At 42.1% G+C, this 144179-nt stretch overlaps 3 protein-coding genes across 3 annotated transcripts; all 3 read left to right on the top strand.

The window, feature by feature from the left end:
- Positions 1-20829: 20829 nt before the first annotated feature.
- Positions 20830-41296, top strand: LOC145402084 (uncharacterized). The gene is made up of 2 exons (XM_080274192.1): positions 20830-21078; positions 38822-41296. The coding sequence occupies exon 2, from the start codon at positions 38909-38911 to the stop codon at positions 40691-40693; it is 1785 nt and encodes a 594-aa protein (XP_080130318.1). The 5' UTR covers positions 20830-21078; positions 38822-38908; the 3' UTR covers positions 40694-41296.
- A 26307-nt stretch (positions 41297-67603) lies between these two features.
- Positions 67604-111160, top strand: LOC145402085 (uncharacterized). Its single transcript, XM_080274193.1, has 2 exons — positions 67604-67688; positions 108451-111160. The coding sequence occupies exon 2, from the start codon at positions 108613-108615 to the stop codon at positions 110704-110706; it is 2094 nt and encodes a 697-aa protein (XP_080130319.1). The 5' UTR covers positions 67604-67688; positions 108451-108612; the 3' UTR covers positions 110707-111160.
- A 14125-nt stretch (positions 111161-125285) lies between these two features.
- LOC145402272 (uncharacterized) lies at positions 125286-127803 on the top strand. The gene has a single exon (XM_080274400.1). It carries the CDS (start codon positions 125289-125291, stop codon positions 127758-127760), a length of 2472 nt encoding a protein of 823 aa, XP_080130526.1. The 5' UTR covers positions 125286-125288; the 3' UTR covers positions 127761-127803.
- The last annotated feature ends 16376 nt before the right edge of the window (positions 127804-144179 follow it).

Here is a 144179-nt window from a genome sequence, read left to right as displayed (position 1 = left end):
AAACAGTCGCTGGTAACTTCCTTCAGGACGATGATATGAATTTTTCTCCTTCAGAGCAATTGCACTACAAAGATCATCTTTGGTTTCACCTGGTTTATTTTCTTAAGCGGTGGACGACGTGTTATGGTATACTGTGCATTATACTGTATTCCAGCAGCCATGTGTTATTCCCTGATGCAGCAGTTTCCTCCCTTTTGGTTATCGTGTAGGCATACTTCTTTACACCAACCCTGTGCATTTGTGTGTCTCCAGCTCCATGACTCCTGCAGAGTGAAACACCGAGTCAAAACTGTAACCCCTTTATTATTATTATTATTATTATTATTATTATTATTATTATCATTATTATTATTACTATTATATTTAAGAAAGCGTTTCTAACAAGTTTTAAACATGTTAGGCACCTAAATTGGCGTAGACAAAAAAAAAGCCGGTATTTAATATGATTTAAATAATGAACATTCCGGAATATAATGCTAAACGAGCCCGGTGTCGTGCACCTATTTTTAAATATCACTTCTATTAGGCAGGCAAATGGATTGAAAAGTTTTCTGGAGTTTAGTGTGGAACTACCATCACAGCAGGTGACCATGGCCAGATAGTAGTATTCGGCTCACAAAAGCTGCCCATTAATAATAATGGCCCACGAGAGCCGTCCATCAATAATAAATTATGTGGTCCACGAGTGTTACGTCACGCTCATTACGTATGACTGAGAACAGGACATAGACATTCTACCATTACACCTCGTCTTCCCAGAATCAGCACTTTTTGTCATTACTACAGGCTCCGTTCATTCATTAATTTTCCATGTCTTCTCTACAAAAAAGTAGAGAGAAAACAAAATCATTATATATATATATATATATATATATATATATATATATATATATATATATATATATATATATATATATATATATATATATATATATAACTGAATATGAGTGTGCGTATCCAAGCCGGAGTTGTGTGTGCCCCTTGTATTCCCTCATATACTGCCACGAGTAAAATTTCGTCGACACTCCTATTGTGTATGGCGATGGAAGATGTGATATGAAATATTGTATGTAATAACACTATGAAGCACACAGGAAAAGAGTGTGAGAAGTAAGGATAATCTCTGACGTTTGGGAAGGAATGAGAAATATGGACAGCAGAACACAGTGCTATAGTTCTTAAACTTCTTTCACTTCAAACTGGCCCAGATTTTCGTCTTTGTAGCTCGTTCGGTGGCAGAAGACAATACTATGGCTCTACTTCCTTTCCATAGCATTGTTTCGTGACTAGCTTCGTATTCTCGTGTTACGGTAATCTTTAGCCACAACTCGGAATTCAAAATGGGGAGGCGGCGATTTTAGGCCAAGTTAGAGTTAAAAAAAAAAAAAAATGAAGAAGGAAAGAAAAAGTATAGTACTGTCGGTGAACTTCTCTTCGTGATAATATTCCGAGATTGGAAACCACTCCTGGGGGTACAGGGGGTTTTCAAGAATACTCCCCCAGTATCCCTGCTTGTCGTAAAAGGCGACTAAAAGGGTTGGCGGAGGGTTAGTGCCCCTCCCCAGAAAACAACTAACTAAAAAAACAAACAAGAAGCCTCGGATAAGGACTGACCAAACGATGACGACCCAGGACCGGACAAAGGACTTGGTAATGGGTACATGGAATGTAAGAGGAGCGAATGATGAGGTGAAAGAGAGAGAGATTGTCCAGGTGCTTGAGGGTGCGAAAGTGGATGTATGTGGAATAACTGAAACAAAATGGAGAGGAGAAAGTGTGAGAGAATGGGAGTATGGATGGTGTATATGTGCAGGAGTAGGTGAGAATGAGAGGGCAAAGGAAGGAGTATGTATAGTTGTGAGTAAAAGATGGAAGAAGAGCATAAGACAGTATGGATCAGTTGGGTAAAGGATTGTGTGGGTAAAGTTGAAAGTTGGAATACAAGTGTGGGCGATTGTGTGTGTGTATGCGCCAACGCAAGATCGTGCTAGAAGAGTAAGAGAAGAGTTCTGGACAAATGTAGAAGTGTGCATGGAAAAGTTTGGAAGGAATGAGAGAGTGTTTTTGATCGGTGATATGAATGGTAAAGTTGGGAAAATGAAGGTGGATGGAATAGTTGGTGAGTGGGGTGTGCCTGCTGAGATAGATGAGAATGGCAGTGCGTTAGTGGACATTTGTGCTGGGAGGGGGTTGGTGATAGCCAATACCCTCTTCAGGCATAAAATGATCCACAGGTATACAGGGCGAGTGATGAGAAGGGTGGGTGGTGAACTGAATGAAAGGAAGGCAATGATTGATTATGTGTGTGTGGATGAAAGGATACGAAGATGTGTAATGGATGCAAGAGCTTATAGAGGTTGGGGAAGTGAACTTTCTGACCACTACTTGGTGGTGGCCAGAATTAGGATTCAAGTAAGATGGAGGAATAGAAGAAGGGAAAGACGAGAGGAAGGAGTAGTTGCAAGGAGAGTGGAATGGTTACAAGAGGATGAGAAAAAAGCAGAGTATAAGAGAGAAGTGGAGGAACGATTGGGCAATTATGAATTGGAGCAGATGGGAGACGTGGAAGGTGTGTGTAGGATATTTACAGAAGAAATATGTGCAGCATGTGATGTGGTGTGTGGAAGGAAGAGAAGACGGAGGGGGGTGCAAGGAACAGCGTGGTGGACTGAAGAGGTGAGACAGGCTGTGGCACAAAAGAAGAAAGCATACAATGAATGGATGAGAAATAGGGGCGTGGAAGAAGTTGAGAGGCGGAAGAGAGAGTTATATGTAGAAAGAAAGAAAGGGGTGAAAAGATTAGTAAGAGAGAGTAAGAAGAGAGTGGATGAGGAATTTGGAAGGAATTTGAGTGTAAAATGGAGGGACTGTAAGAAAATGTTCTGGAAAGAGGTAAAGACAGTCAGACAGGGTGGCAGTGAAGTTAGTGCGGGAGTGAGAGATAAAAATGGTAGATTACTGGTGGAGAAGGGAGAAAAAGTGAGCAGATGGAGAGAATACTTTAATGAATTGTTGAACATAGAGGATGGAAGTAATGCGAGGATAAGTGGCTGGGGAATGGCTAGGAGAAGGAGGGAGGTGAGAAGACAGGAAGAAATCAGTAGGATAGAAGTTATGGAAGCAATGAAGAAAGTTAAATCGGGGAAAGCCCCAGGAATTGATGGAGTGTGTGGTGAAATGCTGAAGCATGGGGGAGAGATAGTAGTAGAATGGATGTGGAAGATGTGCAGATTGGCCTGGGAGGAAGGTAGAGTCCCGGAGGATTGGAAGTCAGGTATAATTATTCCCTTGTACAAAGGAAAAGGGGAAAAAGAAGTGTGTGGTGATCATAGGGGCATTTGTCTTCTTAGTATAATAGGAAAAGTGTATGGTAGGATACTTATTGACAGAGTTAGAGAAAGAACAGAGAAATTAGTTGGAGAAGAACAGGGAGGCTTTAGGAAGGGAAGAGGTTGTGTAGATCAGAGATTCATTCTTAGATCTTTAGTGGAAAAGTTTCTAGAGAAGGGAAAGAAGTTGTATGCGGCTTTCATGGATTTGGAGAAAGCATATGACAGGGTGGATAGACAAGGATTGTGGAAAGTGTTAAGAATATATGGAGTAGATGGGAAGTTATTGAATTCTGTGAAGAGTATGTACGATGGTGCGAAGGCTGCAGTGCATGTGGATGGTGAACTAAGTGAATTTTTCTCTTTGAAAGTTGGGTTGAAACAGGGATGTGTCATGTATCCATGGTTGTTCAATCTGTACATGGATGGGGTAATAAAAGAGGTACAAGGTACAGTAGGGTAGTGGATGTTGGAGTGGCCCTGGTGAGAGAGGACAGTGTTTGGAAACTCCCTGTACTGTTGTTTGCAGATGATACTGTGTTGTTGAGTGAAGACGAAGGGGAGCTGCAAGGCTTGGTGGATGAGTTTGGGAGAGTGTGTAAGAAACGGAATCTAAAGGTGAATGTAGGGAAGAGTAAAGTGATGGCCTTTGAGAGAGGTGAAGTCAGTGAATGAAGAGCGAGGTTGGATGGTGAGGAATTGGAAAATGTGAGTACGTTTAAGTACTTGGGTAGTGTGATGAGTAAGGATGGAGGTTTGGAGGGTGAAGTGCTTGAAAGGGTACAGCAGGGAAGAAAGGTTGCTGGTTCTTTGAATGCAGTGATAAGAAACAGGAAAGTGAGCATGGAAATGAAAAAGTTACTACATGACAGTATTGTGATACCAACTCTAACGTATGGAAGTGAAGCTTGGATGTTGTTGGAAGGACACAAGTCAAGAGTGAGAGCAGTGGAAATGAATTATTTAAGGGGAGCCTGTGAAGTCACATGGAGAGACAGGCTGACGAATGAGGATATAAAAGAGCGTTGTGGTGTGGATGTGGATGTGATAGGAAGCGTTATGAGGAACACACTGAGGTGGTTTGGCCATGTGGAGAGGATGGAGGGTGAAAGACTGACGAAGAGAGTGCATGTGAGTGAGGTGGAGGGGGGAGGAGAGAGGGGGAGGCCGAGGATGAGATGGAGGGACGGGGTGGAGAGGTATATGAGAGAGGGGGGTGTGAGTTGGGAGCAGGGGAGTGAAATGGCGGGGGACAGGGCGACTTGGAGGCGATTTGTTTGTGGCTACCCCAAACGGGATTGAGGCGTCTGGCAATAGATAGATAGATAGATAGAAACCACTGCTCTGTTGTACTCTGTAAAAAAGAAAAAATAACTATTTGATGGATTATTTCCTCAGAAATACTAGACATTCCAACGCATATGGGGAAAAAAGGTCGTTCAGGTCTTCCGTCATCCAACCAATTTTTTTTTTTTTTTTTTTTTTTTACTGAGGATACATATTTGAAAACATGAGCGCGTAACAAGATAGCGTGCGTGGCAAGTGCTGGACCGTCGTGTGTGTGTGTGTGTGTGTGTGTGTGTGTGCGAGGGAAGGAAGTGACCGAGTAATGAAGGAAGTAACTGTGTACAGTAACCAATCGTTGTGCATGTGTACAATGCTGGGTGTATAAGTGTGTGTGTGTGTGTGTGTGTGTGTGTGTGTGTGTGTGTGTGTGTGTGTCCTCGGCATATTTAGGGGTGAAAGAGGAGTCGGCCTAATTTCCCGCCATCTTTACCTAGCAATGAGACACCCAACACTCCACAAACACTCCATTTTTTTAAATTTTTTAAAAAGTTTAGTATCACAGTGTCTCTTTATAGTAATAATAATAATAATAATAATAATAATAATTATTATTATTATTATTATTATTATTATTTAGCCTACCGTCAGATGATTTCATTCATTTTAAGAGATCTAGTTTATTAAGGTGACAGTAAAGCAATCGTTCATGTAAAAAAAAAAAAAAAATGGCACTGAAGATGGAGGCCTTTATACGTGGCACCTAATTATAGACTCGGGTGGCTCCGCTGTCCTGTCATACAAATATTCTCCAGTTCCCCTATCCCCTGAAAACAAAATGGTGGACTGCAGGAGTAGGGCAGCTTCAGCAGGTAGTCCACTGTTTTCACGTCTTGATGAGCCTGAGGCCACAACAAGAACACCACCAATGACAATGAAAACCTACAGAAATCGTCGCTGTTAATTTATTAGACGTCCTGATCCATGAAGTCTACGGCCTCTTTCCTTAGCTACATAGTATGGTCTGGTGGTAGCGAGAATGAAACTATTGCGCGTTAACTTTCAATGTGATAAACCTTTACCCATTTTTTTCACTTTATTTTCGCTAGTTGTTGCCGATTTCTGTCCCGAGTAAAATCGTCTGGAGGTACAAAAATACATAAATGAAGGCTGTATCAAACCCCTTAGCTCGAAAAAACCCTCCTAACCTGAATAAAATCGTCTAGAGATGAAGATATAATGAAAAAATACGTCACCAGATCAAATGGGTTAAGAGATACCAGTGTAGCGAATATAACGTCAGTATCGGCCCCTCTCTCTCTCTCTCTCTCTCTCTCTCTCTCTCTCCAATCAGCTATATTAAATTCAGCCTGTCTGTGAACCGGCCTGACTTTAAGCTCGTTATCATCTCTGTCAAGATTAATTAATAAGAAAAACAGATTATGAGAGTTGCGTATTAGCTTTCACACTTTTTTCCCGCAATTAGATATTTTTATTAACCTTTATCTTTTTACCTTTAGATACCTTTATTAAACCTATCTTCAATTATCTTTATTAGCCCTATCTTTTACACTTTTACATTTAGTTACTGTTATTAACCCTATTTCTTTTTTACACTTTTACATATAGAAAATTTTTAACCCCATCTTTCACACTTTTATTTTTAATTTAAAGACAATTGTTAACCTTTTTACACTGTTTTACATTTAAATATCTTTACTAACTCTCTTACCCTTTTTTACATTTAATTCCCTTCATTAACTCTGTTTTTCACGCTTTTATTTTGATGCCTATATTAACCCTTCCTCTCCCCCGACGTGTTTTCTTTAACATTCCTGCTACCCTTGGATTCGTTCGTGCGTTCGTTTTTGAAGGCTCCAACATGCTTGTATGCTCGGCCTTGGTCACCTAATAGCGGCTCTCCATGCTGCTCGATCTTTAGCAGCCTCTCTTCAGTCTCTTATCCCTGAGGTCACGCTCAACGACCTCATCTCAGGTCTTTTTCGGTCTGCCTCTCGCAACCCTACACCGAACGTTAACACTTCTCACTTTCTGCACCCAGTTATCATCCCCCATCCTCTCCACATGCGATAGTAATAATGAAATCTAAATGAGGTCATCGTGGTAGAAAGACAAAAAAAAGAAAAATTGTTATAAAAATTCTTCGTACTGAAGGAGTCACTAGAGACTGACTTGGCTTGCTTTCCTTAAACATATTTCTTGTTACCCGATCATATGCACCGGTACTGAATTAGTTTCTCTCTCTCTTTCTCTCTCTCTCTCTCTCTCTCTCTCTCTCTCTCTCTCTTCCTATTCATTCAGAGAAAACATGGAAACTGCACACCCAATCCTTTGACACGTATACCAGTTTCGTTAAAATCCACGTGCTCGCTGTTCCCTATTTCTGATCGTTTTTATTTCTGGGAGGGGAGCTGATCCCCTTCAAAAATCGCTGGGGGGTCACGCTCGCCAAATATCGCATTGTGAAAGCGTCAGTTGTACGCCGTGTAATAAGTAATCCAAACTATATTGCCCTGCTTTCACTATTTCTGAGAATTTTTTATATGGTGAGGGGGCTGACCCCCCTAAAATCATGACTGGAGAATTGTTTATAATGGAAGCCCTTCGGTGTAACCAGACGAACTCACCTGGGAAGTTTCATTAAAATCTTTCGCCTATTTCTAATCGTTTTTGTGAGGAACTGACCCCCCAAGACTCATTGGTGTGTCACGCTCCCCAGTTGTCGCATTTCGAAGTGGAGTCCATTGTTCAAAACCATATCTGCCCTCCTTTCACTACGGTACTTCTGAGAATTTTTATTTGGTGAGAGAGCTGAACCCCCCCTGAGATCATGGTTGGAAAATTTTATATAGTATAAGACTCCCTATAACCAGATGAACTCACCGGGGAAGGTTCTTTAAAATCCATTAAACAGCCTAGGAGTAAAGAACACACACACACACACACACACACACACACACACACACACACACACACACACACACACACAAGCTGAATCTCGAGAAATGGTATTGGGCGAAGTATCGAAATGATAGCATCCTGCATCGCAGGATTGTTAAAGATGGCGCAAGCGTGAGCGTATTTTAGCGTCGTGGCGTAGGGCAAAATATTGGCTGGACTGTTTCCCGCCAAATCCTTAAAAGGAAGTTGAAAACAAGCAGAGGTGTTTGTGTTGTTGAGGGGCGTAAGAGATACCATCCCTAAACCCTGGCCAGTCCCTCACCACCATTATTATCACCATCATCAACTTCGTTCTCAATATCATCAGTAGCATGCAACGGCAGCAGCTGTCACAGGCTCCTATTACTCACTCAGCTGAATTCCGTACTAGAGTTCTTTCGACCAAGAAAGGGTTCATCATGGCACCAGCATTTTCAGCCATAGTTAAGTGAAATCGCCACATTAAATGGAATTAAATACGCGCGAAAACCCAACCCAAACATCCATTAGCCAGTTTCCCGCCAAATCCTTGAGGGGCGGATGAAAACAGCGGTGTTTGTGTTGCCTGGGTGCCAAGAGGATACTGGCCTAAACTCTTCTGTCCCATGACGTATGTTTTTTTTCTTATCATGCTACCTTCAGGCGGTTATTTTCAGCTTAGGATAAACTTTTTGTGGTTGAGGGATAAGCGACTAGCTTTCGTTATCCACTTCACAGCGTGAGGTGACCTTATGCTGAATAAAACTGGTTTGAAGCAGGAAAAGAGAGAGAGAGAGAGAGAGAGAGAGAGAGAGAGAGAGAGAGAGTCACTGGACTGAAGTGGTAGAAAAGGGTAACTCTGTAGACCCCTCAATCCAATCACGTATGTGTGTGTGTGTGTGTGTGTGTGTGTGTGTGTGTGTGTGTAATTTTGCTGCGACCAGTTTTACTCAGCCTGTGAGAGCCCCTAGTATACTGAAAGGTAGATAAGCGTTTGACAGAAAAAAAAAAAAAAAGTATTAACTTTTTATTTTTTTCCTGTTCTCGCACCTACCTGACGGTTTTGTGTAGCTTTGAGGAAACTTCACAGTGAAAGCATTTAATGGATATCGTTTCATCGTTTCTATCCCCTTGACTATGTGAGAAGTTTCAGCAGAGTTAATATTAAAGTTCTTAATACTGTATATCTGAACACAATTACTTTTGAATACAAATAACTTTAACTGATTTTTTTCTCCATCAAAAGTGGTTAACTGTATTGCTCTTCTGTGTCGAATGAATAGCATCGCTGGCGTTAGTTGGAATAGATTGCAGTACTACGGTTGTTCCGACCACAAGAAGAGTAAAGATAGGAGTATTAGCACTCCCAGGCTCACACGGCTGACTCCCAGCTCAATGAAATAGTCTGTCACTGGATGGAATAGAGTTCTAAAGTTGTCCCGGCCATGAGAGAGTTGAGAGTTCCCAGCTGAATGTACTGTAGCCTACTGTCTTGGCAGCTCGCTTAGACGGACACAACGGGGTTCAGCGAAATAACCTAATTAGACTATATTAGCGAATCTTCTGCCAGGGTGGGACAGAGCTGGGTGAAATTCATGAAAATATTGACGATCAATTTCCTGTCATAACTCGGATTTTTTTTTTTTTTTTTTTTTTTAATGGACGAACAAAGGACATGAGGAGATTATCCACTTTTCCTTGTTCTTACTGCAAAAGAAAAATAGCTTACGATTGCTTTTCTCACGTAACTAAGATCTATTTCTGAAGTTACGACAGGGAAAAGGTCGTGAATATGTAAAAAAAAAAAAAAAAAAAAAAAAAAACAGGTTAATGGAAAAGGTGCAGTTCAAATAATAAAGGATATTTTTTTTTGGCTGGAAAGGATTGTGTGCAGACCTTGTTTCTCTGGCTGTGGGTATGGGGTGCTTGTTGTTGTTGTTTAAATATTCCCTGCACCTATAGTGCAGGCCGGGCCATACATTAGCCCGGTCAGTGGGGTATGGGCTGGTTAAAAAACAGCAAGGGGGGAGAACAGGACCTGGGGATTATCCAGCACACACGTCCTGTCTCCTGGCTGGCTTTGTGGTGTGTATGTATGGGGTGCAGATAACAGTTATGGGGTGCAGATAACAGTACATAGGCTTATTAACCCTCTCGCGGTTGCGTCAGTCCTCCTAGTATTTTACTTAGGATGCGAGATGATTTTACCAAGTTATTCAGTTAAGTGAGTCCAGGAGCTTGAGGGTGTTAGGGGATCTGCACTGTAACAAGCAAGTAACACTTGTCGTCATATTCTTTGGTAAATTGTTGTGTCTGAACCGCGGATTATCAGCCAACTCAAGTATTTGTTAAGCGGCTGTAGAAATTAATGACTGGATTAGTCTATCTATCTATATACCTAGGCTGCTTCCCCCAAGGAAAGGGAGGTAGCCGAGACAGGATGACACACTCCCCATTTAGTAAATGAACAAATAAATAAACAGCACTCAAATGGTGTAACACCTGCAACCACCAGGTGGTCTTAGGCCAGAGTATTTGACTCTGCCCTGTAGCCATAATCTTAACAGGTAAAACCATGAAATCAAATTATTTAAGTATTGCCTAATCCTTAACACTTCAACCAACTTAGATCTTTTTTACTTTGTCCAGTGACCTTGACTTTTGGCCTTTCCCCGTGACCTTGATCTTCAACTGATTGTTATCAAAACTGAATCTCTCGCCATGTTTTAACCTGAACCTTTCTACAAAATTTAGTATACATCGGATAAAAGCTGTTCCGGCTAACCCTGTAATGTTACCGTGCCCTTTGATCTGTTGTTCTCAAATACAGTGGGTCAATATTTTGAGTACTCTTTAAATCATAAACCAAGCTGGATCCAGAGCACACCAAAACTGTTTTCGTTATTTTCTTCCCACACAGATAAATGGGGCGAACTTTGACCCTCCCCTTGTGACCTTGACCTTTGACTAACTGTTCTCAACTTTGAAGCACGTCGTTCTTGCTCGAATCTTAACCTTTCCGCCAATTTTGCAACCTTGGTCTTTAACTTTTTCCTGTGATCTTTACCTTTGATTGACTTCTAAGAAAATCGAATCTTCTTAGTCTTGACTTATCATCAATATTTTCACACAGTTTGGTCTAAATCGAATAAAAATTACTTAAGCTGACCTTGCCTTGTCACCCACACCTTTGACCTAATGTCCTCGAAAACAATAAGTATAGGCTACTCCTTGTCTGACCCTCGAACCTGAAGTTTGGCTAAAATCGGACCAAAACTGAGTTTTTTTTATTATTTTATATAACATTCACACACATGAGAATTTTAAACTTGCCCTGTGCCCTTGTCCTGTGGCTGATTGTTCTCAAAACTGAATCACCTCATTCTTGCCTCGCCGTCAACCGTTTCCCTAAGTTTGGTCTACATTAGATAAAAATTGTTTTAGTTTATTTTCTTAGTTAACGTTTGACTTACTCCTGTTACCTTGACATTTTATCCAGTGTTCTAAAAAGAACAAGAGGTTAAATCGTGGACTATCTCTTAACCCTTCCACAAAATTGGTCAAAATCTGTTTTGAGTTATTTTGTTTTCACACACACACACACACACACACACACACACACACACACACACACACACACACACACACACACACACACACACACACACACACACACACAGGCTAGACGGAACAATTATGTGGCTGTAGGGTACAAGATGGATGGTTTGAGGACACAAGGAGGGTAATGAAAGCACCAACGACCCTTTGTGTCCACCCAGTGTTACGTGTGTTGTGTTGTAGGTGATTAAACACACACACACACACACACACACTAGTTTTATCTACGGTAATTTCTCTGCATTGCTAATAATCTGTTCTGTTTGCGTGTAGCCTGACACCTCATCGTTTAAAAGTTGGCCTCGACAAAGGGACATGCAGACATTTTTACCCCTGCTTCAACGATCATTTTCCTTCCTATAGCGGTTACATGGGAATAACAGACACGGTTTTGACGAGAAGGCATCCACAGAGCGCATACCTCCGCCACCACCAATAAAATTGATAATTTACTGCTGTAATTAGCTTTTCCTACCAGACGAATAAGTTTCAGTTTTTCCATGTGGCCCTCTAGAAATATGTCATGGCTCGCTGGGGAGAAGGGGGATATATGGCCCACGTTGAGAACAACTCTCAAGGATATCATTCACAACGTTGGGTGGTTACCACATAACCAACATGCCTGGTGATTTAGAACAATGATGCTCCAACCTGAGGTGCCCCCATCATGGTTCATGTCTTCCTTGTTATCCATTGCTCACAATGCCGCTCAAGGTTACCCCTGCACTGATCATCGGGCTAAGTGAACTAGCCCCGAGCCCCTACGCTCCTGATGACGCAATACTGGATTGGACGACTGATGAATGTATGAGGATCAGCAAAATATGTTTAAAGACATCAACCATTGAAGATCACCTCCCTCGAGTCTACTTAAGATTTTTCACACCGTTAGCCTCTAAATGAATGGTATGTGGGCATACTTGCTTATTATTATGCATATGCAACACGTGTGCAACGAAAGAACATCATTGACACCAGAGAAATAATGGCCGTAAATGAAAATACCGAAGCCTTCAAAATGATTTTGAAAGATGGAGATCACAGAGGAACCATATGTACCCACTCTTGGCGGAAATGTATGTGTTATGCTAGGTGTTTTTAGGTCGACTTCTCGTCCTAAGAACACTAACTACTGAGCGGGGTCCACTTTCGAGACCGGAACCAGAACACACAACAAAAGGAACAGGGCATAAAAACTCAGCAGACCACCCTTACACATATATTCCCTTAATCTGATTTCCTTACAATATACAACAAATATATCCAATACAGGTTATATGGACAATGTCAGGCTTTGGTACACAATACTTACTGCACACAATACAGCCTATACAGATGTAATCACCATCAGTCAACAATAGTCACTAACAGTACACAGGGGTTATAGGCACAGTCTATATAATCTTTCTCGTACAGTCCTAGTGTACCACTCGTTAGTTCCAGACTTAGGTAATTCTCACTGTACATTAGAGGTGCTACTATGTTGAGTATGGACTCTGTCAGTCTTCACTATACCACAGATATGAATAAGACATATAACACAGACACTGTCGGTCCCTGTTCTATTTGGTGACACTGGTATTGCACTATTGGGCTTATTGGGCTGCTGAAACCCGGGCTAATCATAAGTGGCGCCCGGTCATAGGAGGCTGGTTATCGGGCGTGCCCTCTCGTAGGGGACACGGGACTTCTGCAGGCGGTGAGGTAGTGCGGGTGTGGCTGTGGTCTGGTGTACAGGGGGGCCCATCCTTAGTGGGGCCTCGTCCTGGGAGGTGGCCCTCGGGACTGGGGCTGAACAAGGCCAACCGACGCGCCTGTCGTCATTTGTTCCTGGCAGAGGGTCGTCGGCGGGACAAGCTCGGGAGGCCACGCCCCAGGGTTCTGGGGATGTCCCTGGGTGGCCATGGGCTGTGGTCACCACTGGGCCAGAATGCCGTCAGGAGCTGCCTGCGGCATCCCTTCCGGATGGCGTCCATCAGTACCGGGCTATGTCCAGGGGCGACCCATAGGTCGTGGATCCTCTCTCCTGGGATAGGACTCTGCAACCACTCCTCGAACGGTAGCTCCTTCAGGGGACTATACCTGTGAGGAGAGTGAGAGGGGCATCCTGCTTAGTCTCCGGATGACAGGTGAGCTGAGCCAGAGACTTCCTCCGAAGGGGTAGCCCCAAAAGCCGAGAGAGTACGTCCGACCTCTTCCACCCGACGTTACAGGCACAAGACCTTCTCACACGGAAGGAGGGCACGCTCCGTCGGAGCTGTGGCGAAAGCCGAGAGTGTACATCAGACCTCTTCCTCTAAACGTCTTCAGGGCAGGAGACCCTAGCCCTATGACAAGAGTGCCCCCGCACCCCTGATCCACGTAGGAGCACAAGCAGTGCCCGATGGGGCTGCCTGACAAAAGGAGTCAGCTCTGGCTCGCCCCACCACCCTGGTGCTAGAGCAAGGTGCCACTCTTTCCAGCTCTTTCCTTGGAAGGCTGGAGTCTCTCCCCCTACAGGCTTCCCACCTGAGTCCGGACCAGACGAGGTGCCCCCGAGGCCTGGAATCCAGTCCCTGCAGCCTGGGCCACCCCAGACACTGACAGGCTCCACCAGGACCAGAGGATGCAGCCCTACTTTGTCGGCCTCACCCTGCAGCAGAGGCTGCAGTCCCCAGAGCCAGCGGGCCTCCCAAGATGCTCGTCGAGGCTGAAGGACCTCCCCTGATGCAAGCCGCTGCACTTCTCCCCCGACGACTGCCCCGGACCAGGGTACAAGCTGCCCTACCTTGGTGGCACCCTCCTTCCGGCCAACTCTAGGGCCGGGCCTCCACCAGGCCCTCCCCTGGACCCCAAAGATGACCAAGGGCCAACAGCGTACAGCCCGACTTCTGGCCCTCTTCGGGCCCAGTCCTGAGAGCCCTGCCTCCTGGAGGACCGACGTGGCGAGAAAGACGCCCCAGACGCCGCCCTATTACTCCCGGATTAGTGGCAACTCCATGGGCCCCACTGTTCTGCACAGCTCCCCAGACGGCCCGCCTCCCACGCCTGGCCACCACCTGGAGCTCCCTGCATAGGTCCTCTCCCTCCTCGGCCGTGGTCTCCTTTCCGTCAGAACTGTGGGTGACAGGTCTCGAATTATATACCTCCCCAGTGTTGTGAACCCCCCCCCTCATTTTTCAGTGAACTACCAGTGAACCGTTCTCTTGTGTTCCTCTCCCCTATCCCCATATGCGGCACCCTCCCCTGTCAGTGTCCCCCCCCCCCGGCTGACGAATCGAGCCCCTGTGAATCACATGCGGAGTGTATAAGCCAGCTTCGGGTTGAGACCCCCCCACTTCGGACAGGACAGACGAGCCCGTATCACTCACGTAACACAGCAATATCTCAGTATTGGATCCTCCCCATCCTCTCCTCCCTGCCGTCGGCCCGGCCCCACAGAGAGAAACCCTCCCTATCCTCAGTAAGCCCCTCGCCCCCCCCCCACTTCCCCCTAGTGTGACTTACGGTATATTCTTGACATATGTGACGTGTATATAGAGGCTAAGTTAGCTAGGGACTGCTGTACATGTCCCGCGGCGATGATGCATTAGCTAGGACCCCTCTAAGTCACGCGAGCACCCAGGCTTAAGAGCTGTCCCAGTGGGTATACTGGGTTGTGGTGTATGTAAACCTCTCTGTGTTGATGTATTATCTATATTGGCGAAATATTGCCTGTGGTACTGTAAGGAAATAACCCAGATGTGAAACAAAGATGCTGAACTAGGTGGACAGTGATTCAGACCATTATCAGCGTAAGGCATTGTGTAATTTCGACTCTGGTCATAGAATATTGTGTCCCGAGGAGTCGGGACACAGAACATGCTGCAGCACAACTGGGCAAATTTTTTTGCATAGATATATGTTTTTAAGTATTATCTTCATGGAAATCTATCTTGTATCTTCTGTTTAAAGTACTGTATGTTGCTTTTCATGTATTTCCTTCTGCATCCGGTACACTGAGCTTAATAGTATGGAGAGGCTATCTCCGCCGCGGGCGTGTGATTTGGCCGCCACATTGAAACACCAGCACTCAAATTCAAATTCAAATACTTTATTTCCACAAAGCAATGGTTATTAATATAGATAAACTCGTCGCTTATGGTACAAAAACATGTTACGCGACGTATTCAAAGTTCAACAACTTGTTCTCTGATCACGTGCAACTAAAGTGGGGTACTTTTCTAGACCGGGTGTAGTACACACAACTAGACGAACAGGGCACAAAAACTCTGGTCAACCAACCTTACACGTACAGTATATTACACAGTATATTACCTTAAATTCATACAACACTGAGTACTGTACAATGTGAATATAATATTGACACAATACACTTTACAGGTTTCAGTCACTATCAGGACAGGACTCTGACGGGGGCTACTGAAGTCTCGGGCTGCCTACAGGTGTTGGCCAGGTGTGGGAGGAGTCCCGTCAGGCATGCCTTCCCTCAGGGGGCACGGGACTACTGCCAGGGGCCAAGTTGTCCGGGGTGAGCCGTTGGGTGGCGTGGAGAAGGGCCCATCCCTGGTAGGGCCTCGATGGAGAGTTCGGTCCTCTGAACTGTAGCCAAATACGGAGAGTAGGCATGCTTGCCTGTGCCCTCTCTGAGGAGTAGGTCGCCGTCCGATGAGGCTGAGGAGGTCACGCCCCTGGGTCCTGGGGGAGCCCCTGGGAGTCCAAGGGCTGCAGTCTCTCTCCGGTCGTGCTGCCATCAGGGGCTGCCTGCGGCGTCCCTTCCTCCGGGAATCCGACAGTGAGTGGTCTCGTCTTGGCACTGGCTGCACCGCACAGATCCCCAGGCTCATGATGGGGCCTCGCCAGACCTCTTCCAGATGTAACTCCTCCTGGGGGCCGCCTCTGTGGGGGTAGAGGGAAGGGTGTCCCACTCGGCCTCCGGAATGGTGGGCCAAGCAAGGGACGCCCTCCATGGGGGGAGTCACAGGGGTAGGGGGCGAGGTATGGGCGGTGACCATACCCTCCCCAGCGTGGCTGGTGGCCATCTCCTTCTTTCTGGTGCGGCTAGTGGCCATCACCGAGGCCTGGTTAGGTGAGGTGAGGCTAGTGGCCGTCACTTGCCTGTTGGTGCAGCTAGTGGCCGTCACCGAGGTCCTGTCCCCCGTGGACTGCGAGCAAGGTGTGGCTAGTGGCCGTTACCTGCCTGCTGGTGTGGGTAGTGGCCGTCACCGAGGTCCTATCCCCTAAGACGACTGCAGGTGAGGTACAGCTAGTGGCTGTCGCTTGCCTGCCAGTGCAGCTAGTGGCCATCACCAAAGTCCTGCCCCCAGGAGTGACTGTAGGTGAAGAGCCGGCAGCGACTGCCTCTTCTCCAATGCGCCTAGTGGCCGTCACTTGGGTCTGCAGAGGGGGGTGATGAAGCTGTAGAGAGGTCAGTGGCCGTCTCTTGCCTAGTGCGGCTAGTGGCCATCACTTGGGTGTTGTCTGGGGCTGTAGTGTAAGCCCCACCCCACACCTGTTACACGCTGGTCAGGCTGGAGAGTAACCTGCCGGGGCTGTGGGGTTGGAGTTGGCTTGTTTGAGCGTAAGATGGGCGCAAGGTAGTGGGGGACGTAGGCCCGTCTGGTTCTGGTCTTGTATGCACCTCCCAGTAGTCTCCCTCTGGGGTGGGTGTCGCATCCCCGTTGCTCCTCTGTGGGGTGGGTGTTGTGCCACCCCTCTCGTGGTGTTACGTCAGGGTGGGCATTTCAAAACATATATGGATTATGATTTTTTTTTTCTGCCTAGTGCAACGAATTATATCAGGTACATTTAGCCAATGAGTATAAAACAACGCCATAGGTTGCTGCAGTGCAGAAGTTACCCTTTATGGCACTAAGGCAGAGAAAGGTAGTGGCAGAAAAGGAAAAGATAGTGTGGTATTAACGTTGAAATGATAGTGATGTTGAATCTGTTTGACGTCGAAGTAACGGTGCTGAAATGATGTGGGAAGTCCTTAGACTATCCACGTCATGAAACCAAATGTCCAGATTGTAATGCTAGGTGAAAAAGGCCCGACTCGGTCCTGGAACACCTAACGTGTAGCAGGGTCCTCTTTCGAGACCGGGGCATAGTGCAAATAAGAGAGAGGTAGGACACAAAAACTCCAGGCAATAACCTTTACACGTGTATTCCTTCAGTCAGACACAAGACAGAACAGCAGATAGTACAACACAGTATTTGGTGAATGATAAAACCTTAACTAGACAATCAGTTTCTCGCAGGATACTAGTTTAACAGGCACTGATGCTAACACTCTAGGTTTAGTGTACAGGTTTACTCAGAACACAGGGTCGCGGTGCACGTGGGGGAGTCGGGGGGGAGTCTCACACGGGGGGGGAGGGGTGACGCACTGAGGGTCTGATTATAGTTATGATAGTATCGAGTGGGAGTTGATGTTAAGGCGTTTGACTTGTTATTTTCTGGTAGCAAGGGGGTTTTGGTAATTTATTATAACACGAGTCCAGGTTTTCACATACGCGTCGAATGCCGAGAGGAGATTTACTAAGGAAGGGTGTAAGGCACTGAGAGTCTCGTTATGTTTAGAGTAATATGAGGGGAAGGGTATTACTTACACTTTCTCTTGACTATTTCTGGTAGCAAGGGACATTTGGATAACTTACTAATGCGAATCCCTCAGGTTGAGCGTCATACTGATTTCATACAAGGGCGTCATTCCGTGAGTCTGATTCACCTGCACTGCACTTGTTATTATTATTCCTCCCCGTGGTATTATTCATTCCCCCTCTATCTTCTCGTGAGCACTTGACCTGTTATTCGGGGTGCACTAGGTCACTATATTTCTGTTACACTAACTTGGGGCAATATCACACTTAACAAGAGTCACTTATACAGTAGGGGCGGCGGGGAGACACGCCGGTGACGACTCTGCCGGGACTGGGGCACTGCCAGGGGAGGGAGTGCCGAGAGGGCATAGGACGACTCGCAGGGGCGTCTTCTCTCGTCCGGGGGCTGCAGGTGGCGAAGGGGCCCATATTCTCTGGGCTGGGTACAGGGGTGAGACCCTCAGGACTGGGGCCAAACAGGTCCAGAAATCTCTGGCTCAGGTCTCGGCCGGAGGTGGAGGTCTTCCATCATCGAGGCGTAGGGAGGTCTCGCCCGGGCATCCTGGGGAGGACCTGGAGTACCCTAGGGCTGTGGTCCCCAGAGCCAAGAGGCACCGTCAGGGAGGGACTGTGGCACCGACCTGAATCAGGGCCCGTCAGGTGGGTCTTCTCCTGGGCCAGGCGTAGGGAGCAGAGGCCAGGGGAGGTGATAGGGCCTCTCTGGAAGTCTCCTGCGTCGGGAGTACGGGCCCTCGTCTCATGCTGGGGCGGCGGGACTGCTCTCGCCTGTCTCCGGCCGTGGGGCCTGGCTACTGGCCATGGCTTCCCAAGGGCACGGCTATGAGGCACCAAGGCCCGGCTACTGGACGTGGGCTGAGTGGGGGAATCAGCGCACCTCTGGACACCTTCGGAGCAGTTACCGGCCGTCTGATGAAGGTGGGAGAGGCTACAGGCCGACTCCTGCAGGAGGGAGGGGGAGTGACTGTAGGCCGACTTGGGGGCAGCACTTTTGGAGTGGCTACCGGCCGTCTGACGAAGGCGGGAACGACTACAGGCCGTCTCCTTCTGCCGGAGGGAGGAGGGGCTACAGGCTGACTCGGGGGCAACACCTTTGGAGCGGCTACCGGCCGTCTGACGAAGGTGGGAGCGACTACAGGCTGTTTACTTCTGTCGGGGGGAAGAGTGACTGCAGGCCGACTCGGGGGCAGCACCTTCGGAGCGGCTACCGGCCGTCTGACGAAGGCGGGAGCGACTACAGGCCGACTCCTGCAGGAGGGGGCATAGGGCAGCTGCAGGCCGTCCCTGGAAGGACACCTTCTGACGAAGGCGGGAGCGGCTACTGGCCGTCTCCTGACTACCCTCAGGTCGGTTGTTCATCGATTCCCTTATGAGGGGCGGGCGGCTGACGGCCGTCCCAAAGAGGAAGACACCGGAGAGGATACAGGTACACTCCTGTTGAAGGCGGGAGTGGCTACTGGCCAACTCCTGAAGGACACTGTTTAGAGCTGGATAGACAGCTCCACCCCGATCTGATCCGGGGGTACCTCTTCCCGAAAGTAGTGTCCTATGTCTGCTAGGGCGACGGTGAGGCGGCTGCGTGTCATAGGGGCGCACTGCCCGGGATGATTTGTGCCGTTGTCGCACTGCGTCTCGTGGTTCGGCTGCGACTCCTCCGTGGGGTCCTGGTGGGGGTGTCGGGGAGTTTCCATGGGCACTATGCTGCAGCTCACGCATTTTACAGATCAATAAAGGCCGGAAGAAATATAGAAATATCTACAAGAGAGTGTGAACATAACGGAAGAGGACATGGAGAGAAAGACTGAAGATAAATGGGCCCTTTTTAGTGGCCTCATTCATGCAGGGATACTGGGGAAGTCTTCCCGCCCCTCCCCGGGGGGCAGTAATGTTATAGAATTCGCAAAAAGATATATTTCTAAATTGTGAAATGTAACGCCATCTCTTCGATGAATTCCTGTGCCCATTTTTGTACCCGTAAGCTGCACAGTGGACCATGGCACTGTATTTTCCGGAATCATCAGCTGCTTTCAAATACCCACAGATCAGCTCAGTACAAAAACGCAGGTATCAGGTGTGGTGTAACATGGCTGCCGCTACATCAGCGCTACCCTGGCGGCGGCTACATAAATACCAATGAGACTGTGATCCAGTATCATGCAAAAGGTATACGAGGTAGCACTTTCGTTTTCTTAATTATTATGCTGTAAAATATTTAAGGGTGCGTTGCTCAAAAGTATGGAACAAAGTATACAGATTCTTTTTCTAAAGGAAAAAAAAAAAAGATGATTCTGTTTACTAGAAAAAACTAATTTGTCTGAATTCTGCACAAGCAGGCTTTTTCCTTAATTTGCAGAACAACTGTTATGCCTGTTTTGTTTAGTCATTATCGACATTAGTGCAATTCTTCATGTCGCAATTTTGTTCTATGCCACTTTTCGTCACCTTTAACGTACCGTATAAGTTATGAACACATGTCTATAAGAGTGACGTAAGGCGAATCAGCATTACAGTTATAATCCGTCAACAGGAATCGTGAAAATACTGCAGTTGTATCAGCTTAAATGAAATATCCCATTTAGGCTACTTCATGTGAAACCAGTTATTCATCTGATGGGATATGGGTAGATCTCACCGTTATACTGCAAGGGTTATAATTTTCTGACCATATCGAATATCAGTACATTTTAAATATCATATGTTTAGAGTTACATATAAAAAATCATTAAAACTTCTTGCTATGCATAGGCTTAGGTTGTATTTTACTTTGGTCATTCTTGAAATAGAATTATTTACTTTAACGTTTTCTTCGCTTTTCTATTTAACCATTTTCTTTCAAGGAAATATTCCAAAATAGTCTGAAAAACAATTTAATATATTGAAAGAGAGTGTGCTGGTGATATTCTTGACATGTCTATTACTGCTGACATTATGATGCATTAATTAGAGGATTTCGGACGTACGTTTAGGCTTTAACGTACGATATTAAGCACGATATCAGGGTCAAATATTGGCTGGCAGTTGCTTAGTTGGTGAATATCAGCCAGGATTTCGTTCGTAACTCGAATCGAAATTATGAGCGTGTATTTTAACCCAAAGGCACTCTTAACCTTTCGAAATTAACACACACCTCCACTGGGGTCTTGGCAGGATGGAATGAATGGGGAAAATAGACCCAAATGCGGTTAAAAAAGGAAAATATATTGTGGTCGCAGGAAACGCCTTTCTACCCCAACAAAAAGACGCCATAACGCCTAACAGAGGAATGGCTGCCTTTCTCTGCAATTTTTCACATTTAACTCCATTTTAAGGTTAGTGCGTTTGAACTGTGATATTTACGAACGGAATGCATGGTTTTTAGGTCCCTGGGATGATGGGGAAGGGGGAGTAATGGGAAAAATGGAACACTGCCATGAAATTCGATAAATGGTGGCCGTCACGAAGGTAGAAGAAAATTGCCTCTCCCTCCTCGACTCCCATTATTTCACCATTTTCCTGCCATGGTGGGTGCCCGGTGACCTCTGGACCCCATGTCAGGCCACTGCGAATTAAGCGAGAAGTGAAACTTAAAGGAATTGGTCAGTGTTTATGTATGACTGGATTGTCGTACCGATAATTTCAAGTGCTGCTTCCTAGCTCCTTATTTTATATCGTTCTTCTATTATTATTTTTATTTTTGGTCTTATACTCGTATCCTTTGAAGTGTGTAATGGCCAGAGTTAATTATGTGTAGCGAGAGAAGAGCAAGCTAAAGTGGGAAAAATTAATTGTTAGATGGTGCTTCCTCGTCACTATGAAATGTTTATTAAAATGTTCAGAAATTCTAAAACTTTTTGACTATTTTAAGGAGCAGAGAAGACCTGGGTGAATTGTTATTAGTTGATGGAAATGAGTGCTGTGTGTTCACTAATTTAAATGCCATGAAAGTTTTATTAATGTGAAATTCAGAGTATGATAGCTTTATCTTAAGTTTTGATAAATAATTGGGAGATCCATGTTTGATGTATTGAAGATTTAATACAGGTCTTCCTGTATGGGATGTGTTCCAAATTATCAGCTTTTTCCATTAATCTGGTGCCATAAGTTGGGGGAACTAGCAAATAGGTTAGGCCTATAGGTAGAAGTGGAACTGTAACTTTAGTGGGAATATTTGGGTGCTATATAGAAGCCATAACTTGAATCCAAGTATTTTGTAGTGTTTTCTGTTTATATTTCATTTGCTAACCCTTTTTTTTTTTCACTGACAGCATTGTCAGTGACCCCAGGGGTTACTAATGATCCCTCAGGGGAGATGAATGACTACCAAGGAGGGGGAAGAGTTAATTTGTAACAATTGTTATAGTAGAAAAGTGTCAGAAAATTAGGTGATATAAACAGAAACACTTTAAAATGCTTGAATTCCAGTTGAGGCTTTGCTAAATTTTTATCCAATATTTTCCATATTTTTAAGAAAGTAATAGGAAAAAAAGGACATTATTTTAAGAAAGTTCATTACAATGAGAACTGGATGTACAGTATTTGTTCTCCAGTTCTAGGCTGTAACCATTAAAAGTAATGAGTGATAACTGTGATGAATGGGATTTCCTTGTTTGTGAGAAGAATGGTGTCATTCAGGTAAATGTACAGCAGTTTGAACAATAATTGTCATCATTTAACCCATGGATTGCAAGCCAAAGCTCAGGCTGGGTAGTGTCGCATTGTGATCCACAGCTCAGGCTGTGCTAACCTTCCAGTGGCTGTGCATCACCGCTAACCACTCCACCCCTACGCAAACTTACGCATGGCGCTACACAAAGACGGAGAGAGAGAGATTTTTTCTTTTTCACCAGATATTGCCCTGGTTTTTATATCTTCAAGTGTAAAATAAACAAAAACTTTTTTTTTTTTTTTCACTACACCCCTACACAAACTTGTGCATGGCGCTGTGCAAAGACGAAGAGATTTTTTTTTTCACCAGATGATGCCCCGGATGTTTATCTTCAAGTTTATAATAAACAAAAACTTAAAAATAAAATTTAATTTTTTGTGCATTGCACGGGGGGGGGGGATAAAAAAAAGGTATATAATGTACAGACCATGGGTTAAAGCTTACACTTTAACTGTTCTGAGTGAGTATTAGTGGTAGTGACAAGGAGAGACTTAATTCAACCCCTTCTGTGTGGAAATTTTAAAAATTTTATAAGCACCATAGAGAAGGTGACCAGGTTTATTGGATCCAAAAGCAGGACATTGTCACATGAATAAATATTAACTATGCTGTTATGCAAGTGACAATGACTGCTGCTGCGCTACACCTCACCCTGAGGCTGCTAATCAAACACTAACGTCTCAAATGAACTCCGAACATACCATATGGAATGGTGAATGGTCTAACCAAAGTTACCAGGTTCTCAGGCCCCATGAGAGCCTGGTAACAGCAACACAACATACACTCCTTGAGTGCTGTGTGGGAAAGCCCGATCTCTCCTATGGCCTTCCTTAGGGACCTGGGACTTTTTGGCCAGACTGCCTGGGGAACTACTACTACTACTACTACTAGGCTACTACTACTACTACTACTACTACTACTAGGCTACTACTACTACTACTACTACTACTAGGCTACTACTACTACTACTACTACTAGGCTACTACTACTACTACTACTAGGCTACTACTACTACTACTACTAATAATAATAATAATACCACCACCAAAGCTAAGTCAGTGAGTATTACAGATTTTATATTAATAGTTTGGTACTGGTATTTCATTTGGTTTAGATTATGCATAATTTTACTAATTCAACATCATTTCATAAAAGGTCATCTATCTATTGCCAGACGCCTCAGTCCCGTTTGGGGTGGCCACAAACAAATCGCCTCCAAGTCGCCCTGTGCCCCGCCATTTCACTGCCCTGCTCCCAGCTCACACCCCCCTCTCTCATATACTTCTCCACCCCATCCCTCCATCTCATCCTCGGCCTCCCCCTCCCTCTTCCCCCCTCCACCTCACTCACATACACTCTCTTCATCAGTCTTTCACTCTCCATCCTCTCCACATGGCCAAACCACCTCAGTGTGTTCCTCATAACACTTCCTATCACATCCACATCAACTCCACAACGCTTCTTTATATCCTCATTCGTCAGCCTGTCTCTCCATGTGACTCCACAGACTCCTCTTAAATAACTCATTTCCACTGCTCTCTCTTGACTTGTGTCCTTCCAACAACGTCCAAGCTTCACTTCCATATGTTAGAGTTGGTATCACAATACTGTCATGTAGTGCCTTTTTCACTTCCATGCTCACTTCCCTGTTTCTTATCACTGCTTTCAAAGAACCAGCAACCTTTCTTCCCTGCTGTACCCTTTCAAGCACTTCACCCTCCAAACCTCCATCCTTACTCATCACACTACCCAAGTACTTAAACGTACTCACATTTTCCAATTCCTCACCATCCAACCTCGCTGTACATTCACTGACTTCACCTCTCTCAAAGACCATCACTTTACTCTTCCCTACATTCACCTTTAGATTCTGTTTCTTACACACACTCCCAAACTCATCCACCAAGCCTTGCAGCTCCCCTTCATCTTCACTCAACAACACAGTATCATCTGCAAACAACAGTACAGGGAGTTTTCAAACACTATCCTCTCTCACCAGGGCCACTCCAACATCCACTACCCTACCTTGTACCTCTTTTATTACCCCATCCATGTACAGATTGAACAACCATGGAGACATGACACATCCCTGTTTCAAACCAACTTTCAAAGAGAAAAATTCACTTAGTTCACCATCCACACGCACTGCAGCCTTCGCACCATCGTACATACTCTTCACAGCATTCAGCAACTTCCCATCTACTCCATATATTCTTAACACTTTCCACAGTCCTTGTCTATCCACCCTGTCATATGCTTTCTCCAAATCCATGAAAGCCGCATACAACTTCTTTCCCCTCTCTAGAAACTTTTCCACTAAAGATCTATCTATCTATAGCCTGACGCCCTAATCCCGCAAAGGGTGGCCGCAGACAAAACGCCTCCAAGTCACTCTATCACCCACCATTTGACTCCCCTCCCCCCAACTCAGCCCCCCCTCCCTCATATACCTCTCAACTCCATCCCTCCACCTCATCCTCGGTCTACCCCTCCCTCTCCCTCCCTCCACCTCACCTACATACACTCTCTTAGTCAGTCTTTCATTCTCCATTCTCTCCACATGTCCAAACCACCTCAGTGTATTTCTCCTAATCTTTTCAACCACATCCACATCTACCCCACAACGTTCCTTCACTTCTTCATTCGTCAACCTGTCCCTCCACGTCACTCCACATGCTCCTCTCAAGTAACTCATTTCCACTGCTCTCACTCTTGACTTGTTCCCCTCTTGCAAGGTCCACGCCTCGCTTCCATACGTCAGGGTAGGGATCACAACACCATCACGCAGCGACTTCTCAACTTCCATACCCACCTCCCTATTTCACATCACTGCTCTCAGTGTACCAACAACCCCTCCTCCCTGCTGTACCCTCCCATGCACTTCACCCCCCAAAGTTCCATCCTTACTCATCACACTACCCAAGTACTTGAATGCACTCACATTCTCCATATCCTCACCATCCAACCTCACTGCACACTCTGTGACTTCATTCCTCTCAAACACCATAACTTTACTTTTGTTTACATTAACTTTCAGCTTCCTCCTCCTACACACTGTCCCAAATTCATTCACCAAACCTTGCAACTCCCATTCATCTTCACTCAACAATACTGTATCATCAGCAAACAGCAACACCGGAAGCTTCCAAATCTCACCCTCATTCATTAGGGCCACCCCCACATCCACTGCCCTACCTTGCACCTACTTTACAACCCCATCCATATATATATTAAACAGCCATGGAGACATCACACACCCCTGTTTCAGTCCCACATTGAGATCAAAGAACTCACTCAGCTCACCATCCACTAAAGATCTAAGAATGAATATCTGATCTACACAACCTCTTCACTTCCTAAAGCCTCCCTGTTCTTCTCCAACTAATTTCTCTGTTCTTTCTCTAACACTGTCAATAAGTATCCTACCATACACTTTTCCTATTATACTAAGAAGACAAATGCCCCTATGATTACCACACACTTCTTTTTCCCCTTTTCCTTTGTACAAGGGAATAATTATACCTGACTTCCAATCCTCCGGGACTCTACCTTCCTCCCAGGCCAACCTGCACATCTTCCACATCCATTCTCCTACTATCTAATGTTACGGTAATTTTTTAAAAGCAGGACATTTAAGACAATTGGCTCAAAAAGTGAGACATTTTAGTCACAATTTAAAAAGCAGGACAGACAAGTTAAAAAATGCAGGACTGTCCCACCTAAAAGCAAGACACTGGGCACCATAACTATGGAGGACTTGTAATTATGTTACCATTGCACGTTTGTGCTAGCAAATGAAATTATACAGTCCCTGAACAGCAGCACTGGACCATCCTAGTATGTTCAGTATTTTATTCTGATCAGTTATTATTTCATATGCATGCCATACAACTGTTTTGCTGCTGGCTGTACAAACAGGCAAGGGAAGAATAATATCTTATTCTGTCAAGTTCCTGTTGATTACAAAAAGTGAGACAGGTGGGATAGCAGCCATAAAGAGAGGTGGCTGGACACCGACCCTGTACTCCTGATTGTAGTTCTCACTTTATCAGGGGTGAATCAGGTTCTACTTACAAGATTCTGTTGCCCATCATCATGTATGGATGAATAGCTTAATCATAAATGAGTTCAAATATAACAGGCACAGACCATGAAATTTAGGCTTAAGGATTTTGTTCTGTTGACTATATAGTTACTTTGTGTGAAAGCATGTTCCTTTGGTTCCAGGACTGTTCCCCATCACGTCAGTTCTGTCACAACAGATCAGGACTTCTGTACTCTGTCAGTACAGTTTGCTGCCCAGACCTCCTGTCATTTATTTATACTGGGTATATCAGTTTATTTAGCAGATATGATAGTGCTTGAATTGTGTGGACTTGGAATAGGATGCTGGTTGATTTCTATTGTGTGGCATCAAATGAATAGTATTAGCGGAAAATACTGTCAGACATTGTACGATAAATTTTTCCATAATACAGTACTCAGTTCTGTTCTCATATGATATTAGAAGAATGATGGTTCTTACAAAATATCCAGATGATGCCAGGTCTCTTGACAGGAATTGAACCGAATTGAATAGTGGATTCCGAGCACCAGGTATCAAGGACCATTTAGCACTAGCCTACTGTAATTCAAAGCTAAGACTAGCAGTGCAACAGAAACAGGGAAGGAGATGTAGACGTTGATTTGGTGTAGGAGTGTTCTTGGTATTGAAGTGGTCTTGGAGTTGAAGAGGTAGTGCTGTAACCAATACCATTCTCCAGGATGTTGTGGGGGTGAGGTTTGGGGAGCAAAAGGTGATACTGTATCTGGGAATGATGGGAGGAAGAGGGCTTAGTGTGGGATATGGGTGTGTTGATGGATATCCAAGGGATAGTTGGGGTTTATAGCTCACCTAATGCCATTCGTGGATGAGTGAGGCTGGTCACTTTCATCTTAAATGTAAGGACCAGTTTGCATAGCCCCAGGCTCCTACATCCCTCATGGGGCAACACAGGATTAGATGATTGGATGATTTGATTACATTATTTCCACAATGCATTAACTCTAGGCTAGTTTTGCTTGAGGTGGCTAATGATCAAAATGTTACTTATAAGTACAAGTGTTGTTTCATTTTATGACTAATGACCAACTGGCCAAGATTTTATGTATCGGTATGGTACATTCTAGTATAAATGCCGTATTTTATATTTTGAGCAGTGACCAGAAGCTTACATACGTTATGCGTTTCATACATCACTAATTACCAAGATTTCGTTTAGATTCAGAAGCTACTGTACAGTGTTATGTGTTTACTCTTCGACTAATGTTTGAGTGGTGTGTATTTTTAGGAAAGCTCAAAAGTTACGGTATGTGCTTTATGTTTACAGTTATTTGCCGAGTGAGAGAGACGTTACTGTACTATATTTGCATATTAGTATGGCTTAACATTTTAGAATATAAAAGTATGCCATAGAACAGTTTTCATTTTTTACTTCTTTAAAATAAAAGTCAAAATAAAAAAACTAAACGAACAATTGCGATATTTTGATGTACTGTAATATATTCTGCTATCTATTGCCAGACGCCTTAATCCCGTAAGGGGTGGTCACAAACAAATCGCCTCCACGTCACCCGGTCCCCTACCATTTCACTGACCTGCTCGCAGCTCACACACCCCTCTCTCTTATACCTCTCCACGCCATTCCTCCTTCTCATCCTTGACCTCCCCCTCCCTCTCCCTCCTGTGCCTCACTCATATACAGTACACTCTTACCTTGTTAGTCTCACTCACTCCATCCTCCTCATGACCAAACCACCTCCATGTATTACTCATAATGCTTTCTGTCACATCCACAACCACACCACAATGCTCATTAACCTCTTCATTTGTCAGTGTCTCTCTCCAGGTAACTCTACATGCTCTGCTCGAATAACCCATTTCCACTGCTCTCACTCTTTTGGCCTTCCAACAAGGTCCAGGCTTCACTTCCATATGTTAGAGTTGGTATCGCTATACAGGTATACTTCGATACTTGATACCCCTAAACTGTTTTTTGACTTATATTAATGTGTTTTAGTCACAGGTGGGGTGAACATTGTTTTTTGGGGTACAGTTTACTAAGTTTGATTTTTTCTATCTATCTGTCTATATATCTATTGTCAGATGCCTTAATCCCATATGCAGGGTGGCCACAAACAAGTTGCCTCCACGTCACCCTGTCCCCTGCCATTTCACTGCCCTGCTCCCAGTTCACACCCCCTTCTCTCATATACCTCTCCACTCTATCCCTCCATCTCATCCTTGGCCTTCCCCTCCCTCTCTCCCCCTCCACCTCACTCACATACCCTCTCCTCATCAGTCTCTCACTCTCCATCCTCTCCACATGGCCAAACCACCTCAGTGTGTTTCTCCTGACGCCTCCTGTCACATCCACATACACACCTCAACGCTCCTTCACATCCTCATTTGTAAGTCTGTCTCTCCATGTGACTCCACAGGCTCCTCTCAAATAACTTATTTCCACTGCTGTCACTTTTGACTTGTGTCCCTCCAACAACGTCCAAGCTTCACTTCCATACATTATAGTTGGTATCACAGTACTGTCATGTAATAACTTTTCACTTCCATGCTCACTTCCCTGCTTCTTATCACTGCCTTCAAGGAACCAGCAACCTTTCTTCCTTGTTGTACCCTTTCAAGCACTTCACCCTCCAAACTTCCATCCTTACTCATCACACTACCCTAGTACTTAAACGTACCGGTACTCACATTTTCCATTTCATCATCATCCATCCTCACTGTACATTCACTGACTTCACCTCTCTTGAAGACCATAACTTTACACTTCCCTACATTCACCTTTAGATTCTGTTTCTTACACACTCTCCCAAACTCATCCACCAAGCCTTGCAGCTCCCCTTCGTCTTCACTTAACACAGTGTCATCTGCAAACAACAGTACAAGGAGTTTCCAAACACTGCCCTCTCTCACCAGGGCCACTCCAGCATCCACTGCCCTATCTTGTTTCTCTTTTATAACCCCTTCCATTTACAGATTGAACAACCATGGAGACATGACACATCCCTGTTTCAATCCAACCTTCAAATAGATAAACTCGCTCAGTTCACTGTTCACACGCACTGCGGCCTTAGCACATTCATACGTATTCTTCACAGCATTCAACAACTTCCCGTCTACTCCACATATTCTTAATATTTTCCACAATCCTTGTCTATCCACCCTGTCATATGCTTTCTCCAAATCCATGAAGGCCGCATACAACTTCTTTCCCTGCTCTAGAGACTTTTCCACTAAAGATCTAAAAATGAATATCTGATCTACACAACCTCTTCCCTTTCTAAAGCCTCCGTGTTCTTCTCCAACTAATTCCCCTGTTGTTTCCCCAACTCTGTCAATAAGTATCCTACCGTATACTTTTCGTATTACACAAAGAAGACAAATTCCCCTATGATTACCACACACTTCTTTTTCCCCTTTCCCTTTCTACAAGGGAATAATTATACCTGACTTCCAATCCTCTGGGACTCTCCCTTCCTCCCAGGCCAATCTGCACATCTTCCACATCCATGCTAGTACTATCTCTACCCCATGCATCAGCATTTCACCACACACTCCATCAATTCCTGGGGCTTTCCCCCTTCTGACTTTCGTCATTGCCTCCACAACTTGCATCCTACTGATTTCTTCCTGTCTTCTCACCTCCCTCCTTCTCCCAGCCATTCCCCAGCCACTTATACTCGCATTACTTTCATTCTCTTTGTTCAACAGTTCATTAAAGTGTTCTCTCCATCTGCTCACTTTTTCTCCCTTCTCCACTAGTACCGGTAATCTACCATTTTTATCTCTCACTCCCGCACTAACTTCATTGCCACCCTGTCTGACTCTCTTTACCTCTTTCCAGAACATTTTTTTACATTCCCTCCACTTGACACTCAAATTCCTTCCAAATTTCTCATCCCCTCTCTTCTTTTCACCTCTTTCTTCCTTTCTTCATGTAACTCTCTCTTCCGTCTCTCGACTTCTTCCACGCCCCTATTTCTCATCCATTCACTATATGCCTTTTTCTTTTGTGCCACAGTCTGTCTCACCTCTTCATTTCACCATGCTGTTCCTTGCACCCCCATTCGTCTTCTCTTCACCCCACACACCACCTCACATGCTGCACACATTTCTTCTTTGAATATCTTGCACACACCTTCCACGTCTCCCGTCTGCTCCAATTCATATTTACCTAATCGTTCCTCTACTTCTCTCTTATATTCTGGCTTTTTCTCATCCTCTTGTAACCTTTCTACTCTCCTTGCTTATACTCCTTCCTCACGTCCTTCCCTTCTATTTCTCCATTTTAGAAAGTCCACTCCCCCAACCATTATATGGTCTTGCATCCATTACACATCTTTGCATCCTTTTATCCACACACACATAATCAATCATTGCCTTCCTTTCATTCAGTTCATTTTTTCCAGACGTATATTTGATGATTTTTAGATTTTATTTGTTGGTTTTGGTGAGTAATTAATGGGTTCCAGGCTCAGGTTAGCTTCTTTTAAAGCTGTTAGGCCATTTAGATTGGCTATAAACTTGTTTTTGGACTCATTTGGATGGGTATAGGACTTGCTTGGGGGGGATACCCAGGGCTCCAAAACACATGCCTATACTTTACATGCTAAATCTACCCCGATGTATGATACCATGCCTAGTGATGGGATTTTACTTAACCAATTGCATTGTTAAACTGTGGTATACCTGTACTGTCATGTAGTGACCTTTTTACTTCCATGCTTATTTCCCTGTTTCTTATCACTGCTTTCAAAGAACCAGCAACCTTTCTTTTTTGTTGTACCCTTTTAAGCACTTCACCTTCCGAACTTCCATCATTGCTCAGCACACCACCTAAGTACTTAAATGCACTAACATTTTCCTTTTCCTCATCATCCAACCTTACTGTGCATCCAGTGACTTCAGTTCTCTCAAAGACCGTAACTTTATTCTTCTTCCCAACATTTACCTTTAGATTCCATTTCTTACACACACTCCCAGACTCATTCACCAAGCCCTGCAGTTGCCTTTTGTCTTCATTTGACAGTACAGTATCATCTGCAAATAGTAGTACAGGGAGTTTCCAAACATTAACCATTCTCATTAAAGCTGCTCCAACATCCACTGCCCTACCTTGTATCTCTTTTATAACCCCATCTATATTGAACAACCATGGAGACATGACACATCCCTGTTTCTGTCCAACATTGAAGATTTAAAAATTCACTTAGTTCACTATCCATATGTAGTGCAGGCTTAGTGCCCTCATACATACTCTTCATGGCATTCAGCAACTTCCTGTTTACTCCATATAGTCTTAATATTTTCCATATTCCTTGTCTGTCTACCCTGTCATATGCATTCTCCAAATCCATGAGGCCGTATACGCCGCATACAACTTCTTCCCTTTGTCTAGAAACTTTTCCACTGAAGACCTAAGAATGAATATCAGATCTATGCTACCTCTTCCCTTCCTAATACCTCCTTGTTCTTCGCCTACTTATTCCTCTGTTACTTCCTAACTCTGTCAGTAAGTATCCTACCGTACACTTTTCCTGTTACACTAAGACAAATGCCCGTATGATTACCACACATTTCTTTTTGCCCTTTTCGTTAATGTATTTGAAATATTTCATTAACATTATTAAATATATTCAGTATATTTTATTAATATGTTTCATTTAATATTCTGTCTATCTAAGATCTGTTGCCAGACGCCTTAATCCCGTACGGGGTGGCCACAAACAAATCACCTCCGTGTTGCTCTCTCCCCCGCCATTTCACTGCCCTACTCCCAGCTCACACACCCCTCTCTCATATACCTCTCCACTCCATCTCTGTCTCATCCTTGGCCTCCCTCTCCCTCTCCCCACCTCCACCTCACTCACATACACTCTCCTCGTCAGTCCGTCACTCTCCATCCTCTCCACATGGCCAAACCACCTCAGTGTGTTTCTCCTAATGCTTCCTATCACATCCACACCACAACACTCCCTCACTTCCTCATTTGTCAGTCTGTCTCTCCATGTGACTCAGCAGGCTCCTTTCAAATAACTCACTTCCACTGCTCTCACTCTTGACTTGTGTCCCTCCAACAACGTCCAAGCTTCACTTCCATAATATTATATTAGAGTTGGTATCACAATACTGTCATGTAGTAGCTTTTTCACTTGCATTCTCACTTCCCTGTTTCTTATCACTGCTTTCAAGGAACCAGCAACCTTTCTTCCCTGCTGCACCCTTTCACGTACTTCATTTAATATATGTATTAATATATATTTTATCAAGTACTGTATCAGCATTTTTTCTTGTTAGCTAAACAAAATTAGATTTGCAAGTCTATCTGTCTATCTATCTATTGCCAGACCCCTCAATCCCGTTTGGGGTGGCCGCAAACAAATCGCCTCCACGTCATCCTGTCCCCCGCCATTTCACTACCCTGCTCCCAACTCACACCCCCCTCTCTCATATACCTGTCCACCCCATCCCTCCATCTCATCCTTGGCCTCCCCCTCCCTCTTCTCCCCTCCACCTCACTCATATACACTCCAAATTTAGGAATGAATTTCTGAAGAGCAGCATTAATTAAATTTTGTATGTGATTTAATTATATACATTTTGCTAAAGATTAATTTGTGGTAGCTGGGGGTGCTCACCATGCACTTGCTGGATGTAGTGTTGCTTTGGGTGTCTGCCCTTACCTGTCTTCCTTCTTCCCTCTTCTGTCCTTTTTTCCTTCATCTTTTCCGCTTCCTTCTGCCTATGGATGACTTTACACTCGCTCTTCTGTTTTTCTTTCCTTCACTCTGTCCCCTTCCTTCTGCCTGTGGGTGACTCTGCGTTGAGTGACAAGCCAAATGGTTTCCTGTACACTCAACCCTCGGCTATCACTCCCAATTGGTCCTGCTATGGCTGCGCTATAGCCGAAACTGTGATAGCCGAACTGAAGAACTTATGGTAATAATTTTAATTGGTGCCATGACCTCAATATTTACCCCTAAGATACCTTTTTTGTACCACATATTAATATATAATAGTCTAAAAATGAGCATGTTTTATTATGTGATCACGTTTCTTATAAATACCCCTCACAGTTGATTCATTAATGTTATGTTTCTTCCCCACACTTTGCTTGGTCTCACCATTCTCTGTAAATTTCACATTTCCAGTTTATCTGCTTAACTTAGGTTCTTCCTCTTTTTTGTTTCCCTGCCAGGTGCCGCAGCATTATGTTGGGTGATGGTAGGGGGACGGGGAGGGGGTTCGTTGGCCATGGTCATATCATAAAAAAGGTTATTGTTCTTGCTATCACTGTTCATGGTCTGAGGGCGCGCACTTGAATGGTTTGGTGGGCAGGAGACTCGGTCAGGCGGCCAATCAGCGCTCGGCTGGCGCTGACATCACACGACCAATCACAGAGTGAAGCTTTTGTTGGCTGGGCGGAGCACTGGAGCCTGGCCTTTTTGAAATTTTCGAACATTTGCAGTGTGCGATAACAGGCATTTAGTGCATGATAAAGGTATTTGGGGAGTTTTTTATATAGGCATGATAGCGAGATATGCTACGTGGAACCCATGATAGCCGAGGGTTGAGTGTACATCATTTACCACGCTGGATGGTAACCACATAACCAGATTATGGCGCCTGGTGGTTTAGTGGGTAATTAAGGCACTCCAATCGGATTGAGCTGCTGTAGGTTTATGTCCAAGGGATGGTTGGGGTTTTATTGTTCACATAATGCCACTCAGTGATGAGTGAGGCTGGTCATTCTCATCTTAAATGTCAGGACCAACTTGCCTAGCCCCCGACTCCTACGCTCCTTATGGGGCAGCATAGAATTAACCTAGATGATGTTCTAAATATTGTGTATGATTTAGTTCAAGCATTTTACAATTTACAACATTCAGTAGAATGTGGGATATGACTGTATCTTTGAAAAATAATTACAGTCTTAGTTCACACCTACATCTATCTATCTATCTATTGCCAGATGCCTCAATCCCGTTCGGGGTGGTCACAAACAAACTGCCTCCACGTCACCCTGTCCCCCGCCATTTCACTGCCCTGCTCCCAACTCACATCCCCCTCTCTCATATACCTCTCCACCCCATCCCTCCATCTCATCCTCGGCCTCCCCCTCCCTCTTCCACCCTCCACCTCACTCACATACACACTCTTCGTCAGTCTTTCACCCTCCATCCTCTCCACATGGCCGAACCACCTCAGTGTATTCCTCCTAATGCTTCCTATCACATCCACATCCACACCACAATGCTCCACCTAAAGTGGTGGAGAAATAAGTAGTAGCCTCTAGGGTCATTGGGTAAAACAAACATCTACCGGTATATATTTTTCATCATTATACAACCTGTTTTGATACGATTCGGATTATCGCATAATTCCCCCCCCCCCCATACCGATACCGATATTAATCGGCTTTTGCTTGTTGATTTACAGACTTTGAAGAGGTCTTCATGCTGCACTGAAGTGGCTTTGCAAAGAAGTGGCATAATAGGTCAGTTGGTTGAATGGCTTGACCTAGGAAGAGAGAAAGGGTAGACATTAATGGGAGGTCCTTATAGTTTAGGTTGATTTACAAACTGTTTTTAGACTTAGATTAATGTGTTTTAGTCATAGGTGGGGTGAACACTATTATTTTAGGGTATATACAGTTTGCAAAGTTTGATTTTTTCCATTTTCAGAGATTATTTTTGGGTTTAGGTGAGTTATAAACTGCTTTTAGGCTTAGTTTGCCTTGTTTTAAAGCTATTGGTGGGTTTAGGTGAGCTAGAAAATTGTTTTTGGATTCATTTGGGTGGGTTTTGGACTTGGTTGGAGGGGGGGGGGATCCCAAGGCTCCCAAATGCATCCCTATACTCTCAGTGTTTTAACGTCCCTGGTAACCGATACTCCAGCTCAGCGATGGGTTTTTCCAAACGCATCTCATTGTTATAACGGGGACGTCCTGTATTCTTGCCATCAAACTAAATGTGTAATCTGGTAAGGGTAGAGGGAAAATAAAGGCAAGTAAAAGCATAGAAATATCAAGGAGAGGTAGTAGAGGAAAAAAAAAAAAAATGAAGAAGACATTAAGAAGGGAAAGATTGGAGACAAAATGGCCCCTTTTAGTTGCTTCATATGACAAGCAGAGATACAAAGGAAATGTTCTTTTCCCCCCCTTGCCCAGGGGAGTTGACAGGGATTTGTCCATGTCTTGATGAAGAATTGTCTGAAGGGGAATCATTGTGATAGGGAATTGTCCCAGAACCATGAACATAACCTGCAGCAAAATATTTGTAAGCCTCAAGGTTCTTGTATGCCTTGAGTCTTGAATTTTGTTTGGTAAAAGAATGGACACACTGGAAACACCAACCAGCGTGGCATCCTTACACACACACACATGTGCACTCCACCACATTCCATAGAACACCACATCAGTCTCTGGGTGACCAGCATCGTGAGAGGAGCCATAAATAAAGCATTTATTGACAAAAAGAGTCATTTAGACATTTAGGCCTAGCTGTATGTTATTGTGTATGACTGTACAGCTGAACAACACTCTACATTTATCAATCCTTGTTTGGTAAAAGCCATGATGCCTGGGAAATTATTGAACAGCATGGTTTTTGGCTTAAACAAACTACTAGCTTTAATTTTCAGGTTTGGTACAAGTTAGTTTGTTATACAGTATCAAGGGTGTACTGTATAGTGAAATCTTCTCTGAAAATGCTATATGAGGAAGACCATGACCCACTCGTAGCTGAAAGTGTATTTGAATTCCCACCACTGATGCTGAGGGACTTGTTACTGCCTTTTTATGGGTCATAATCACTATCATGGACATCAGTTGACACATATATATAGCAGATTCAACCTCTGATCAGTCTGTCTCCATTTATAGGTCATGAATTCCTCATCACCATCAGAGGATAGAAGTGTAGGAGGCCGTATCACAGTCTCGCACAACCACCCCCAACACGCTGAAAAGCTAGACTGAAGCAGCCTCTCCCTGTGTGTTTAAAAACCAAACTGAATCCATCCAGGGATTGTAAGGGATATGAGTAACATCATAGGAAAAAAAAAAAAAAAAAAAGATACAGCATGTGATTCGTCCCTGGGATATTACATTACTGAGGTGGAGCGAGCCACTGGCCAAGACCTATGATGTACTTAAGACCCTTAGGACCACAGGAGCACAAGCACCCCCCTCCACCCTCTGGCTCATTATTATTATTATTGTTATTTATTTTGTTTTTTTCCCCTCACTTTGACAATCATTCCTCTGTGTGGAGAGACACTCTTTGTCCCAAGGGGGAAGTAAACATAAGGCTGGAAGTTGCAGTAACTAAGATGGGTGGTGCATCCAAACTTGCACCAAGCACCTGCAGGATGTTCATTTCAGGACCACACCACGACAACTCACACTGGCGACAAATCACATTGGTGTTTGCAGAGCTAGAAGTCGAAATCTGGGCCAATGGGAGTGCGTCTGGTAAAACTAGGGTTCAGGAGTAGCATTTTAGTGCATTAGAAGTGAGGTGAGGAGTATAGGGGGGTAGGAGGAAAGGAGGGGGGAGGGATAGTGAGGAGGAGGAAAGGTACCAGGCGGTGGGGGATGCATACCGTCCCCTACACCATCAGTCACAGTGTTTTCTCCACTGAATGTCAGCCAATGAGAAAGCCTTATTGTGGCAGGAAAGAGAGAGGGAGCGAGCAACAGAGGAAGGCTGTAGGGGGGTGGGGGGGGGTTGTGCTGGACTTGTGCTATTGTGTCTCTGGTTGCGGTATTGCGAGCCTGCAAGGAGTTGTACATGCTTGGCGGCCAGTGGATTTACCATTCTCTCGTTCTATTATGGCGTTATCTTGGCATTTCAGTATGATTATTATTTTGTTTTCATTACTGTCAGAGTGACCATTAGGGGGTAGAAATTCCTGAGTGGCAGATGAGAGTGTGGGCCTTTGCCATGAGCAGTATGAGTGCAGCTGTAGTCTACCTGTCCTTTCAACTGTAGGTGTTTGTTTATTCTGTTATGTTAATATTAAATCAGATATATGTATGTTCCTTACATTTTTGTTTACTCTTTGTGATTATTAGTCTTCTTGTATGGCTGGAAGAGCATTTATTTCCCCTGCTTTCAAACATTTGGTTTGGCGTTGTGTTTGTTGTTTGGTATAAACAATATTTTTATTTTTCCCCCATTTGCATAATTGTTACTACTAAAATCCTTATTAGGCAAGCTACATCCTGCCACTTGAATTACTTCAAAATATCAGTTAGTTATGATGTTACGGTTCTTTGAATGTACATCAACTTTAACCTTTAATAATGCAAAACATTGATTTTGGCACTTGTGCTCCTGTGGTCCAGAGGGCCTCATTTATTATATTTCATCATGTAATTGCAATGAATCATGATGCCACACAGCTCATTCCCGTGATAAAAGCTTATATACCACATCTAAACATGCCAAAGTAGCCAAACCTAGCATTCTGTAATCTCAGTCACTCTCATTACATAACCTCATTAGGCTATGCATATACAACTTCAGCATGCATGTACAGACGTCATGAATTTGGTGTTCGTGCACCCCCCTGCCCCCATGCGGATGCACGGTCTGGCAATATTTCTTCTTTAATAAATTGTAAAATAGACACAACTCAGGCAGCATGACAGCCATATTCAATACTTACTGTATATTGACAAAGCTCAGAACATTGGATAAGCTGTTGCTTGACTCAATCATGGAGCATTTCTCAAAACACTTCAGTACTGATACCATAGTGCATAGATTGTTTGGTAGTCTGGGAAGAATGGTTGTAGATGGTGTGGTGAAAATGATATGTCACATATGCTGGAGGTGAGTTTGAAGGTGAAAGAACTTGTGATAATGGCAGAAAGAATGTAAATACTGTGTTATGGTAAATGAGTGTGTGAGAAAGCTTGAGATAGTTGTCATTTGAATCAAATGGTGACTGAGAAAGTGACAGTAGAGTAGAATGGTTGGAAGAAGCTGACTGATAGCAGTACGGGGAGACAAAGTAGAAGAGTATACGAAACAGCGATGTGGTGTGGAATGATGGATCATCAGTGAACAAAAGGCCTGAAAATTCTTATGTAGAAAGCATCAAAGACTCCAGCAGTATTCAGTACATGGAGAAAGGCCAAAAACAGGATCCTGTGACTACCCTGCTTCTTTCCTTTCTCCATGTACTCAAGATACTTGTTGTAGCCCTATCTGACATGTCATGCCATGCTGTAAATAGATATTGTTTCATGCAGAGTAACTTGTTTATGTAGCCTCAATTTAGACCTTTTTGAAATAGAGTTATTGGATATTGTATTCTGTACCATTTTGTTTTACAGGAGTTGTGTGGAGCAGCTGGTCTTCAAAAAATAAAGTAGAGGAGGGGCTGTGATTTATAAGACCTCTTGGCATTGTAAGGAGCCACCATGATGGAAGCAGTGCCACCTCAGTACCCTATGCGGGCCAATGCGGCCAGCCAAACCATGCCGGAGCCACAGCAGCCAACACAGCAACAGAACAACATGTCCACACAGGTAGGCATATGGCTGCAGGGCTCAGAGAAGCCATATGAGTGTGAAGAATGCAGCAAGCGCTTTGCGCAGGAAAGCCACCTCAACAACCACATTGTCTGGCATCGGAAGATTAAGCGCTTTGAATGTGAACTCTGCCAAAAGCGATTCACCATGGAGAGCCATCTTGACAGCCACATGATCATTCACAGTGCTGAGAAGAACTTCAAGTGTGAGCTGTGTGACAAACGCTTTACCATGGCTGCCCACTTGAATGGCCACATGCTGGTGCATCAACAGGACAAGAAATACGAGTGTGAACTTTGCAACAAGAGGTTTAGCATTGAGTCTCATCTACGCAGCCACATGCTGGTCCATGTCAAAGACAAACGCTTTGAATGTGGTCAGTGTGGCAAACGTTTCGTTGCACGCAGTCATCTTAATTCTCACATGAACTCCCACACAGCTGAGAAGAACTTAGAGTGCGGGATCTGTGGCAAGAAGTTTGCACTGGAAACTCACCTCAACACCCACAGCCTCATACACACCATGGACCGCAACTTTGAGTGCCCAGTCTGCAATAAACGCTTTGCCATGAGGATACACCTTAATGCCCACATGCTGATGCACAATGTAGACAAGAAGTACGAGTGCCTGATCTGTGGGAAGCGGTTCTCTATGGAGTCACACTTGAACAGTCACATGATTGTGCACAGTGAGAAGCGGTATGAATGTGAGGTGTGTGGGAAGCGATACACTCGCAAGAGTCATCTAAACAGCCACAGCTATGTACACAGTGAAGAGAAGCGCTTTGAGTGCCAAGTTTGCAGGAAAAAATTTGCTCAGAAGAGCCACTTGACCAGCCACAGTGTTGTACACAGTGATGACAAGCGCTTTGAGTGTGAGGAGTGTGGGAAGAGGTTCATCCAGGAGAGTCATCTGAATGCCCACATGTATGTGCACACTGGGGAGAAGAAGTACCGACGGCCAGATTGGGGAGAACAGGCTGCAGCAGCAGTGGCCACAGCAGCAGCAGCGGCAGTGGTGGCAGCACCAACGGCCCAGGTAACCCAGACCACCAGCACTGCAGCCGCTGCTGTCCAGGCTGCACCGCAAGAGAACCACATCAATGGGCATAAGTTCATCCACAACAACCACACTAATGATATGAAGAGGTTTGAGTGTGAGGATTGTGGAAAGAGATTCTCCCAAGAAAACCATCTCAATAGTCATCGCTTCGTACACACTCAAGAGAAGACCTACGAATGTGATGAATGTGGCAAGCGCTTCCGGCAGGAGAGCCATTTGGCCAGCCACAAGTTTGTGCATGCCGAGAAGAAGCGTTATGAGTGTCCGGAGTGTGGGAAGCAGTTTACCCAGGAGAGTCATCTCAACAGCCATCGCTTTGTGCACAGCGAGCGAAAGGGAGTGGACTACACTACTACAACTGCCACTGTAGCAGCAGTAGCAACAGCTGCAGCTACTGCCCCTCCTGCCACCACGGACTACACCAAACAGTTGGCTGCCACCATGCCCCAGAAGGCCTACCATAATGGCCCCAGCACGCATGCTGTTGTACCTCCTCCAGAGAAGAAGCCCATTGACTACCAGGACAATGCTAAGCTCTTTGCACAGCAGCCGTACCAACCCACTCACGCCTATGCCCAGTGGGAGCAGGTGCGCACCCTCTGGTCCTTGTAGCCACAAGTGCTCGACAAGCATCAAATGGATCTCTCTGCTCCACACTAGAGACTTGGAGAATGGTGTTTACTTTGACATTCTTGTGATCAGAGAAGTAAAGAGTGTGGTGGCAGATTTGTTTATTCTTTTTGTAAGCAATGAAGGGCGTAAGTGGAGATTTTTTTCCGTTACATTATAAGCACTGGAAACTGTTGGTGGATTTAATTGTACATTGTGAATGATGCAAGGTGCAGAGGGTGATATTTCGGTTTGTTGTAGGGTGAAGAGTTTTTTGTTTTTATGTTTCTTGTCAGCCATGGAAAGTTTTGAAGGTGACTTTATTTTTTGCGAGCAGTGGAAGGCAGTGACGTTGTATTTTAGTTTTCCAGCATGTAAATTTGACAGTGGAGCTCTCAGGTGTAACTTTGGCAGATGCAGCCTCCCTCAGTGCCGTGGCCTTACACACACTCTCCCAGGACAAAGGGGCAGCTCCAGAACACCCGTACTTGACCAGCAACCCATAGAGAGTTTATGTACAGCAAGTCCTCATTATAAGATGCCTGTTTGAACATCTTTTTTGCTGGGAAAACCTCAGCAGCGTAGTAAAAGAAACATTGCCTCATCAGGTTTCGTTATTACAGTACCGTACCATTGAACTGGATTTGCCAGTTTCTTCAGTGTACAGTTGCAGTTATGTGCATAAAATGTTGGCCTTTTGGAACACATCACTAAAATATAATGAGAGCTTACTGTTGTTGCCTCTGTGTCTTATTATTTATACATACTGTTGATGTTCTTAACATTTTCAACCTATGTAAATGTTGATCAGAAAGTTGACTTGCAGCTTAAGTGACTGCATTTAGTTTGTTATGTTTGTATGGTATTTCAAGATACTGTATGTTTTGTCTTGTTGGTCAAATTTGAATTCCCTGATATGCTTTACCAGTATATTAATAATAATTTATGTAAAGGGAGATGTCCCTGTAAAATATAAACAATGGATTAGCCCCTCTTAACAGATATATAATGTGATTTGTGATAGGTTGTGTTGTACTGGTGTTTTGTAGTATGTCCCTCACACCTCCTCAGTACTCCTTTACTATTGCAAAACATGAGACCAAAGACTGTATAGAAAACTAGACTCAGTTCATGTAAGGTGGTACAAATTTGAGTTGAACTGAATAGATGTTGTTCCTCTTCAGCATTTTTTTTTTTTTCTTGAATGTGTGTATGCAGAGGCATTGGTTTTCAGCCTCAGTAGAAATGGATTATCCAAAATGATCATCAGGTGCCGTTTATTAATATTATTGAGTATGTATGGAAGCTTAGCAGTTTTGTAAATTTTTCAAGTTGATACTGGTGTTTCTTGCTCATTTTGTAATATTTATTCAGTGTCAACAGTTGCCTTGTGAGCCATCCCGGTGTATTTTGGGTGGCAAAAACAAAAATGCCTCCAAGCTTCTCAGTTGTCACTCATCACTTGTACTTCCTACAACTACAAGCCCTCCACTCATCTTAATCATCCCCTCCCTCTCCCCATCTATTACTAATTAAAATGCAGTGACGTAAAAGACCTCTGGTATCATTCTGTGGGACAATCAAAGTTCATTTGAAATTCTGTGTTGTGTGTACCTGTCAGTTGTCTTGTGCTTCAGCTGAGGATAGTCGACTCAGACTCAGATCATTGAAGAGCAGGACTGAATCAAGTTTTCCTAACAGCCTGAAGTCAAGATGTTTTGTCACACATTACTCAGGTGGATTAACGGTTCACTTCAGTTTATCCCAGGAGTTCCTAAACCATTTACAGTATGTTAAAATTGTGACACCCCAGTGACCTATAGCAAATTTCAGGCAGGACAGGAAACCTCACACTTCCTCAGTACCTTTTAATTACCCAGTTGCTGGTAGAGAGCAGAGTTAGCTGTCAAAACGCTGGATGTGAAAGCTGTAAGGTTGGCAGGGTAACAGAGTGTAATGGGATGAACCTTGAACCTCTCCTTGTGTGTATCCCAGGCACATCGCACATCATTCCCAATCCCATGGTTTCTGAACTGTACATAATGTAAAGCATGGACAGCACAAAGCCTTTGTAATCCCCTGGCCTCATTTTGCTTATTAAAATCAGCTAACATGACAGGAAGCCTTCACAGGTCTGTCCAAGTTGCATGGTTATCTGTAAATAAACCTTCTGTGTTTGTCAACAAAGGTCGCCTAATTAGTACAGTTATTGAACAGGGTTACACATACCTCTAGCTTTGTTGTAATGTCACTAAATTACAATAATCTAAAGGATAAGTTACTGTACAGATTAATAGTGTACAGTACTGTATACAGTATTGTATATCTCCCAGGATTCTACAAGGTCTTTGGGTGTTCATGATTGTGTGGATATGGTTGTGGTTAGAAGATATGGAATTGTAATGTGCACAAGACCACTGCCAAAGAGAATAAGGGGACAGGAAGCCTTGTGGCCTAATGCAGGATTACTTATGCATTTTTAAGCAAATACTGTGTTGGTTTTGACATAAAATGTAATGCCAAAAGAGTAAGAAGAATGCAAAAAGCTAATACTTGATGCAATTTGTTTTGTGTGTAAGCACAGTATATGTACATATTTGTATGTATATATGTGTATACTTAAGTATATGTTTATATATGATGTTTATGTATTTATACTAATAATTTTTAATTACATCCCATGACCAAAAATTGAAAATGGATCAATGTTTATATGACGATTTGATGCCAAAACTTTTAACTTGCAGTACCTTACCGTATTATGTTCAAAGACAATGTGAATAACAAGATAACTTTGTACCTAACTGATTTTATCTATGCATTGGAAGATGTGGTTGCACTGACGCTTGGGAGGTGCCAAGGTCTCTGATGCCAAGAAATGCATGTGTTGGTGTTGGGTGCAGATGCGTGTTATGGGAAAAGTGTTGGATCCGGGGCGTTCACAGTGTAGCATGAATTGTGGTTTAGGGGATTGATCATTAGTGAATTTGACCTTAAAGAGACATCCTGTGCTCTGGGATTTGTTGAACTCTGCATTACTGTATGTCAGTGTGCAGTATTTGTGGAATTTGTGAATTGGAAAAAAGAAAATCTTAAAAGTGCTATCATGGATGAGTGAAATGATGAACTTATACCAATTTTGGTTCAGGCGAAGTGAATTGCCTTCTGGTGGAAAAATCAGGAAGTTGTAAAGATTATCGGCTAAGGAATTATATTGTTTAAGACAGTTTTTAAGATTTCCTGATTATCTGATATTTATAACATTCATGTAGTTGAGGTCCACTGTTAGTTTTTAAATCAATTTCGTGTTATACTTAAGAATGAGGACACGAGCGGACAATATTGTGAAGATGTGGTTCATTGATAGCAGCAGTGAAGACTGAGTGGGAAGTTTAATTTTAAGAACCTTAATTTTATTCCAGTAGTGTGCATGTAGTTCAGCACTGAATTTTAGAAACTGTAGGGTAAACCTTTATATATATATTTAAAAAAGATTGTGCCTTTGTTGTAGAGGCACTGTAAAATTGTAAATTGCCCTTTTTTTTTCATTAATTTTTTACACGTGTAAGCTTCTCACTATGTACATGAAAGTAATATTAGTTGCCCACCAGGTGAGCTCTTGGCAGGCGGCAGGTAGCTTGGGAGTGTACCAGAAACTCTGTGTTAGCAATTACTAAACACTAAACGAGGGTGCCATTCACAGACATATACATGATCAATTCCCTTTATGTTTATGACTTGCTTTGCAGGAAGGTTAAGGAAACAGGAAGCTGCAGTCTTCATATGTCCATTCCTCCATGTTTAAAAACAAATTGTAGTAAAGAGGGGAAAATTATCATAGGTTCTATATTTTTCCTTTTCAGGAAGAGCAAGCAAAGGAAAGTGCAGAATTGTCCTGTGTGTCTAGTTTTTCTCTCCCCCCCCCTAAAAATAAAAAATAAAAAAACTAAGTTATGACAGGAAATTGATTGCACATATGTTTATTGATCTTTCTTCAGGGCAAAATCCTAGTTCTGCTCATGCAGGAATGTGTTAAGCAAACTTACTTAAGGAGTTACAGAAAAGTTCATGGGCAAACTGCTGGAATTCTGGTGGCCATTTACCCTGTGGCTGTAAAATACCTACTGGTAGATTATTTTTCTATTTTGGCAAATGTAAGAAGAATTTTTTTTTACTTTGCCCAAGAGAGGCCTAGGGCACCTAAAATGTTAAATCCTATCTTGAATAATGTATTTGATAATGAAAACATTTATGATTGCCCTTCATTTTAAATTGGACAATTATGTTGTGCTAATTGAACCACTGCAGTTAAAAGGTTAAGGAGCTAGGGATGGCAGATGTTTTAGCAGACAGCATTTCCATTGATGTCGTTGTTGAGTTTTCTGTATTACTTGAAAACATACGTAGGTGCGCCTCCATGCTGCCTCATTGTCTGCCCGACTGTCATACTTGGTCCACACATTACTTTTGCCTTTATTGTCTAGGGAATTAGGATGAGCCCAGATGGGTGCATATTCCCCCACCCCCCCATACACACTCTTGGTAGTGTTAATTTCTCTCTCTTGTATGTGACCCTGAGGTAGCAGAATGTAGCAGGTGTTATTGTAGACGTGTACGAGTGCTAGAGAAATCATAAGTTATAATGTTTACGTCGCGCCTAGACACCATCTTCTTGACATGACCCGACTGCTTGTCAAAGTCGGCTTCTGTCATTGAGAGTTAGAGCCTTTTTTGGTATCTATTTATTAATGATATTTGAAAAGCAGATGCCAGATAGTAAGTGTTTCTTTATGTTTAAGGATGACTAGGTAGCACCTGAATTATTTTTGCAGTTAGGATGCTTTTCAGTATATATGTGGTAAAAAAGTGACTTTGTAATAATTTTTTGATGTATTGTTAGCAGAATTCAGACCACCTGCAAATGAAACTGTAGTATTATACAAATGATTTTCCCTCAGATTTAGAAGTGCAGCTTAACTTTTTTAATATGGTAATTTTAAGTATCAAAGGGGAAGTTAATTGAAGGATGTTACTTTTTTTTTTCTTTTTGAATATAGTGTCCTAAGCCAAATTGTATTGCTTATTTCATATTTGGACTTTCCCAATAACTTTTTTACCATTTGTTTCCTGGAATATTTAACTACTGTATAACTTTTGTTAAATAAACTTTCATTTTTGTACACAAGTGATATGTGTTTCCAAAAAATGTAAACCCTTTCAGGCATTTGCTGTTATGTCTGTCATATTAATTTATTCTGGCTACTACAAGAGTACTGTATAGACTGAAAAAAAGTCTCACACTCAAGTGTAAAAGAATGATCACCCACTCACAATGAGAAGTCTCTCCTAAGCTGGGTAATTTTGTTTGGTGGTGGTGAAAGTAAAATAAAGGAATTATAATAAAAATAATTTTGCATCATCATGTGAAAGACATTAGGGTGAAACGTATCATTTATGCCAGTTAAATATGTGCAGTATGAGTTATATTATTAGAGGTAACAGTTGCGCTCTAAAATTTTTGGTTCAGAATTGAACTGTCAGTCTATATAGATGTAAAGACTTCTTACACGATACTATAATCTGATCACCGTTAAGAGGTTGTTTTGGGGCTGTATAGCATGATTTAATCACAATTATCATTCAGTTGGGATCTGTTGATATCTTGAACAATCAGTACAACTTGTGATATACATACTGTACTCGGAAATAATCTTTTTCCAAGTGAATGTGCATATAGCAGTAACAAGTTCTTTAAGGATAAGACTGAAAATGGCAGACACAAGCAATGCAGTGTATCATCATGCAATCAGATCTGCCAGAGTGAGGACAAACCAGTGGTTATTTGCAATACCCATCATATGTGGTGTCAGATTGTTTTACGTGGAATGTGCATTTAATTTCTTGGTCATTTACCATAATACTCATTACTTTGTCTTATTTTAAACAATGTACTGGGGACCTTTGAATTTGACTGTACCTGCATTGTGAACAGCTGTCCTTGTCAGGATATAACTTTTACTATAGTTGAATTTTTGCATAGTGGTTGGACACACAAGTAGGCATGAAAGTCATGTGCTGCATGCAGGTTTGAATCCTGAAAAGGTGATCGAAGGTTTTTTCTTTTTGAGACATGTCACCTAATTGTAAATGTCTAGCTGAGGCCCCTACACTGCAAGTAATAATATGGAACTAGTTAGCTTTATATTGCCATGTAACTGCACTCAGTTGAACTGTCAGCAGGTTGCCTAGATACTACCTGAATTGCATCCATAGCAGCCAAATGTTAATACCTGTATAGGTACTTTAGTTTCTAAATAACCCCCTGACTGATGGAGTACAAGCAAACAGAATCATTTGGTAATGAATGAAATATAAGTGGGTGCATCCATTGCAGGAGATCCCCCTCCCCCAGCTCAGCTCATACACAGTCCTACACACTTTTCTGGCTGCACGTGCTAGATGTTAGCAAGCAGAATGATCCATCCATCCATCATCCAATCTTACGTTGCCCCAAGAGGAGCGTAGGAGCCCAGGGCTAGGCAGTTGGTCCTGACATTTAAGATGAGAGTGTTAGCAAGCAGAATGAAATAATGTGTAAACAGAAAGAAACATTCAAATACTGCCACAGCATACTTTGTCCATTATGAATTGGATTCATGAACCTGCTGGGAATGATTAATACATTATTTTTAGTGTAGTGGTTGATGTACTGTCAACGTTAGTTACAATTTGACGTTGATGCAAGAGTACTGTAATGTACTGCACATAACAGCAGTGAGAGAATTACACAAGGAGCTTTTTTTGATTTAAAAAAAAATTACTATCACTCTATCTACAGCCAGACACCATAATCCAGTAATGGCCGTTTGTCTCTTGAGTTAGTGATTTTATGGGGAGGGGCACTAATCCTCCACCAACCCACTTGTTGACACATAGGGAACGTATGGGTTGGTTATATGGTTACAGCCCAGCTTTGTAAATGGTTTCCTGGCTTACAGGACGCCATTTGGCTTCTCACTCAATGTAAAGCCACCTGAAAAGGAAAGAGTAATAAAAGGTGACAGGAAAGATGAGGGAGATAGGAAGAGAGGAGGGCAGACACAGAATGATAAAGGTGAAGGAAGAAATACTGCAAGCAGCACTACATTGTGAGTTCTGCCTACTATATTCCTTCACCTTTATCATTCTTCGTCTGTGTAGCTTTAACAAAATTAAACCACATATACAGTACATGGCTAATACTGTATGTTGATTCAGGATGTATTGGAGATGTACTTATTGATGCAATAACATGATCTGTTGTATGAATCCTGTCATTGTAACTAGGGTGAGGGAACTTGGAATTGCAGGCAGGATTTATTGGCATGAATTGTGACTTGGCTTTAAAGTGGTGGTGGGAGGTTATGGTATGAGTGAAATTGCAGATGAAAATTACAGTAAACTCTCTGTTATCCGTTGTCACAATATCCGGTGCTTTTTGCTCGGCTCTGTTACAGCAGTATCTCACAAAATTATACAATATCTAATGTCAAAACAGGAAGCAACCAGTAGTTCTGTGTTGGAATTATTAATAACCCTGCTATTGTAAATAAACTACCTTCCCTACAAGTAAGAAGGAATGTTGCCTCCCATGCATTATTTTACAGATATTTTTATGGCAAATGCTCAGATGAAGTCACGTCCATTTTGCCACCTCTCCGTGCCTTCCTTCGTGCTACACAGGCATCTGGTAGTGGTCATGACCGGAATGTCACACAGCCATATTGCAGAGCTTCTGCCTATCAGAATTCTTTTATTCCCCGAACTGCATCTCTCTGGAACTCGCTTCCCCAGAGTTGTCTCCCTCCAAACTTCAACCTACAGCTGTTCAAGTCCAACTGTCACAGATATTTTATGAATGGAGGACGCCAGTAATCTGATGTATGGGTTAATTTTTTATTCATGTTTTTCCTTCCTCTATCGTGTTATTTAAGAAAAGAAAAATATCTCGCAGGGAGGCATATTATCCAGCTCAGATGCGGTAGCCAACTGGCACCCAGGAAAACCCTGCAACGTGCCAGCCAATCAGAATGCATTTCAGGAGCTGCGCACCGAGCCTGGTGTCAGTTGTCGCTCATTCTCTCCTGTGCATCGTGTACAGCAAAAACGTATCAATATGCTCTGCTCTTGTGACCATGCGGTGGCAAAACCCTAGTGCTGTGTCATACAGTGCAATATCCATAGAATACGATGTCTACTCATGGGCCGCCCGGGAGCGAAAGAAAACGTGCCAGCTCCTGGGTGATGATGTCACACTCTCCTCTCGTCTCGCGCGTCCCAGCTCATACCTTACATTGTTATACCCTAAAATGTCTCATTCTTTCCTACCATATCTTAACATGTACTTGCACATTGTCAGAAATAATGCAAATAAAGAATTTATGAATCTCTAGCCAAACAATTTATTGGTTTTAGTCACAGCATGCTCACATCATTTATAAGCTTGGAACAGTATTTAAGCATATTGACTAGAAAATTCTCATGTCATACTTAAAGTTCATTGAATATGAATCTCTCTCTCTCAAGCAAATCTTTCAGTTAGAATTTTACACATCATTTTATCAGTTATCAGTTTTAAAATGCGCTCTCCCGCCGCCGGACCCCCCACCCTGCTATGGAGCCGCAGCCCTATCCCCACCCCAGGAGGACACCACGGTGGGCCAGGTGAATGCAACACTGGCCCAGAGGGAGACGGGCTCAGGTGCGCCCCGACCTTGTGTCCCTTTTCCCCTCAACCTGCCCAACCACGACCGCAGGAATGCGAAACTACTTCTTGGCCGGACCAGCCCTCGTCAGGATCGGGGTGGGAATGCTCCAGATACAGTCCCAGGCAGCATTTTGGTAACGACCACTGTACGTACCGGGGAGGGAACAGCCACTGTACATCCTTCTGCTACTACCCCAAGGGGCTGTGGAACCGCAGTGACAGCCACTGTACGCGTCAGGGAAGGGACACCCACTGTACGCCCTTTGTCCACAGTCCCGAGGGTTCTCCTGAAGGAGAAGGTCCCTTGCGCGGCCCACTCTCCACCCCTCAGCTGCGTGAGACACCCTTCTGTCTCTCCCCCCAGGTGTGGTTCCCCGGAGGTGCTGCCGTTCCAGGAGTGGTGGCGAGGTCCTGTTGCTGAAGGCGGGGTTCACGCCCTCCTGCCTGCCCCTGGATAATGCCGGATCCTGACGGACACCCCGCGGGTGAGGTGCTGCAGCCAACCCCTGACGGCACCCCCACCTAGAGACGACTGCAGTCCCAGGCTTTCCAGGGCCAGCCCCCAGACCCCAGGGCGGGACGCTCTGGCCCCACTCACCATCAGCCCTCCGCCAGGAGCAAGAAGCGGGAGGCCCGACTCCTGACACTGTTTGGCCCCAGTCCCGAGGGCCCCTCACCAGGTTGAGGCCCGAGCAGGAATGAGCCTCCCTGCACCCCAGAACAGTACACGCACCCGGGCCGTGACGCCCCTGAGAGCTGTCCCATGCCTTCTGCAGGAGGGCTTCCCAGTAGGGCTCCCTCCAACCCCCGGGCGCCACCTCAGTTAAGCCCAGACCTCAGCAGCTCAGTGACGACACCTCAAGACCCCAGTGTCATACTAGAGACTTAATAGTGACAGTGAATGTATGTGGTATAGAAACAGTGAGACTGAAACACCACCCATAAAGTGTCTCTACCCCAGTTTATCCAGAGTGCTGTGTTAATGCCCAAGCGCCCTAGAACCAGAGTAATATACTAGTGTATGGCCAAGAGACCAATATACCACGTAGAGTCCAAATGAATTAAATCATAACAACCCTGTCTGGAACAGATTTGATTTTCTTGCATAATCGAATTTGATGTCCATAGCTGTAGCATCTGAAACATTGGGCAAGATCAAACCACTGCTCAGTTCTGAGGTTGCGGGGTGGGGTGATTGTATGAAAGGCTTTGATGCCATGTGTGAGGAACTTTCAAGGAAATCTTGGGGGGGAAACACAGTGAATTTTAATGGTGGAGGAGTTTTCAAGACGAAAGATGTGGGCAACATTAATATCATTTCTTAGAGAGAGTTCAGTCTTCAGGTCATAGTCGTCATGGTTTAGGACGTGTTTAGTAACTTGTAACGATAGTGCAAGCTGCTTTCAATTCTGGGGTAGAGGTTAACTCATATCCAGCATCCAGATATTTGGGTACGTTGGTGGGGAAGAGGTAGGCATCTAGATGAGCCTGAAAGGCTAGAGTGACTTTGACGACCCTGTCCTTATTGTTTGCAAAAAGGTTAACAAAGGAAGTTTCGGTTATGGTAAAAAGGGTCTGACTAGGATTTGAAAGCAGGGAGGGGAGGGTACATTTAAATTTAACGGAGAGAGCCATTATTGAAAAAAGGGGAGGGAGGGAAGTGTTGTGCATGATGTTAGTAATGAATGAAAAATAACCAACCACCCCAATTTTGCACAGATCCCAGGGTGCAATAAGTGTGCAGGGTGGGGTGTTGGCACCGTTACCCTGATGACTTGTGAGAGCAGGGTGGTTCCAGATTGTTAGGATCGCGTCCTACCCAATCTTTCATCAGCAAGTTTAGAAGGAAGTGGGAGAGCAAAGACAGAGTCTCTCAGGTGCACGGCTATATTTCCTGGATCCCCGGCTACTGCTATGGACGTGGCCCCTACAAGGTATAGTGGGGGAGTCTAGGAAGTATCTCTGACTTCACAAGAGAGCAAGGTTAGTAACGACAGAGAAATATAAGGAGATAGGAAAAGAGTTAGGAAGGATGTTTTATTATGAGTATGGTATATTGAGTATAATGGTTAAATGGTAGTTGGTTTCAAGGCAGGATCCAATGATGGGCCGTGAACGTCGAGCCAGGGCGTCACGCAAGCAAGCCAACCGTGGAGGCAGCATGAAATAAAATGCTCGTAGTTCAGCTAGACAGACCTCCTTCCCCCTGACAATCAAACTGGATGGAATCCCATTATCCAGGTGGGCCGCCCGGAGCAGATTGTAGAGGTAGGAGTAGGTCGTGGCTCCGAGCTCGTGGTGGCAAGTGTCAGGAGGTGACGGTAGGAGGACATGGCTAGCTGATCCTTGTAGTCCACAATATGAGGGCGAGATGGGCTGCCCTCCTTTGCCTGAGGAGAGGAGGGTTTATTGACCTCCTCCCCGGCTCAGGAACCTGTCGACACATCCTCGGCCTCAGTCACTGACGGCAGTTGGTGGGCGTCTGCAGCGGTCTGAACCGTAGCCATTGCTGGAGCCGGATCGGTGATCAAAGTGGCAGTCCTCCAGTTGAGAGGAGCATCCAGCTGCAGCCAATTCCACGGTGTTGTGCAGGAGGTGGCACGCTGCTGCTGCTGGGCCCGACGCTTCCCACGGCAAGGGGCAAAATGCACATCCCGGGCGAAGCACTCGGGGATGACAAGGCAAAGCAGCCTGTTCTCCTCAAAGATCTTGAGGAGAACGCACAAAGCCCCCTTGTCACCCCCGCAAAAAGCCTTTGCTGTCGCGATGTACATTTCCACAATGGTGCTTATCTCCTTAGGACTGCCAGGACCCCTGACCTGGCGTCCCCAGGCTGTGAGACTTCGCCGCGCATGCAGGTGGAACCCTGCACGGCCACGCCTCCTGGCCCAGTAACATCCCGAGCCTCAGGACCCTTGAGAGTCCCAAAGAGACAAAACTCCACCGTTTCACCATCCCCAGGAGAGCGCTGGAGATGCCGTGGGTTTGGAGCAATGACAGCCTGGCGGTGCACGGAAACATTAACACCAGTATCCTGGCGCTTGATGAAGCCTTACCCCGGCCCGACATTAAACCAAACCAAGGTTTAGTCTGGTGGAAGACGAATATACCCGGATTTGAGACATACAGTGTTTCATTGCTGTTTCTGGTAGATCTGACCCTACTGATCATAAATCAGTCGAGTGCAAAGGTCGCACTCTTGAGGATTTTTATTACCGAAATTCAAAATGGCCGTCATTGACACATTTGTGACCATAACTCGGCCTATTTTTGTCTTAGACTTCTGACTTTGGTGTCATTTCCTATGTTTCCAGGGGCTAGGAATCGATTGAAGCATATATCATAAACATCCAGTAACAGTTTACAAGATTTCTCTTCAACTGGCAAAAATAAAGTTGTCATTGGAATACATTTTTGGTTACAAGAGCCATCAGTTGCCTTAGAGATCTCTTATGTACATATCCTCAAATAACTTCTAGAGATGGTCTTTCTAAATGCATAGTATTCCATTATAAACAGAAATTAAAATTAAAATATCATGGGAAACATAAACATTGATAAAATAGCATAAGATTTAGAATGTTTCATAACAATCCATTTGTCATGATATACTGTCACTAGTATCCAGTCACTCAAGAGTCAACTCAAAATCCTCATTATCATCATTATTGCTGAGACTGCAGTAACTGTTCTCTGGTTTCTACATTCATCACCACTACAACACGCACAGAAGATGGAGCATGATAAATGGGCTGAGGCACAACTACATCGGGAAGCTGAAGAGGGTTGTGAGGCAGAACATCGACATTTGATCAGTTTCAGCAACTCTACAGGAACAGGGAACACATCAGATGGCATAGCTATAGGTGAAAGCACCTTATTTGGTGCATCATACGTCCATCCATAATGGACTGGGTTTTTGGTGGATCTGGATTGAGAACACACCTCTAGATAGCTGCTTGTAAGTGAGCTCTACAGACATGCTTTTTCGAATATTTCTGTAGTCGGTAGAAGAACTTCTAGATCCGGTGCTGAGTTGAGCTTGTTGTTAGACATCATACTGGACCAAATCACATATCTGGGTAATGTTATATTCTCCTCAAGTGGGAATCCATTGCATTCAGCAATGAATGTGGTGGCTTCACACACTACGCTGGGTATTTGTTCTTCAATGTTGCCCAACTTACTAAGAGTTCTTTTAGATTTCAGAATATTGACCACAGTAGATCTGCCAACAAATCAAAGTCAATGACATTCTTTTATCTGACACATCACTGATATACTCGAGGGTACTGGGCTTGCAAAAGGCGAGGGACATTAACCTGGAGGATATGCTCTCATACGAGTAAGCAGGGATACCACCATCAGTGTTTGATGCAAGGTCAGGTGAGATGCGCACACCATCATCAAAATCTAATCTGAAGAGAAAGCTCAAAGTTAAGGAGAGTAACCCTACATCATCTCCAGCTGATGGAATAGTTCTTTTCATATACTAGTAATAGTGAGCCAACGAAACAAACACGTCGGTGTCAACCGCAATAACGTTGATGGTTTCTTTCCTGTCTCAGCCATATGAACAACCTGTTGGATGATAATTACATCAGCTTCCTCATGTATGGTGCGAAGATCTGGTCTCTCTGCCATGTCCCCATTACATATTTCTCTTGGTGTTAGCTCTGCTCCTGAAGTAACTACCAGGCTCCTTCCATTATGTGGTAGCAGATGATATTTATCGCTGAGGTATTTACAGATGATAGAAATAAGCTGGACCTTGTTCTCTGGTTCTGTGAGGCACACCTTATTAGGTGGTAGTGAGGTGTCAATAGATAGCTGGTGGTGACGACAGGCATCCTTTCCTGTTCGAGCAGTTAAATCGTGTGATCTGCATATGCTTTTGCTGTTGTATCTATCAAATACTAGGTGAGTGTCAGCAGTCTGGAGGCAGCCAGTAATGTAGGTCACTACATTTCTAATGAAATCTACAACACCACGATCTGGCCAGGCGATAACCCAGACAACAGCACATCCATCTAGAACTATACCATCAGTTGGAGATGATGTAGGGTTACTCGCCTCAGTTTGGAGCTTTTTCTTCAGAGTAGATTTTGATGATGGTATGGGCATCTCACCTGACCTTGCATCAAACACTGATGGTGGTATCCCTGCTTACTCATATGAGAGCACATTTTTCAGGTTAATGTCCCTCGCCTTTTGCAAGCCCAGTACCCTCGAGTATATCAGTGATGTGTCTGATACAAGATTGTTATTGACTGATTTGTTGGCAAATCTACTGTGGTCAATATTCTGAAATCTAAAAGAACTCTTAGTAAGTTGGGCAACATTGAAGAACAAATACCCAGCGTAGTGTGTGAAGCCACCACATTCATTGCTGAATGCAATGGATTCCCACTTGAGGAGAATATAACATTACTCAGATATGTGATTTGGTCCAGTAAGATGTCTAACAACAAGCTCAACTCAGCACCGGATCTAGAAGTTCTTCTACCGACTACAGAAATATTCGAAAAGCATGTCTGTAGAGCTCACTTACAAGCAGCTATCTAGAGGTGTGCTCTCAATCCAGATCCACCAAAAACCCAGTCCATTATGGATGGACGTATGATGCACCAAATAAGGTGCTTTCACCTATAGCTATGCCATCTGATGTGTTCCCTGCTCCAGTAGAGGTGCTGAAACTGATCAAATGTCGATGTTCTGCCTCACAACCCTCTTCAGCTTCCCGATGTAGTTGTGCCTCAGCCCATTTATCATGCTCCATCTTCTGTGCGTGTTGTAGTGGTGATGAATGCAGAAACCAGAGAACAGTTACTGCAGTCTCAGTAATAATGATGATAATGAGGACTTTGAGTAAACTCTTGAGTGACTGGATACTAGTGACAGTATATCATGACAAATGGATTGTTATGAAACATTCTAAATCTTATGCTATTTTATCAATATTTATGTTTCCCATGATATTCTAATTTTAATTTGTTCTGTTTATAATGGAATACTATGCATTTAGAAAGAACACCTCTAGAAGTTATTTGAGGATATGTACATAAGAGATCCCTACGTCAACTGATGGCTCTTGTAACCAAAAATGTACTCCAATGACAACTTTATTTTTGCCAGTTGAAGAGAAATCTTCTAAAATGTTACTGGATGTTTATGATATATGCTTCAATCGATTCCTAGCCCCTGAAAACATAGGAAATGACACCAAAGTCAGAAGTCTAAGACAAAAATAGGCCGAGTTATGGTCACAAATGTGTCAATGGCGGCCATTTTGAATTTCGGTAATAAAAAAGTTTCCTCAAGGGTGCAAACTTTACACTCGACTGATTTACGATCAGTAGGGTCAGATCTACCAGAAACAGCAATAAAACATTGTATATGTCTCAAATCCGGGTTCCACCCCAAAACTCTATTCTACTACTGGACTAGTTCGCCTGATATTCGTCTGGGCCACCGGAGATCTGCTTTTTGTCCCTCTCAACGGGTCGCAGGCAGTAGCAAATGTGTCTGCCATCTTAGCCGGTCGTCGAATCCCCACGAGATGAAGAAATATCCATTTTAGACCAAGTTTATGCGAGAAAAGTCAGGTGGATAGCGGGGAAGGATACGCGATTCCTTGCGGATCTGCCACTTGATATGTTAAAATAAAAATGTATCTTACTGAATTCGTTTTAATAATTCTCTAATAAAGATTACGAAAGGCATTTATTGCATACATTTGGTAAATAACATTGCTTTTTTATTGTATTTGATCATTGGCCTGCAGAAAATGGGGGAGGGAGTACGCCCCCACTCCTAAATCCTCCTTAGAGTATAATATGGAACTGAGAAACATTGATTAGAAACTGTCTGATGAGCCAAAGTAGCCTAACTGATTGTCTTTTATCTGACTGGCTGTGTTGCTGAACCAGGAGTACGGACTTAAACAATTCAAACTGTTCTCTCGGCTGCTGCTTTGCATGCCAGTCGCATGGCAAGTTGGCAACGCTCCTTCACTGTTGTAAACGCTAAACAGTGAGGCTGATAAATTAACTGTTCCTACTCTCTTTGTGTAATCCGATCTATTAGCAGTTACTTTTCCCAAAAGTACTGTAAAATATCGAGGCTAAAATAAAGTCATTAGCAGCAGCAGAATTTGATAATTCTAATGATCTGAAAGTCCTCAGTATCTGGTCTATATGAAAAAATTATAACCAGAATTTCAAGAAGATACAGTAAAAATATGGGGGGAAAAATCACACTGTTAACACTGAAAACTGGATAGCGTGGAAACAGGAGAGTAGAGGTGGACGGAGGGAGGAATGGGGTGGGTGGGATGTGGAGGGAAGGAGGGGTGGAGGTATTGATTCTCCCGCCAAATTACTGTCGGAGGCTTTCAAAGGGCGTGGGGGATTGGGGGTTGTGGTGGAAGAGGGGATGATATCAGCACAAGATGGGTTTCACGAAGAAGCATAGGATCGTCTACAGTTAATAAATATAGCATGCTCCCTACGATATTGTTTACAGTATGAGAGGCTTCTGAACTGGAGGGGTTAAATAGTCTTTAAATCCCTTCATTTCGGTACTCTTAAACTAAGTAAAATTTCTGGTAGTTACAAGAATAAAAAGTCATCAGACTGAATGGGTTATTCTGCTTGGGGTCTTCTTCTACAGACTTCTCTATACTTTAGCTCCTTCTCGTGCCACGTGACCAACTCTGGGTCCCTGAATCCATGTTTCAGTGTCTACTAGCAAATGCCCAAAATACACCACTTTTCTCTGAGCCTTCCCCATATTAAACTTACTGCCATATCGTTGTGTACAGTCTCTCCCCACTAGAGGCAGGGGATCCAAACCATGATTACAGCGTTAAAGCTCGGACTGATGCGATGTTGCTGTGCACATCTTTTTTACACATCTAAACCTTATCCCTGAGGATAGCAAAAAAAAAAAAAAAAAAAAAAAAAAAAAAAATTGTATTCCTTGCATCACAGGTAGCGATTAAAAGGGGCAGGAGCTGCAGGAATGGAGACCTTCCCATCCTCGTAGTGTAAGCTTTTGAAAAAGAATGGTAGGCTTGACCTTCCCTCATCATGAAGCTACTTCCTTGCCATCCTCACGAAATGATAGACCGACCATACGGCTTCTTGTGCTTTGGGGTAATTAAAGTGTATGTCTGGGTGATTACTCAAGGATGACTGCCCTCATACAGTTTGCGATCATTATGAATTGCGCCATGAAGCAAACTATTACATGAGGCATGTGACGTAGTCACCCAAATTTTCGTTTTAATTACCACCCAACATCAACCACTCAGATATCGTTGCTTACCCCGGCCAGCCACAGGGACTTGTGACTGGGTTTTCTCCAGTCCCCTTGAAATTTGTCAGGACCAAGTTAGTGACCTCATTACTTTGGGATCAACACATGTCCTATACAGTGATGAAACACTCAGACTCTAGATTAGTGGCCACAAACTCACTACAGGCGATATCACTGTGGCCAAAAATCTGTTGGTGCACGGGGCAGTGGAATTGATGGTTCTGGTATACAGCCGTCATTTGACGTAATACCTTAGCCAGCAGTGGTAATCATAGTCACTGGGGGTGTTGGTGTAGTTCCACGAGTTCCGTAAACCTTGAAGACAGGAGACCTGTTACAGGCATGACTACTGACTGCGTCGAAAACTCTGAAAGTCTAGAAAAACAGTTTCTCATGACAAATTAAAGAGAGAGAGAGAGAGAGAGAGAGAGAGAGAGAGAGAGAGAGAGAGAGAGAATGTTTCGATATACCGCTGTAGAAAGGCTAGCCTAAAGCAGGGTGAAAGACAGACTGAAGAAGAATGTTCCAGAGTTGACCAGTTGTGTCCATGAAAAACTGAGAATACCTTACCAGTTTATTTGTGTGCTAGACAATTAGTCAGAAAAAAGATGGAGATGAATGGGTAGACGGATGCTGAGTACCACTGTAACCCATTCAAGTCAATGATGTATTTCCTATTTTATTCAACTTAGTAGAGCTCCATAGTAATGAAGGGGTTGATGAGAGCTTTATCTAACCCACTCAGTTCGAAATGTTTATCCTAAACTTGGTGCAATTGCCCGGATATGGCATAAAAAAAAAACACACACCTTATGGTTCACGAGGTTAGAGAGGATATGCACACAGGCAGAATTCACAACAGCGTCTAGTGTAAGACTTATGTACAGAGAAACGGTGTGGCATGGGATGTCACGGAAATACTGTATATCGATGAACACAAATTCATCAGGATCAAGAGCCGCATCTCGTTGACTTAAAAATTTCCGTAACACCCCATCGTTAGTGATATTTTTTGCATATTACACCAGATCTGTGTTCATGTGTGTTATTTATATCGCTCAAATGTCGCTATGGTTTGTGCAAATAATGTACAGCCATGAGCAAACGTTCTTCTATAATCCTCTGCCAGCATTGTGTCATGCCTTCAGTATTTTATGTTTCTTCCCATACGACAGAGATTATCCTTCTGCTCCATAGGCTACTAATATCTTGCATACTTTATATTGCTGTCAGGAAAAAAATAATAATAATAACGTAACACCTTCCATTGTCAAAGCCAGCAGAAAAGTGCGGACGAACTTTTGCTCCTGGTTGTACTAGTCACTTTCTTATTGAACCATAAGCAAAGAAAACTAGTAATGAAGAGGTGGTAGGGAGCCCTCTAAGCTGACTCACAGTTCCAGCACGGTGACTTGCAACACCACCAAGCTATTCAGTACAGTTTATTCATAGCAGAATTACAGAAATTATTTTGTGGGTGAAGGAACTATCTTTGGTGTCGTGTGGTGTTGGGAGTGTGGCGACATTCTGCGGCAGTAGCACTCAACAGCCACCAAGGGCATTTACTGCAGACAAGAGAATAGACAAAATTAAAACATCCTTTACAATGGCGTCAGTTTTATTTGATTCATGCTATATACAGACGATGTTACTGTTATTTTGAGAGACAATGAACTGGGTCATATATATATATATATATATATATATATATATATATATATATATATATATATATATATATATATATATATATATAGATAGATAGATAGATAGATAGATAGATAGATAGATAGATAGATAGATTCCATTAACTCGCCCTACCAAGGTTAAATCTGTCTATCTATTGCCAGACGCCTAAATCCCGTAAGGGGTGGCCACAAACAAATCGCCTCCATGTCTCCCTGTCCCCCACCATTTCACAGCCCTTCCCCAGCTCACAGACCCCTCTCTCATATGCCTCCACTCCATCTCCCCGTCTCATCATCTGCCTCCCCCTCCCTCTCCTCACTTCCACCTCACACACATATACACTCCTCGTCAGTCTCTTGCTCTCCATCCTCTCCACTTGGCCAAACCACCTCAAAGTATTTCTTCTAATGCTTTCTATCACATCCACATCCACACCACAACTCTCTTTCACTTCCTAATTTGTCAGTCTGTCTCACTATGTAACTCGACATGCAGAATTACTCATTTCCATTGCCCTTACTCTGGACTTGTGTCCTTCCAACAAGATCCAAGCTTCACTTCCATACGTTAGAATTGATATCACAATACTATCATGCAGCGATTTTATACTTCCATGCTCATTTCCCTATTTCTTATCATTGCTTTCAAAGAACCAGCAACCTTTCTTCCCTGTTGCACCCTTTCAAGCACTTCACCCTCCAAACTTTCATCCTTACTCATCACACTACCCAAGTACTTACATGCACTCACATTGCCCATTTCCTCATCATCCAACCTCACCGTATATTCAGTGACATCATATCTCTCGAAGACCATAAATTTACTCTTCCCTACATTCACCTTAATATTCGGTTTCTTACACACTCTCCTAAACACTCTCACTAAGTCTTACAGTTCCCTTTCGTCTTTTCTTAATAATACAGTATCATCTGCAAACAACAGTACAGGAAGTTTCCAAACGCTGCCCTCTCTCATCCACTGCCCTACCTTGTACCTATTTCATGACCCTATCCATATGAAGATTGAACAGCCAATCCAACCTTCAAACAGAAAAATTCACTCAGTTCACTGTCCACACGCACTGCAGCCTTAGCACCCTCATGCATACTCTTCACGGCATTCAGCAACTTCCCATTAACTCCATATATTCTTAATACTTTCCACATTCCTTGTCTATCCACCCTGTCATACGCTTTCTTCAAATCCGTGAAGGCCGCATATAACTACTTTCCCATCACTAGAAACTTTTCCACTAAAGACCTGAGAATGAATATCTGATCTAAGCAGCCTCTTCCCTTCCTAAAACCTCCCTGTTCTTCTCCAACTAATTCCTCTGTTATTTCTCTAACTCAGTCAATAAGTATCCTACCATATACTTTTCCTATTACACTAAGGAGACAAATGCCCCTATGATTACCACACATCTCTTTTTCCCATTTTCCATTATACAAGGTGATAATTGTACCTGACTTCCAATCCTTTGGAACTCTATCTTCCTCCCAGGCCAATCTACACATCTTCCATATCCATTCTACTACTATCTCTCCCCCATGCTTCAGCATTTCACCAAACACTTCATCAATTACTGGGGCTTTCCCCATTTTGACTTTCTTTATTGCTTCCACTTCTTCCACCCTACTGATTTCTTCCTCCCTTCTCACCACCCTCTTTCTCCCAGCCTTTCCCCAGCCACCTATAATCGCATTACTTTCATTCTCTATGTTTAAAGTTCCTTAAAGTGTTATCTCCATCTGCTCACTTTTTCTCCCTTCTCCACTATCAGTCTGTCATTTTTATCTTTTACTCTCCAACTAACCTCTCTATCATCCTGGCTAACTCTCTTTACCTCCTTCCAGAGCATTTTCTTACGTTCCCTCCACTTTATGCTCTAATTCCTTCGAAATTCCTCATCCACTCTTTTTTTACTCTCTTTTATTAATCTTATTTATTATAATTATTATTATTATTATTATTATTATTATTATTATTTTTATTGTTATTATTTTTAATATTTTTATTATTATTTTTATTTTTATTAATCATTATTATTATTATTATTATTATTATTATTATTACTATTATTATTATTATTTGTTGTTGTTATTGTTGTTGTAGGAGAAGGAGGAGGAATAGGAGTGGTATACTTGTGTCCGCAGGCTCATATGGAACATGAACCCTGTGGACTGCAGGCTGAAGTTGGTTCTTTTCGGCAGCCCTCCATCCCCATTTTGAGAGATAAGGAGGGAGTTAAAGTTCAGTTGTAGCCTATAACTGAATAAGAGAGCAGCTGGGCTATGTCGCTGACACGTTAGGAAGGCGTCCGTCTAGAGCAGCGGTTCCCAACCTGGGAGCCATGGGCCTTATTGGTAATATTAGATATTATAAGGTATTTGGTCTGGGTAAAACCTGACAGAAATCAAGTATGAAATATACCTTACTGTGCTAGTTTAGCCTTAAGTATACTGGGGTAATTACCGTTTTCTGCACAATATCAAATATTAAAAATATATAAATATACGATCTGAGTTATATAGGGGCCATGGAGCTTCTCATAATTTTCTCGGAGGGCCACAGGACGAAAAAGGTTGGGAACCACTGGTCTAGAGCATCACTTTTGTGCGATGACGTATTCTGTTTACTTCATTCTTGATACTTCAGGATGTTTGTATCCAGTTGTGGAGAGACTCTTAACTCCTAATAGTATGCCGTCAGTGCGGTACCTTCAGCGTGTTAATGTCTTATTCTGATAGTTTGTTAACAGACAAACGATTGCATTAGGCTTTTGTACCCCTCGTACATTGAAGAGGCTATACGCAAACTTCAACCCTTCCACACGATGACTAACCTCTTGCCGGTGTATTCATTAACCCCTTCACTACAGTTCTCTTTAAGTTCAATAAGATTATCTGGAGGCCAAATCGTTTGCAGGTAGAAAACTAAAATAAACAAATACAAAAGCACTTGACAAGCGGTACCGTCAGGGCAATAATACGACGTGTCCCTGAAATCTACGGGAGTGGAATACCCTGCTTAAAAAAAAAAAAAAAGTCTTTGGGATTGACTAACGGACAGGGCAACTCCAAGAAATGCTCCCACATCTCTCTCTTTCTGTCTGTCTGTCTGTCTCTCTCTAATCTATGTCTATCTATCTATCTATCTATCTATATAGATATATATAGATAGATAGATAGATATAGATATATAGAAAGATAGATAGATATACCTGTATATATATATATCTGTATATATATATATATATATATATATATATATATATATATATATATGTATATATACACACACTATTGGCTACACACTATAGGCGTTAGAGGGACGGGAAGCCGACCCTAAAACACCTAGCATTACACACACATAATATAGATATATATATATATATATATATATATATATATATATATATATATATATATATAGATAGATAGATAAATAGACAGATAAATAGATAGATAGATATAGATAGATAGACAGATAGATAGAGAGATTTAAATATATATATATATATATATATATATATATATATATATATATATATATATATATGTACACAACATATAGGCGTTAGAGGGACAGGAAGCCGACCCTAAAACACCTAGCATTACACACACACACACACACACACACACATATATATATATATATATATATATATATATATATATATATATATATATATATATATATATATATTAGACAGAAGGAAGTAATTCGAGGAATGGCTGTATTCTGGGCTGTATTTTCGTCGGCTTTGGAGATTTCGTAACAATTCCTCCTCGGAGATTTATTTTGCATACGACATTTATATCCTCCTGGGTACATTGGTGATATTGACCAGATATAAATAATATACAGATCAACATTAAAGTTGAAAAAAAAAAACTAAGGGAAAGGTGTTACGAAGTCTCCTAAGCCAAGATGTTTTTCGTAATTCATTGATCTGATAGCGAGTCTCCGCGTCTTCTGAGTGCTGGAATATGACTCAGGGGGAATTTTGCCGTCTCTCTCTCTCTCTCTCTCTCTCTCTCTCTCTCTCTCTCTCTCTCTCTCTCACACACACACACACACACACACACACAATAAAGGAGATCATACATTCATTCACGCACTATTCAGTCCTTACAAATTCTCGGCTACACCCCACCGGCAGAAACAGTCACACTAAAGTACTCGTATGTATTTTCTCCACCTGAATAAATCACTCGCTACATATTAGTGAGTTTGAACCATTCTGCCGACTACTAAGATTATATATAAAAAAAGAAACTCTTCTTTGTTCTCATTTCCATTTGTATTTTCGCTCGTGCTTTCATATAATTAGTGCTTCACTTTCTCCTTCTACCGTCAAACTCGCACATATTCATTTCACTACCTATTCGCATTTGTCCATCGAAATACACACTCTTCTGCCTTTTGGTTAACAGACTTCCTTAATCCACATCTTTCACAGAGCTGAGTATTTTTTGTCTTGTCCAGTCAACCCAAACAGTAGATAATCCTCAAAGTTGTGTTTCCATTGCTCTCGCTCAAAATTTCTCATAGCCTACTCTTGCACTAATACACCCTCAAGCGGCCTCTATACATTTTTTTTTTTTTTTCTGTATCCAGGTTTGTGATTGGGCAGTAAAGAAATGGATGATGGATGGATGGATCTAGGCCAACGCATCAGTGACCTTCTTCCTTCTGTCCTTGTTCCATTTCTTATTACATTTTCTTCCCTTTTGCACAGCTAAACCATTTCTTCCATCATTTCAGGTCTTTCTCCATTAATCAACGCAACACTTTGTGAGTTAGTCACGTTCAACAACCATCACTTTATTCCTATTCCCATTCACTAATTTTATGCTTCGCTGCTTTCAAATATTCAAAGAACTCTGAATTATTCGGCATATATTCTATTTATTGTTATTAAGCAGCACAGGATCATCTATATAAATCGGATTTACATATTCCATTCCATCGTTCCTCACTATATTCCAGTTTCCTTCCCCCCCCTCCACTTTTTTTTTTTTTTACCTCTCCCAACTCGGCTCAAGCTTGTTTATTATTGATGTCAGCTTGTGTAGTAAACTTTTTCACTGTTGCACTCTTTTTGGTGATGTGCTTAGGTAACAAGCTCTATAGTCACGTTACAAAATTATTTGGTCGCGCATAGAAGGCGCTTTGACTCTTAATCATATGAAGACACCTCATGCTTCATTAGTTCCCCGCCCATATCGTCAAGTGGCTAGAAAAGAATTCTGTTGTCTGAAAGGAAGCCAGTTTGATTGCAGGCTGGACCAGGAAAGAGTTTGATTATTTGAATTTTGTTACAACAGACTTGTCTTCCACAGGACCCACTGACATGTCATAAAATCCCTCCGTTAACCCTATTACACTAATCTTGAATGAGACAACCCTATCATGCGTATACAGCAGACAATGAGTGTTAGTGCTGGAGTGGTGACACTTAGGAGGGCGGCTTGACTTTGGGGAATGGGCTGTCAAGTATATGCCTAGAGTCGGGTATATAAAAAAAAAAAAAAAAAAAAAAAAACTGCAACAGCATATCATTGGAGTATGCTATGGACATAGTCAGATAACTCTGATGATCGTTCAAGGGTTCATAATTACAGAGCAGTGTAAGAAAGAAAAAGTCGTATTCTCATCCCTTCACAACGCGGAGAAATGGAGAGCAGTGCATGGGACATTAATTCATATTATGGAGGGTTATTTGTTGCTTAAGGCAACCCGGGCTGCTTATACACTGGAGAGACAGATAGTATATCTTGTCAGGGAGGCCTTCTTTGACAAACCGTGGGAAGAATTCGAGGATCCTTCAACTTACTCTTCACTGCCCGACCTACAGAAGACCACAGCTGCTTTGCGGTACATGGAAGCAGACACACTATATAGTAGGAAACTTTTGAAATATACCCATCCTCACTCCTATCTGGCAGTCACTTGTGTTTTGGATTCATGTGACCTTTTCCGAAATTAACCTTCTCCTCTTCCCCATACTACATTTTGCAGCACCTTGTTCTCTCCCATGCACGGTATCTGAAGGCACGCGCCCAACAGCCACATGGCAGTGTTGACAATGGTGCTGTCAAGCCAGTTAACCCTCAGTGGCACTGGCACTCTCCATTCACACACATTTGTGTGGGAGGTTCTTCTCTAGGACCTCTTACTGGCTAGCCCTATCTTTCCTTGTCCTTGGCAGATAATTCCCTGGCCTTGGCCTCAGAGCCAAGAGTGAAAAGGAACACCATCCCCAACCCCTACTGCAGTGCAAGCTAATGCCTTTTAGGCTGTGACCTCTGACATACATTGCTGCCACAGTCATAGCGGATACACGTTACTCAACAGTGTTCCATGCTGCGGGGTTTGTAGGCGTTTTCAGCCGCTGGATTCACATCGGTGACGGTTAGTGAGAGGAGGAACATGAGCTGCACCCTTCAGATTATCATTATTCTCTGGGAAACTCCTCTTGAATACGGTTGCTATATATGTCCTTACATATTGACAAAATTTTACTGGGTGAATAAGAAAGTTATGAGTATACCACAACGTTCATCCCTCCACCTTCAAACCACAGGCAGAAGACAACCCGAGTGTAAAGGAACCCAAACCACATGACAGCCTACTATTATAGGACAATAGGAGGATTTATCGCTCTGAGCAAGATACTCCCTGCATGGTGAACTCATGGACTGATACTCGGAGGATCTGCTACAACACTAACGCCCAAGTCCATTGTGGCGGGTACCTGAAAGTATGAAAAGTCAGACCACTTCCCTGTCTGCTCTATGTGCTCTACAAACACCCTAAGCCCTACCCCCTCAAGCCTGACCTGTACGCGCTAGGAAATGTTCCCACGGTTATGGACATGCATAGCATTACATACTCGTTTAAGGGAAAAAAAAAATCGGAGAAAAATACAGACGTAATTCTAAAGGTACCCAACTGCCTTGGTGAAATCTAACTCATACAGGTGTCGACTCATTTTAAAGGCACCATCCTCGGAGAGGCTCAAAGAACAGCTGCCTCTGTTACCTTGACAATGCGATCGTTTTTGTCTCTACCTGGGATGAACCTTGCGGTGTTTCATGAAGCATTTTACTTTCAAGTTGGTCGGATCGCTTGAGGAAAAAGTTGAATTCTTGAGCCACCTGAAAATCATTTCAGAAAAGGTCAGTCTGTCCAAAGCCTACCAAAACTATGAAGTGCACTCGTATTTTACCGATCAAGCACGATGTAGCCTACTCTGCCTTTGTGAGCCCAGGCTAATGTGAAGTTACCACCTCGGGATGGTTTCTCATTCCAGCCAAGAACACTTGGTTATTTGCCCAACGCATACGCAAAGAACATCTAGACGATTGCGGTTTCCTGGGGTGAGTTGTGCTATTTTTTCCCTTTCTTTTTAATGGGCTTATATGTTCAACACTGTTTTCCTGGTAATCTACAGTCCCCACAGCCTGTAGGCTAACTTACAGAAAGGAAACGATGAAGGGGGAAAAGGGAAACGTTCCCCCTAGCCAGACCTTATTAGATCATATAGCCCTGCGTAGTGACAAGAGGGTGCTACCCCTCCCGGCATGGTTGCTACCGGGCGTGGCTCGAACTCACGACCCCCCGGTCCCCCGAGTCCGACACTCTGCCACTGAACCACCCTGCCCCATTATGCAGGGGGAAAAAGCAGCTATAGTATGCTGGAACGAAGCTGAAGCTCCTGAGAGCCTCATTAGGTACTTTTCACAGTAGCCTGCAACACCTCTGTATTAAAAAAAAAAAAAATGGCGGGCTTCTCTGTTTACAAATAAATCATCTGCATTATGAACAGTAATTTCTGTTCAAAAATTCCTCTTCATAAACAAATCTTTCATTAGTTTTGGTAAATTAAGCAACAAAGTATACTACATGCAGGAAGCAGTATGTAAGAATCATGACCATTTAAATTACCAGTGGAGAAAATGACGTGACTTCATAGTTTGCTCTAGTCCACCATGGGTTGGTAAAAGAGAATTGGCAATAAGAGAGGACGGCATCAGTGGTACCAACGCCGCGACAGGCTGGGCGTCCTGTGACCTCCAGCCACCATGGTAGAGGGAGAGGGAGGGGCGCCCGCCGATACAACCCCACAGTTTTCTCCGTTTTTGTAGTTTGTGAGAAGGCAGATGGGTTCAAAATGAAGGAGGAACAGAAGTAGCACCCGGGCTACAAGAAAAATGTGGTTGGCGGACGCATCAGGTAAGAGAATAGCTGAAACAATTTTTTAAACTTATTTCCGAGACCCCTACCAGGGTCCCCTCCGCCATGTTAACCAATATGGACTGGCATCTGTGTTACAATGGATTTGCCGATTTTACCTTCTGTGTAAACATGCCTGCTGGGTGTATGGCAAGGGTTGGTGATTCCTAGGATTCGAGTGAATGGGTTAGAGATTGTAGTAGTGAGATAGGGTAGTAAATATGGTGTAAGAGAAGCTTGGTGCGCACACAAAACACCGCTGCCAGGCGTTGTTAGTGACGTCACTACCCAGGTATTGTCCCCCTCCCTCACCCTGCCAGGGGCTGCTAGCCTGGATCACTCACTCTCACACACACCTTCATGTTTGTCACACATTGTCTCATCATGCCTCAATGTCTTTTACTTAATCTCACTGCCACTCCCACATTCTGTCACTGGCAGTTTCGCCGCCTCACTGTCTCGTCAACACTTGTCTCCTACCACGCACCACTTTGTCACCGTTTATCACTCTCCCACATTTACCCCTCGCGCATTTACTGCCTTTTTCAAGCTAATATGGTCAAACCGCCACACATTCGTTGTATCACCAACTCTTTCATCTATGTATTGCCAGATGCTTTAATCTCGTAAGGGATGGTGTCCAGCTGACATTCAAAGGTCTGAACATCACTTTTAGCTTCAACCCTGTTGACTTAGTCAACCCTCCCACTGTGGACTAAATTATGTCGTTAAATTACAATAAATTTTTGTCAGTTAGGTATCACATAAACCATAAGGGATTTGGGGAGTTTTTAGTCTAAGCTCAGGAATGCAATATTAAAAAATTCCAGACAGCCCAAGATTTTTTTTTTTTTTTTCTGCTGTCAAGAGGGATATTATACATGGGGAGGCTTGTTAGGACATGGCTTGGTCAATTTTTGGTAGCTCACATTGCTCGATCCAGGAAATCTGACACAACCACATAGTAGACCACATTATTTTGGGTCTGTGCCACAGTAAATTTGTTTTTTGGATATGTATATTTAACCTGAAAAGCCTATATTTAATGACTTCAAATTTCCGCCAACATCTGCCAGTAGCCATCCATATTTAACGTTCCTAATGCACATTTTTAAAATTTGGAAGCTGGCTGTCAAATGCAAGTGAGGTTAGGTTGAATTAGGTTTGGTTAAAGCATTAAGTTTTCCAGTGTTTTGACACGAGGTACACTGACGCATCCAGTCGGAGCGAAGATTGGTAAATAATGCAGCCAGTGGGAGAGACCGTAAGTAAACATTGCCACAGGCAACCTGGTCACATCCTTAATTACCCCAAAAAGATATATTAAGCCTTGAGTAAGCCTAATCTCCAAAACAAGTGACACACACAAAAAAAGCTCAAATTCATTCAAATCACACTAAAATTGACCAGAAATAATATTTTTTGTTTCAAAATCGAGTGTTGTGAACTGCGGAAAATTGACCAGTGGCTTTGTTTGGAATTAAGAAAGTCATACTGAGTTGCAGGTCATTATTTATTTTTCTCAGTTGGGTGAGTTAGGATCCGTAAACAAGGAAAAATATGTAAAACTATCAGCAGCATGGCCAGTGAGATTGATCACACTCATTCATACATTTCAAACCCCTCCACTTCCCCCCCCCCTTTTTTTTTTTTTTTTTTTTACATCTGTTGGGAAAAACTGATAGCTTTATGCTATAGTTCCTGTTATTTTTTAAGCAGTGTTTCTTTAGTAATCATCAGTCAGAAATCAACCCTTAATTCGTTTAGAATAATCATGCTTGTTTATATTGAAAATTCCATCTCACACAGTGGCTGTCATTCAAGCCTTTTGTTAAGATGCTAAGTTAGGCTATATCAGTGTCTTCATTGTGGAACAAAGGGATGTCAAAGTGGATAGCTATTATAATTTCAAACTCAGTGGTCTTGATCCATTATGGTGTGCATAGTTTGAGGTGAATAACAATGTGTACAGTATAATGGTTGGGGAGTTGGAGAGGTCCTGGGGCACAGAGCCCTGTAAGTAGGTTTAGGGCAGAAATTTTTCATGATTCTGACTGAAATTCATTAGACTGAAAACCATAGGAAAACAAGTGTTTGCTGTGAATATAAATATTTACCCTTTAATCCTGGTTCCACCTAATCGGTTAACCATCAGAATTATATATATATATATAATCAAGTCGCCTATGGCATGGACTTCTATGCCACGGTTTTCTATGACACGGCAAGATGCCAGAACAAAAAACGAACCATGCGCATAAAATACCTATGGCGCGGGGGCGTGGCAAGGTTTGAAATGCACCTCTTGCCTCGGAACCCCCAGCTCTACCCATTCCACTTAAGCACTATCGTCGGCGGAGTTAGGTACATTCAGTATTTTATGCCCTTAAAGCCCTTTGTTATTTATTGTTTAGTGTTTAATTTGTGTGTAATATATGCATTGACTGATTGCTTGATTGTGTGCCTTTGTAAAGTGGGGGAAAATTGGGAAAACTGGGCTGAAAAGGGGGACTTTGGCCGAACATCCAGAACCAAATTCCATTTTTCCTGTAAGTTTAGTTGTTTGTATGGCACGGTTTTCTGTGGCGCAGGCTCAGCCCAGAACCAATTAGCCGCGCTGTAGGTGACTTGACTATATATACATACACTTATACACACACACACACTACCTCTCTCTCTCTCTGTCCATACCGGTGTATATATATATATATATACATCTATCTATCTATCTATTGCCAGACGCCTCAATCCCGTTTGGGGTGGCCACAAACAAATCGCCTCCAAGTTGCCCTGTCCCCCGCCATTTCACTGCCCTGCTCCCAACTCACACCCCCCTCTCTCATAAACCTCTCCACCCTGTCCCTCCATCTCATTCTCAGCCTCCCCCTCCCTCTTCCCCCCTCCACCTCACTCACATACACTCTCTTCGTCAGTCTTTCACCCTCCATCCTCTCCACATGGCCAAACCACCTCAGTGTGTTCCTCATAACGCTTCCTATCACATCCACATCCACACCACAACGCTGCTTTATATCCTCATTCATCAGCCTGTCTCTCCATGTGACTTCACAGGCTCCTCTTAAATAACTCATTTCCACTGCTTTCACTCTTGACTTGTGTCCTTCCAACAACGTCCAAGCTTCACTTCCATACGTTAGAGTTGGTATCACAATACTGTCATGTAGTACCTTTTTCACTTCCATGCTCACTTCCCTGTTTCTTATCACTGCTTTCAAAGAACCAGCAACCTTTCTTCCCTGCTGTACCCTTTCAAGCACTTCACCCTCCAAACCTCCATCCTTACTCATCACACTACCCAAGTACTTAAACGTACTCACATTTTCCAATTCCTCACCATCCAACCTCGCTGTACATTCACTGACTTCACCTCTCTCACTTTACTCTTCCCTACATTCACCTTTAGATTCCGTTTCTTACACACTCTCCCAAACTCATCCACCAAGCCTTGCAGCTCCCCTTCGTCTTCATTCAACAACACAGTATCATCTGCAAACAACAGTACAGGGAGTTTCCAAACACTATCCTCTCTCACCAGGGCCACTCCAACATCCACTACCCTACCTTGTACCTCTTTTATTAGTACCCCATCCATGTACAGATTGAACAGCCATGGAGACATGACACATCCCTGTTTCAACCCAACTTTCAAAGAGAAAAATTCACTTAGTTCACCATCCACACGCACTGCAGCCTTTGCACCATCGTACATACTCTTCACAGCATTCAACAACTTCTCATCTACTCCATATATTCTTAACACTTTCCACAATCCTTGTCTATCCACCCTGTCATATGCTTTCTCCAAATCCATGAAAGCCGCATACAACTTCTTTCCCTTCTCTAGAAACTTTTCCACTAAAGATCTAAGAATGAATATCTGATCTACACAACCTCTTCCCTTCCTAAAGCCTCCCTGTTCTTCTCCAACTAATGTCTCTGTTCTTTCTCTAACTCTGTCAATAAGTATCCTACCATACACTTTTCCTTTTATACTAAGAAGACAAATGCCCCTATGATTACCACACACTTCTTTTTCCCCTTTTCCTTTGTACAAGGGAATAATTACACCTGACTTCCAATCCTCCGGGACTCTACCTTCCTCCCAGGCCAATCTGCACATCTTCCAAATCCATTCTGCTACTATCTCTCCCCCATGCTTCAGCATTTCACCACACACTCCATCAATTCCTGGGGCTTTCCCCAATTTAACTTTCTTCATTGCTTCCACAACTTCTATCCTATTGATTTCTTCCTGTCTTCTCACCTCCCTCCTTCTCCCAGCCATTCCCCAGCCACTTATACTCGCATTACTTCCATCCTCTATGTTCAACGATTCCTTAAAGTGTTCTCTCCATCTGCTCACTTTTTCTCCCTTCTCCACTAGTAATCTACCATTTTTATCTTTCACTCCCCAGCTAACTTCACTTCCACACTGTCTTACTCTTTTCACCTCTTTCCAGAACATTTTCTTACAGTCCCTCCACTTTACACTCAAATTCCTTCCAAATTCCTCATCCACTCTCTTCTTACTCTCTCTTAATAATCTTTTCACCTCTCTTTCTTTCTTTCTACATATAACTCTCTCTTCCGCCTCTCAACTTCTTCCACGCCCCTATTTCTCATCCAAAATTGTATGCTTTCTTCTTTTGTGCCACAGCCTGTCTCACCTCTTCAGTCCACCACGCTGTTCCTTGCACCCCCCTCCGTCTTCTCTTCCTTCCACACACCACATCACATGCTGCACATATTTCTTCTGTAAATATCCTACACACACCTTCCACGTCTCCCATCTGCTCCAATTCATATTTGCCCAATCGTTCCTCCACTTCTCTCTTATACTCTGCCTTTTTCTCATCCTCTTGTAACCTTTCCACTCTCCTTGCACCTACTCCTTCCTCTCGTCTTTCCCTTCTTCTATTCCTCCATCTTACTTGAATCCTAATTCTGGCCACCACCAAGTAGTGGTCAGAAAGTCCACTCCCCCAACCTCTATAAGCTCTTGCATCCATTACACATCTTCACATCCTTTCATCCACACACATATAATCAATCATTGCCTTCCTTTCATTCAGTTCACCACCCACCCTTCTCATCACTTGCCATGTATACCTGTGGATCATTTTATGCCTGAAGAGGGTATTGGCTATCACCAACCCCCTCCCAGCACAAATGTCCACTAATGCGCTCCCATTTTCATCTATCTCAGCAGGCACACCCCACTCACCAACTATTCCATCCACCTTCACATTCCCAACTTTACCATTCATATCACCGATCGGAAACACTCTCTCATTCCTTCTAAACTTTTCCATGGACACTTCTACATTTGTCCAGAACTCTTCTCTCACTCTTCTAGCACGATCTTGCGTTGGTGCATACACACACACACAATCGCCCACATTTGTATTCCAACTTTCAACTTTACCCACACAATCCTTGACCCAACTGATCCATACTGTCTTATGCTCTTCTTCCATCTTTTACTCACAACTATACATACTCCTTCCTTTGCCCTCTCATTCTCACCTACTCCTGCACATGTACCCCATCCATACTCCCATTCTCTCACACTTTCTCCTCTCCATTTTGTTTCAGTTATTCCACATACATCCACTTTTGCACCCTCAAGCACCTGGACAATCTCTCTCTCTTTCACCTCATCATTCGCACCTCTTACATTCCATGTACTGTACCCATTACCAAGTCCTTTGTCCGGTCCTGGGTCGTCATCGTTTGGTCAGTCCTTGTCCGAGGCTTCTTGTTTGTTTTTTTAGTTAGTTGTTTTCTGGGGAGGGGCACTAACCCTCTGCCAACCCTTTTAGTCGCCTTTTACGACAAGCAGGGATACTGGGGAAGTATTCTTGAAAAAAAACCCTACCCCAGTATATATATATATATATATATATATATACAGTATATATGCAGTATATATATATATATATATATATATATATATACAGTATATATGCAGTATATATATATATATATATATATATATATATATATATACTATACAGCAAGCCCACCCCTAACGCGAGGGTTTCATTCCAAAACTGCATGAGTTTTAACTACTACTTATTTTGCTCCCTAGACCCCCTAAATGTGGTGTTTTGCTGTTATCTGCTATTGGTAATCAATATGAAGCACTTTAAATGGTTAGGTTTATTTAAAGTTATAACGTACAAATACAGTACTGCACAGTAAAACCTCAACACACAAATAAATACATAAACACAAGGCAGCATTCCGATGCCGATTGGTTTTGGGACAATTCGTCAATTCGCCATCACAACAATAACAAAGACAATTCACCGTCATTAATGAAGACAGCTGTGTGTGACTCTAGAATATAATTCAGAGGCGAAATAAGTATATTTATAGAATGACAGGGAATCGTTCTGGGTGCAAATTGACCTGACGGGGAATCGTCCATGTTTTGACAGGGAATTGACTTGATGGAGAATTGTCTCAGAACCCACCGATCACGAGTAATCATGTAAATCAGGTTAACTGGTTACAAGGCTTTATTTAATGCTTAAACTTTTTTTAAGTGCTTTAGCTTACATACCAGAACAGTAAATATTTAACTTACAAATACAGTACTGTGGAAAATCAGTGCAGCAAATCTTTAACGAACTAATAAAAAAGGCAATATTCCGACGCCTATCAGGTAAACTAGTTATAAGACTTTATTTCTTGGTTTAACATTATTTAATTGTACTTTAACTTGTACATAAACTTACCAGAACAGTAATGTAAATATTTAACTTACAAATACAGTACTGTGGAAAAGCAGTACAGCAAATCACATGATAAAAACAAACTGTGCGCACTGCGCTGAGGTTCGAGGATTTGGCCTTTCAAAGGCCTCTGGCATAAATTTATAGTTTTCATGATGGTTCTTTAATCTTATGTTGTCTTATATGTATCCCAGCACTAACTGCGTATAATTGCGAGCGCGTTCAGCGAGAACCTGTTCGGGACGAGCTTTCTGTATACATATCCATCCATCCATCATCCAATCCTGCATTGCCCCACGAGGAACGTTGGAGCCCAGGGCTAGGCAGGTTGGTCATAACATTTAAGATGAGAGTGACCAACCTCACACATCCCTGAGTGGCATTACAATAGCAATAAACCCCAACCACCCCTTGGATACAAAACTGCACAGGCTCAGTCTGATTGGAGTGCTTTAATTACCCACTAAACCACCAGGTGCAATAATGGTTTTCTGGTGCAAAGGAAGCCATTTGGCTTATCACTCATTGTAGAGTCACCCATGGGCAGAGGGAAGAGGAAAGAATGAAGGAGAGAAAGACAGGGAGTGTAAAGTCACCCCATAGGCAGATGGAGGAAAGAAAGACAGAAGAGGAAGAGGGAAAAGGGCAGACACCCAAAGCAACTTTACATCGAGCAAGTGCATAGTAAGCCCTCCACCTGCATATACCTGTGTACATATATATATATATATATATATACAGCAAACTCGCCCCTAACGCGAGGGTTTCATTCCAACCGTGGCACGTTCAGCGCAAAACCACGTAAGTTTTAACTGCTCCTTATTTTGCTCCCTAGACCCCCTAAATGTGGTATTTTGCTGTTATCTGTCATTGGTAATCAATATGAAGCACTTTAAGTGGTTAGAAGGTTTATTTAAAGTTATAACTTACAAATACAGTGGGGCACCAATTTTCGCGCCTAATTGGGTCCAAAAATAATGCGCGAAAGTGGAATTAGCGAAAGTTGGGGCATTGTCTTTATGGCAAAAAGGCTAATTGGTTCCCAGTTATCCTAAAGTAACATCAGATTTTCATTTTCACTTGCAATACAGTACATCAAATCACTATTGTACATTGCATTGTGAGATACAAACAATAAAAACTGTACAGTACACATTATATGAGGAGAAACATACCACAGAGACCAGGTTGAGGTGTTTAATGGATGTTGGGGGTAAGTATTCGAGGCGCGTAGCGGGCTTATTTAGCCACGCCAGACGTATTGGCGCCACCTCTTGCTGCCTCGCTACCACTCTCTCTCTCTGCCTCCTCAGATGCAACTTGATGCAACACTTCCACTCTGTGCTCATTATTATACTGCCGTTTCTTCACTCCAACACGATACTCTCTTTTAGCCTTGGCCTTTCCTCCCGACTTTGAATGTCCCGGCCACTTTTTATCACCACCACTGCCTCCCGGCCCTCCCCCCACACCACCAGGCTCTCCCCCCACACCACCAGGCCCTTTCCCCACACTACCAGGTATAGTAGAGGCCATTGAACCGTGAGAATCCAACACAATGGAGCTAGCACGCTCGTACACAATGGCGGGAATGGGTGGACAGAGTGTTGACATGACGTCATTCAAGATGGCGGTGGGTTGCGGGCGGGTGGTGCAGGAAATTCAAAGTTCAAAATATTGTCCCAAACCCAAAATTTGTACGCGAAAATCGATTTTTTTCAAGCGAAAGTGGAAGTTAGGGAATATTTGGTGCATGCTACGAAAGTGGATTCCGCGAATCCTGCTGTAGCGAAAGTTGGTGCACTACTGTACAGTACTGCACAGCAAAACTTTGACACACAAATACTTAAACACAAGGCAACATTCCGATGCCGATTGGTTTCGGGACAATTCGTTGTCAAGTCAATTCGCCATCACAACAATAACTAGACAATTCGCCGTCATTAATGAAGACAGCTGTGAGTGATGCTAAAATATAATTCAAAGGGGAAGTAAGTGTATTTATAGAATGACGGGGAATCGTTCAGGGTGCAAATTGTCCTGACGGGGAATCGCCCATGTTTTGACGGGGAATTGTCTGACGGCGAATTGACCTGACGGAGAATTGTCTTGGAACCCGCTGATCATGGGTAATCATATAAATCAGGTTAATTGGTTACAAGGCTTTAGGTAACGCTTTAACTTTATATAAGTGCTTTAACTTACATACCAGAAGAGTAAATATTTATCTTATAAATACAGTATCGTGGAAAATCAGTGCAGCAAATCTTTAACAAACAGATAAAAAAAAGGTAATATTCCGATGCCAAGTAAACTGTTATAAGACTTTATTTCTTGGTTTAACATTATTTAATAGTACTTTAACTTGTACATAAACTTACCAGAACAGTAATGTAAATATTTAACTTACAAATACAGTACTGTGGAAAAGCAGGACACGATCACCTGATCAAAACAAACCGTGCATGGTGCTGCGCTGATGTTCGAGGATTTGACCTTTCAAAGGCCGCCTCTCTTGCGTTAATTATTTATAGTTTTCGTAATGGGTCTTTAATCTTACGTTGTTTTATACGTATCCCAGCACTAACCGCGTATAATTGCGAGTGCGTTTGGCAAGAACGTGTTCAGGGCGAGTTTACTGTATATATATATATATACACACACACACACACAAAGTAAAACCTGATTATAATGGACTACTGTACAGGTATACCCTGAGATACAATATCCGTAGATGCAATACCCCGGCTTAGTGATTGGGGGTAGAAATACCACCATACCCCGCCTAACAATGGCCAAACCCCAGATTAGCAATGGGTTTATTTTATTTTATTTTTTTTTACTGATTTTTATGATATTTTAGATTTAAGTTTTGTGTTTAGGTTGATTTATAAACTGTTTTTAGATTTATATTAATGTGTTTTAGTCATAGGTGGGGTGAACATTGTCATTTTAGGGTACAGTTTACTAAGTTTGATTTTTTTCCAGACATATTTAACAATTTTCAGTCTTTATTTTTGGGTTTAGGTGAACTATAAACTGCTTTTAGGCTTAGTTTAACTTGATTTAAAGCTATTTTGGGGTTTAGTGAGCTAGAAACTTGTTTTTGGACTTATTTGTGTGGGGTTAGGACTTGGTTGGGGGGGAAACCCTAGACTTTAAAATGCATCTCTATGCTTTACGTGTTAAATCTACCCCGAAATACGATACCCTGCCTAGCGATGGGTGTTTATTTAACCAGTTGCATCATTAAACCAGGGTATACCTGTAATTGGGGCCAAGGCCATTCCATAAAAAGCAAAATTATGATATAGGCTATCAGACATTAGTCTGGATTGCATCAACGGTTTTTAAACTTTTCAGTACCACAGCTGTACATTACTGTATTATACATTCACTTCAATAATCAAATGGTATATATGATAATACTGTACAGCACTCTCATCTTAAATGTCGCTCTCATCTTAAATGTCGGGACCAACTGCATAGCCCCGGGCTCCTACGCTCCTCATGGGGCACTGTAGGATTGGATGATGGATGGATGGGTGAATACTGTACTGGACACTGAGAAACATGTCTTTCATTTACCTTAGTGTGGTGAACATAGCTGAAGTGGTCAGGCAGTTCAGACCATTTCTAGCTTTATCAGACTTTTTCCGATATACAGGTCTCCCTTGTTTTACAATTGGTATGCGTTCCTAGAAAGGCAATCGTAAACCGAAATATCATAAAGCGAAATTAAGGTTTAATGGGAAAAATAAGGATGCGTTCCTGGACTAGTGTATAAGGAACCGAAGACACATACAAGTGATCTAATATGCAATAATAATGATGATGTTTTATGTATTGTAGTGCATCTGAATCACATATGTATGTACATTTGCAAACATAAAGACATGAAATAGCAAAAACAACATGAACTACAGCTGTACTGTACTGTACTGTTATGTACCCTCCTACTGTACTGTAGCTCTGTCCACCCTTAGTTGGTCCCTCCCCCCCAAGGCTGGAGGACGTAATGCCTTAATGTCTCCTCCGAGGCTAGGAGACTTCCTGGGCCAAAGCCCATCACTTGTCAACACAAGAGGTGGAGAGGGAGGAAGCAGGGGTGGTGGAGGTTTGGATGGCAGGAGAATGAGAGGTGGTGGAGGTTTGGGTGGCTGGGCTGGATGACTCAGTGGTAGCAGAGGCAGATGGACTAGCAGTGGGTTTGAAGAAGCTGGAAATTGTTGTTTGCTTTGCCAGCCTCCTCCTGGCCTCACGGGATTTCCACATGCCTAGTCGTAAATGCGAGGGAGCTCAATCGTAAAATGAACACTTGGTACTAAAGAAGAAGGATCGTAAATGCGAAATATCGTAAAACGATGCAGCGTAAAACGAGGGAGACCTGTACAGTAGTCCCTCATTTATCCGCACGTGTGGTATCCGGACATTGGGCCTTGGCTCAATTAAACCATTATCCGAATTTACTTGCTATTATCCAGATGTAAAAGTACCTGAGAACTTCAGCCAGCCAGCTGACATGTTCAAACATTTGGTATCGTGGCTGCTGGGCTCGAGCCATGAGCGGGAAGGAGGCTGTAACCCACAGCCAGAGCTAAAATATCCGTTTGTCTCTGTACTGAACAGTCAAAGTCGTTCACTCATCCTATCACTCCCAGCGAACCTCCAGCACCCGAGCAATATGACTGTAACCCACAAGCGGTGTCAAAACACCAGTACGCATCCCCACCGAATGTCCAATATCGTGTGGCCATGGGGCTAAGTCTTTCCCAACCACTGCCACCATTGAACACAGACCACAAGCCACGAGTACATGTTTGGTGACAGCGGCCATCCGCGTCTCTACCGTATGTCAAAAGTCCCCTGGTCACTGTGAGTCATGTTTCCGCATGGCCACTCGGCGTCTAACAGACCACAATCCATGAGTAAATGTATGGTAAAAGCGCCCGTCCACCTGTTGACAGAAGGGGGAGAATCCTGCCCACAGCCTTGCTTCTCCCTGCTCCCCTCGCTACCCCATACCCTCCTGGCTCCCCCATCACTCCCTCAGTCCTTACCCTCCTCTGTGGTGATAACACTGACTCATGAGTTTTCAAAGATTTTTTTGCAATTTATTTGACTACTCTTGGTCTTATCAAAATTCTGAAGTGACCATGAGAAAGCTCATGAAATTCTGCATCTAGACATATGCTTAACTCTTGGAAGGTGCTGGCGAAATTTTGCACTAGGATGGTGAGAAGTTATATGAAGGTAAGTGTTACTCCTGCACACTTTATTCTTACTGCTTTTCTGTTCTTTTATTTAAAAGTTTTATGTGTTTTTATTAGCCTGTCTTAAAAACACCAGCAAAAATGATGGTATACAATTTATACCAATATAACCAATTTCTGGTGGCATATTTGGCCATGGAATTTTTATTGAGCCCCGGGAGCAATTACTTGTCACAGACAACAGATTTTCAAACTATCATCAGGTTTCTTGTGGATTTTTGTTAGTTATGCATTGTTTTCTTGATGTTTAGCATTAATATGGATAATCCTATGTGTGTTTTGATGTCTCAGTATGGCAGAATGACCAGAAAACAGAGCCAAAATTAGTAGGGGTACTGTACGTACAGTAGTGTATTGGTTGGGTGTTTTTTTGGTTTTCAGTGTGTGTTTTTTTTTATGGCATCCTCGGTGTTTAGCAATACTTTGGATATTCCTGTGTGTGTTTTGATGTCTAAATATGGCAGATTGACATGAAAACAGTGCCAAAATTAGGAGGGGTACTGTATGTACGTTGGTGTATAGGTAGGGTGTTTTTTGGTTTTCACTTTTTTTTATATGGTTTTCTTGGTGTTGAAAATTATTTTGGATAATCCTGTATATGTTTTGATGTCAAAATTTGGCAGAATGACTGGAAAACACTGCCAAAATAAGGAGGGGTACTGTACATACAGTATTGTCTAGGTATGGTGTTTTTTGGTTTTCAGTGGTTTTTCCTGCATGGTTTTCTTGTTGTTTAGCATTACTTTGGATATTACTTTGTGTGTTCTGATGTCTAAATGTGCCAGAATGACTGGATAACACTGCAAAATTAAACATAGGTACTGTGCAAATATGTTAGGTACAGGTTGGAGATTAGGTATAGGTAGGGTCTGTGTATGGCAGGGGAATAATGTTCATTATCCGAATTTGCCACTACCCGGACATGCTTTTGGCTCTGTTATGTCCAAATAAATGAGGGATTACTGTATATAATTTATATATATATATATATATATATATATATATATATATATATATATACATACTGTATATATTTATATATATATATATATATATATATATACATACACACTGTATATATATATATATATATATATATATATATATATATATATATATATATATATATATATATATATACATACTGTATATATATATATATATATATATATATATATATATACATACACACTGTATATATATATATATATATATATATATATATATATATATATATATATATAATAATACAGTATATATATAATATATATATATATATATATATATATATATATATATATATATATATATATATATATATATATATATATATACATACATACTGTATATACATGCACACACACACAATGGGCATGTACATTGCATGAGTGGGTGGGCAGTCCACAGCCTCATGCACTGTGATTTTACGTACTGTGAATATATAATCTTTGGGGAAGAATAACATACCAGTATGGGTGGCACCCCCTCAAATCTTGATATTTTTTTATTATTAGAGATACAGTTTAATAAAAGGAAAATTTTTAAGGCATATAGTATGGACACAGCTGAAATAACAGAAATATGGGTTTCACTTTAAAAACAATAGACGACAGGCCTGATGGACTTATATGGCAGGGATGCGCGGCAACACGCTTAGAGTGCCCCCCCCCCCAACCCTGGCCGCACCACGCATGTTTAACGGTTGCCAGTGTTGTATTATTCCAGACTTTGATGAAGAAACTTACGGCCTGTCGAATGTTATATTCCATCCAGAATGCATGAACAGTCATTATTGTGGGGGTTGCAGGTGTGCCAGATGAAGCAGGTGAGTCAGGTGGGGCTGTGTAGGTGGACAGGGAGGTGGCTGGTGAGTCAGGTGGGGCAGTGGAGATGGAGGGGACGACGGTAGGCAAGTCAGGGGAGGTGATGAGGGGATGATCCTCTATCACTTCCTCACTACTGTCACATTTTCGGCAATTTCTTTCATCTCTTCTTGTTTGTCTTTTTCATTCCTAATATTGTAATGGACGTATTTGGAGTATAACATTCTCGAAATAACCGTTATTCAAGTGAATCCAAACGTTATTATAGAAACTGGGTATCTATTCTAACTTACCGTTATTGCTGAAAATGTAAATGTCAAAGTCGTTATTGGCGAGACCTTACTGTAGACCCCTCTTGAGCACCTTCCCCACGAGCCTCTAAGTCACGATGGGCACATTGCGTGGGGGAAAGGTTGCGTAGTCTGGGGAAATAGCGGTTTTGGGCCACTCCTTGCCTCTGCCTTGCGTATTGTGGGCTAAACTTGCACGTTCAAAGTTTTATGATTATGATTTTTGGCAACTCGTGTACTGTGCGATTCACACACTGTGATCATGCATACTGTGTGAGCCTACTGTATATATATATGTGTGTGTGTGTGTTTGTGTACTGGTATGTATGTGTGTAATCGTTAAGGAGACAGAAGCACTTCTTTAAGAGAAAAACAAAAAATACCCATGAGCTGATTCAGTGAATTTGTGATTGTGTAGAGAAGCACATTTTCAAGTATGAAGAGGAAGCTGTTGAATGCTGTAAAGAGTCATGTATGAGGGCGCCATGGCTGCAGTGCATGTGGATGGTGAAGTGAGTAAATTTTTCTGTCTGAATGTTGAATTGAAACAGGGATATGTCATGTCCCCATGGATGCTCAGTTTGTACTATCACTCAAAAAAGTATCCTTACTAAAGTGATGTGAGTCATTTTGACACAGAGAACAACAAAATATGAAATTCCAGCTCTGTTCGATTAGCTCTACTCATTGTTGAGTCCTGCGTTCACATGAGTAAGGACACTTTTTTGAGTCATATTATGTGGATAGAGTTTTATGTAAGAGATACAAGGTATGCCAGTGGATGTTGGAGTGGTTCTAATAAGAGAGGGCAGTGTTTGGACAGTTCATGTTCTGCTGTTTGCTGATGATACTGTATTAAGTGAAGACAGTGAGGAACTGCAAGGCTTGGTGAATGAGTTTGGGAGAGTCTGTAAGAAACAGCATCTAAAGGTGAATGTAGGCATGAGTAAAGTTGTGGTATTTTAGAGAAATAAAGTCACTGAATGCACAGTGAGGCTGGATAGTGAGGAAATGGAAAATGTGAGTAGAGTTAAGTACTTGGGTAGTGTGATGAGTAAGGGTGGAAGTTTGGAGGATCAAGCTTGAAAGGGTAATGCAAGGAAGAAAGGTTGCTTGTTCATTGAAAACAGTGATAATAAATAGGGAAGTGGGCATAGAAGTAAGAAAGTCGCTGCATGACAGTATTGTGGTCCCCACTCTGACATATGGAAACAAAGCTAGACCTTGTTGAAAGGACACAAGTCAAGAGTAAGAGTGGAAATGAGTTATTTGAGTGGAGCATGTGGCATTATATGGAGAGACAGACTGACAAATAAAGGGGGGGGGAAGCTTGATTTTACACACCAGAAGATGTATATTTTACTCATACAGCTAACGGTTACCGCATTATTGACTTTCAAAGAATGTTAGAAATAAATATTGTTGCCCCTTTTATATATATAGGGAAAAAAAATGCACCAGTAAATTTTGGTCCTATAGATTTGAAGAGCATGATTTTACTTCTCAGAAAACATATATTTCACTCTCACGTCTAATTGTTACCACAAAATCGACCTTCAAAAAGAAAAAAAAGTCACTCATTGCTGAAGGAGAATGGGACATCCTGGTGAAATAAGGGGGAATACGAAAGTAGAGGGAGTGTGAGGGGCATCAGGAGGGAGGGGAATATGCCTGCCTTACACAGTCAGTATGGTTTAGAGCGGGTTTGGGGGGTAGTTTGGGTGGGGGGTGATAAAGAGGGCAGGATCCAATCGGGCAGTGGAAGGTGGAGAGATGTCAAGGGGGGGGGGGTCCCTCCCCACTGCATCTAGGGGGACCAGTCAGGCCAGACACCACCAGATATTGTACTTTCCATTGGCTAAGCTTCATATTCGCCATCAAAGAAACTGGGATACCTCGCACCAATGATTGGCAGCTTGTGTACGAATGATGATGATAAGGGTTTACATACCAAGGCCAAACACATCAGTAGATGATAATTGGACTTCAGGAGCTAACCCCTGTGTCATGATGTCGTACCCTGAAAGTCATTTTTAGGCACTAGGTGCGTACAAGGATGTAACCCGGTCATCAGTAGCCAGTGCTTTACTACGGGGATAGCAGAGGGCGGTGTAAAGCTTCCTAGCTTCTCCTGCTACTACTTGGATATGGTACTGGTGGGAAAATAAGCTCATGGCAAAGTGGTGAAGGGGTTAAGCCTGTGATGAAGTGGTTACGGGGTTAAGCCTGTGATAAGTGGTTAAGGGGTTAAGCTCGTGGCGATGGGGTTAAGTTAACTTGACCACAGAACTATTCGATCACTCATTCCCCTCTCTGTTATATACATATTTGGAACAGTTTCACAAAAAAGTCCATATTTTGTTATGTATTTATTTGACCTATTATAATTATTATTATTATTTTTTTTTAATGCAAAGAAGAAAGAACCAAAGGTTAGAAGCCCCTTTTTTCCTGTTGAATGAGAAATTTCTCAGTCGTAGCACCATTTCCATATATTACGACTAATCCAAATCAGCATAAGAGCTCATCCATCACTGATATATATTGAGGGGCACTACTTCATAATCTAGCGCAGAAAGCATAACACATTTCGAGTGTAGTAGTGGAGACTGGTCACCACAAGACAAAGTGGCTCTGCTGTTACCATAGTAACCATCTCCAATTGATACTGCACCATCAGCTCCATTGTCTTGCATGTTTCCACTCTCATTTATGGTCAGAACGATGTTTTAACAGTTGTTTGGAGAAGTGTATGCAATATGAGATTCTCTTCTTTCGACTCTCCCCTTAGGGGTCGCCACAGCGGATCACCCGTCTCCATCTTACTCTGTCTTCAGCATCTTCATCTCTTACACCTACCACCTGCATGTCCTCCTTCACTACATCTGTAAACTTTCTCTTTGGCCTTCCTCTCTTTCTTCTGCCTGGTAGCTCCATTTCCAGCATCCTCCTCCCGACATACTCCTCATCCCTCCTCCGCACATGTCCAGACCATCTCAGTCTTGCCTCTCTAGCTTTGTCCCCAAACTGACTTACGTGCGCTGTCCCTCTAATTTGTTCATTTGTAATTTTGTCCATCCTCGTCACTCCTAGTGAAAAACACAACATCTTCAATTCTGCTACCTCCAACTGTGCCTCCTGTCTTTTTGTCAGTGGTACTGTCTCCATTCCGTCCAATGTGGCTGGCCTCACTACAGTCTTATAAACTTTCCCTTTCATTTCTGCAGAGATCCTTTTGTCACAGATCACTCCTGTCACCTTTCTCCACCCACTCCATCCCGCTGCACTCTCTTTTTTACCACTCTACCACACTCTCCATTTCTATGTACAGTTGACCCCAAGTATTTGAATTCATCTACCTTTGCCACCTCTACACCTTGCAGCCTCACGGTTCCCCTGTCATCTCTTTCATTTACACACACGTACTGAGTCTTGCTTCTGCTTACTTTCATTCCCCTTCTCTCCAGTGCATATCTCCATCTCTCAGGCTCTGCCTCAGCTTCCTCTCGGCTCTCGCTGCATATCACAATGTTGTCCTTAAATATCATTGTCCACAGAGGCTCCTGTGTAATCTCAACTGTCAATCTGTCCATCACCATTGCAAACAAGAAGGGGCTCAAAGTCATTCCTTGATGCAATCCCACCTCCACCTTGAAACCCTTAGTCATCCCTACTGCACATCTCACTGCTGCTACACTATTGTCGTATATGTCCTTCACCACCCTCACGTACTTCTGTGCCACTCCTGACTTTCTCATACAGTACCACAGCTCCTCTCTCGGTACCCTATCATAAGCCTTCTCCAAGTCTATAAACACACATTGCAACTCCCTCTGGCCTTCTCTGTACTTCTTCATCACCATTCTCAAAGCAAATATGAGATTAGTACCATGTTAAAAACAAGTAAAGCAATTAAGTTGTTTTTTGAGAGTGCAATAGTATTATCTCAGACCCCTTTATTACCTGTTAGTGTTGTATACAGTTCTTGGAAGGAATTTAACCCTCTCGTTATTGGAGGACGCAGGCTGCATCCATCCGCGGGCAAGTACTCAGGATGTGGGCCGGCTCAGCCTTGGCCGAATACTTGGAGAACCCCCCCCCCCTATTTCCGGTACTTCTTATACATTTTAATCACACACCCTTAGTTTTGCCCCTGTCTCCGTGATTACTTATTCCTCGTAATCTCAGATAGTTGTACTTACTTGTGGTGTCAATAAAAACATTTGGCGAAGATAAATTATGTGCTAATTTACAATGTTTTTTTCTTTCCTTCATGTTTTCTCATAGAAATATATGTTTTATGGTAATTGGTACTGTGAAAGAGTTTCAGGAAATTTCATTAGCTACATTTTCATATATAAACATTTACTGTAGGACAATTCGGGTCAGTTTTCTATATCGCAAAAGGAAATTATCTTATGATCGTGTTGTGGGAGCGGTGTTTAGCAAGGCCAAAGTTGTCGCTAAATTATTTTTTCCTCTGCATTTATTTATACCTCTATCTGTGTGGGTGTAGCATTCGGAGCACGCACCTTGATGCATCCAGGAGTAGATGTAAAAAAATTCTAAAGCAAAAAAAATCGAGGAACGATTTTATTCAACGCAGCTTGCGTCATCCAGTACCAAGTGGGTGAGATTAGGTTCGACACAGCCATTGTCATCAAGTAATGAGTGGGTGACTTTTGCACTGCTACCATAAGTATCAAAAGCGTTAATGTTAAAGGATTTCTACTATTGCTTGAAGATCCCCCCCACGCTTAGAATGGAACTTTTGTCAGGTGCTGAGACATTACTCCCATCACTTGTCTGAAATGCTGTCAGAAGAGAGAGAGAAAGTCCCCACCATACAGTAAAGCAGTAACACATATAACTTGTGGCTCATAGTACATCATCTTATAATGCATGGTGGGTCTTTTCATCCCTTTAACCATGTACTATGAGCTGGGGGGAGGGCAGTGAAATGGCAGGGGACTGGACAATCTGGAGGTGATTTGATTGTGGCCAACTCTTCTGGGGTTAAGGCGACTAGCTATAAATAGATAAAACCATGTACCAGGAAAATTCATTGGATCTGAGAGGCATATACAGTACCAGTAGTAAGAGAGATACCCAGTGTTGGTTGTTTTCAGTAACTGGAGGATGAAATGTGGGACATGTATGGGGAAGCCAGAGCACCAGATTCTGACAGGGACCCTTGTGACAACAGCATAAACAGTGAGGCTCAGGATGTGTATGGTAGCTCATGGCCCCAGTTGATCAAGCTGGCTCATGGCTTCAGTCAATAAAGCCATTGAACTTGATGGATTTCAAATGCATACATTTTGTTTAATATGTTATTGCATTTATTGTTTCATCACTTTATTATTATTATGGTATGGATTTTAGTGCAAAGTGAATATAGACAATACAATTGCTGTTTCAAAATTCAGAATTCTTTTATTTGGTTTAACACCATGACAGCATATGGATTTGCATGAGAAATAAAAAACCATAGGCTAAGCACTTAAGCACTGCAGCAGCTGTTTTAAGATAGATAAATCTAGCTGCCTTCATGGACTCACATCATCGGTATGTTATATTCATAGTACGGTGCAGTGCTTGTATTTGCAGCTGTAATAAAGGTGAAGCATGCAAGTTTTTTTTTGTTTAATGAAAGACTTCTTTTCAACTGAGCGATCCTCTCCTAGTTTTCCAATACCCAAAGGGTTAAGGACATATCTTTACAGTAATTTAATGTTGCTGTTTTAATAATGTACTTAATTACTTCTTATAGATTTATGAAGGAAAGTTTACCACAGTTCTGGGGACATATCTTTACAGTAATTTAATGTTGCTGTTTTAATAATGTACTGAATTACTTCTTATAGATTTATGAAGGAAAGTTTACCACAGTTCTGGTTATTAGTAAGGGATGTGTTTTAAATACTGCAGTTTTATATGGTACTGTACATACAATTGTTACTGTTGTTAATGAGCTAGCCTACCCCAGTCTGATTGAGCAGACTGATCAACTGCAGGCAAGCAACCACCCCTGCAAGGCCATCCCATGCAGTGAACCGATGTTCTCATGTCGCTGACCGTGCCTCCCTGCCCAGTGAGGTGCAGGGATTCATTAATGTGGAGGTTTGGTTCCTGGGTGGATGCTGCAGTTGCATCTCCACCTCAGTTAACAGGAGCACCATAGTAGATTCCATGTCACCCTATTATATGGCTAAATGGTTGCCACCCAGCATTTAAATGGTTTCCTGAGTTGCGTCGCTCAGTGTAGAGCCACCTGATGTTGAAAGAAAAGTAATAGGTAATGACAGGATGGATGGGAGAAGTGGAAAAGAGGACAGACACAGAAAGAGAATGACAGACATAAAAAAAGAGATAGGCATTACTGCATCAAGTGAGTGGATGATGGATGCCCCGTCTGTCACCACAGTTGTTACTGTAAATGAAGGAAACTGGCAGACCAAATTTATAGGTAACAATGAAACTTCAGGGGGCATTTTTTGTGTTATTTATTGAAGACATGGCAGCAAAAAATATTTCCTGAAGGACAACTAAAACAAAGACATATTGTACCATCAGTCCTCCATCAACTGGAAGTCACTACCATACTGTATAGAGTACAGTAAAGTCTGCCCCATCAACCTTCTTGCTGTTTTGCCTCACTGGAATCATAGGTATTCTTCTTATGAGATTACTCCTTTTCCATGGGTTTGGGGTGGAGAAGGGACTGTGTGTAATCTTGTTCTGAAAGAAGACTGTATGGCACAATAAATATCTTAGTAATTATTGGATTCTTCTTAATTTATAATTTAGCAAAACAACATTCTAAAATTGATGCAGGTTGTGACATGCCCACAGTCCCATTCATCTTGTACCATAGTTCTTACAGGTTAGTGTGCAGATAGTCCCAGTTTAATGTTAGGCAAAATTGTAGACTGGCATACATTATTTATTTCCTTGGAAATGCACTTTGATTTGGGAGAGAAAGTTTACAGAAACATTTTAATCCTTGTACTATGGAATCTCCTAAATCACGGCTTTTTGGTTCTGACCACATGCCGTGATTTGAGGATTTCGCAATTTAGAAATACCTAATCTTCTCGGGAAAATTACCTGCGGGTTTGTCATCTCAGAAAATTTACCCCCCTTACCCCCAAATCTACATCAAACTGGTCACCAGTGAACACTAACATCCTTCATGCTTGGCATGGGAGGGAAGCACTGTGATTGGCTTATAGTAAGTACCGTACTTGTATATGATTGGTTTGGTAACTGCCATGCGTGACTACGATTGGTTTACTCCTGACCAGGTGTGCTTACTTGTGGTAATGGTGGCATGTATTACACGAGGCAGGGGAAAAGCGTCACATTTGATGGCTGCATCTGCGAATTTTCTGTAATTTCCATGATTTTCTGGTGTTGCGAACTGAATCTGCCATTAAAAAATACACTATTTAGGAGATTCCACTATACATGAGACATGAAAATTGTCAGTAGTGAAAGATAATTGTAATTAACCATTTCTCTGCCGTGGAATAATTTATTGGCTTGAATAGCAGTGGAATATCCTAAAAGTTGAAGGATTAAGTAATGTAGCCTACAAGGTAATATTAACAATGGCTGGTTTGTAAACACCAACAGTCCAGGGTTTGCGTAGAATTACTGACTGGCTGCAGTGAAGGCTGTGCTACTGTAGCCTATATGAGCTCGGCCTGCAGTGTCCATGAGGATACTGCACAGTGTGTGCAGTGCACTGGAGGCCTTGAAATCATACAGTGGGTTCTTGAACTTTGTCCTCTGTTCCAACTAGAACATGGCATGAAGTTCAAACTTACAAAATCCATGAGCTTCTTGTATTAGGGTACCCATTTCCTTTCCCTTCCCCCTCTCCCCCCCCCCCTTCGTGTGCATGGTACCATAAATCACAAATTATATGCCTACTTCTTAGGCTTCAAGTTTTGCTTCCAAAACATTGGATTCACATGGATGAGATTACTGACTTTTGAAAGCTTTAAGGTAAGGATTACTGTTGCTACTAATATGAAAAATAATATTTTGTTACTTATTACTTGATTCTGGGGTACAGTTAACATCTCATTATTCATAAATATGGTAACTCAGTAGCTGAGAATCAAGCTCAGCATTGTTAGGAACAATACACACAAATCATGTAAAGGCATCTATATTTTTTAAACAAACGTATTTATTATAAACATTTACAAACTTAAGTGCAATATTCCTCCAATTATGTTGCAGAAGTGTTCCCCAGAAGTTGCTGCTGTTCCGACTAAATTATTCTGACTATGCAGACATACTTCTTCACTCCTTAATTCTTGGAAAGAAGCCAATATCCACCCAATTCCAAAGAAAGAAAGTTCCTCTGACCCCTCTGATTACTGACCAATATCTATCACATCTTTGCTTGATAAAATATATGAGATTGTAAACAACAAGCACATTGTTAAACATATTGAATCCAACTACTTAATTAGTGTTAGACAGTATGGTTTTTGCCACGAAAGATCAACTGTTGACACAGCAATCACTCAATTATCCAGACACTCCGTATCTGGACATACTCCCTATACGAACGTTAGGCCTTGGATCTTTTATTTCCGGATCTGGATCTGTTTGTCTGTACAGAACATAAAAGTTCCAACATCGGCGGCTGACAAGTTAAAAAAATCAGTTTGGTGGCTTGGCAGCCTCTCGTTCATGTGCGGGTAATAGACCATAACCCACAAGCTGAGCTAAAATGGCTGTCCAGATCTCTACCAAGTGGTCAAAGTCCACCAGCAACCTGGTTCACTCACGTGCTTTCTGTGGGTAATGGACCATAACCCACAAGCTGAGCTAAAATTGCTGTCCAGATCTCTACTGAATGGTCAAAGTCCACCAGTCACCTGGTTCACTTGCATGCTTCCGGCCACTCGTGGGTAATGGACCATAACCCACAGGCTGAGCCAAAATGGCTGTCCAGATCTCTACTGAATGGTCAAAGTCCACCAGTCACCTGGTTCACTTGCATGTTTCCGGCCACTCGTGGGTAATGGACCATAACCCACAGGCTGGGCCAAAATGACTGTCCGGATCGCTACCAAATGGCCAGAGTCCCTTGACCACCCAGATCTCGTGGATGCTAATGGCAACACGCAAGTACTAGAGGGTAATACAGACCGCAACCCACAAACTGACTGAAAACGCCTATCCGACTCCCTACCAAGTGGTCAAAGACCCCTGGCCGGCCGGATCAGTGGGAACGTACTGGTCTCGTGCAAGCAACACAGAGCCTGACCCACCAGCAGAGCAAAAGCACCCGTCAGTCTCCTTACCGAACGGTAAAAGTACCTCGGTAGCTTCCCCCCCCCCAGGTCCCTCCTCTGTCCCCCTCCCATGCTCACTGCTGCCAGGCTTATCTCCCGCCCTGTTGCTTAGCCCTCTCCCACTCTGGTGTTGCTTGCCTGGCCTTCCACCCTCCCTGTATCGTTACCAGTGAGATTTTTAGTTTTTGGTGATTTATTTGAATACTGTTAGTCGTATTGACATTCCGAAATCACCGCAAGAAGACTCATATCTCACAAAATTCTGCATCTAGACATATTCTTAGCTCCTGCACAGTGTGGACAAAATTTTGTGCTAGGATGTTGGAAAGGTATTTGAAGGTATTTTTTTCTACTCTTGAACAAGTTTATTCTCATTGCATTTCTTTACATTTACTCCCCAGTTTTGTGTTTTAGCTAATACTGTAGTTTAAACACCAGCAAAGATGATGATATGCAATCTGTACCAATATAACCAATTGCTGGGGGCATATTTGGCTGTGGGAAAGTTTTTCTTTGTGCCATGGAAGCAACCATCACTCTGTTGCTGTCCCAGAAACTTTTTGAAAACTTATAGTTCCCTAGTATATTAGTTATAACCATCAAAAACTCTACGGTAAATGCAACCCTAATTTCACGCACTCAAGCTGGGAGCAGCGTTTCTTGGTCAATCTCTGATCGCTCATTAAATATAGTAAAAGTTTTTCACTCGTGATGGGACCAAGTTTTTTTACAGCAAATTTTTTGCGATTTTTGTGCCAGTTTTGATGCGATTTGTATGTGTAGTTTCGGCTGCCCAAAATACACACACACACACACACACACACAGCTACTGCTATAGTATATTAGAAGAAATACTCCCAGCCCGTCCTAACTTTTTCCCTGATGAAGTAATGGCTTTAATAAATGAAGTGGCCAAAAGGGAGAATGTTTGATTTGCTGGATAATACCATAACTAAAACAGCCATGAACTGTGTCTGGGGTTATGTTACATTTGCAGTGAACAGTGTCACCAGAGTTCAACGAGATTAAATGCTTTACTGAATCTGGCCCCGGTACTGTATCCACCTGTGGATATTTAAGACCATTTATGTTATATCCACCTGCGGATATTTAAAACCGTGTATGTTAAAAACGCGGATGTTAAGGGATAACTGTACATAGTAATTGTTGTCCTATTCATGGGATTACTCATATGATGATGAAGCAGTGAAAGACAACTGTGTATGATTATCTGGATGCCAGTCATTTTAAAACTTCTGGAATATTGTGCTCTCCATCTGACATCAGGAGGTCATTGTATGTAGGAGTTGATGTAAAATACAGTATACTTTACTGTATACTTAATGAGACTGTTGTTTAGACTGTTAGGAAATTTGGGCAAATGAAACTTGTTTTTTTTTTAATCCAAGATTTTGTTATTGTTATATGAGTAAATATTTTGTATTAGTAAAATACTTTGAAGTAGGTACTGTATGTTAGTTAACACTGGGGGATGACTAATATCTTAAAGACAGCATTAACCCTTGCACCCCAGAGGACTTCATAAAACAAATGCCTTAAAATGTGTGTGTGTGTGTGTGTGTGTGTGTGTGTGTGTGTGTGTGTGTGTGTGTGTGTGTGTGTGTAAAGTACATCCCAGGGATAGCATTAACCCTTGCACCCCAGAGGACTTTGTATGACATTAACAGTTTTTTGTTTTTCTTTAACTGTTGGATATGGTAGTACTCTTGTCTTCCCAGTTAGTCTTGGCTGGTTTATTGACCAGTAAAGGCAGCATGCTGTGTCTCTTAGTCTCAGAAACCCTTTGGGTTTTGATATTGTTGTTTTTTTTTTTTGCAAAGCAGCCAAACTTACTGTTCTTGAACATATTCGTATAGCAAGATAATGATAGCAGAGGAGTTTGTGGTGCCTATTTGCAGATTTAAAATAGTAGTTTTCATAGAAAAAGAGGTACAGATAGCTATAAATAAGCAAAAACCAGTTTGCCAGCCACAGCATTGGAGTGGTAATTCAACTTCTTAGGCAGCAGAAGAGTTTGTGCAGTCTGTTTTCAGATTTAAAATCTTAGTTTTCAAAGAAAAAGAGATACAGATAGCTATAGATATGCAGAAATCAGTTTCCCAGCCACAATACAGGTATTGGAGTGGTAATTCAAATTCTTCTTGAAAAAACGAAGTCAGTTCACAGTAGACCTCCTTGTCGCAGAGTTGGTGACAAAGTTGCCAAGTGGAAGATAGAGGACATTGTTGCCTCTTAGCCAAGTCTTTGAAATGTCAAGTAAAAAATATCAAATTTGAGACTCTGATGTATAGAGGAGTTGCTTAATTGGAATTCTAAAAATATGGCACTGTGAGCAGGGTCTGAGGTGCCACTATATATCTGTAGAGTGCTACGTCAGTCATCTAAACCTCCATCGCGACAACCGACATGTCATCCGATGCTAGAGACACTTTCCCAGTGACCCAGACTTTGCACCCTTCACGTACAACCAGACGAAGCACATCAACAACAACCTTAAGCACTTACTGGTCTGTGGTCCAGACAACATACACAACATACACCTTAAACATCATGGACCACATGGCATACAAGCACTCACCAACATATCAGACTACAGCTACTCACACAACATAATACCCAGCATCTGGAAGCATGGTACTATCATCACTCTCCCCAAACCCAACAAAGACCCCACATTGCCTTCCTCACACGGCCCCATCACGCTCCTCTGCACCCCCTCCAGAGTCACTGAACAACTAGTACAGTAGAACCTCTTTGGTCCGGACTCTGTTAATTCGGACAAAATTTAAAAATAATAAACTCCAAAAAATATATTGAAAATAATTCTAAAGTCATTCTCAGTATCGGTGCAGAAAGCGATCGTCACTTGTTTAGTCTCAGATCATGCTAGGTCGTAACATGGGCGCCTGTTTAAACACACGCTAGCATTCATTCCATCATCTAGTTCACCGACCATTTATATTTTTACGCTGTATTTCAAAAGTTAATCCTCCTTACCATGCCCCCTAATGCAAGTGTAGCTTCTGCAATGAATAAAGGTGTTAAAAGGAAGCATGTAACACTAAGTATTGCAGGTAAAGTGAAAATACTGGATAAACTAGAGGCTGGTGTTCCTGCAGGAAAACTCGTGAATGAGATTACCCTGATGGTCCGGACAATCTGCTAATTCGGACAACCCTTCCCTCCGTATAGTCCGAACTAGAGAGGTTCTACTGTATTACAATTAGTAACACATCCCCCTAGTCCCATCACAACATGGTTTTCGGCCATTACACTCCACAAACACTCTTACAGACTTTACACAAAGAGTTTTTGATGGCATTAATTCAGCTAGGCCACCACACAGAACACTTCTAATCACACTAGACATTAGCAAAGATTTTGAAGCCATAACCTCACAAACAAAATGTTTAACATTAACATGCACAATAACACAAAAAGATGGCTGGCAAACTATTTAGGGAGATGTGCACATGTAACATTTGCTAGTTTGTCATCAGACATCAGAAACTTCACAGTGTCCCACAAGGATCTGTTTTGTACCCTACACTCTTTAACCTATACATGCATGACATACCCACACCCCACAGATACACATAGCTTCCAATGCAGATGACATAACACATACATGTACACACCAAAATGCAAACACAGCTGCACACATCCTCCAACCATACCTCAACACACTACATGAATGGTTCACCACAAACAGACTCAGTATAGCCCCAGCTAAATCTACAGTGACCCTTCTCACAAACCGGAGAGCAGAATATATTCACATTCCACACCTAACCATAAACAACACCCCCTACCACACACACATACGCACACACACACACACATAAAATCCTTGGTGTATAATACAGTACATCAGTGTCATTTAAACAACACATCACAAACATGAAAAATAAATTAACACCAAGACTCAGCACCCTAAGGTCACTTGCCCATACAACATTCGGACACAGCAAAGAAACCACCACCACAGTATACAGACAATACAATATATACGTTCAGTGATGAATTATGTAAGCCCTGCTTGGGCTTCAGACCTCACTAAAACACACTACAGCACTGTACAGACCATATAAAACAAGGCCCTAAAAATAATCACAGGCTGCACAGCTACTACACCTACAGACCACCTACACGAAGAAACCGAAGTCCTCAAAGTCAAGGATCATCTAGACATGAGAGGCACACAAATTCTTGCTGCAACCACCACAAACCCACACCATCCACTACACTACATGGCAACACATCCACACACACCAAGGAACATCAAAACGACACCCAGCACACAATATCATACACAAATACTGTCATCTCTCCCCCATTGCCCACCTCAGACTAGCTTCCAGAAGCATATCCATACTCAGATCACTCACCATTCTTTCCGTCACTCAGAGACAACACACAGCTGCTTGCACGGCCTTCCGATATCCACGCTTCTGAATCCTACCTCCCTCGTGAGGGCAGGTTCCACCTGGCCAGGCTGAGATGTGGGCATCATCCAGCCCTCTTGAGTTATCAGAAGAGCTTGGATGGCTCAGTCACTGATGCCTGTCCAGGATGCAACATAGCTCCCTGTACTATTATGCACATTATGGAAGACTGCATTACACATAATCGCCTGCACCAACAACATAACATACACTCCTTGGGAACTCTGTGGGAAAACCTGGTCTCGGCTGTGGCCTTCCTTAGGGACTTGGGGCTGTTCAGCCAGGCTGCCTAGGGAACAACTACTGCTACTACTACTGCTACTAAAGTGCTGGATTGTTCAGAAGTGATAAAGCAAGTTTTGATACTACTATGTAAAAAAAACGATGTGAAAACGTGGAACTTTATAACCAAGTTAGCTAGTCCATCCATCCCTGTTTTCTTCATTACCATCAGACATATAGCTGTACTCAGATTTAATGATATTCCAAGGTTATGTTAGTCATATGGCTAGCCAGCTTGAGGTTCTGTACCAGTATCTTACCACAAATTAGTAGTGAATTATTGTGTAATCACCATATCATACTGTGGTTGCTTTATTTAATGAGAACCTGTATATTTTTTTTAAACATAGGTATTCTTGTTGTAATAATAATAGGTTTATAAGTTACCTGATGTATTGGTGATGACTTATTGTAGTCACCCTCCAGTCTCTGTCATCCATTTATCTATGTTGTGAAGCATTGATATATGAAACTGGTTGGACTTAGCAGCAGAACCTCATTAACTAGGCATCTAATAATTTGGAATTTGCCTAATTCAGCAATTCTTCATCTGATATTGTGGAATTTACCTAATTCAACTTTTTTGTGCTTGCTTGAAAGGGTACAGCAGGGAAGAAAGGTTGCTGGTTCTTTGAAAGCAGTGATAAGAAACAGGGAAGTGAGCATGGAAGTGAAAAAGTTACTACATGACAGTATTGTGATACCAACTCTAACGTACGGAAGTGAAGCTTGGACTTTGTTGGAAGGACACAAGTCAAGAGTGAGAGCAGTGGAAATGAGTTATTTAAGAGGAGCCTGTGGAGTCACGTAGAGAGACAGGCTGACGAATGAGGATATAAAGGAGCGTTGTGTGGATGTGGATGTGATAGGAAGCGTTATGAGGAACACACTGAGGTGGTTTGGCCATGTGGAGAGGATGGAGGGTGAAAGACTGACAAAGAGAGTGTATGTGAGTGAGGTGGAGGGGGGAAGAGGGAGGGGGAGGCCGAGGATGAGATGGAGGATGGGGTGGAGAGGTATATAAGAGAGGGGGGTGTGAGTAGGGAGCAGGGCAGTGAAATGGCGGGGGACAGGGCGACTTGGAGGCGATTTGTTTGTGGCCACCCCAAACGGGATTGAGGCGTCTGGCAATAGATAGATAGATAGATAGAACTTTTTTGCTAATGCAAAATAATGAAAGACTATAAGCATCAACTCCAATTTGCCATATTAGTGTGTTGATTTGGTGCAGAAATCTGCAGACCAGAAATTTAAAACCAGCAAGGAATGAAGTGCTGTGCTGTATGTTGTTGAGAGAAAGAACAGAGAGAGAGAGAGAGAGAATGGCTTTCCTTCACTTCAGTGAGAGAGAGAGAGAGAGAGAGGGAGAGAAAGAATGGCTTTCCTTCACTTCAGAGAGAAAGAGAAAGAATGGCTTTCCTTCACTTCAGTGAGAGAGAGAGAGAATGGCTTTCCTTCACTTCATTGAGAGAGAGAGAGAGAGAGAATGGCTTTCTGTCACTTCAGTAAGGTTTAATAAGAAGATACCTGACAGTGCATTACCAGATAAGAAAATGAAAGATAATGATGTACACTCGAGTAAAGTACAGTAAATGATATTGGGTTTACTTGAGCAGTGAGGAAACTTAGAAAAGCACTGCTACAATGACAGTGTCTCCAAGCACAGGAGTTGTACAGTATGTGTACAGTGTAATTACTTGTACAAGGCATATTCGCCATTACAATACCATAATTGCTTTGAAACAACTGGCACTAGAAGCACATGTACAAAAATGGAAGGCAAGATAAATGTGTTTTCTACTTTAGCATATTGTCCATATTTGGTTATACAGATTTACTGTAAATATTGGGAACAGTCCTGTAATCAGGCAAATCATTATTTTAGCAAAGCTAGAGATCCAGTCACAGTGAATTAATGAGGTTTTGCTGTGCTTTATTGCTAGGGAACTTGGTGCCCCTACATCTTAAAGGGGGTTAGAAGGGACTGGCTGTAATCATTTTGCTTACAGAGAATGCCATCAAGTAACAGTCAGCAATGTTAAATGAGAAGCTAAGTAGATGCTGCATGTAGGTTTAATGAAGCGAGCATACTGCAAGGTAAGATCAGCACACTCATGGGTTGGTGCCTGGTGGTTGATGTGTGATCAGATACAGTACAGTAAACTCACAATTATCCATTATTGCAATATCCAGCGCAGCTGGCTTGGCTCTGTTAAAGCAATATCCAGCAAAATTATGAAATATCCAATGCCGAAACGGGATGTAACTGGCCGTTCTATGCAATATCTGGTTTGGAGATGAATCATCCAGCTCATAAGTGATAGCCAGCTGATGCTGTATTTACGGTATTATTGTACTGAATCATTGCTTCATTTTATGTTATGCTTAATTTTCAACTTTTACTCCTGGGAAAACTTTTTGGAGAGAGGGTCGAGACAGATAGTAACACAATATCTGGCTTGATGCCCAATATTGAGTTGATGGGAGGTACTGTACGATATCTGGCATTTCGCTATATTCGGCGTAGGGCTTGGCTGAATTACCCGGGATAATTGAGAGTTCACTGTAATACAGTATTAAGTGTGGTGCAGAGATGTGATGATGCAGAGTGATATGATAGAGGTGGAATGGTTATGTAGTATGTCAGGATTACCACCATAGCCGTGTATGAAGGTGATTATCAATCCCAAATTGAAGAAGCAGCACATCCGGTCCACTGACCTGTGCCAAGAATGTGAACTTTGAATGGCAGAACCTGAAAAAATTAATATGTAACGTCTGACACTCAAGCCCACCAAATCCATTCTCCATGGGTGTTGATAAGTGTCCCCCTAGCTTTACACATGGAGAGTCACTGAGTGGATGAGAGACTCCTTCCCCTGTGTGATATGTGGTGTTTGTGGTGACATCAGATGGAAGGCAAGTGAGCCAACCAGTTAGTGATGGGGGAAGGGAGACTGGTGCCAGGTGGGAAAGGAAACTTTTCTATTTTTTCCAAGCTGTAGGCCTATCGTATTAATTCCAGTACAATATTTAGCTGTTTCTTTGGTAGGATTTTGGTAATGAGATTAGCAATAGAGGATGGTGTAATGGGCTAAAGGAGACTTCAGGTTTGAAGTTGGAACAAATAACTACTGTACAGTATTCTCTTAAGTTCTGTTAATTTTATTATGTGAATCACAGTTTGCCCCAAAGTTGGGTCGAAAATCACGGTTTTTAAGTGAGTTGACTAATGTTCATTGTACTGATCTTTTTTGTGGCTTTCTAGTAATCTGATGTTGGTTCTTCCTGTTTCATAGTACAGTAATCCCTGTACTTTCTGGACACCCACTTTCCGGACATCCCCACTTACCGGATATTGTGGGCCTGGACCTTCGGAACCCAAAAATGGCCAAAGAAAGAAAAAATCCCCCCAAAATCCGAATTTTTTCCCACCAGTAATTTGAAATTGCCTCGCGGTGCCGAACAGCTGTTACACCACGGACCCTCACCCCTTCCTTCCTCCCCCCTCCCCTGTCAGGGTTGCCATTTGGTATTTTTCATTACCAAATGTGGGCCAATTTGGTCATGAAATATTCGTTTGGGAATGAATCAGAGTAATGCATTACCAAACGGATTTTTCACATGTATGAGGATACGCAGGATGGAGATGGTGGATTGTTTGCTCTCTCTGATTAATCTGCTAATGTACATAGCGTGAAAATAATCAACATGCTGTTAATTATAAGAGTGATTACATGTAGAGTCATGTGGAGAGACAGGTGGACGAATGAGGATATAAAGGAGCGTTGTGGTGTGGATGTGGATGTGATAGGAAGCGTTATGAGGAACACACTGAGGTGGTTTGGCCATGTGGAGAGGATGGAGGGTGAAAGACTGACGAAGAGAGTGTATGTGAGTGAGGTGGAGGGGGGAAGAGGGAGGGGGAGGCCGAGGATGAGATGGAGGGATGGGGTGGAGAGGTATATGAGAGAGGGGGGTGTGAGTTGGGAGCAGGGCAGTGAAATGGCGGGGGACAGGGCGACTTGGAGGCGATTTGTTTGTGGCCACCCCAAACGGGATTGAGGCGTCTGGCAATAGATAGATAGATAGACATGTATTTCCACTTGTATATATAATTAGTGAAAAAATGTTAGCTTTACGAATTTGGTAATGAAGAGTTAAATTTGGTAATGAAAACTGAGGAGTTTGGTAATGTGGCCGTTGCGATCTGGCAGCTCTGTTTCCCCTTCACCAACACCCAAACAGTTATTGCCTAACTTCGATCGCGAGTGGTAGCCTATCGTAATGGAAGCCACATGTGCTCATTTTTTTGTGAATAAGCAGCGAATAAACTGCAATACCTCGCCACTAGACCACATGGGAATTTACAGTGTTGTGCAGTGTTAAGAAATTAGAATTTAGAGTGCAAAGGATTAACACTGGAGTGCAAACCTGGCGGCTGAAACTGGCCTTATGCAGTTAACAATGTGCAGTGTTAAACAGTTATAACTCACAGTGCTAAGAATTACTGTAAGTGCAGCACAACACTGGATTACTGTACGTGCTTCAAGAGCATTTTCACCACTGCCAAAACCTTACAAAAGGCGGCCACAAACGTGTTGTAAGTACCCTGGCTGAGGTAGTCACTTCTAATTCCTCATTCTTTGGTTCCTTTTCATTTATATCATGCTTTATGTCCATTATTGGTGTGAATAGGGTCTTAAATAGGTTTAAATAGGTGCTATGCATGTCCGTTAGGGAGCTATTTAGGTGGCTTTCAAAGTTAGGCTGGGTTAGGGTCCATAAGTACCAGTCCAGGAGGCAGGGGCCCACTATCCGGACGGGACCACTTTCTGGACATGCGTTTGGCTCTATTACATCAGATAGTGGAGGGATTACTGTATACCATATCACTTGGTGTATACAGTATATGCTATGCATTTTAACTTGAAATTTCGGTAGACGTGCCTTTAATTATTCTAATAATTCAAGTGGGCATTATATGTTCAATAGCAATAGCTCATGTGGTGCCCAGTATTATGCAGTGTCAAAAAAATCTTTTCTAAAGTTAAATAAAATGTCTAGGAATAGCAAAGAGAAGAAAAAGAAGTCATTGTACTGAAGAGGTAATGGAAATTGTTATAACCTGTTGGACACAGCTTTCCTAAGCTTAATAAAATTTTCTTGGGTAATTAGTTAAAGAAAAAGAAAGAAAGAAAGCCATACTCAAAGTATTTGTTACATTTTCATCTTGTTAAGCTTATTTGGATATACATGTATGAAACAGAATATCATTAGATATAGCTGTATGATTACAAATTGAAAACTCCATGTCTGTTTAAGGAAATTTAATATTTACTGAGTACTGTAAATTGTTTACCTTGGTTTCATCCCAGTTTATGAGGTATAGAAATGAATGAAATAATAGAACTGTAATATAATGGAATAACTCACCCATTGTTGCCTTTCTATCTTTCATTTTTACCACGTCTTTGATTCACTCTACTTATACCCAAACCCCAGGTACACTTCAGCATTATGCATTGCCTTACTTACAGTGCAGTAGTTGCATAATGTCCACGTACAGTAAACTAACTTTTATAACTTTTTGAGAAGGGGAGTGTTAACAGTACAACTGGGGAGTCATTGAATGAATGCTGGATCTATGAAATTAATGGTGAGATGCTCACTAACAGTAGTCTTGGCTTCAGTATAATACTGTCCAGTGTAATCAGTTGTGGTGACACCTGCTGGTTACCACAACTCACCAACTCTTAGTGTAACACTGTGAAGTGTTTGTCACAAATTGTGTATGTTTAGAATGGGATGAATACCAGTAGCTCATCTTTGTCATGTATTTGTGTGATACCGTACAAGCAGCAATGTTTGGTGCAACATATTTGCATTTATCCCCTAGGCTGCTGAGAAGCTTTGAGCTAAGTCATGCCCTGGTGCGGCTATTTTCTGTTAACATTCGTTAAGAGCCTTCTGAGAGGTTTGTAACAGTCTGTCAACTGGTCCTTCTCAGATGCTTGCAGCAGCCAAGGGGTTAAAGAAAATGTTCTGGAAATACATAAGAATTGCTGTATTGCAAGACAAGATTAATACTGTAATGCACTGTCAGTAGTGATCCCAAAGTGTAGGTAGTTATTAGTCTTAGAAGTTTGTATGTTTAGAAGAGATCGAACACCAGTTTACTGCTGCTGTGTTGCCCCCCCCCTTTTTTTTTAGAGAGAGAGAGAAAGGTGGGGGCGCTCAACATCCACTCACTTGATGTAGTGCTGTTCTCGGGTGTCTGCCCTTTCCTCTCCTCCATCCTTCTTTCCATCCATCCTCTTCTGTCTTTCTTTCCTTCATTCTTTCCTCTTCTGCCTGCGGGTGACTCTACACTAAGTGACAAGCCAAATGGTTTCCTGTACACCAGGAAACCATTTACTATGCTGGATGGTAACCATATAACCAAATTTTGGTTCCTGGTGGCTTAGTGGGTAATAAAGGTGTTCCAATCGGATTGAGCCGGTGAAGGTTTATATCCAAGGGGTGGTTGGGGTTTATTGCTCACGTAATGCCACTCAGGGATGAGTAAGGCTGGTCACTCTCATCTTAAATGCCAGGACCAACTTTCCTAGCCCCGGGCTCCTACGCTTCTCATGGGGCAACATAGGATTAGATGATGGATGGATGGATGGATAGAAAATGTGTAGAAGGCTAATACAGGTGCTTATTAGAACTTCTTGTGAGTGCAAATCGCATTATATCAGGTGTTGATGTTTGTATGGTATCTTAAATTTATTAATAGTTAAAGCAAACTGGTGGATTATGGAAGCACAGTATTGTGATAGCAGTACCTTTACTTTACACTCTTAACTTCTTTAGTATGATAACATCTTTAATTGTGTTCCTTCAGTATGATAACACCTTTTAAAACACTATAACATGGGGACATATTGTCTGTTATCGTTTTTCCGCATTCTGCATGATTTTAATCGTCTAAACAGAATCTCTTCCTTGGAGGAGTCAGGGATAACATCATTAGCCCCTCCCCTCAGTTTGAGATGGATTTCCTGAGGTAATTTAAGTCATAGGTAGGGTAGCAAGAATATAATATGAAATATATCATCAGAGCAAAGGAGAATTCTGTTTTTTCTCTTGCTTGGCTATTTCTTGTAACCTCCATAAGGTGAGATTCTGCCAGAATTGAATAAAATTGAAAATTTACAATTTGGTGAAAGGCTGTGGGATTTATTTTGCACTGACATACAGCAGATCCTCATTATACAATGAACCTGTATTCAGTAAATCGCATAGGCTATGTGATGATGGAAATTTTAAGACCCTTTTCAGTATGTGATAGCATTTTCACTTATACAGTCATTATGATCCTGTACAAAACCTCACTGGTTGGTGTATGATCACTGTTTTTACTTACACAGTCACTAGCATGCAAGTTTACGGTCATTTGGTTTTTTCAAGATGGCTTTTGATCTTGTCTCTATTGGATGTCTTAGAGCCACTGATAGAATAATAGTGTGGTGTTGGAGATCAAGCAGTAAGTAAAGTGCAATGAAGTGAAATAACTATCAGCTTCAGTGTGTGAGAAACTTGTTTTTAAACTTACTTATGGTGGTACGAAGCAAGTGAAGTTCAGTGAAGTGAAAGGACTACCAATTTAGATGAGTTGGAAACATTTTTAGACTTCATTGAGTGTGACTCTTGGCCAAATAGGTATCCCCACTGGATGTGTGTCAAACTGTAATTCACTTGATATACAATAAATCGTTATGCAATGGATTTTTTCAAATGCATCCTCTTCATAAAATGAGGACTGTATGTACTTGTGTAATTTGAGCAGGGTTTAGTAGGAGTCTGTTTTCTCATACTTGTGCTTTCATAAACACAGAAAAGGTATTACATTCTTTGTACAAGTGCTGTTAACAGTCTGATTGTTTTGTGCTGGGATTACTACTTAATGATTGTGTTAAGTGAGTAAGATTTCTATAAATCATTTGTATCATTAGAGATGGGTGAAGTGAGTTGAATACAGTATATATTTAGTATGGCAGGAGTTAATAGTGTTACTCTTATTAGACCCAGTGTTGTACAACTGGGATTTTGTGGTTTTGCGTAACTTATTCGCTGCTGACATTTAAGAAACTAAATGACAATCCTGAGCTGAGAATTTAGTGAAATGGAAGTTTATTTCTGACAGATTATTCACCTTCAGTTAACTCAGTGGAATAAAGTATAGTTGTTGAATAGAGGTGAGACTTGAACACCAGCAGGTGTGTGTTTAGTACATGTAACATTTTAACAAAGTAGCTGTTATAGTCAGACTCAAAATGGATAATCAGAGTTTGGAATCAGTAATACAGTACACTTAAACTACCTCACTGGAGTATCCTGATTGACTCGAAAGCATGCTGACAGAACATGGCTTAATTACATTCATAGTACAGTAGCTTTTCCTCATTTCTGAGTACAAATGAATGGCAGAATAAGGAGGAAAGTAAGGAGAATTATTTACATGGGTTTTAAGGGAGAGATTGGATGCAAAGTCAGTGAGTTGTCTTCCAAACCTTGGGATTAGTTATAAAGATCATCTCAGTCACCTTTAGGGTAAGTCTTTAATGTTTTCTTTTTCTTTATTTTTCTTTTCAGTGTGGAGATTACTGACAGGTTCTTGTCAGATTATATTGTAAGAGTGTACTGAACTGTGGGAGAGATATAATACCAAGCCACTCACAATTGCTCTGGTGGGTCTTATTGATCATTGGAGATAGTTATCTGTCAGGCAGTTCATCCAGTTTGTAATGACTCAGGTTTTACACATGAAATGTGGCATTGTATTTGCTTGCAAACTGACACAACCAGTATTTTTATTTTTCAATTAGATTGGCAGTGTAAAATAATTCATCATTAGCGATTGGGTAAATGTGGATTGGAGCAGATGGGGGACATGGAAGATGTTTGCAAGATATTCACAGAAGAAATCTGTGCAGCATATGAGGTGGTGTGTGGGGTGAAGAGAACACAAAAGGGGGTGCAAAGAACAGCATGGTGGAATGAAGAGGTGAGAGAGGCTGTGGCACAAAAGGAGAAAGCAGGTTGTGAGTGGATGAGAAACAGGGGCGTGGATGAAGTTGAGAGACAGAAGAGAGAGTTGTATGTAGAGAGGAGGAGAGAGGTGAAAAGACTGGTAAGAGTGAGGAAGAAGAGAATGGATGAGGAATTTGGAAGGAATTTGAGTGTAAAGTGGAGGGAATGTAAGAAAATGTTCTGGAAAGAGGTAAGAAGAGTTAGACAGGGTGCCAAAGAAGTTAGTAGGGGAGTGAAGGATGAAAATGGTAGATTACTAGTGGAGAAGGGAGAAAAAGTGAGCAGATGTAGAGAACACTGTATGGAATTGTTGAACATAGAGAGTGAGAGTACAGATAATACAAGTATAGGTGGCTGGGGAATGGCTGGGAGAAGGAGGGATGTGAGAAGAGAGGAAGAAATCAGTAGGATGGAAGTAGTGGAAGTGATGAAGAAAGTTAAAATGGGGAAAGCCCCAGGAATTGATGGAGTGTGTGGTGAAATGCTGAAGCATGGGGGAGAGACAGTAGTACTGTAGAATGGATGTGGAAGATGTGCAGATTGGCCTGGGAGAAAGTAGAGTCCCAGAGGATTGGAAGTCGGGTATAATTATTCCCTTGTATAAAGGAAAATGGGAAAAAGAAGTGTGTGTTAATCCTTAGGGGAATTTGTCTTCATAGTGTAAAAGGAAAAGTATATGGTAGGATACTTACTGACAGTGTTAGGGAAATAACAGAGGAATTAGTTGGGGAAAAACAGGGAGGTTTTAGGAAGGGAAGAGGTTGTGTAGATCAGATGTTCATTCTTAGATCATTAGTGGAAAAGTTTCTAGAGAAGGGAAAGAAGTTGTATGCAGCCTTCATGGATTTGGAGAAAGCATGTGACTGGGTGGATAGACAAGGATTGTGGAAAGCATTAAGAATGTATGAAGTAGATGGGAAGTTGCTGAATGCCGTAATGAGTATGTATGATGGTGCTAAGGCAGCAGTGCTTGTGGATAGTGAACTAGGTGAATTTTTCTATTTGAAGGTTGGATTGAAACAAGGATGTCATGTCTCCATGGTTGTTCAATCTGTATATGGATGGGGTAATAAAAGAGATACAAGATAGGGCAGTGGATTTGGAGCAGCCCTAGTGAGAAAGGGCAGTGTTTGGAAACTCGCTGTACTGTTTGCAGATGATACTGTGTTGTTAAGTGAAGACAAAGGGGAGCTGCAAGGCTTGGTGGATGAGTTTGGGAGAGTAAGAAACGGAATCTAAAGGTGAACCTAGGGAAGCGTAAAGTTATGGTCTTCGAGAAAAGTGAAGTCAGTGAATGTACAGTGAGTTTGGATGAGGAGGAAATGGAAAATGTGAGTGCATTTAAGTACTTGAGTAGTGTGATGAGTAAGGATGGAAGTTTGGAGGGTGAAGTGCTTGAAAGGGTACAACAAGGAAGACAAGTTGCTGGTTCCTTGAAAGCAGTGATATGAAACAGGGAAGTGAGCATAGAAGTGAAAAAGCTACTACATGACAGTACTGTGGTACCAACTCTAACGTATGGAAGTGAAGCTTGGACTTGTTGGAGGGACAGAAGTCAAGAGTGAGAGCAGTGGAAATGAGTTATTTGAGAGGAGCATGTGGAGGCACACGGAGGGACAGACTGACAAATGAGGAAGTGAAGGAGCATTGTGGTGTGGACATGGATGTGATAGGAAGCGTTAGGAGAAACACATTGAGGTGGTTTGGCCATGTGGAGACGATGGAGAGTGAGAGACTGATGAGGAGAGTGTATGTGAGTGAGGTGGACGGGGGGAGAGGGAGGTGGAGGCCAAGGATGAGTTGGAGGGATGGAGTGGAGAGGTATATGAGAGAGGGGGGTGTGAGCTGGGAGCAGGACAATGAAATGGCAGGGGACAGGGTGACATGGAGGCGATTTGTTTGTAGCCACCGCTTATGGGATTTAGGCATTTGGCAATAGATAGACCATCATATACACTTCCACATCATCAGTAGTTAATTAGGATCAGCAGCTTAGCCATAATGTTGCCTCAGAATGTATGTCTATGAACATAGAAAAGACCGCAGGTGATTTGAAACAGCTACTATACATTGGTAATACTGTTCACCAGCATCTACATTCATTGTTAAACCTGAAGTGCTTAGTCTCAGCAGTGAATGAGTTGTGCCTTGTGTAAAGAAGTTAGTATAACAGGTATTTTACAATAGTACAGTATAGTCAGGATCAGATATGTAAAATGTTATGTTGTTTTGTGGAAAGTTGATGAGGTGATGCCATTGGTCAGATACCATTGTTAAGCCTTATGACCAGTATTATATTCACACATAAATTCATTGCTGTAAAGTTTGGCTAACTGCTTATGTTTATTAAGGAATATAATTTGTTGTGCAGTATGTACGAACATATGTAATATCTCAGGGTTGGGCAGGGAGCAGTTTGATACTTTGATTTTTAAAGCAGACTTCATTGATCTGCAACACCCACTGGTGTGTCACATAAACACTGTCATAATCATTGTCATCTCGACCTCCTTTTCCCATCCAAGGATGGGGTAGAGTCCACAGAAAAAGAGAGAGAAATGTGATAAAGGGAGACCTAATGAACAGCATGCCCAGTGAAATGAGCAGTGTACTCATCCCCACTAATACCATCATAACAGTCCTGAATGAGTCAGCTGTAGCATGTATTCAGTATGGACCATAGGTGTTAGTGTTGAAGTAAGTGTTGGCATATGAAGGATTGTGACACAGGTACACTGCTTGGCCACAGGGAACAAAATGTCCAGTCTGTGCCCTGAGTCAGGGCCATTAAAGATGATAGTTTTCACATTTACTAAAATTCTTTTGAGATAAACTTTTGATATTATGTGACAGGTTTAGAATAATTACCGTAGTAGCTGTTCCTGTTTAAGATAAATTGACTTGTAGGATGAAGTAGATGTGAAATGCTTCAGATGTGACTGGTCTTCATGTGAGGAGAGGAGGTGAGGTATGACCAAGACATCCTGGTTTTATACTGCTGACTAGTGATGACATTGTTTTTCATCTGAGTTTTTAAAAAATTGTGTTTATATTTCAGAGTTTTTGTGATAATTAGTATCATAGTTTTTGACAAGCATGGACCAGTTTTAAGCAATACCATATGCATTATGTATACTGTTATACAGTAATAACAAAAATTGTGTATTTCATTTATTAAAGTTGTACAAAAGCAGCTGTTGTAAGCTTAGGTATTATTAAGTTGGATTACTGTAAAATCTTTGTTCCTTTCTCACTTCTTCAAATCTCTGTATGTAGTTTAATACTGTGTATTTGTTGACTTATATTGTAGTACTGTAAACTTTGGGTGATTCTTGACATGTATTTGGCAGTGCATCAGTAGTGTAGCTGTGTTGACTGTGGATGCATCTGTAGGCCTATCATTTTTTAGAGTGCATCTCTGCCGTGTCTTGTGTTGACCTCCCCAGCTAACAGAAGCCATTTGTTTCAGACACAAGATAACTGATACACGAGTTGATACTGAAGTTGGAAGCCGGCGAGATGAATGATTAATGGACTAGCACTCAGAGGTGACTTAGAAAATGGCAGACGGGAAAGCGGCTGGTAACTCATGACAGCCGGTGCATGATGGCTGCCTCGTGACACCCAGCTCATGATGGACGGACTACACATTCCACATCCAGGAAAGTTTCATAATGTGAATCATCAGACAGCAGCGGCAGCGGGATTGGTGTTGGCTCAGCAGCCCTTTGTTCATTCTAGTGTCCCACTTTATGGAGAGTATCAGGTGCAAGTGAGTGGTAACAACGTGCGTGGTAATGATGGAAGTAAGGCTTCCATTGCCGAGGACCGGCCATACCCATGTGATCAGTGTGATCGTAGCTTCACCCAGAAGAGCCACCTCACCAGTCATCTTCTCTGGCACAGCAAAGAGCGCAACTATGAGTGCCCCACATGTGGAAAGCGGTTTTCTATGGAGAGCCATCTCAATGGGCATATTTTAGAACACAGCCGTGATAAGAAATACGAGTGTGAACTGTGTGGCAAGCGTTTTTCTATGGAAAATTACTTGAACAGTCATATGCTGGTACACATTACTGAAAAAAAGTATGAGTGCAGAATTTGTGATAAGAAGTTTTCTATGGAAAATCACCTAAACAGTCACATGCTAGTACATACCCAGGAAAAGAAATATGAGTGTAGTAAGTGCAACAAGCGGTATAGTCAGCAGAGCCACCTGACTTCACACATGCTGAAGCACACCACTGAACGCAATTTCGAATGTACACTATGTGGGAAGAGGTATAGCATGGAAAATCACCTGAACAGTCATATGCTGCAACATAATCAGGAGAGAAGGTACGAGTGTATGTTGTGTGGGAAGAGGTTTCTTATGGAAAACCATCTTAACAGTCATATGCTTGTTCACAGTCAGGAAAAGAAATATGAATGCACACTGTGTGACAAGCGCTTTAATATGGAAAGTCATTTAAACAGTCATATGCTTGTACACACCAGTGAAAAGAAGTTTGAATGTGTTCTTTGCAACAAACGTTTCAGTATGGAAAGTCACCTCAACAGTCATATGCTAGTACATAATGAACGTCGTTTTGTTTGCAACTTGTGCGGGAAGAGGTTCTACATGGAAATTCACCTGAATGCTCACATGGTAATGCACAGCAGTGAGAAGAACTTCGAGTGTCAAGTGTGCGGGAAGCAATTTCTGCTGGAGGCTCACCTCAATAGCCACATGTTGGTACATAGTGAAGAGCGCAAGTATCAGTGTCTACTTTGCAACAAGCGATTCAACATGGAGTCACACCTCAATAGCCATATGCTGGTGCATAACGAGAAGAAGTACGAGTGTGTGTTGTGTGGCAAACGCTTCAATATGGTCAGTCACCTGAATAGCCACATGCTGGTCCACAGTGAGAAGAAGTTTGAGTGTGATATATGTGGCCGGCGATTTAAACAGAACAGCCACCTAAACAGCCACCGATTTGTCCACACACAGGAGAAGAACTATGAGTGTGAGATCTGCCGCAAACGCTTTGCACAGGAGAGCCACTTGAGCAGCCACCGTTTTGTGCATATGCAGGAAAAGCGTTTTGAGTGTGAGGTGTGTGGCAAGCGCTTCACCCAGGAGCTGCACCTTAACAGCCATCGGTTCATGCACAATGAGGAAATAAAGCTGGAATGCCAGGAATGGGGGAAACGATTCACCCAGAAGAGTCAGGTCAATGGGCAGATCATTGTGCATACAGATGAGAAGCGTTTTGAGTGCTCTGAGTGTGGCAAGCGGTTTGCACAAAAGAGTCACCTCAACAGCCACAGTTTTGTGCACAGCGAGGAAAAACGCTTTGCCTGTGATGTGTGTGGCAAGCGGTTCAGCCAGGAGAGCTACCTGACCAGCCACCGTTTTGTCCATAGTGAGGAAAAAAAGTATGAGTGTGAGGTGTGCAAGAAGCGTTTTACCCATGAGAGCTACCTCAACAGCCATCGCTTTGTGCACACAGAAAAACGCACTACTCCCCAGACTCCAGAGCCCACACCGACCACACCCCCAGCTCCCAAACCAGCACGTCAGGTCGCTGACGCTGGAACCAACACCAGTGTGCAGGTTCAGACTGACAAGAAGCCCTTCGACTATGAGGACAACAGCAGCAAGCTGCTGCTCCAACAGACCTACCAGCCTCCATATGCCTATGCACAGTGGGAACATGTACGTACCCTGTGGTCCTTGTAGGGCTAAGGGCTTGTAACGTTTCCACAAGTTTAAGCAATTCTTGAGCTTGATTGACCAACCCATATGACTTTATGTATGTGAGCAGAACTGTGTAAGTTTTTGGTCACAAAATGTTCTTTGTGACTTAAATTTGTAGATAACCAAGCAATTACTCTATGCAAAAACAAAAAAAAACAAAAAAAAAAAAACAAAAATAGCTCCCAGCCCCTTGTGAGTTTTTGTGAGGCTGCATATTATGATGAAATGTCCAAGACACAGTGGAGAAAATAACAGACTTTCATGAGGGTTCTCAGAAGTATTCTTGGTTTTCCATCGGAAAATGTGACATTTCTACAGCTACCTTCCCAACCACTCAGATTTAGTGACATTCTTAAGTGATGGGTAGTTTCCCTATTGAACTTGACCCAAGCATCTCTCCAAGTCAGGAAGAGTATTGCACACAGGGTAGTGTTTTGGATATGAAATTGACTTGATAGTTCATATGTGTTAGAGAAGGTAAAAATACAGTGCTAGTACTGTGAAGTGAAAGTGTAATTTGTATTCGCTAAAACCAGAAACTACAAAAAGTGAACATACCTGTTTAGCGAATTTAATAACACTGATGAACTTGGTTAAGCGACTCAAGTTTGTGGATGGTGAAAGATTTTATTTGTGTTGCATGGTCCAGTGAGATGCTGTATTCAAATTAATTAACATATAAACTAGGAAAATCCTGTTGAGTAAGGTGTGTGATAATGATGGTAGATTGAGTTGACTGGAAAACTTTGTGTCAATGGCTACCAGACAACACACCCCTCATACCAGCCAAGCTTGCCGTGCCTGACCTCAGGCTGCACGTGACCTCCACTAGCTGATAAGGTTGATGCTAAACCTTGGCTGTGGCCCCCATTTTACTACACATGGGTGTTGTCCTATCAAGTATCATTATTTATAGTGAAGTTACATGTCTGTGATTTTGTGAACCTATTATTGGTAGGCTGTCATGTGTGTAACTCATCTATGCTATTTATAAAATGAACAGCCTTCCTCTCAGATTCATCACTTGGAAGCTATTTAATGCTTTTCATGCCTTGCTTTACCAAGTGGTTAGAATAGAACTTATGTGACAGTGGCAAGTTTGTTGCCCCTGAGTGAACCTTGGAGCAATTGTTCACTAGATGATCCACCACACTTGGCCTCCAGATTAAGGTGTTAAGCCACGAAAGTGCTTGAGGCCACATTTGGCTTAAGCTGTCAAAATGCTATGTCAGTAAATGCTTGAAATCATTTGGATTGGTGATCTGTGCTGAGCTAATTTGATCACACATTCTACAGTTGTTTTGTTTGTTTGCTGTAGTTATGTTGTTGCAGAAGAAAGAACAAAATTTTCAGTATAAACATTGTGAGCTATAACTTCAACTTGGGTATACTAATGTGGCTGAACATCACTGCATTTTGTTGTCACATCTCCCTAGTGCACCACTGTCCTTGTTGTAGAAGGGGGGGGGGGGTGTCAGTAGTGAGATCTGGTGAGTGTGTTGGTTTGGTGGTTGAGGAGCAGAGACCCTGTGCTGTGAGACAGGACAGATCTCCCATTTTGGTTTAACTCACCCGGTCTTGAGGCTTGTACTGTGTAGTACTCATTATTTTAATGTAATGGGTACCTTGGTTCCTGTTTTTGATTTTTCATAGTTGTCAGTGCGTATGTTACAAGTCTGTGTGATCACTTTGTTGGTGACAAAATGGTGGAAGTGTCCAGTCTTTTAGCATAGAGCCTCATGTGTTAGCCAGCCATGTCTGTGGCAGGTGATACACAGTTATCATGTCTGGGCTTCACTTTGCTGCATCACTACAGACCCCAGTTACATGGTCATTGGAGGACACTGCTGTCTTGGAGGGGAGGGATGGGTGGAAGCTAGTAAAGGACAGAATGGTAAAGATTAAGAGGAAAAAAGAGTAAGAGCACAATGGTGAAGGTTAAGTGAGAAAACATATAGTATACCCTGAATGAAAACTGATAGGAGAGGAGGTGAAAAGGTAGAGAAGTGTTGAAGTAGGGACTTGGTACATAATTTTATTTTCTCAGCTCCATTGTTATGTGCAGCTAATACACATTAAGGAACAGGAAGAAATAGATCAGCTGGAATCAAGTAAGTGAAGCCAACAGTCCACTTATCAGTGTCCTGTACAAGTGTCCTGAATATTGTACTAGTGTCTGTGAAGACCAGGTTTATTGTGATCCCATCCTTAGGGTTATTTTCAAAACTTGGCACCAGACATATGCCTCCTTAATTAATGAACACTGGGAAACTGTTGTAATATTGGTAGTAATGACTGTACTCTGTATGCCACTAAAAACAATTGCATGAGATTCTATTACAGGATGTAAAGATATAAATGATATGCTGTGGATCGTAGAGCAAAAAAAAAAAAAAAAAAAAAAAAATGTTTTAGATAGGGAGAGTTGCAGGTTTTAAAATTATTGTACTGTATTGTAATACCTAATCTAATCTATCTTCCATTTGATAATGCAAGTTTTGCATTTTGTGTTTCATAATGTGGTTAGTGTATTGTATTTGCTTTCCATTGTGGTAGTTGAGCATGGAGGGAAAACTGGTATCAAGTTTTTAATCATGGCTCGTAGGACATCCATGGCGGACGTGGGCCCCTGGGGTGATATGGTGCTGTGTGGTCGACATTGGTTATTCATTTATTCTGTGTCACAACAGTTTATATGTAAACTAGATCCTATTTTCACATGTCTCGTAGTTTGGGTTTTAGCCAGGAACTTCATGTTGACCTCAGTTGCACCTCCTCCTGACACATGTATCTCACGTCCCTATGATGAAGAGCCGTAAGCCCCTTAATAGACCACTTTATGCTCAGGACAAGATTGTCTCCATGTTGTGCTCATCTCCAGATTCTTATTTATTTACAGTATTTATTTATTTATTTTTCTAAGTAGTAGGGATTGTCAGATATTCCCTTATGAAAGTACAGGCATTTTTACTTGAATTTTGATTAGTTTTGAAATACTTTTCACTGGATAAATTTAAGTTCAGTGCCAAAATCTACATGAAGTTTTTTCCAAGCTAATACACTACTGTCATGGAGGCTTTCCAAGCTAATACTCTCATGGAAACAGACTAGCCTCGAGGCAAGTGATCTATTGTGGGGCACTTTGAGCTCTCGTGCACAGTTCTGGATCTGGCCCGAGGCTTATTTCCTAATTAATTCCTAATTACTTTTCACTTTTAAGAACTTTATGTAACCGTATAAGATATTTATGCATATGTAAGTAAGCAGGTATGGAGGCAGCAGCAGCAGTTCACAGAAAACATGACAAGGTGGTTAAAGATAGAAGAATCATGGAAGATAACACAGGAGTGTCATGGGGTCCTTTTTCTCTGGAACTAGGGAGGCTTTCTAGCACCTTGTTCGTAGTACTATATCTTCAGAATTATATCTCGGTATTTGCCTGTTGTTGTTTATGTTTTCTTATTATACAGTTGCCCCTGACTATTTGTGTTAAGGAACACAAACATTTAGGATTAGCAAATTCTGTTGATAGTGAATTGCATCAGTAATGAAAATCCATCTAAAGGTTCTGATATAGTTGTAATTTGAATTGGGGAAAAAAAAATAATAATATCTCAGACATTAACATATACAGTACTTGCCTAAAGTGTATTTTCAAATAATTTAATGATATAGATTATTAAATCATCTCAATATACATCTTAACCCCTTAACCCAGGGCTCGGGGCTCAGCTGCTTACCCTACCATCCTGGAATAATCAATGATTTTTGCCCCATTTTCAAATATTTGCCCCCCCCCCCCCCTCATAGTTAAAATTCGGGCTTTTCCTACATCAGTTTGTGGCTTCGGACCCATCTCCAATGATTCACTAAGGCAAGAGGAGGGTGTGAAAACGAGGGCTTTGAAATTAACAAGGGCCAGGCAGGACAAGAAAATCTGACGTGCTCTCCCATCCAAAGGCAGGCAGGCACTGAGCTAATAATCTCACAGCATGTGGTGGTAAGCCTGTAAAGTTTGCTAGAATCCACCAGAAAAAAATCAACCGACTACAGGAATTTTCCTACAATATTTATTGGACCCTACCAAATATATGGTGCGAATTAGAGGGTCCAGACTTCCATTGCGCCGACTGTATATATACAGTATATCTATCTATCTATCTATCTATTGCCAGATGCCTCAATCCCGTTTGGGGTGGCCACAAACATATCGCCTCCACGTCGTCCTGTCCCCCGCCATTTCACTGCCCTGCTCCCAACTTACACCCCCCTCTCTCATATACCTCTCCACCCCATCCCTCCATCTCATCCTCAGCCTCCCCCTCCCTCTTCCCCCCTCCACCTCACTCACATACACTCTCTTTGTCAGTCTTTCACCCTCCATCCTCTCTACATGGCCAAACCACCTCAGTGTGTTCCTCATAACACTTCCTATCACATCCACATCCACACCACAACGCTCCTTTATATCCTCATTCGTCAGCCTGTCTCTCCATGTGACTCCACAGGCTCCTCTTAAATAACTCATTTCCACTGCTCTCACTCTTGACTTGTGTCCTTCCAACAATGTCCAAGCTTCACTTCCATACGTTAGAGTTGGTATCACAATACTGTCATGTAGTAAATTTTTCACTTCCATGCTCACTTCCCTGTTTCTTATCACTGCTTTCAAAGAACCAGCAACCATTCTTCCGTGCTGTACCCTTTCAAGCACTTCACCCTCCAAACCTCCATCCTTACTCATCACACTACCCAAGTACTTAAACGTATTCACATTTTCCAATTCCTCACCATCACAGTATATATATATATATGTATGTATGTATATACACTGTTTTCTAAGATATCTTACTGACTGTGAGGGTGGAGGGTGGCAGAGGGAAGGAAAACACCCGCGATTTTTCAAAATTTGGTAGATCGACTATAGTCGTCCCCCGGGGTGAAGAGCATGTTTTGCTAGATCAGCTACTGGGTATGGTCATCACCTGGGGTTAAACTAGTGTATCTCAATGTAGTTTACCAACATCTTTAGACACGAGTGGATTAGCTTATTTATTACAGTATGTACCAAGGCACACTACACTGCAGGAGAAGTCTCAAAAATTTTCATAACTTTTTCTTTGCATTTTTTAGCATATAAATTATGTCGTACTGTTATGAAACCTGTGTCATGAGATGTAGCAAAGGCTGAATTTTTGCATGGATTCCTCAGAAATTTGATAGGAGGGTAATAAAATTCATTTTGATGTGGTCAAAAGTGTGGAGTAGCACAACTTTGCAGTCCTCTTGCACCTTCGCTAATTGATGTAAGTGTGTAAATCTGGTATGAATAGAAAGAAAAATTGCCTCTGGGCACAATGCCATGAACAGAAATTAGATAAACGCATTAGTTTCAGAGCTATAAGAGTCTTAAGAAAAGAAAATTGTGTGAATATATGAATTGTACTCTCAGCTGGAGTTTGCATACAGATTTTTTATTTTTTATTTTATTTTTTCCCAGAATCATAAAGTACAACTCACTATGAAGATTATGAACCAAACTAGACGTTTGTATCGCAATTACAGTAATCCCTCGATTATCTGGACGCCCCATATCTTAACATTAGGCCTTGGCATTTTTATGTCAGTATCTGAAATTCTTTGTCCATATCTGTACAAAATTTCCTCCATGGCTGGTTGGGCAGCCTACAAATTTAAAAAATCAGTTGGGCAGCCAGCCGTCCTCTCTGGCCACACGCAGGGTAATTGACCGTAACCCACCAACTGAGCAAAAATGGCCGTCTGCCTTCTCACCAAACAGTCAGAGTCCCCTGACTGCGTGCAGTTAATGGACTGTAACCCACCAGCGCAGCAAAAATGGCCATCTACCTCCTCACCGAACAGCCAAAGTTGCCTGGCCGGCCAGCCAACCTCTCAGGCCGCACGCGGGTAATAGAACCTAACCCACCAGCTGAGCAAACATGGCCATCTGCCTCCTCATCGAATGGTCAAAGTAGCCTGGCTGGCTGGCCGGCCACCTCTTGAGCCGCACATTGGTAATAGAGTCTAAACCACCAGCTGGGCAGAAATGGCCGTCTGCCTCCCTACCGAATGGTCAAAGTTGTCTGGCCGGTCGGTAGAGCCATGGCAATGCTGTGTTCAGTAGAGGGTACCACACTTCCTCACTCATCATCCAGCTGCAACGGTTGGCGGAGGAAGAGTATTCCGACACTTGTTAAGTGATTACGTTAGCCACTAGAACAAATGGGATTACTGTACACCAGCTTCTGTACAGGCTAGTGGGTTATGACACCTGTCTGCCATTCACTTGCACTGTAAGTATTAAAATTCTTTTTGCAATCGTTGTGTTCTTCCTTGATTTTTTTGTGGATTTTTTTTTGTTTACGCATTGTTTTCTTAGTGTCTAGCATTACGTCAGATATTCTTATGTGTGTATTGATGTCTAAATAACTGAAAGACAATAGAACACAGTCAAAATTAGGATGGTTACTGTACATATAGATAGGGTCTGAATGGTATGGGTATTGTTCTGTGTCTGGACATCGTCCTTATCCAAGCGTACCAATGGCTCTGTTACGTCAGATAATTGAGGGATTACTGTAGAACCAGAAAAAATGAATTTTGAAAAAAGTCTCCGAGAACTGCATCTGATGCAGTGATGCCGTGCCCATTTTTTAAATACTGAATAATACAAACTTCCCATACTTCTTGTATTGCCACTAATTGATGTATATGCATAAATCTGGTTCATATAGAAAGAAAAATACCTCTGAGCATGATACAATAGACATTTGATAAACTCAGTAGTTCAGGAGCTAAGAGAGTTTTGAGGGAAAAAAACAAGTTGCACGTGAAATGTTAGTGTACACTTCTTCAAGCTGGTTTTCACTTACTGATTTGGGAAAAGACTTTTTTTTTCATTACAGATTCATAAAATACAACTCTTTATGAAGTTTATAAAGCAAACTAGGAAGAGAATGAAACTAACTGCATGTTTGTAGCTTAATTATATAATCTCTGTCGGCACTACCAGTTTGCTTCTCTGCAGGGTTTTTGGCCATATTCATTGATATAGCATGTAGCCCTTAACGACTGTAATGTTATTCAGTGGATGTGCGTATGACATATGGATCCTACTATACACAATTATGCAAAGTACAATATTGTAAATGGTGAAGACATGGGTGTCATTAGAAATGAAAAGATGTGGTTTTGCACCTTTGATGACCATCTTGTTTTGATGACATTTTTCATGTAGGGATCAGTATTACAATATTCCAATATCATACAGGCCATTCAAAAAAATGCAACCAACCGCATGTTGATATTGTAAGCAGTTTCAGAGGTATGGATTTGTATATATATATATATATATGTATGTATATATATATATATATATATATATATATATATATATATATATATATATATATATATATATATATATATATATATATATACTGTATATATATGAAAGTGCGCCAGCTTGTACCTGTTGTCATGCCAAAAGCGTTTCTTGCATTTTCATAAGCATGTCACATACCCTATAACAATTGTTTAATTATTCACCAGTTACATATGTGAAGTATGGATCATTATAGAGACAATGAGAACAACTGAAGTACTGTAATTTGAAAATAAGTGGGTGTTAGTTTTTTTTTTTTTTTTTTTTTTTTTTTTTTTTTTTAAACCTCCGGCTCATACAACAGCTGCCACTCCTGTTTAATGGCTCACACCTCTCCACACAGGAGACAGCTTCAGAATGACTGCTGGAACAATTTCCTGCCTTTCCCATGATGCACTAGTGCCATATACTCTGCCACGTTACCCTTACCCAGTTCATTCGAGAGAGAACAATGCTAATCCCTCCTCCAAATTTCAAGGCATTCAGCCACATAGTTCATGAATAAATAAGGGCTGACACACAAACACGTCACTTTAACCCATGGATTGTGAACCACGGCTCAGGCTGAGTAGCATCGAGTTGTGAGCCACAGCTCGGGCTGTGCTGGCCGTGCATCACCGCTAACCACGCCACCCTTACACAAACTTATGCATGGGGCTTCGTAAAGACGGCGTGAGAGAGATTTTTTTCTTCTTTTTCACCAGATGATGCCCTGGATGTTTATCTTCATGTTTATAGTAAACAAAAACTTTTTTTTTTTTTTTTTCTACACTCCTACCTAAACTTACACATGGCCCTGTGCAAAGACGGAGAGAGAGAGAGAGAATTTTTTTTTTTTTTTACCAGATGATGCCTTGGATATTTATCTTCAAGTTTATGATAAACAAAAACTTAAAAAAGAAAATATTTGTTTTCTCCATTTTTTGCACACCACAGGGTGGGATAAAAATAGGTAATTGCACAATCCACGGGTTAATAATGGTGGACGCATAAATGTGTCTGCGTCCCAAATGGTGTTAACCCACAAATATCTAAAGGCAGCAGTCAGGAATCCAGGAATAGTGAGTAGTAATAGATGTAGACTGCATAAATAACAATATATTGGTGTACCAGATACAGAAATTGATAAGCAAGAGGTGCTAGGGAGCCTCCTAAACTAACAGAAATGTGATCCATGGAAAATTATAGTCACAGACCTCTCAAAGGTTCACCAAGCTTCCATTGTAATGTATATAGGGTTTTACATGGATGTTGTCAACTTGGATTCACTGCCACGTTAAGAGGAAAGTAATATACTGTAAACCCTGAAATGTGTTTCATGGAGTCTCAGACAAAACTTCTCTTTTTATCTTGCCAAGTTAATGAGACATGCAAGAGTCGGTCCAGAACTCATGTATGAGGATGAAGGTCAACAAGAAGAGAACTGTTATGCAAGAATGATTAAAATATTTGGAAGAAATTATTGCAATGTGAATCCTAGAATATGTTACCTGGACATCGTTATCTGATATACCCAACAAGCCCTCAAAAAGCTGATGATCTCAAAAGTTGTAAGAGTCTTGATGCTTTCCATTAGATGGCTTGTGGGTGGTTTTGGGACATGCAGTCACAACCAGTAATTTGGGAAATGTATAATGAAAGCAAAGGTAGGTTAACCTTCAGAACTGGTCTTTAATCTTGCGGGCAAATGTTCAAACAACAATGTGTACTCCATAAATGTAGGGAATGATGTATGGCAAAGGTATTTTCTACTCGAGATATAATACCTGTATTCTCATTCACCTATGCTTCTGTGTTAGCTTTTGTTTTGGTTGAGCAAAGCAAGCCTAGCTTTGCTTTGGTTGATTGGAGCAAGCCATAAATATCTCCTCTCCTCACTCGTTGTTACTTTTTTCTCCCAGATTTTCAACATTTTCAGCAGCCTTCAGTTCTTTTAAGTGTTTCTGTCAATCATGCCTGTCATGAGAGTCTTGGACTTGCAAGAAGAGTTTGCTAGCTTTATTTAATTGATGACATCCTCCAAGGTGGAGGTTTCAGGTTTGATGATGTCATGTAAAAACCCTATATTATGTCAGTCTTGAGGTGGCCACCACTTGGAAAGTTTATCATCAATCAAAATTTATCACAGAATTATGGCAGTATAAAATCCATGGACCAGAGTTACTATTTGATACATATATTGTGAAAGAATGTTTTTGTTTTTAAAAGTAATGCCAAGGCAATTTCTAGCATATTATACAGTAAAGTTTAAATGTCAGATTCAACTAAATCTATGAAAATCAAATAAGAATGGTAGTAACTTTGATCCTTGGTGTTGCTGGTAAAGCAGCTCTAGAATCACCCTAAATAAGGGCAGGTTTGGATCCTGCAGTGCCTGCCTCCTGCTCTCTTGTATTATCTTAGTATGTATGTTATTGTGAGGCAGTTTGGGCATAGTTATAATCTTGGGGTGTCAGGATTGGTAGCTTAAGTAGTGTGCAGGTCTGCTCGCATCTTTGGTCACGTTCTCATCTGTGTTATGGGTGAACCTGAGGAATGATACGTACTGAAGTATTGCAAGGAATAGTCATTGTTCTCTTGATCTAGAAATTAAATTCCTCAGCCAAATGGTTTTAAGTGAAACACATGACTCAAATCTGACACTTTCAAAGAAGTTAGTCTTGACTAAGAATACTGTAGTAGCTCAAAATGACTCCTGTTTCAGTGCAGTACCTGTATTATAATATGATTAAGTGCATGTTTATACTCTGATTGTGGTTAAAATGACTTTGTGTTTTCCAGGGTAATCATAATGTCTCCCATAACAGTGATGACTGACTGTGACTTAATTTATAATCATGACTGCTGAAATGTAAGTGTATATTAAGGGAAAATGAGCATTAATTCTTGGGTCTTGGACTAAATTGCCAACATGAAGTAACTATATTCTAAGAGTTGGTGTGCTGAGCCAGAAAAAAAAGAACACAAATGCAAGGCTTGTTTCCTGTTGAATAGATGCTGGAAGAGTGGGCTTTTACTGATATAAATATTGGTGTTTAAAGGAATGGCTTCATAATGAATGTAAATATTAAATACAGCTGAATGTAATATTGAATAATGCTGTCTTGAATGTTCAGTTAATACAAGAATTTTAAGTATTCAAGTTGATAATTGGAAAAAAAATTTAGTCTTACAAAGCACATAATGTTGGCATGCATCTTACAGGAAGCAACCAGAGCTGTATAATTTCCCTACTTCCTCTGCCTCAACACCAAGTAGTCTGTAGTTGTAAAACAAAGGAAGATGAAGTTCCTTCATGTCATTGTACTTAAGTAAGGGATAAGGTGTTTTTATAATTATTTTGCATGAGGTGGGTAGAGCAGCAGGACCTGGACTGACCCTATAGACCAAACTGACCTCAGCTCACACCCTGAATCATCTCATTACATGTACTTGTATTAAGCTGGTGAGGATGTTTATGCATACACCATACCTAATTAGAACAAGCCCCTCCCTCCTCCCCCCAAAAAAAAAGTCCTCCCTCCCCCCAAATATATATATATATTATTATTATACATTAAAAGTCCTCCAATCTGACCATCAATAATCCGAATATCTGAATACTCCAAATTTGTCAAGGCGAAAATTTTCTAATTTTTCTGGGCTTTATCTAAGGATTTATCTGGCTTGGACTTGCCCTTGGCCTTGGATGTACCAGCCTGCAACTATTCAGCAACACTTCTATGCATTTCCGTTGAATAAAACAATAACCCGTATCATTTTAAGTGTTTATTTAATGATCATGTACATACTGTACTGTATTTCTGATATTTTCAGAGGTCCCTCCCAATAGTCCATTAGACCTTCGGTCCCCAGTGATTCGGATTACAGGACTAACTGTGTGTATATATATATATATATATATATATATATATATATATATATATATATGTATATATATATGTATATATATATGTATATATATATGTATATATATATATATATATATATATATATATATATATATATATATATATGTGTGTGTGTGTGTGTGTGTATGATACAAAAAGATGAGTTCACACAGTCTTATCACAGTACATTTTTAACATGACTGATTAATGTCTCCTTACTTTTTCATACTTTGCCCTTACCGCTACTGGGTAGCCAGGAAGATAAAATGATGAGCACTTGTCCCCAACATGCAGTATTATATGTTAAGGTACATTCATAGCTTAGGACAGTAACATTTTGTGTTCACCAAGATATTACCAGTATTATCAAATGCTGGCATTCATTGCTCTACAATACAGTACCATGCATAGTAATTCACCAAGTTTGGAAGCACAGTGTGTGTATTAGGTAGTGCTATAAAAGATGAGGGTTGACTATGAGGTGAGGACAGAGTTGTGTATAAGGGCCAGTCGGGTCACTCAGCTACATGTTCCACTGAACAGTGCCGCAGCAACTGTGACTTCCGGTAACATTATTTTTTTATGACATGCCCACTGAGCAAAAACTTATTATGCTATTACTCTCCTATAGTAAATGACTAATCAGTTAGTTACCACCAACTTGACAAGCAGTTTTTTATAATGCTCAGTTTTTATCATAATATTTAAGAAATAAAGTGTGACCAAAATTATGTTTCCGGAATCACTCCCTATATCAAGGCAGGGGCCTTATAACTCCTGTATATTTCCTTTTTGTTTAATAAAATTTTTATATTATTTAAAAAATCATGAACGAGTTTCTATATACAACCAGCCTTACTACACAAATAAGGGCAAAGACAGTGGTATAAGCTGGAAGATTTAAGCTTCCAAGAATTACATATACCCTGTACTGGATTTAAAAATTACATAAAGTATCTCATTAGCTATTAATACTTTATGGGTTAGATGAAATATCAGTTGAAGCATTGAAAATTTGGAGTCAGTCTGGGACACACTCTGGAAATGTTAATTATTGGACGAGTGTTTTTAAGTTGGTGAGTGGGTGCATTGTCAGTAAGTCACCTGGTGAAGCTTTACCAGAACCTGTATGGGGCTATAGTCTTGATAGTGTGTGTGTGTGTGTGTGTGTGTGTGTGTGTGTGTGTGTGTGTGTGTGTGTGTGTGTGGATACATGTAGGCATATGTGTGTACATGCATGTGTTTATGTATGTGGAGGGAGTGTGTGTGTGTGTGTTATGCAGCACAACTCTGTGCTCAAAGTGACAGCATATAACCACGTGTCCTGTTATAAGAAGAGCTGGTAAGCATTATTACTTTTCACTATACTAATTACTCCATACTACTTTACCCTCCTTAAGAAGTGTTAGGCACAATACATACAGAAGGTGGAGTACCATCTTCAGCCAGGTCTTGGGAGTATTTGCAAACTTTTACTCACACTCTGTTGCCACAGTTACAGTTACGTTACTTATCTATTTTCTGCCAGACCTGATATTTTAATTGGTGTATGGAATAAATCTAACAATCAGTGTGTTAACAGGGAGAATCAAACAGCTGTATAATTAACTGAAACATACTTAAGTGGGAAACAAGGGGGACATATATGTTTAAATACTGCAGTGTAAAATATATTTCAGTGATGGTGCATATAGTTTTTTTGAGAGCCATGCAGCATCGTAATGTTTAATGCAGGTAAGTCAGTTTACATTATTTACATTTCATGGTGTGGCAGCATTGACAAAGTATATTGTGTGAACGTATGAAATTAAGGTTTTATGTGTCTTACAAAAGGCACAATGTACTGACAGATGTCCATATTCTGGTAAGGTATTCCACAGCCTAAAGAAGAGTTTAGGCAGCAGTGCATTTCATTGTATATAATACCGGCATCTTATGTGCATAAGATCTGGTATTCCGACTGGCAAATTTTTGTGAGCCTCTCCCCCCCCCTTTTTTTTTTTTTACATGTTGTTGTAAGCATTTTGTAATTAGCAAAGAAGCTAGGATAAAACCTGTGCTTTCTGTTTGGTTGTTTCTGTAATGACTGAAATGAAATAAGAATGATTAATAATATTTTACTGCACATTATGTATTATATTGGTTGTAAATTATAAGACTGTGAGTGATGTTGGTGCTGCTGTATTTCCACCCTTGAAAGAGATAGCAAGCAAATTGTTACATGTAAATCAGTGTTGATTGTTACTCATTTTACAAGTATGCATTGTGGATGGAAGACCGAAGAGTGGATCCAGGAGAGGCACTTAAGTGTTGATTCATTTTTTGAAAGAAAATTATCAGATGAAGTCAGCTCTTTAATCCCACACACTTTTAAAAAATCAAGTACTGTAAGTGTGTGGCCCTGTCATTTTATTATAATTTTAGTATCACCCTGGATGTGCCATTGTGTTGTAGTAACCTGATGTGATCAGTTTAATATGGTGACCCTCTGATCAGTATTGCCAGCCATATTTTATGCTACAAAGTTTTGCTTTATGTAATTGTTAATTAACTTCTGTTTAGATCTTTTTTCTGGATTTGTTATGAATGGAACAAGACTCAAGTTTTTCATCCTGAGAATGTTTCCATACATTGTTGTGTCAACATTATACTATGAGGGGTGGTGGTGTTCTGGTTAGCGCATCTGATCCGGGGGTTGATGATACTAGTGACTGACAGTTGTGACTGGCCAGGTGGGCTTATACAGGGTGTGGCTGGCTATATGTTACATGCGTCATTCAGCCAATTTTATCTCACCATCTGCACCCTTCTAAGACTAAAGTTTACCTCAAAGGTGACTAAGATGTAAATAAGATGTTTTGGGAGAGGGTAATTATGAAAAATAAACTGTTAGTACTTTTGACTATGAAGAAGGGTTTTTGTTCCAACACAGGATATTTTGTTAATTGTAGCTGGATGCCAAGCAATTATGCCTTACCACTGAGGGAGACCTTAACTTTAATAAACATTAAATGGAACCTCTGGCTTATTGCAGCCATTGTCCAAGCATGGGGTGAGTGTTGACATGTGTTATGTGTGTCTCGCTAACGCAAGTCATCTGTTTCAGACTCATCGACATGGATGACTCAACTCAACAGCAAGCCTAATTCACAACCCCCAGAACTACAACCTTAACAAGACTTGTATACATCCCATGAATACATGAAGTCAATCCAAGCTGGGGCCGGGAGCAATTTACGTCCCCACAAGATCATAGTCTGTTCCTCAATATGGAAGGATTACACATTCCGTACCCGGGGAAGTATCACAAAGTGAGTCAGACCACGAATGCTGTTGGCACCCAGACCATTATCCACCACCCTACCAGCTTCTACAGCAACTATTCTGTGCAGGAGAACTCAGTGCAGGTATCCAACAACACAACAAACACCCCAGTCTCACTGATTAAGGACCATTCACACGTGCTCGAGGGGGATAAGCCATTTGAATGTGATCGTTGTGGGAAAAGATATGCCCAGAAGAGCCACCTCACCAGTCATATACAATGGCACACGAAGGAGAAGAACTTCGAGTGCAAAATATGCGACAAGCGCTTTAGCATGGAAAGCCATCTCAATGGCCACATGCTAGAGCACAGTCGTGAGAAGAAGTTTGAGTGCGAAGTTTGTGGTAAACGTTTTACTATGGAAAATTACCTTACCAGTCATATGCATGTCCATATTACTGACAAAAAATACGAGTGTGACATTTGTGACAAGCGTTTTGCAATGCAGAATCACCTTAACAGTCACATGCTAGTTCATTGCATGGATCGGAAATTTGAGTGTGAGATCTGCCGAAAGCGATACACCCAACGCAGCCACCTGAACAGCCACATGTTGAAGCACAGCAAGGAAAAGAGTCACGAGTGTTTGCTTTGTGGCAAGAGGTATAACATGGAGAGTCACCTGAAGAGCCATATGTTGGTTCATAATGACCAGGATAAGAAATATGAGTGTGTGCTGTGTGGTAAGCGCTTCCATATGGAGGTACAACTCAACAGCCACATGGTGGTGCACAATGAGGACCGCAAATTCCAGTGTCCTCAGTGTGATAAGCGATTCAGTCTGGAGCTACACCTCAACAGCCATATGATGGTGCACAACACAGACAAGAAGTTTGAGTGCCTCCTCTGTCACAAGCGCTTCACCATGGAGAGCCACCTTGTGTCCCACATGTTGGTCCACAACGAAAAGCGCTTTGAGTGTGAAATATGTGGCAAGCGCTTCAATATGGAGTCTCACTTAAACAGCCATGTCATGGTACACACAATGGAAAAAAACTATGAATGTGAGATATGCAATAAACGTTTTGCCATGGAAAACCACCTGACATCACACATGTTGGTTCACAGTGAAGACAAGAAGTATGAGTGCCAGATCTGCAACAAACGTTTCAATATGGAGTGGCACTTGACTTCACACATGCTGGTACACAGTGAAGATCGCAAGTATGAGTGTGAACTGTGTGGCAAGAGGTTTACCATGGAGTCTCATCTCAACAGTCACATGCTGATCCACAATGAGAAAAAGTTTGAGTGTCCATTGTGCCCCAAGAGATTCAACATGGAGAGCCATCTGCGCGGACACATGTTAGTGCACAATGAGAAGAAGTATGCTTGTATGCTCTGCTCCAAGCGTTTCCACATGGAGAGCCACTTGAACAGTCACATGCTGGTGCACAATGAGAATAAAGCCTATGAGTGCAATGTGTGTGGTAAACGGTTCAACATGGAGTGCCACCTCAATAGTCACATGCTTGTTCATAGCACTGACCGTAGGTATGAGTGTGAACTGTGCAACAAGCGCTTTACCATGGAGTCACACTTAAACAGCCACATGTTAATCCACAATGAAAAGAAGTATGAGTGTCCAGTATGCTGCAAACGCTTCAACATGGAGTCACACCTCAATAGCCATATGCTTGTTCACAGTGATAAGAATTTCGAGTGTGATGTGTGTGGCAAACGCTTCAGCCAGAGTGCCCACCTAAACAGTCACCGTTTTGTGCACAGTGAAGAGAAGCGTTATGAGTGTCATGTGTGTCGCAAGCGCTTCACCCAGGAGAGTCACCTGAGTGCACACATGTTTGTGCACAACGAAGATAAGCCCTTTGAATGTGAAGAGTGTGGCAAGAGATTTGGCCAGGAGATTCACCTCAATAGCCATCGTTTCACTCACAGTGGGAAAAAGCTGGAATACCAGCAGATCATGACCAACTATGTTAACAATCACAAGTATATGCCAGATGAAGAGCGCAAACATGTGTGTGAAGTCTGCGGACGACGCTTCATTCATGAAAACCACCTCAACATCCATCGTTTTGTGCACAAAGAGGAAAAGAAATTTGCTTGTGAGATCTGTGGCAAACGTTTCTCCCATGAGGCATATCTGTGCAGCCACCGATATGTACACAGTGAGAAACGGTTTGAGTGTGGTCAGTGTGGGAAGCGTTTTACACACGAGAGCTACTTAAACAGCCACAGTTTTGTGCACAACTCTGAGCGGCGGGAGGTGACATTTAGTAAACAGGTCCCAGTTGTGCAGAAGGAACAACAGAACAACACACCCATGGTGGTTCAACAGACAGAAAAGAAGCCCTTCGAGTGTGATGAAAACGGAAAGATGATGATCCAGCAGACATATCAGCCACCCTATGCTTATGCTCAGTGGGAGCATGTGAGAACACTATGGTCACTGTAAGGCTCTTGACACTCATTCTGTGAGCTTCACATCAATATCAGAACTTGGTTGATTGTGAATATATAATATTGGTGCAGTTGTGCTACATTAGATGAGTTTTGGAGAGAAATGAGTTGTTTGCATTCATATAAATTTGAAGGTAGTTCATCATTGATTTTAGTGCAGAAGTTTTCTCTAAACCTTTTTAAATTTTAGGAAACAGTAGAAACATAAAATATACTAAAGTATTCCACTTGAGTGAAAGTTTACTGCAGACTAAGTTCAGTGGTGTTGTAAGGGAAAAACAATATGAATTTAATAGCACCCTACATGCAGTTGCAGTTACTGTGTTTAATAAGTGGCAGAGTTCTGTTAACTTATGGCCTGTGCAATTAATATGCTGGATGTGGTACTGTTTATCTTTTTGCTTTAAAGGCTTTTAGGAATATGAGGTTTCAGAAAACAACAAGTCTGAACATGTTCATTAACTGAATTGATGTTAAAAGATGGTAAATGTTAACATTTGACAAATGTGGAGGTTCTAGTATTGTATGTATATACTGTTAAAAAAAAAAAAAAAAATCATAAAGGATCTATGAAATGAGAGTTGTGGTGACTGCATTGTGCCATTATAAAAATAGTGAATGTTTGGATAGGCTCATTCCATTAGTACACAGCCCAGTACATGTTAGAAAAACTTTTGGGTTATTGTGATGCTTCATATGATGTGCATTTGCCTCACAGACTGTTTATGTGAGGGGACTTTTTAACAGTTTACCTGAAGTTATGCAGATGAACCATTCAGTCCTTGTGTATTAGTGTAGGCATTTTAGTCGTAATATGTGTAGATGTCACATGTCCTGTGGTGTGTTTGGTATGTAAAATTGGGATATATTCATGTGTGCAGGTCAAGTTAGGAGGAAACATTAGGATATGATCCTGCCATATTGAATTATCTGGAGAACCTTCTGTGCTGTCAAGAATTTCAACCAGTGGACCCCATCTTGACCAGGATGTATCTGCACTCATATGCCTGTATTCTCATCAGCATAGGAGACCCTGGCACCTCTTCCTTGCCATTTAATTTTATTATATGGCACATTAATATGAATTTGTATGTTGTTTATGCCATCTTTGTCAACCTTCCGTACATAGAAGGGAATATTGATGTGAAATGAGCAAAATTAATTGATGAGGTAGAGGTGTTAGGAAACCTCTTTATCCAACAGGAATACAGGCCATAGTGCTGTTTTTTGAGTTCAGAAGTGTTTGTATGGAATTTGTATTTGGATGTCTGTGGTAAAGTGAAACACTTGTACAGTGCTGAAGATCAGACACCACATCCTGAGTAGTTGCTGGCTATTATTGCACTTCAGCTCAGACTTGGTTCATTATCCTGTCTCTTCTCTTTCAATGATTTTGTCTTTCATGTCTGACATACTGTACCACACAGCCCTTACACTGCTTCATAATTATTTTATAAAGACAACTATGTTTTCTGGATAGTACAATTTTGGTGATGCCCTTGATCCTAGCCACATTAGAGTAATACTGTAATGTATTCCTGTATCAGTTGTGGAAGAAAGTGAATCATAGCTTTTGCAGTCGCAAAACAAAATTAAGCTCACATGTCCTATCATGGTGTCTATAATACTGCATCTTGACGGTAAATATGGTTAATAACTGCCTTTCATCCCAGTGTTTGATCAGAGTTCTGTATCTGACGAGCACATTGGACATGAATATCAGTCAGGCATTTTTTCTTCTCAGCCATCATGTTGGATGCAAGTAATGTGTTTTTAGTCTCCATGAGGATTAGACTTCAAGTTTTATCACTACTTTTAATGGTCCACCACATCATTGTATCGTACTTGGGCATCTTTTCGTCTTGTTTATATTAAAATGGATTGCAGTATGACGTTTTGATTGCATGAGGATGAGTGGTACTCTTGCAACTAGGAGTGGGCATTTTCTTTGGCACTGATGTCATATGGCTGGGCTGTATGATGCATTGTCCTGGTGGCCATACTATGCATTTCATTGGATAAAAGCTTGAGAGTGGGAGACATTAGTGTTTTACTGTGAATATGTGTGTGTGAAGAAAGGAGCAACCTTTAGTTCTACATAAATATGAGCATAAGGACCCACAGTTCTAGTTAGTCTATGTACAGTAGTGTACAAACCAGGGTTGATTTTTTTTTTTTTTTTTTTTTTTTTTTTTTACAAATATTTAAAAAAGATGTCTTTATATCCTTTATGTCATTTTATACAAATTTTTTATTCCTGTTTGATATTTTAAAAATATATAAGTAAATATAGTTCATTTATTATAAAGCGTAATGTATGTGTAAAGCAGTTAAAGATAAAATCCATTTCACGAAGAGTACTGTACTATATATTTTAAGTCTTAAGCAAATGCTTAATCGTCAGAAGAGACAGTAATGTAATTCTGATAATATACAAAAATTGTTTTAAGTTCCTTGATGCCTGTGGATCATCCAGACTCAAATTGTTTGAAATAGTGAATGCTGTGAATTTTTGTGTAGAATCAATTTTAATAATGATCTGTACTGTACATACTTCAGTGTTGGCTTAAACCATTTTAATCAACATCAGATCAAACATTGTGGAAGGGTTCAGATTAAGGCAAGGAGAAAGGGAGTTTATTTCAAGATTGTGCAAGTTTGTAGATTAGAGGAGAGGCTGAGGAAACTGGAATAAAGAACTTTGACTTAAGCAAGTACAGGTATATGGAAATAGATAATGGAAGAGGAAACTATGAAATGTTGAAAAAGATAAGGACTTGAGTATGAGACTAAGCCTGAAAGAGAAAAATAAAAATAGAAAAAGGTAAGGACTCGAAAACAAAAAGGTATACAATAGTCCACATAAGTTGCTTTCCCCCCAATTCTTTATTGAGTCAATAGTAAATTAGGAGAAAAGTGTTTACTAAAGTTTCGTGTTTACTCATAAAGCTAATTTGCCAGTTTCCAACATTGTACTGTACCAGTAGATGGAAAAAGTTGCAAAATATCGGAACACATTCTTGACTTTCAAAGAGATCTGTATTTGTGATGGGTGATCCACTAGCTTTGAGTGGCATAGAGCAACTGGATAGTTTCCCAGTCTCAGTCATAGGCACATGTTCTGCACGTAAATGAAGTAATATTTTGTGTGTGTTGTTGCTTCTGCCAAACCCCTTTACTAAAAGGACAGCATTCTTATTCTTGCTAAATCCAGACAGTTTTATTCAGCTTCAGGGAGATACTGAAATTTTGAAGGATTTAGCCATAGCCTTAATTACATTGCTTGCTACAGGGGTCTCTCTTAGTTAGTAAATTGTCTGGTGATGTCAAGAATACGTTTATATTTTGTCATCCGACTGAAGGGGTCACATCTGCTCGTACTCTTGTCAGTCTAAAAGCGGACTAAGATTGGTAGAGAAAACTATAATTAATGTTCATTCAGTAAAGAAATATCAGTACCCATAGGGTCAGTGACTTTGTAACTTGAGCAATGTTTACTCATATTTTTCAGAGTGGGTGTTCCAAGGACCTAAAAATTCTAGATGATACCAAGTTATTTTACATCATTGGGTATAAATACAGTATATATATATATATATATATATATATATATATATATATATATATATATATATATATATATATCATTCACTCTTATCTTAAATGTCAGGACCAAATTGCCTAGCCCCAGGCTTCTACACTCCTCATGATGCAACCTAGAATTGGATGATGGATGGTTGGATATTCTTTCTCTCTCTCTCTCTCTCAGTTAAAATTGAACTTTCAGGTCAGCATCTCAAAGCTGCTTATCATGTATTTGAGAAAGCTGTGCACATAAAGTGTAACAGCATGTTTCTGCTGGCTGTCCAGTATGCAGGTCAGATTTCTAGATGTGATTATTCACTTTACTAAACCTCTTTCTCTGACTTTCCAAAGTTCCCCTTGTCTGTCTTGCCAGCCCTGTCATTATCAGAATTACAGGTGACATCAGTTATTTGGTTATTTGTATGAAAATGCTGCAATGAACATCATGTGCAGTGTAGCCCTGTAGCCTGAATCCTTATGGTCCATATTAATCCTTAAAGAGGAGGAGTGGAAGAACAGTGCTTTCCTCTACCTTAGAGCATTTTTACAAAAAATTACTCCTCTACATCTCACTATTACTTCATGAAGAAAAGGTTTTTTTTATAGAACTAAGATGTTAAAGCTAATTCTTTCCTCTGTAAGTACTAGTAGCATGAATGAAGTGGTTGCTGAGCAGAAAGTTATAGGCAATTGATTTTTAATGAAAAATTGCATTAAACAAGGTGCAGCAGCAGAAATATGGATGTTCTGCAAGAGCATTAATCATACCCTGCATTATGGTAGCTGGAGCAGACTACTTGACAGGTGTGAGGGAAGTTGTAACTGACGGTTCCCTAGGAGGGAAAATGCCTTCCATCTGTGTGGAATGTTTCTGTTTATGTCATATGATATACCTGCATGTTAAGGATTTAATATCGAGAGGAATTTGAGATGGGAAAGGCATCACTGGTGTCTGTAGTGGGTGTTTACGGTACTGGGCATTGTTGCATCAGAGTCTGGAGAATTCATTATCATGCTGACCTATCAGTAACAGTCAAAGTGAAGTAGGTGTAGTGCTGCAGTACAATACTTGTAGTGAAGTGGTGGATATATGAAGGGTTGTGCAATATACTGTGATTGAACAAGACTTGAGAATGTGGACATTAAATGAAAGTGGATATTTTAATGCTAAAAGTAACATTAACAAAACTCTTTCTTATAAAAAATGTACATGCTGTAACAGTAGTTAGTGTTTCAAGGGAAGCAGTATGTATTTGTTGCATTGCTGATGAACCTGTAATTCATTCAGTGTGGGTGGAGTAAGTGTTCATGCAAGTTCGTTTTGATTGTTCATTAATCCTCACTCATGCACTGGAGACCTGTGGGGAGGGAAAATGGTGAAGAAAAGACTACATAATTTATGTAATTTGGGAGAATTCTGAGTACTCTAGGTATTGTTATGAATGGAGTATTAAACTTTAATCATATATTATTATTATTATTTTTATTTATTTATATTTTTCAGTACAAGAGGCATCAGCTTTAATGGGATTTAGGGCAATAGTGGTTTTGGAGATTTTGTAGCCCACCTCCTCAGTGATTATATTTTGCATATTAGACCTTATTCTCTTATATGTTATGGAGGGAAACCATGGGGAGGCGGTGGCAGAATCGGTAGAGAGGCGGTCTGCAGTCCAAATGGACCCAGGTTTGAATCCCGGCTGGGGCAGTGAACAGTTTAAGGAATTGAGTTTCTTAAAAAAAGTAGACTTTTCTGATCTACCAGATGACCTGCCGACATGTCATAAAAATACCATCGCTAATAACAGTACACCAGTCTTGTATGAGACAGCCCTAGCATGTATTCAATAAGGACGGTGGGTGTTAGCGCCAAAGTGGTGACATGTGGAGATGTAGGAGGACTACTGGGCCCCAAGGAGGACTACTTGGACTTGGGAATAGGCCCTGAAGCCTTTGCCTAGAGTCGGACACAAAATATACAGTATATATATATACTGTATATATATATATATATATAAGAGAATCTCAAGGTGTAATATGCATACAATATTAACTTGCTAAGGAACAGGCACAAGTCTTTTATGCTGCATTGATTACAGCCACTACATGTGCCAGATATTTTAACTACTTTTGTGCACCAGAAAGATACAGGAATAACTGTACTGATAGCTAGTGGAAGGTTTCTCCAACAGATTATTTGTATGAAAGTGCATGGCAGTATCAGGTTTCATAAGGGGATAAATGTACTGGTATCACTGTTTTGAATGCTTTATTGGTTGATGCTACAATTCTTAGTAATTTATTACAGTACTATTACAGATCCCAAAATACAGTATTGACCAGTCTTCCATTATTTCTGTACAGTTATTCTTGTATACTGCTGTCACAAATCAGAGTTTTCATGTTATTAATAATGAAATTCCAATGACAGCCAGCCTTGCACTCATGTCCTGTGACAGAGGCTCATATTCTTGTCAGCATTGGAGGTTCAAGCATCTCTTTCTAATTTTTTTTTTTTTTCCCTGTTACAGTACACATTATTGACATATTTTGCTTAGTACTGTTAACACAGAGTGCATAAAAAGCATACAGAAACATTATGTACCATATATAGAAATATATATCGTAGTACTGTACTTGTAAGGAAAAGGTGTTGCTGAGCTTCCTTAATTGATGAGAATATGACCCAGAGTGCAGTGTATGCTCATTTTGGTGATATCAAATGCTTTTCACAGTACTTGCTACCTATGTTTGTTGTAGATTTTATTTGTTAGATATTGATCTCTCAGTTATATGCAGTATATATCTATCTATCTATCTATCGATCTATCTATATATATATATATAAAGAGAAGTATTGGTTATTATCATGAAGATTTGAAATTCAGCCCTGATGTATAAATACAGTATGTAAACTGCTGTGGAATGGCATGCACAAGTCCTTTGCATTTTGACATTCAGATATACCAGTACAGGTATATACAATTAATATGATCATTTTTGAAGAATTGATATCAGATTGTCAATAAAATGCTGACCCACATTAAGTGCATGTCAGCTCAAGCAGCTGTTTGGTGAAAAATGGAAACAAGAACTTCTTCCTAACCTGTAGCATAAACTTGTACATGCCATGGCATCAGTTAGTTCCATCTACACGTCATCTTGTCTTCTGTAAATTTCATCCTGTGTTTAATAAACTTTTTATATTACACAGTCAGTGTAATGTTTCTGTAACCACAACATTTGCAATTTGTATGCTAATGGTCTTTGCTGCCACACATTCACTTAATAGCACCCAAACACCACCTTAATATATGGTACTGTATTGGTATACCTGTATTTTATTATGCAGTAATTGTTCTGGGTGGAAATGGGCCTAGCCAGGTTAGACACCAAAAATCACTGAAATTGGCAGGCTTTTTTTTTTTTTTTTTTTTTTAAATAGGAAATGCAGTTCATCTAGACACTGATGCTGTAGTGTTTTAAACTCAGTACAGTATATAGAAAATAAACAACAATTACAGTATGTTTTATCGAGATGTGTTAACCATCCTAGGGCAAATCTCTGTGACACCTGTACTGTATTAAGATTTAGATTTATTGCTGGCTGGGAAATATTTTACATAATTAGTTACATATTTGAGAGAGGTGAAGTTAGTGAATGTACAGCGAGGTTGGATGGTGAGGAATTGGAAAATGTGAGTACGTTTAAGTATTTGGTTAGTGTGATGAGTAAGGATGGAGGCTTGGAGGGTGAAGTGCTTGAAAGGGTACAGCAGGGAAGAAAGGTTGCTGGTTCCTTGAAAGCAGTGATAAGAAACAAGGAAGTGAGCATGAAAGTGAAAAAGTTACTACATGACAGTATTGTGATACCAACTCTAACATACGGAAGTGAAGCTTGGACATTGTTGGAAGGACACAAGTCAAGAGTGAGAGCAGTGGAAATGAGTTATTTAAGAGGAGCCTGTGGAGTCACGTGGAGAAACAGGCTGACGAATGAGGATATAAAGGAACGTTGTGGTGTGGATGTGGATGTGATAGGAAGCGTTATGAGGAATACACTGAGGTGGTTTGGCCATGTGGAGAGGATGGAGGGTGAAAGACTGACGAAGAGAGTGTATATGAGTGAGGTGGAGGGGGAAAGAGGGAGGGGGAGGCCGAGGATGAGATGGAGGGATGGGGTGGAGAGGTATATGAGAGAGGGGGTGTGAGTTGGGAGCAGGGCAGTGAAATGGCAGGGGACAGGGCGACTTGGAGGCGATTTGTTTGTGGCCACCCCAAACGGGATTGAGGCGTCTGGCAATAGATAGATAGATAGTTACAGATTTGTCCGCAGAGTTCTGTTATTGAGTACTCTGTGTTTTACATGCAATTTTCTTCCATCATCTGTTATTTTACATGCTTGATCCTTATAATTTCAATGAACAGCATTCATAATTTCTTGCAGAGCAGCAGTGTAATATCACATTTCCTTATATTAACACAGTCTGAAGAAGCTTAGATATTTCAGAATTCTGATACTAACAGCAGCAGTGCTTTGTAGTGAGGATGGATTCCAAACACTGGCAGATTGTTGCAGAGCTTGATACAGGTATACTGGAATAGGAAATCTGTAAGTACACATTCAAAGTTTCACCAGATCTTTACCATTGTGATAACTGTCAGACTATTATCAAAAAGTTGGAAGCTGAGATGTAATGGGTTGTCACATTTGCCTCTAATGTGGCAGGTGGGAGGACTCACCATCCACTCACTCAATGTAGTGCTGCTCTCTGGTGTCTGCCCTTTCCTCCATCCTTCTTTTCTTCCATTCTTTTCTGTCTTTCCTTCATTCTTTCCTCATCCCTCTGCCCACAGATGACTTTACACTCCCTCTTCTGTCTTTCTTCTCTTCATTCATTCCTCTTCATTCTGCGTGTGGGTGACTCTACACTGAGTGACAAGCCAAATGGTTTCCTGTACGCCAGGAAATCATTTGCTATGCTGGGTGGTAACCGTATGACCAAATTTGGGCGCCTGGTGGTTGATGTTATGCAGCGTATTCTGGGTTCAACTTCTTGAACTCAAGATACAGGCATGGACTTGGGTGCTTTTGTTCAGGACTGGGACAGAGCATACAACCAAGGAATAAGGCTCAAATACAGGCTAACCAGTATTACATGTATATTACCTTATACACATACAGTAGACTTGCACAGTACAGAACACAGTATGACACTATATATGAGACACAAGGATTACCCAGAGTCTATATCACAGGTAGGTGCAAGTGGCGGTCAGGTGTGAGAGAGGGGCCATCAGAGGTGCGCTCTCGGGAGAGGCGCTCGGGGTGCACACTCAGGTGTCTGTTGTAGGCTGGAGGGCAGCATGGTGGGAGGCCCTTTCCTGGTGGGGGCCTTAGAGGTGTGGTGGCCCTTAAGACTGGGCCCAAGTGGGTCCAGTAGGTGCACAGCTCGGCACCTGCCCTTGGCTGTGGTGGGAGTCCTGGTGGAGGGTTCAGGCTGGTCCAGGCCCGGGGTTGTCGGGGCACCTCTCAAAGTCCGGGGTCTGCAGTCTTGCCAGGAGGGGAAGGCCGTCAGGGGTCGTCTGCGGCTGCTGGCTCTCAGGGAGTCCGACAGCTGCTAGGGGCATCGGGGGCTCGGCTGCAGGGACAGGACACCCAGGGTCAAGACAGGTCCGCTCCAGACACTCTCCAACAGGAGTCCTGCAGGGGAGCAATCTCCACCCTCTGTGGTACAGGGGGAGCGTGAGGGGTGTCTCGCTCGGCCTCTGGAGGGGCGGGCCGAGCCAGGGACATCACCCTCGCTGGGAGCCTCCGGGGTAGTGGAGGAGGGACGACTGGTGGTCTCTCCCTCGGCTTGAAGGTCTGATGGACTCCGCCAGAACTCCACTCTGGGACAAAAGAAGGTCCGGTGGACTCTCCTTCTGCCTGGTAGGTCTGGTGAACTCTACCCAGGCTCCCTCCCGGGGTAGTGGAGGAAGGAGATCCGGTGGACTCTCCCTCCGCCCGACAGGTCCGGTGGACTCCGCTGGGGCACCACCCGTCCCGGGGACAGCAGGGGAGGAAGTCCGACGGACTTTCTGATCCCTGTGGCAGGTCCGGTGAACTCTACCTCTGTCCTGCTGCCGGGGGAAAGTCGCATCTGAGGGGTATCCGGTGGATTCCCCCTCTGTGGCAGGTCCGGTGGACTCTACCACGGCTCTGCTCCCTTCCGTGGAACTGCAGGTGGGGGAAGTCCGGCAGACGTTCCGAAGCCCCTGCTCCCAAAGGTGGATGGCAGAAAAGGGAGGTCCGATGGACTCCCCCCCTACAGCAGGTGCGGTGGACTCTACTGCGCTGCTGCTCCCCTTGGGGTGTGTAGGTCTAGGAGGACTGGTGGTCTATCCTCCTCTTGAAATCGGATTGAGCCGGTGAAGGTTTATGTCTAAGGAATGGTTGGGGTTTATTTCTCAGGTAATGCCACTCAGGGATGAGTCACTTTCATCTTAAATGTCAGGACCAAGTTGCCTAGCCCAGGGCTCCTACGCTCCTCATGGGGCAACGTAGGATTGGATGATGGTTGGATGGAATATTTCAGTTCAGCCCGAAAGTCAGGATTTCATTTTTTTTTTCTTTCGTTCACTAATAGTTGATTTACATGATTTACTAGGTAGTACTGTACTAGTATGTGATTTGGCCCAACTGCGATGTTTAGAAAGCCGCCATTAACCCTTGCGGAGCTGCAGACCTCATGAAGCGCAACGAAGGTCTGCTCAAGCCATATGAGGTACACTTTAGAAAGGGTATAAAACAAAAACTCGGGGAAGGTAAACTGCCTTCCAAAGAATCAGCTCTGCAGAGGTTAAGCCACTTAGCTGCAGTCGTTCTTTCCTCATGAAAGTACTGGCTTGTGTTCTCATTGCCTGCATTACACCTGTTATATATATATATATATATATATATATATATATATATATATATATATATATATATATATATATATATATGTGTGTGTGTGTGTGTGTGTTATGCAACTCCTTTGTTACCTCATTTTGATCATTTAAGCATGTCATGCTGTTGTTGCCTTAATATGTTATCAATCGTTCCCATCCGTGTATTTATAATAAATGTATATTATTTCTTGCGTTAACAGAAGGAGAAATGAATGTTAGGTGTGTCGGGTGGTGGCTACACAAGGGATAGCGGGTGGGCCATCATGTTGCCAAGCGCCTGGTGACGTCACAGGGGCAGTGGTACCAAGGTCCCCCAGAATTCCCGGCTTATTAGCAACATGAGATCTCGATCTCGCACCGCTTTACCAGATATTGTAAATAAGGCTTTGTGTATGGTTAAATGGTCCAGTTTTGAAGGTGTGGTGAATCTTGAAGACAATAACTGAGAAAAAGATATTTGGGAGGGCAGATAATTACATGTAATGTCGCTAAGCAGGATGTAAGGCGCTACCAGACGTACGAATATGAGGCTTCCCTGTCGCATCGATTATTGACATTATTCTTCTTGTTCACTTCCTCTTAGAATATATTAGAGGTGCAGTATGTAAAAATGTAATATGTCGATTTAAATTTAACTTGTAATCACTTAGTAAAAACAAAATTATAAAACCTGATTTACTTATTGCAAAAATAATTTATTAACTCATAAGTGCGACCGGGTTGATAGAGTAATCTCGGGTTAACGTCAGCCCAAGGACGTATTTTGATGTTAAAAACTGGCATAAAAAACGGACAACAGTAAAACGTCTCTGCTGTTTTTCCCTAACACATGAAAATAGTTTAGAATATTTCCAATCTCTTTTAAGTCCATGCGAAGATTTTTGAGTCAGTATTGTTCTTGGTGGGAAAACAAATAAAGGATTAGAGAACACGAACAAAGTAGTGACAGGGGCAAGATAATTTTAGTAAGCGTGTGGAAGATAAGGAAAGGAGATGACTGGAGAGTTACAAAAAATATGTGTAAAACAGTGACAATACAAAGGCCAAGGCCCGAACGTGTTATGCTAGGTGTTTAAGGGGCGGCTTCCCGTCCCTAGAACGCCTCGGCCCTTGAGTGCAGCTGGGTTCCCTTTCCAGACCGGAAAGGAAAAGGACATAAAAACACAGGCCGATAACCTTACACGTGTATTGACAAATTCACTACTGTAGAACAGGAAGACTTGTACAAAATATACTGATCAAAATTAATACATAGGCTGGTAGGTGGGTTTGGAGTATCTCGCAGAATACTAGCCAGACAGAAGTCTTAATTCAGGTTTGGGAAATACACAGCTTTTACAGTCACTGCACAAGAGGCTCTTTTACACAAAGGAGGCGAAACACAGGTGTTATAAGTTCAGGAGAATTTGTTCTGGCACTGACTCTAGTTCTAGTTTTTATGGTAATACTGGGAGTTATGTCTCTTCTCTGATTCTGGGCTTACACAGGATGGCTGGACACTGACACTGAGTTATGGTAATAATACTGAGGGTTTGCCTTTCGCCTCATACAAAATAGCTATACACTGTTTCCGGTGTTTTCCGTATTTCACTGATTTACAGTCACTTATATCACACAGTATTGGCCTCTCGTTGCCAGCCTGCAAGTCACTATAGGGGAATGTCATTGATGGGGCGAGGGGAAAGGGGGCGGCCTGGGGACTCACAGTCGTCTGCCTGGGTTGGGAGGAGTCCTGTCAGGAGGCCCTTCGTCCCGCGGCCACAGGACCACTCTCAGGGGAGTTGTCCCTCGTCGAGGGTTTGGGCTGGGCGTAGTGAAGGGCCCCTCGCTGTCGGGGCTGGGGACTGGGGTCTGGCCCTTGGGATTGGGGCCGAACAAGTCTCTGAAGCGCTCCCGCAGGCGCCTGGTGGAGGAAGGGCGTCGCCTTCGGCGGGGAGGGGTGAGGTCTCGCCCCGGGGTCCTGGGGGCGCCCTCGGAGGTCCCTAGACTGCGGTCTCCGTCTTGTGGCGGCGCTGTCAGGTTGGGGCTGCGGTGTCGCTCCCGGCCGGAGTCCGTCAGGGGAAGGTCCTCCTCGGGGGCCGACTTGATAAAGAAGAGTCCCGGGAATAATACCGGGCCTCTCCATCAGTCCTTGGGGCAGCAGTCCTCCTCCTCCTGGGGGTTGCCTCGGTCTGGGGGAACAGAGGGGAGGACTGCGCTCTTGCTGGTAGGCAGGGCTGACCGCAGGTCACCTTCGCGCTGCGGAGTCACAGGGGACGAGGGGCTTTGGTGTCCCTCCCCAGCGCGGCTATGGGCTGTTGCTGAGTTCCCTCGGGCAACAGATGGAGGGCGGCTATGGGCCGTCCCTATGCTGTCAGTGCGGCTTTGGGCTGTCACCGGGGCCCAACTCCCTGACGGGAATGCAGACGAAGTGCGGCTATGGGTCGCACTTGCCAGTTGGTGCAGCAGTGGGCCATCACCGAAGTCCCGCATGGGTGGCGATGTGTAGACAAGGAGCGACTATGGGCCATCTCCTGCCTACGTGCGTGGCTATGGGCCATCACCTGTGTCGTGACCTCCGAGGCAACTGCAGGAGAGGGGGCGTACCTTTCTCTCCCCGGCGTGGCTATGGGCCATCGCTGGTTCTGCAGGGGGCGTGGGCAGCACCTGGTGGAGCGGCTATGGGACGTCTCCTTATTGGCGGCCTGGTTATTGACCATGGCCTACTTTTGTGTGCGGCTTTTGGCCATCACTGGGGCCCAGCTATAGGCCATGGCCCTTTGGGTGGAGCAGCTATGGGCCGTCTCTTTATTTGCGCGGATTTGGGCCATCACTGGGGTGCTGCCTAGAGCTGTAGGGTCAGCTCCACCCTGATCCTGGCGAGGGCTAGCTAGCCCGAAAGGTAGTGCACTCGGACTGGGGTGGTCTCGTCGGGGGCACTCCGGGGAATAGGGGCGCACAGCCCAAGTGAATTTATGTCCGTATTGACTGGACATGCCGCGCACTCTGCCTACCCCTCCATGGTCTCCTCCTGGGGGTGTGGTGGCGACCTGGGTTGCCATGGCCGGTATTTCAGAACCTAATAGAGAAGATGTACATAGACCGTATGCTTAAAACTGAGGTGTTTAACTGAAACAGTGGGATGACTCCAAATGCTGGACAGTTTTTGACCTGTTGTGAACTTCCGATATAGTTTAAGGTGCCGTCACACTGGGACAAAAGTGGCTAACATGCTAGCCAGTTTTGCGACCCGCTAGCCAAACTGACTATCGGTGAGCGAGATTTCGCCTGCGAGGCAAAATGGATAATAATTCTCGCTCACAGCTTGTTGGTGGGATTAGAACTCAAATGAGCCTATACTAATTTTGTAATTGGTGAGAAAATATTCTGTTATTCACAGAAGGAAACTTTAACTAAAATTGTTACGTAAATACAATTCTTGTGATTTTTGTTCACTTTTATTTACTTATTGTACCATGAAATAAATATTCGGACACTCGGGTGACCAGCCACGGAGGCTGTCTGTTTTGTCTCCAAACAACAAGTAAAAATCAGATTTCGATATGGATCCTTGGCAAAGAAAACTCTAGAAGACTGCTTTGAGGCTCTGGAGTTGCTAAAGTATGTGAGGCGGTTACAGAAATTGAGGAAAAGGGAGTGGGTACTCCGTGGTGGTTTGTTCACACATGACCACGAGGCGCCATGGCAGACGACAGTGTTGGCCGTTTCGCCTCGCAAAAACAAACGAGTGTGACGGACACTCGACTCTGCTAGCCGTTTTCACTCGCAAAACTGGCTCGCATGTTAGCCACTTTTGGTCTAGTGTGACGCCGCCTACAGCCTAACCAGCAACGAGGTGGAGATCACCAGTTTTTATCTGCATTGCAAGATGCCTTGTGAATGAGAGCAACACATCTGTCTTGTTTTTGTTTGAGAACACTAGCTCTGAAATAAAGCTGAAACCATTTACGCTACAGCTTCCATTTTCACAGTGTTCCCTTGTGACCCCTTCCCACAATTCCAGACTCATAGGATGTACTTGTCTATACCTCAGTCCTAGGGCTCACCAGTTTCCATACCATCCCACCTATTCCTTTGCTTGTACCACATCCATTTTACGCCCCATCCCTTTTGATAGTTTTCATAGAGCAGTGTTGTCCTCTTTTTTTTTTTTTTTTTTTTTTTCCTATTATACCCCTTGTTACCTTTTACCAGTAAGTACCCCCATGACTGAACTCAATATTTGGAAGGACAATGCAGATAATTTTAAAAGTTCACATAAAGTGAGTGCTGGACAATAAATTATTATTCAGTATACTGAAGGAAAAGGACTAACGAAATAACATAAAAATGCATGAAAATTACAACTCAATGTGAAAGGTGGAGTTGATGTTCACTGATGAGTCTGCCATTCTGGGCGGTAGAGGCTACTGCAGTGATCAGGATTTGTTCCAGGTTTACATTTAGTTTGTTTCTCTGTTTTGACTTGATAACGCCCATTGCAGAGAAAGATACTTTACAAAGGTAGGTAGGCCCAAAGGGCAGAAGGTTTTCCAAAGCCTTCTTTCCTGGGTCAGGGTGCTCCTTTACACAACTCCAAAATCGTGTGAGGGTTGAGCTTTCAAGTATAACAGTTTGAGGCCACGGTCTGAACACACTTCCAACAGTGCTTCCTGAAGGCAAATGGGAGACTTCATATTATTTTCAGATAGGAGGAATGGATTTCTAACTCGATCCAGCTGTACAGATCTCTCATGTAAGCTATGTCAGGAAAGTAAGATTTAAAGGCACAGATAAGGTTGGTCGAATGTTCCACAGTAACTTTTTTCACTGCCCCTTTCTCATCAGTTACTGGAAAAATAAGCATTTGACAGGAAAACACGTAAAAACACCCCTGAGCATATATCCTTTCACAACTCTTTTTTCTTTTGAAAACCAAATTTGTCTCCTGCAGAGACAAATTTGACTCATTCATTTTGCTAAATATGTCTGCAAGATATTCCAGTTGTGCAAAGCAAGTAATGGTTTTAAAAAATATGGCAAAGGGAGATCCATGTTATGATAAAAAGGAGCCTACCTTATCTTGCAACTCGAACAACCTGACGAGGTAAGTCCTCTCGACCGCCAGCGCACTGTGTGCAGAATAGCTCTGTGTGCTCAGATCCTATTGTTTCGCACAGTCTGTGTAACAGACGAGCATTAAGGGGCCCTGACTTTATACAGTTGATTACTTTGACGCCATCATTCAATACTCCATGCAACTCGACTCAGTTTTTTTTGCTAGTGATTTTCTGTGGATGATGCAATGAATCCACTCCACATCAGGTTTTTCCTTAATCCATGCAACGAGTCCCTTCACTTTCCCGGTCATGGATGCACCAGCGTCTGTACATACGCTAATGCAAGATTTCCAACTAAACCCGTAATTGTTCAGAGAAAAACTGATTAATGACAGAAAAGAGCTTCGGCATTTTTTTTTTTTTTTTTAAGTACATGTTCATTTATATCATCTCCATCAATGTATCTTACAAATGAGACAAGTTGAGTCTGTTCACTGACAGTCGATTCGTCAAACTGAAGTGAAAATGACTGGCTTGTCTTCAGCTTATTCACAACTTGATCGATATTATCTGTACTCATTTAATTTACCCTTTGAGAAACAGTTTGGTGTGACAATAAACCATTAGTTGGCAGTTGCCTTTTTATCTAGCATTTTTTCAGGTATCACAGCTACAGCTGGCAATATCAGTTCTTCAGCTATATTAAATGGCTTTTTAGCTTTAGCAACTAATAAAGATACTCTTAGAAATGCGTCCATAGTTTTGCTTGATGTTGTGGAGGCTTTCTTAGTTGTTGTCTGGGAACACCTTAAATCAGCAAGTTTTCTTTCAAAAAACTCCGCCGGTTTGCCAACATG

This window comes from Coenobita brevimanus, chromosome 57, assembly GCF_032717465.1.
Source record: "Coenobita brevimanus isolate Jiangsu-jjx chromosome 57, ASM3271746v2, whole genome shotgun sequence".
In the NCBI taxonomy this organism is placed as follows: Eukaryota; Metazoa; Arthropoda; class Malacostraca; order Decapoda; family Coenobitidae; genus Coenobita; species Coenobita brevimanus.
This window is presented reverse-complemented; position numbering and strand designations above follow the sequence as displayed.

What these genes read in the sequence shown, in the direction of transcription:
- LOC145402084 (XM_080274192.1), top strand. Translation starts at nt 38,909, where the DNA reads ATGATGGAAGCAGTGCCACCTCAGTACCCTATGCGGGCCAATGCGGCC.
- LOC145402085 (XM_080274193.1), top strand. Translation starts at nt 108,613, where the DNA reads ATGATGGACGGACTACACATTCCACATCCAGGAAAGTTTCATAATGTG.
- LOC145402272 (XM_080274400.1), top strand. Translation starts at nt 125,289, where the DNA reads ATGGAAGGATTACACATTCCGTACCCGGGGAAGTATCACAAAGTGAGT.